Here is a 128,113-nt window from a genome sequence, read left to right on the forward strand (position 1 = left end):
ATTCAAGGTAAATGGATGCAAATTTTGTTAATTTCAAAAAGTTTCTGTGAAATGAAATATATACATTATACCTGATATTTCTAGCTTTTAGGGCTTTGAATATAGTTAATAAATTAACTAAAAATGGGAACAAGTCTTTTGATGGAAGAAAGAAAACAACTGAAAAGACTATAATGAAACAATATATGTACCGGACTGAGTAAATAACCAAACAATTTATTTTCTGAAAACTGCTTGCTCTCTGTTATATACCATCTGTTGGGTCATACCAATAGGGTCAAACAGAAAAAAATATTTAAAATTCTTTCAAGACAAAGAAAAAGAATAACTCACCCATCAAATACAAATATACTATTTTATTCTAAGGGAATATTTCTGTGGTTTCTGCAAGGGGAAAACCCAAAAGTGGTTAAAAAACAAAAAAGAACAGAAAGGATAATTTAGATGTTTCTCTTGTTTGTTTGATGTTTTTTTCTCCCCTGGGAAAAAAATGTAATGTTACATAATTTTAATAAAAATTTTTAAAGCAAATAATTGGACACACGTATCAACAGCTATGCTTATGAGGAATGATAATTTTTTTTTTACGAATTAATTTAGGGTCTGGAAAACTCTGTGTACTAACATGCAATTAAAATTCCGATACAGTCATTTACCTGGGTATTGGCTGTTCTCAATTAAAACATACAGATTCTTTTTCTCTCTGGTGTTGTATAACAATTTATCTACTGTGCCAAGAATATTTGTTTTTCATACAACTACAAAAGGGGAAATGTTAATGTTTATACAAACCATTAAGTTCATATAGTGGGCACTATTACACCTGAAGTTTCTGGACAGTTTATTGGCAGACTTATGAGACAATCCAATTGTTTTTCCTCCATATCAAACAAGATCTGGAAGTAAGTTTTCTGATCAGAAATGACAAACACAGATGGGATTAATCATACAGAATCGGGGCAGATTTACTTCTTTCACACAGTTCTCAGTAACAAAAACAAAATTTGTTACAGGCAGAGGGACAGAACCATCAAGTACACAATGTCAAAAGGCCTATTTTAAAATTTTTATTGTAGTTAAATGACTTTCATTTAAAAAAAAAACAAAAAACAAAAAAACACCTGCCACTCCCATCAAAAAATGGGACATGGTGAAAAGTCTTTCAAGGTTAAAATTTCTAAGAGGCATTTTGGACTTCTCTAATTTTATTACAGGGTCAAATTAACCTCTGCTAAAGAAATTCTGTGATTAGCCAACATCATAAAAGCTCTGATTCAAAATTTTGCAGGGAAGAAACTGAGAATGGAGATGAGGGAGATGGATCGATATGTCAAACACACCTATGACTTGCATTCCTCATAGAACCACTAACACAGCTAGAGTTTGGAATAATGCTATAAGAAAACCTGCTTGTGGATATGCAAGACAGTCAATGTCTTTGTTATCTTAACCCCAGAATCCCTATTTTCAAGTTTCTTAGGACAAGGTCATCTTTCAAATGCTCAATATAGGAACATATTAGGATCTTTTCTACCATAATTCTGATAGCTGAAGTAATACTGTGTTTTTGTGGAAACACCCACAGGTTTGCCAGAGTAAGGAGAGACATTATTCTCTTTGAAATGACAAGGGCCTCCAGAAACTGGTGCAAAAGACAAAATAAGAGGAATTATTGAGGAAACAGGAAGATAAAACAATGGGAGAAAAGCTGCCATTTGGGGATAAAAGGAAAACAAAAGAACCCCCATTTCTGTGTACCACAGCTCATGCTATGAGACAGCAGCAACAAAGGCTGACACCCAGAGAAGTGGGCATTTTAGTGGGTTTTCTAGAAACATTTCAAGACACTTGGGATCCAATGGGCTCCACAGATTTTCTGTGTGCATAACCAGTTTGCAGAGTTTCAGCCCCTTTACCTTAATTTGCCCACATCCAGACCCACAGCTGAGAAGGCTAGACCCAGAAAGTAAAAGGGACAACATTACTGTGTGAACAACAGTGAAGGCCTTTTTCCCTGATGTGAGGGGCCCATGGCAACAGCACCAGAGGCTTCTATCCTTCACAGAACTGGCTTGGCAGTGAAAATCAAAATCAAGACCACTTTACTCTCTACCTTGTAAAAAAAAGTTGAGTATTTTTATTGGGTCTTCAAGTCTGGGTCCCAAGTCCTCACCTGATGTGACTCTTAGCTCTGTACTGATTCGTCCCCTGACTTTTAGATAGGGCTTGCTCACGTAGCCTATTGCAGCCAAGGTTTCACTCCAAAGCTACCTCTCTAACGTCTAAGGTTACTATGGTAGAGTTTTATACAACAGTTTTCCTTAAAAATATTCCACAATTTGTTATTCCCAAACAAAATAAGATTATGCACCACTCAGAGAAATTGGTTAGTCATTCTGAAGATGTCTAATAACTGTATCACTGCCAAAGAACATTTCTCAGTTCATATTCTTTCCTTCAATTTTCATTTGTACATCCACACTGTGGTTCACGAGTCGTCTGGTTTCCATTATCTTACTATCAAGTCAAGAGGACTTGGACTTATACATCGTTTTCCAAAGCTGGATGCATTCACAGTTTGGTGCATACCAATGTGTATGAAAATAGGAACCCCACTTCTGCTTTAATCTGATAATTCAACATCAGAGTCTTCAGATTTGGCTTTGGCAAGTTCTTCGTGTACCTCCCTCACCATGAGAATACGTGTTAACATGGTGTCCAGGGTCCCAGGGTCTATCGGGAATGTGGAGTACCACATGGGGCTATTCGGAACACAGGAGCGCTCAGGCTGAAGATAAAACACATCATTCCTCTGCTTCACACTTTCAGAACTATCCATGGGGGAAAAAAGAAAAAAGAAAATTGGGGATCAGAGAATATAGGAAATACATAACTACTCTTTAATGTAATGGCTCTCAACCTCTCCCTACTGTGACTAATATCATAGATAAGCAATGTACACACAGAGATAAATAAATTTCTAGGCATTTTCCTCCCACATTCAAGAAATCACACTGGATTGGAAGTGAGTATAATGTTAATACAAGACAAAGTGTAAATACTTTACAAACTTTAGTACTTAAAACATTAACAGCAACAAAAATTCAACTCACATGTGTCACTATGGCTAGAACCACATATCCTCAGCACCCATTATCCTGGAATGAACCCTAGGAGCACTCAATACACAGTATCAAAGGGCAAACCCAGTTATTATAGTTCTTTGAGAATAAAGTGCTTCGGTGTGGATCTCACAATTCTAAAGTCACAGTTTCTGTAAGAAAAGGACCACTCAAATTTTTTGAATTCCTCAAAAATAGTTTTTCTATTTATAGGTTTAGCAGTATAACCTCTTTAAATATCTTTTCTATACAAATAAAATCACAGCAGTTTAGATATCACATAAAGGTTGAGCAACAGTACAAAGATCAAACAATGGCAGGGATTCTTATTCTTGCTTTTAAAGGGATTTTGGGGGAAAAGATTATCAAAATAAAGCAATTTGTCTCTTCATTCAATATCCAGGCTGATTCGAAAATGGAGAAATAATGAAATTAGAGGCAAATCTTTGTCTTTAGACTTTGACTTTGGTCACAGGCAAGCTACATTTCTGATATTCAAGCCTCTGAAACCCAAAATACGTTAACTACTATGCTACCTATATATGCAGTTCCCAGGAAGTTCACTCACCATTTTGACAGGTAAAACTCATAAAGTCGGACTGGACATCTGAGTGGGTTGTCAGTATTCTCTGCCATCTCCACACCCACTGGAACCTCACCATCTTCATTTCGCTTCCTTTTGCCAACAGTTAGTTTATCTTGAGGCAGAAAATAAGAATCAGAAGATTATTTTTGCTTTGCTTCCAGTCAGAACTATCAGTCCCTACCCCTTTCTTTCACTTACGCATTCAACAAATACTGAGCACCTATGGAGGTGAAGGTGTGAGGTATTACTTTAAGTGCTGGGTTAACGGCACTTAACTGTACAAAACTGTACAAGTTATGTTCCCCTACGCACCAAACTGGGGTGCTGGAGAGGACATCTCACTTCTGAGCCTGACTGGTTAGCTTTTCTTAGATATAGGGTTCTTCAGGGTTTCACATACTCTACTCCTATGGTAGATATGGAGATAGAAGTTGTCACCTCTTTATGTGAAAATATTTCTACTATGGGGCACCAGTGCCTACTGGGCATTTCTTCAAATTTCTTTTGTTCTGGTATTATGAGAAATGGAATCTTTGTTGGGAAAAGAAATTCTCAGTAAAGTGGGCATTTGGTAAGAAAAGAGCAAATCCTTTTTCACCAATAGAATTTTGCAGAGGCCAAGGGTGAAGACATGGAAAGTGGGCTATTTCTTTCCTACTTCCTCCATTTACACTCCAAGAGAAAAGTAGGTGGATCTGAGAACCTGAGGAAAAAGCTTTTCTTCTTCTGTTCTGACAGCTGCTCTTAACCACTGGCACAGAACCTTCCCCACCTTCCTGCATTAATTATTACTTAATCAAAATTCACCCTAATTGTCTATTCAGAGGCTACCTAAATAGAAAGACTTTGTTAGCTACTCATTCAGAAAGAAGCTGAATTTATTACTAGTCTTGTCAAGCACCTAATCAGAAAACAGGGAAATGTTACCCGATTGCCTCTCTCCCCTAGTGAATGTTAAGAACACAAAGTGAACTATATATGAATAGATGGAAGGAAACAGGACAAACACGAGGTGAAAAAGCAAGATAATCTTAGCATTTTCCAAAGTAAAGTTGCAATTGAGAAAAAAGTTAACATCATAATTATTCTTTAAGATTTTAGTTTCAGTAATTTTAAATGCTCAGATTCAAAAAATATATTTCACTCTTATACCAAGGAGGTAATAACTTAATATTGGGAATTTCAGAACTTACTATTTTGATCAAAATCAATAAATTTAATTTCGATTTCTATAATAACAATAGTGATTTTTCAAACATTAAAAACAAACTATTATTTAATAGGCTGTTTTTGGAATGCAAGACTATAAATCTTTTAATAAAATTGTCACTGTTGCTATTATTCTACTTTGTACAAAAGCAGTAAACTCTAGGCCACCTTTTAAGTTCCTTCAGAATTTGACAACTAATGTTAATGAAAAAGAAGTGCTTTGGTCAAAAAATATAAAATAAAATTTAGAAACAGTAGATTTAAAAGTTATGCAGGGAGTAAGGAAAGTGCTTATTAACTGTAGGTGTCTAGGTACTTCGGGGGCAGTTCACTGAGAGTTTCGTCTTGGATATTCTTGAAAGTTTATATTTTTATAGTGTTTTTTTTTATATCAGATGTTTCTTTGCAGTGGCTTAATGTTTGAAATTATTTTTTGGCTTTTTTTGTAAATATTGAAATGTAGCAATGTCTTTTGAATATCCCCAAGCCCATGAGTCCTTGAAAATATTTTTTATACATACAGTAACTTTATGTGTAAATATGTAAGCGTTTCAAGTTTAAAGAATGTTGGTGTTCCATGTGGTTTTTTTCCTGATATGTTGTCCAATTGTTGACAGTTCTGAGGAATTCTAATAAAAATGTAAAAAAAAAAAAAAAAAAAAAAAAGTTATGCAGGGGACACAAAGAAGCATGTCCCAAATAAAAGAACAGAACAAAGCTCCAGAAAAAGAACTAAACAAAATGGAGACAACCAATCTACCAGATGCAGAGTTCAAAACACTGATTATAAGGATGTTCAATGATCTCAGGGCGAACTTCAACAGAGATAGCAAACATAAAAAAGAATTAGTCAGAAATAAAGAATACAATGACTAAAATTAAGAATACATTAAAGGAATAAACAGTAAATTAGATGAAGTAGAGGACTGAATCAGCGATTTAAAAGATAAGGTAGCAGAAAACACCCAAAACAGAACAGCAAAAAGAAAAAAGAATCCAAAAAAAGGATAGTTTAAGGGGCCTCTGGGACAGTATCAAGCATACCAACATTCACATCATATCGGTAATAGAAGGAAAAGAGAGAGAGCAAGGAATTGAAAACTTATCTGAAGAAATAATGATGGAAAACTTCCCTTACCTGGTGAAGGAAATAAACATACAAGTCCAGGAAGCACAGAGAGTCCCAAACAAAATGAATCCAAACAGGCCCACACCAAGACACATTAAAATTAGAATGGCAAAGGTTAAAGAGACAAAGATAGAATCTTAAAAGCCACAAGAGAAAAGCAGTTTGTGATCTAAAAGGGAGCCCCCATAAGATTGTCAGCTGATTTTTCAACAGAAACTTTGCAGGCCAGAAGGGATCGGCATGAAATCGAGATGAAAAGAAAGGACCTACAACCAAGATTACTCTACCCAGCAAAGCTATCATTTATAATGGAAGAACAGATAAAGAAAGAGCTTCTGAGACAAGAGAAAGCTAAAAGAGTTCAACAACACCAAATAAGAATTACAAGGAATCTTAGAGGGACTTCTTTAAGATGGAAAAAAAAAAGGTTTAAGATAAAAAGTATGAATAATATGTCAATAACTACATCTCTATCAAAGATTACTTTCAATGTAAATGGATTAAATGCTCCTATAAAAAGATAGGATGGCTAAATGGTTAAGAAAACAAGACCCTTACACATGTTGCCTACAAAAGACTACTCACCTTAGATCGAAAGATACAAAAGACTGAAAGTAAAAGGATGAAAAAAACATAATTTATGAAAATGGAAAGAAAAGAGAAAAAAAGCTACTAGAGTAGCAAAACTTATACCAGACAAAATAGACTTTACATCAAAGGCTATAACAAGAAACAAAGAAGGACCCAGTATTCCAACTTCTGGGTATTTATCTGAAGAAACCCAAAACGCTACTTCGAGGGGGCGTGTGCATCCAGATGTCCACTGCAGCATTGTTTACAGTGGCCACGATGTGGAGGCAGCCTGGGAGTCTGTGGATGGATGAATGGATAAAGAGGAGGTGGTACATATATACAATGGGATATTGCTTGGTCCTGTAAGGGAATTGTTGCTTGTTATCTGTGGCAGCATGGATGCAACTGGAAGATATTATGCTGAGTGGAGTATGTCAGACAGTGAAAGAAAGATACAATTTGATTTCGCTTATATGTGGAATCTAAAGAACAAAACAAACAAAACAGAAACAGACTCACAGGTACAGAGAACATTTTGATGGTTGCTAGATGGGAAGAGGTTTGGGGTAAGCGGAAAAGGAGAAGGGATTAAGAAGTACAAATTGGTTGTTACACAGTAGTCATAGGGATGTAGGGTATAGCATAAGGAATATATTCAATAATACTGTAATAACTATGTATAGTATCAGATGGATACTAGATTTGTTGGGGTAATAGATGGGAGGGGTTCGGAGGCAGGGTGAAAAAGGTGAAAGGATTAGGAAGTACAAATTGGTAATTACGAAATAATCATGGGGATGTAAAGCCTAGGGGATATAGTTAATAATATGGTAATAACTATGCATAGTGCCAGGTGGCTACCAGACTTGTCAGGTTATATAAATGTCTAACCACTCTGCTGTACACCTGAAATTAACATATAATAATACTGAATGTCAACTGTAATTGAAAAATTAAAACAGGGAGTAGAAAGGTGAAGGGATATAAGAAGTTCAAATTTCCAGGTATAAAACAAGTAAGTCATGGGAATGTAATGTGCAGCATGAGGAATATAGTCAATAACATTGTGATAGCACAGTACGGTGGCAGATGGTTGCTGGACTTATCATGGTGATCACTCCTTTAGGTATATAAGTATTGAATAACTATAGTGTACACCTGAAACTAATATAATATTGTATGTTAGCTACATTTTAATAAAAATCTTAAAAAGAAAAAAATAAGCAGACTCCTTTTAACTAGCAACTGACCCATCTGTTGCCTCTACATCAGTGATTCTCAACCTTGGCTGTACATTTAAATTCCTTGGGAAGTTTTAAACTAAAGATTACTTGGGCTCTATCCTAGGCACTGAAATCAGAATTTCTAATTTAAAAGCTAATAAAAGTATACTGAACCAAGTGATTCCTCTCATTTTGAGAAAAAACTTGAACCTAGCCCGCACAATAAAGAAAAGCATTTAAGTGTTAAAGTAAAGCTACACTCTTCCACGTCTAGAATTTACAATGACCATTCTGCAATTAGTTTCTATTTGAACACTAGTAAGACTTCAACAGAAATCTTACGAATTCCACCACACACCTGGTTCTGACTCTGTCTTTTGTAAAGGTGGGAAGAACCTCAGATATGTCATCTTGGTACTGTACTTCAAAATCCTGGTCCGTCTCATCACGTGGGCAAAGGAAAGCTTCAAGTGCTCAGTAACATTCTTTAGTTGAAAGTATTTGGTATTGAAGAAAAGGAGGGTGTTCAGGAGGACGATTGGTGAGTAAGCGCCCAGCTGTTTGCACTCCCACAAATGTTCTTCTTCAATGCGAGAGAACATGTAACCTGGACAGAGGAAAGGGGTAAAAGAAAAACAGTACTAAGCTCCTGCTACATAAGACAAATGTCTCAAGCTCTTAGACTCGAAGATATAAAGGAGAAGACTGATTGTTCCTCTCCTTTTCCCTCTTTGTTAGACAGAAAAACAGAAAAGGCACCGCAAAGAAAAGGGGAGACGAATGCACTGAAGCAGACACTGAGCATCCCGATGAAACAGTTTTAATCTATTGTTATTTTAGACCACGGGTTGGCAAACTTTTTCTGTAAAGAGCCAGATGGTAAACATTTTAAGCACTGTGGGCCATATAGGCTCTGAACAACTTTGTTGTTGTAGAAGATAAGGAGCCATAGACAATACATAAATAGATGTTGCTATAACATACCAATAAAATTTATTTATAGACACAAATTTGAATTTCATGTAATTTCCACACGCCACAAAATATTCTTCTTTAGATTTTCCCCCCAAACTATTTAAAATGTAAAAACTACTTTTAGCTTATGGATTATATACAAAAAAGGCAGCAGGCCAGATGTGGCCCAGGGGCCACTTTGTAGACTCCTCCCGTTTGAGTTCATTACGCTTAACTGGTTCAGTTTTATTTATAATAGCTACGATCATTAGAAAGCAGATTGTGCCCTTCCTTCTGCCCACCATTTCTTATTTTAAATTTATATTAAGAGCAATTACTTCAAGATGACGTATCTGGGCTTTTCTTGAAAAGAAGAGGTTTTGCAGAAGAATTAAAATAGTACACCTTTAAATGCACCTTCCTCTAGATATCCCTTAAATGCAGGTCTTTTCTCATGTTCTCTCCCCAGTCCTCTTTGCTGCTGATTCTGCATTCTATTCTTAGGAGACTGACTATCCATAAACATGAATTTATTGCTTCCAAATCTCTGTCCCTAGCCTCCTCTTTGAATGCTAAATGCATGAAGCCACCACGTCGATCAGAATACTTCAAAGGTGCTCAGCAGCCCGACAGAGAGGAGCACAAATCTCAGAGCACCCCATGCAACCTCTCCATTCACAGCCGCGGCGCCTGATAACAGGAGGGAATTAGGGACTTGTCCAACGACATATGGTCAAAGACAATTCAAGGATGAAGACTTAACTCTCAACAACCAGTTCAGGGTACTTTTTATAAACAATTGAAAAAGGTCCACTGCTAACAGGCAGAGTCTAAAAGTAGAATATGTGGCAGTTACTGGTACAGTGTGCAACTTTACCAACACTACCAGATCAAAAACAGTTTCTAAAAATATAAATGCAACCTCCAGTTTTTCATTTTCAACAGTTAGTATTTTCAACAACATGCATTCTTTGGCTATTATAGTTTTACTAAAATAACCAGTAATAAACCAGACTTTCTCCTCAAAAGTCCAAATACGTTATAAATCAGCACAGAAATAGAAAATGAACAACTTATAAAAAGATAATCATACAACTTAAGCAATTTAAGAAGGGATATCATAAAAACAATAAAAATGAAAAACAATCATCCTACCATTAGGAAGTATTGTAGGTTCCCATATTTTCAAGAGTTTGGTAAGTTCAATCATAAATCTGGAATAGGGCTCTGTAAAAATGTTATCTATTCTACCATTTTCAAACAGGTACTACAAGAGAAAAAAATGGAAACACGTTTATACAAAGAAAACACAAGTTTTTTTAAAGGTTGTTTTAAGTGAAACTTATGTAATGTTATTAACCAATGTCACCCAATAAATTTAATTTTTAAAATATTAAAAAATTTTTAAAAGATTATTTTAAGGGATATAGTTTACCTTTAATCTTTGTCCTTAAAATATTATGAACCATTTTAAGGATACATGTTAAAAACAGGATTCAAGCTAAAGATCCCTTTCACATGAATTAACATTACCTCGAGCACTGAGCTTGCAAAGTAAAGTTTCCTATTTCCTTTTTAAAACATGGATGATACAGAAAAATTATAACAAATAAGTAACTTTATTCAGTTCATGAAACTGATATACTAAAAATTGGTCCTAATTTGTATTTTTCAAATCATTTTTCTAATTCACAGTTTGTGTGCAGATGTGCTCTCAGAAGTTTTTGTTTTTTTAGCCTAGTTACAAGATCACTTCCTGAAATAATACAGTTAGCTGGTGTCAGGTGACCTGAGGATACCCAAATTCAAAAACTATTTATTTGGAGCCTTCTAATCACAGCTTTCAACTCTGCCCCACTACATAACCTTCAAAAAGTTCAAGTCTAATTGTAGGATGTAAAACTACGCTAATTAGAACCATCAAGAACCAGATCACAGGATGGGAAACAAGCAACAGCTTGGGTAAACTACTGCTTAAAAAAACATCTTGAGGGTGCAGGTCAGGCCAGATAAAATCACTCAGGGAAATACAATGAGCATTTATAAAGCAATACAAGGTAGTGTATAATTATATGCTAAAATGCTTTTGATATTTTTAGATTTGGTATTTTAAATTTATTAATCTATGGTTACCTTGGTTTTCTGCTTTTCTATCAATGTATGACTTGGAGAAATTTTTTATTTCCACTTAAATTTATTCCAGCTAATAAAAATTAAACACCATTTCAATGTACATTCTTATAGGTCTCTTCAAAGGCAATTTATGATTATATTGCCATATTACAGTTTTGTTGTTGAAAAGTATTCTTCTTTTAATAAAGTTATTTTTCCAACTTAAAAATATATCCTCATTGTGGAAAAAGTTTAAAATACAGAAAAAGTGGAAGAAAAACATACTCAAACTCACTACACAAAGGCAACTACAATTGTCATTCAGTAGTATTTCAATCTCTAAAAAAATTCCTTTTTAAACACATAGAGTTGAATTTTGTACATTTACTCAAATATATGAGTACATATAAAATACATTTCTTTTTTGAATCACTTCCTCCTTAGATCAGGAACAAGACAAAAATGCCTGTTCTTGCCACTTCTACTCAACATTGTACTGGGAAGTTCTAACCAAAATGATTAGGCAAGAAAAAGAAATAAGAAGCATTCAAATAGGAAAGAAGTAAAACTATCTGTATTTGCAGATGGCATGATCCTATATACAGAATCCAAAAAAACACACCAAGTTATTAGAGGTAATAAAGGAATTCAGTAAAGTTGCAAGATACAAACAACATGAAAATAAGTTGCAATAGACCATCCAAAAGGGAACTAAAAAAACAATTCCATTTATGATAGTATCAGAAAGATTAAAATCTTAAGAATAAATTAAACCCAGGAGGTACATGACTTACACTTAAAACTACAAAAAACTGCTGAGAAATTTAAAAAGATCTAAGAAAAACATCTCATATTCACGGATCTGAAGAAAATGTTGTTAAAATGGTAATATTCCCCAAAGATATCTACCGATTCAATGCAATCCCATCAAAATAACAGAAGACTTTTTTTTTTTTTGAAGAAATGGAAAAGCCAATCCTAAATTCATATGGAATTGCAAGGAACCTCGAAAAGCCAAAAGAATCTTGACGAATCACACTTTCCAATTTCAAAACTTAGCAACAAAGCTACAGTAATCAAAACAGTGTGTACTATCAGAAACAGTCTCAGAGATATAGAGGAAAAACTGAGCGTTGCTAGATGGCAGGGTGTTGGGGAAAAAGGGGAAGATGAGGGGCTTAGAAAGCACAATTGGTAACCACAAGATTGCCATGGGGATATGAAAGTCAATTTGGGGAATGTAATCAATAATGTTGTAAAGATTTTGTAGGTTACCCAATGGACACTTTTCTTATTAGGGAGACCACCTCAGGGATGATGTAGATGCCTGATCACTGCACTGTACACCTGAAGCTGAACAATAATGAATGTCAACTGTAATTTTATATACATGTAGTTACAAGAGGAGTGCAGCATTAGGAATAGAGACAGTGGAAATGTAATGGCTGTATGTGATATCAGAGGGGTAGTAGATGGGGTGAGAGGGTTTATTACTGTGTGAGGGATATAAACAATAAATATGTTACATTGTTTTGTACACCTGAAACTAATTAAAAAAACCCCCACAGTATGTACTGTCATAAGATTAGCCATATAGACTCACATATTGTAATATAGAGTCCAAAATAAACACATACATATTTAGCCAAAAATAAGTATGTCAAGACCATTCAATGGAGAATGAACAACCTTCTCAACACATGGTGCTGTGAGAACTGGTTATTCACATATCCAGTTATCCCTAACTCACACATGATATAAAAATTAATTAAAATGGGGGCAGCAGGGTGGCTCAGTTGGTTAGAGCGGGAGTTCTTAACAACAACGTTGCTGGTTCAATTCCCACATGGGATGGTGGGCTGCGCCCCCTGCAACTAAAGATTGAAAACGGCAACTGGACTTGGAGCTGAGCTGCGCCCTCCACAACTAGATTGAAGGACAACGACTTGGAGCTGATGGGCCCTGGAGAAACAATATTCACCAATATTCTCCAATAAAAGTTAAAAAAAAATAATTAAAATGGATCAATGACCTAAACTTAAGAGCTAAAACCATGAAACTCTTAAAACACAGGGACAATTTTTTTTTTTTTTTGGACTCTTCAAAAGAAAATTTTTTTTATTTGATCTGAACACCCATATATATCATTATGTCTTCAGATATCAGTGGGAACATTACCAAAACTGGATCATACCAAATTTATAAACATTAACTTTTTTTAGACATTTTTCTTTCCATGCCAACTGTTGCCAAGTCACATCTTTGTCAGCTATTCTCCTCTTGTTGGTTTTTTGAAGCTAAATTCATTGCAAAAATGATGTGATGTGTCAATGATAAGGATTGAATGAAGGGGGCTTTTCAGGGAGTTCTCTGTGCCAATGCAAAGGTTTCTTGAAGCAGAATACAGAAACATGCACAAAAACACACTCTATAATGAAAAGAGGAAAAAATGCTACAGAAAACGGTAACTAAGATAAAGACTGAAATAATTCACCACTACTGGTTAACCAATCTATTTACTGAGTATTTCCCATGTTTGCTGTGATAAGCACACAAACATTACTACATTTAAATTTAGCAATAGCTATGAAGTTGTAGCTTAATTTTATAAAACAGGAGCCTGAGGTAGAGAGACATAAATGATTTGTCCACAATCTTATAACCAGTGAGTTGTAGAGTCTGCATTTACTCAAGAGGGTTATATCAATTCCAGATATCTAAATTTCCTATCACATCACCATAGCAATTTGAGTAACATGGATATAAGTATTGAGTTGGAGGGATTTGTCCCATATATTTGGAGACATCAGAAATAGAAATACTAATAATTCAACAATGCTTAAGTATGTAAAAAGGGTGACATGTATCTATCATGATTCTTAACATGTGAACACATGTTAATTTTGTGATGGGGATACAGCTTTAGCCTGAGGCCTGGTTTAAAACAGCCACTAACTCTGCACTAGGCATTTAGTGAAATGTTCTCTGTCTTTCTCTGATTTTCTCTTTTTCTTTTCCAGAGCTGGTATCTGTGACTTGACAGAATTTTGATTAATTTCGGTCCTGCAGTTTGACTTAAGGGAAAATAAGGAGATTCCTCCTGCTTATTTTGGAAAGATTTAGGCTTAACCTAGTAAGAAAAGGGTATCATTTTATGGCTCAGTTTAGCTCACTACAGTTACTCTCCAGATTTGACATGTATACTAAAAGAATGCATACAATAAAGTACAATTCTATAAGTTTGGGTATATTGTTTTTCCATTTTAATTTGTCTCGAGTTATTTTTTTTCCCCTTTTGATTTCCTCCTTTGGCCCATTGGTTTTTGGGGAATGTGTTGTTTAATTTCTACATATTTGTGAGTTTTCCAGTTTTCCTCCTGTTACTGATTTTCAGTTCCATACCATTGTGATTGAAAAAGATAGTTGAAATGATTTCAGTTTTCTTAAATTTGTTGAGGCTTGTTCTATGGCCTAACATATGATTTATCCTGGAGACTGTCCTGTGTGCATTTGAGAAGAATGTGTGTTCTGCTATTGTGAGATGAAATGTTTTCTTCCATCTGGTACAGGGACAAATTTTAATGAACTTGAATTTGGCAATGGATTCTTAGGTATAAGACCAAAAGCAAAGCAACAAACAAACAAAATACACTGTAAACTTCATCAGAATGAAAAATATTTATGCATCAAAGTACACTATCAAGAGGGAAAAGAAAATCTAGAGAGTGGGAGAAAATATTCGCCAATGGCATATGTGGTTAAGAGTTTAATCCAAAATATATAAATAAATCTTACAACTTAACAGCAAAAAAGACAAACAACCTGATTAAATAACGGACAAAGGATTGAAATAGATATTTCTCCAAAGAAGATATACAAATGGCCAACAAGTACCTGAAAAAATGCTCAATGTTATTATTCATTAGGGAAGTGCAAATCAAAACCACCTCATACCCACCAGACGGCTATTAAAAAAAAGAAAAACAAAAACAAAAATTATCAAGAGTTGAAAAAGAAGATAATTGAGCCCTCATACATTGCTGTGGGAAAATGGTTTGGTAGTTTCTCAACAAGTTAATCATACAGTTAGTTACCATACGACCCTGCAATTCCACTCGTAGGCATATACCCAAAAGAACTTAAAACAGATGTTCAAACAAAAACTTGTACATGAATGTTCATAGTAGCACTCACTATTCATAATAGCCAAAAAGTGGAAACTCAAATGTCCATCAACAGATGAATGGATAAACAAAACGTGGTATATCCCACAATGGAGTATTATTCAGCCATAAAAAGGAATGAAGTACTGATTAATGCTACAACATGAATAACCTTGAAAACACTACGTTAAGTGAAAGAAGCCAGACAGAAAAGGCCATACACTGTTTAATTCTACTTATATAAAATATCCAGAATAGGCAAATCCATACAGATAGAAAGCAGATTTATGGTTGTCAGAGACTGGATGGAAGGGGTAATGGGGAACAACTATTTTCATTTGGATGATAAAGATATCTAGAACTAGAGAGTGCTGATGGCTGCAAAACATCACGAATGTACTTAATGCCACTGAATTGTACTCTTTAAAATGGTAAATTTTGTTATGTGTATTTTACTATAACATCATACTACACAGTTTGCAAGTTACTTTTTAAAATGTATGCCTCTAAGAGTTTTCCATGCTAATATCTATAAAAGCCATTCATTCCTTTTAAACTATTGTATAGTATTCAACAGCATAGACATATTATAGTTGATTGAACCACAATTCTTTTTGATGAACATCTAGACTTCCAAATTTTTGCTGTTAAAAACAATGTTACAGTGAAAAGACTATGTCATTCTATGTATGTACATGCATTTCTTTGGGGAAAGATAATGATCACTGGATTTGTTAGACTGAAGAATCTATATGCATTTAAAGGTTTAGTAGTCAGTCAATTTGCCCTCTGAAAAGGTCCCCAACAATGCATAAATATCTTCACTAATACTTAGTATAATCAAATTTCTCAGTCTTTCGAATTTTTAATCTATCTGATAGGTGAAAATTTTCTGATTACAGTTGAGCACCTTTTTATGTTAGAGAAGCAGTGCAACATAGTGATCATAACCACAGACCCTAAAGCTCAACTACCTGGATTCACTACTTGGTCCTACATCTTGGTCCTACCATTTACGACACCGTTGAGACTTCAGGCAAGTTATTTAACTCGCTGTGCCTCAAGTTCCTCAACAGAAAATGGTGATGGCAAGTTCTTACACTTCATAGGGCCACACTAACAATTAAGTGAATTAATATATGAAATGGACTTATATTAAGACACAGCATACACAGTAAATGACTGTTAGATGTTCCTGGTACATTTTTGTCTACTAGCAATCTGATTTTCTCCTGTTACTTGCCTGTTTCTTTTGCCAATTATCCCCTTCCCAGCTAATGTTAACAGTGGTGGTCTAGGTGCTAATATTATAGTTGAATTTAGTTTCTTTGTTTACATTTTTATGTATTTTCAAAATTCTTTACAATTAGCATAATTATTGTCATTCATAAAGAGAAAAAGCACATTTGAGATGTCAACATAAATAACCTTTTAAAATTATTTACAGGGAAAGTTTATTTCTTGTCAAAATTAATATTAAATAAATAAATAAATAATATAGTTCATAATATTTCCTTTCTACAACAGTCATCTAACAATTTGTTATCTTATGGCCTCTTTTAATAGTATTGTTATATAAAGTCAAAACAATAGGATGAAGATACTAGAAAAAAACTTCCATAAGTTTACTGATTTGTCTCACACATTAGAGTATATTTTATATATATAGCAGAAGAGTATCTGAAGTGTAAAGTACTCAAATGTTTTTGATTGAAATCATAGCAGTGACCAGTATGTTCTGATTATATTCAAATTATTACAATATTAATAACTGCCCCCAAACATGTTATTTCTTGACATATACATTGATAAAATTAGAAAATACTCTTTAGATCCAAAATGTTATAAACTCCAAGAACAGAGGAAGTGTGTCTAGAATCTTCAGTTTTTCCCTAAGCAAAATGCATGCATGGCACAGAGTAGGTGGTTGAAACAATTTGTTAAAGAACCTATAAAAGTCTTCTCATATGCTAATTTTTAAAATATATTTTACAGTCTAGAAAGTGGATCAAAATATAATTAAATAACAAAGGTACCATTTCAATTCTGTGGGAAAGTGGATGCTGCTTGCATAACTAGCTACCCATCAGAATGTTATTCATCAGAAGTACTTATATAGGGGCTGGCCCAGTGGCTCAGGCGGTTGGAGCTCCCTGCTCCTAACTCCAAAGGCTGCCGGTTCGATTCCCACATGGGCCAATGGGCTCTCAGCCACAAGGTTGCTGGTTCAATTCCTCAAGTCCCTCAAGGGATGGTGGGCTCCGCCCCCTGAAACTAAGATTGAACACAGCACTTTTAGTTGAGCTGAATCCCAGATGGCTCGGTTGGAGTGCAGGCTCTCAACCACAGGGTTGCTGGTTCGACTCCCACAGGGGATGGTGGGCTGTGCCCCTTGCAACTAACAACGGCAACTGGACCTGGAGCTGAGCTGCGCCCTCCACAACTAAGACTGAAAGGACAACAACTTGAAGCTGAATGGCATCCTCCACAACTAAGATTGGAAGGACAATGACTTGAAAAAAACAAAGTCCTGTTCCCCTTCCCCAATAAAATCTTAAAAAAAAAAAAAAAAGTACTCATATCATGTACAAAAATGAATTTCAGATGTAGTAAAGATGTCAATCTAAAAAAAAAGAAACCCAAATATTTTAGACAGAAATTTATGAGAATTTAAACATTCAAGCAAGAGCATCCTAAGCAACATGGAAAACCCAGGAACTACAAAGAAAAATATATGCATATTGGACTACATACAAAGGAAAACTTCTACACAGTCTATGAAGTGATCCCCCTGAGAAGGCCTGACCACGGTGCTGTACTCTTGAAGCTGAAGTAGAATAATAATTAATGTCAACTATAATTAAATGTGTGTGCGTGTGTGTGTGTGTACAGTGTCACACGATGTGGAGTACAGCATAGGGGGTATAATCAATGGTACTGGAATAGCTATGTGTGATGTCAGAGGGGTAGTAGACTTGGGTGGAGTTATCACTTTGTGAGGGGTATAAATGTCTAATTATTGTGTTGTTTTGTACACTGGAAACTAATATAATAAAAAAAGGGAGAGAGACAAATGAACAGAGAAAAAAAGGGAAAATTTCTTGAATGGCAAGACATAACGAACAGAAATAGACAAAAATAAACTAAAAAAAATTATTTCAAATACTTAGAGTTAATAGACCCAATATAAAAGAGATTCTACAGGTAGTTATTCTAAAAATAACCAACATAAAAAGACATTATACTTTACAAAAGTTGGGAAAATGTTAACTGGAGCCACAAGATACCACTTTTTTAAAACTGAGAATAATAAATATTAAAAAGAGGAATCGTGAAGAGAGTGAAAGAAATGGGCACTCACACACACTGCTAGTAAAATTGTAAATTACTATAATCATTTGTGCAAACAGAGCTAATTCTGTCTTAAAGCTAATCCTCCATCTTGACACTTGGGTGAACCCGGACCCCTGACCCATTCATTCTCCTTCCCCCACATGAGTGCTGGAATATGTACACAGAGCCCTGAGCTGATCACAAGATTTCCATTAGTTCTGTCGCCGGGGCGAATAGCCCTCAATATTATCTCTTAACTGGCTCTGGCACCAGAGCCTCCTGATACCTGATCCCTTTGATCATCCAGGCGATCTCACTGTTTAAGAGACACGACCACACGGTCTGGAGGGGGGAAGATGCAGGGATCCATTTCACCTTGCTGTTGCCTGACACTGCATTTCCCATATGTAAGTAAATTCCCTATTACACTCTCAACCGACAAGCTGGACTTGTCTGCTTTGTTCCTTGACCTCTAGGCTTGGGGGCCACTTTGCATGTGTAGGCCTTTCACAAAACATCGTTCTGAAAAATAACCTAAAAACATCTTAAGGGGGCTGGCCCTGTGGCTCAGGTGGTTAGAATTCCATGTTCCTAACTCTGAAGGCTGCCGGTTCGGTTCGATTCCCACATGGGCCAGTGGGCTCTCAGCCACAAGGTTGCCAGTTCAACTCCTTGAGTCCCACAAGGGATGATGGGCAGCGCCCCCTGCAACTAGAAAACGGCAACTGGACCTGGAGCTGAGCTGCACCCTCCACAACTAAGACTGAAAGGACAACAACTTGAAACTGAACGGCACCCTCCACAACTAAGATTTAAGGGCAACAATTTGATATGGAAAAAAAGGCCTGGAAGTACACACTGTTCCCCAATAAAGAATAAAGTCCTATTCCCCTTCCCCAATAAAATCTTTAAAGAAAAACAAAAACACATCTTAAAACTGGAAAAATATATACGTGCTTTAACCTAGAAATAAAAGCACCAGTTCATCAGGTACACAAACAAAATATTCACTGAAATATTATTTGTAAGAGTGAGGAGGGTGTGGAACAACTTGAATACATAAAAGGAAAGGCTGAATAACTGGTATATTCATACTTCACAATATTATGCAGCTTTCTTTTTTAAAGGAAAAAGTCTCAATTATATTCACCAGGAGGGGTACACAGATTGAGAAAAGCAAGCTACACAAAATGTGTATTATATGGGCCCCATTTTGCTAAAAACCAAGCAAAACAAAAACTATTAACAAATATCTATACACATGTATAAATGTACAACACAGGAAAAGGTAAAGAAGGACATTTACGCTGCAACACTGGTTAGCTTGGGGAATGAGAATGGAGGTAGAGAAATTTTTCTTTACATGTCTTCACGTACTGTTTTAACAGACCTGAGCACACACTACTTATGTAATTAAAAATAAAAACTTTTAAAATAAACGCTTAAATAAAATACCCCCCATACAAATGGAAGAAAATTTGGTAAGAAAAGAAAAAAATCAATAACATCCAGAGTTCTACCACCCCCAGACAACAACCACTGTAAATGTTATTAGTGTATTTCAATTTGTTATGTATTTATGTGACTGGTTTTTCAATCACTGTTAATATATAGTGATACACAGAATTTGTACTCATATTCATTTAATGCTTTAACATTAATATTTTTACATGTTATTAGAAGTTACTTTATAAACAATTTTTATTGGCTACATAATATACAACTTTATAAATATACTACAATTCATTTAGCTATCACATTTTGGTGGACGTTGAGGTTATTTCCAATTTTGTACAGTGATGTTTGAACTTCAGAGTTATTAGCTTTGACAGACTCCCAAAAAGTGAATTACTGACAAAAGAGCATGAACATTCAAAAATATTCCTGAAACATATGTTCAAAACTGCTTTCTAGAAAGTATGTATTAGTTATCACCAGCCATGAGGTGAACCCCTGATTTACAGAACTCATATCAAGTGTTATAATTTTTGACTTTTGCTAATGTGATAGACAAATAAGCTATTTGCATAGCTATTATTTTAATTTGCATTTTAAGAATTTAAATGAGACTACATGATTTACACAGTCACCTGTGTCACTTATTTTGTATATTGCTGTTTGTCTTTTTTTGTCCATTTAACAAAATGCACCATCCTCAATTTCTGTTATTCTACTACCAGTCTCCATTTAGCTTATAAAAGGCTATATGATTAAGATTCTTAAACCAGGCTCAGTGGTTCATTAAAAAAAAAGTATAGGAACAATACTAAGCAACCATTATACACTATAATTTTTCAACTTCATTCATAAGTTCTATCAGAATTATTAAAAATGCAATCGATTTTATAATAATTATCAAATTTGATACCTGCTGAATTCCAAGGCACAAGTATAAAATACTGTCTGGATCATATTTTTCACCATTTGGTCTCCGCACCTCTTGGATAAACTGGCATAAGCCCAAACTCAACTCAGCAAAAGTGCAAGACAGAATATCTTCCTTCAGCTTGACAGAGCGGACTGTGGAAACGCAGAAAACACAGGAAATTAACTTATAAGAAACAGTAATATTACTTGATTCTCTGAATGAACACTGACTACTCCTGTGCCCCAGGAATTGTGGTGGACACTGGTGAATACATAGATGAAACACAGATCCTGATCTCAACACTTTTTTAGTTAATGAAATAAAGACAATGCAGTGCATATGGTATAACAGGTGCTATGAGAGAGACTTTATTTAAACAGGATTCAATGAAAGCAAATGAGGGACATCTAATAGAGAAGGGTCAGGTTAGACTCTGGAGGATGTTACACTAATGCTAGACCTTGAAATGTGAAGAAGAGTTAAATAGGTCAATAAAGAATTTGAGCCACTTACATAGTGTTAGAAAAAAAGAACAAAATTCCTTGGATTTGCATAATAAACTCAAGATCAGAAAAATACAACCTTACCTTTATAACAAGCTCTTTAAAATTGGGACTAATAATATATCAGTTTCTCTTTTTAACCATAAGACTTCAATTTTTAAATAATTTCAAATATGCCATTTACAAATTTAAAATTGACAATGATATTATAAGTAACCACAAGGAGAAAAATGAGTTTTACCTCTACAGCCTGGCTCCGAGGACTCCTGAGAGAGTGCATGATCTTGAGCACTTCCTAAGGGGTCAGAACATGGGCTAGATGAGGCAAGTTCAACTCCTGAAAAGGAGAAAAAAATAAATGAAAAGTTTAAATAAAGATGGGGGGGAAATTAAGTGAAGCAAATACCAAAGTTTTACGCAAGTTTTGACCTAGTGTTTATCCCTTTTGAGTAGATTCATGACTTTATCTATATTCCCTTTACCCCCTAAATCAAAACACAAATTCATGCTGTGTATTTACCGCCACATTTCAGATCTCCCTGCTCTTCCTTGGCATTTTTCCACTGAACCCAGTTCTTCCAGGCATTTACCCCATACATGTATTTCAGTGTCATCCCAGGTACTGAACACCCTTGAAAGGCTCCTTGGATAAGACTCCTGGGTTCCACAGGCACTATAGACTTCTTCCGTCCCTGTAAGAATTCCAAACATACAGAATACAAGCTTTAGTTTTGGTTCTTTAAGAATCGAGGTTCTCAAAGCTAGAAAGGGTATAAATTTACAGAATACAGTATTTAGTTTAGATCTGAAAGGTTCAGAGTTCTTAGAACAGAAAAGATCTGCTTATCTAATCCAATCCATTATGAGAAAAGAAAAAAAAAAGGTGAAATATAACAGATCATATGTAATAATTACTAGCATTTTAGTATTTACTTTGTTCTAGATACTGGACCCACCCAGTGAGGTATGAATAACAGTTATTACCACTCAGGTCTATTTAATGGAACACATGAATAGAACATATTCTGAGTTATAAAATAAGACTCAATAAATTTCTAACTGCAATGGAATTAAACTAGAAACCAATAATGAAATGGTGCTAAGAAAATACCCCCAAACTGGAAATTAAACAAGACATTTATAAATAATCCATGGGTCAAAGACGAAGGCAATTAGAATATATTTTGTACTTAACTGAAAATCAAAATTTTGTGATGGTACTAAAGCAGTGCTTACAGGGTTATTTACAGTAGTGAAATGATTTATAAGAGATGAAAAAGGTCTAAAATGAATAATCTAAGCTTCTATCTTAAGAAACCAGAAAAAGAAGAGCACATTAAAACCCAAAGTAAGGAAATGAAGGATATATAAGAGCAAAAATTAATGAAGAAAAAAAAGAAGAAAAGTCAGTAAAACTAAAATCAGGCTCTTTTATAAGATGAAAAAATTGATAAATATCTAGCTAGAGTTATCAGATAAAAAGACAGAAGACACAAATTACCAATACCTAACCCCACAGACATTAAAAGGGTAATAAAAGAATATTGTGAACATAGTTATGCCAATAAATTTGACAACTTAAATGAAATAAACAAATTTTTTTGAAAGATGCAAATTAACAAAAAGCTTGCTCTAGAAGATATAATCTAAATAGCCACAGAAACTGAATTAATAGTTTAAAACCTCCCTACAAGATAAAATCCAGACCCAGGCCTCACTGTTGAATTCTGCCCAACAGTTAAGGTAATTATATAAATTGTATTTCAGAAAATAGAAGAGGAGGAAACACCAACTTACTTTATGATGACACCATTACCCTGATAGCAAAGCCAAACAAAGTCGTTACAAGAAAACTACAGACCAATACCCTTTGCAAATAGATACTTAAAACAAAATATTAGCAACTTGAATTCAGCAATATATAAAAGAATACATCATAAAAAAGGAGGTTCACCCAAGAATGCAAGGTTAACCTATCATTTCAAAAATCAATGCATTTTACCACTTTAATAGACTCAGAAAAAAAACCTAGATAATCATCTTAATAGATGCAAGAGATCCACTTGAGAAAGTTTAACACACAATCCTGATTAAAAGCTCCCAGCAAATTAACAATAGAAGAGAAGTTCCTCAACCTGATGGAGGCCATCCATGAGAAACTAACAGGTAACATCAGACTTAATGTTGTAAGACTGAACACTTGCCCTAATTAAGATTGGGAATAGGCATGAAGGTCTGCTCTCACCACTAATATTCAATATTGTATTGAAGATCTTAACTCTTGCAAAAATGAAGAAAAAGAAAGGAAATGTATTAAATTTGGAAAGGAAAAAGTAAAACTGTCTTTATTCATAAATAATATGATTGCATAAGTAGAAAATCCTAAAGATTTTAGTTGTGTAAAATCACTACAAAGTCAATATACAAAAACCATCTCAATTTCTATATGCCAATGAGAAACACTAGAAAATGACATTTAAAAATAGCACTAATCACCAAAAACAACAAAAGAACAAGACAAACAAATGAGAAACAAAAACTCATAGACACAGACAATAGTTTAGTGGTTACCAGAGGGTTAGGGGGGTGGGGGGAGTGAGATGAGGGTAAGGGGGATCAAATATATGGTGATGGAAGGAGAACTGACTCTGGGTGGTGAACACACAATGGGATTTATAGATGATGTAATACAGAATTGTACACCTGAAATTATGTAATTTCATTAACAATTGTCACCCCAATAAATTTAAAAAAAGCACTATTCACAACAGCATCAAAAACTTTTTGAATACTTATTAATTTATAAATTTAACAAAGTATAAGACTTGTACAATAAAACATATAAAACACTGTTGAAGAGAAATTAAAGATAATCTAAATAAAGGAGAAAGACACCATCTTCATGGATTGGATGGCTCAAAATTACTAACATATCAATTCTCTGCAAATTGATCTATGGATTCAGAATAGTCCCAAACAAAATCCCAGCAGGCATTTTTGTAGAAATTGACAAAAGTTGATTCTAAAATTTATATGGAAAAGCTAATGACAATTTTTATAAAAAAGAACAAAGTTGGAGGACTTAACACTCCTGATTTCAAGGCTCACTGTAAAGCTACAATAATCAAGTCACTTGGTATGGGTATAAAAATAGACATGTAAATCAATGGAACAGAATAGAGTTTCAGAAAGAGACTCATATACATGGTCAGTTGACTTTTAACATAGGTGCCAATCAATGGGGAAAGGATAGTCTTTTACAAGATCAGCTGAATATCCATATACAAAAAAATTAATCTCAATGCTTGCCTCAATTCATATGTAAATATTACCTCAAAATGAATCACAAACATAAAAGCTAAAACTACAAAACAAGAAAAAAATATAAGAGAATATCTTAGTTACCATAGGATAAGCAAAGATTTTTAGATGAGATTCTAAAAAGCATGAATAGCAAAAGAATAGAATTGGTAGAGTGACTTCCTCAAAATTAAAAAGTTCTGTTCGTCACCATTAAGAAAATTAAAATGGAAATCACAGAATAGGAGCAAAAGTCATATTTGATGAAAGAATTATATCCATGATAAAGAAGAACACTTAACAACTCAATAAGATGACAACCAATTCAATTATAAAACGTGCAATGGTTCTGAACAGATACTGTAGGAAAATGCAAATTAAAACCACAATGAGATACCACTACACATTCACTAGAATAGCTAAAATTAAAAATTGATAATACCAAGTGTGACAAAGTCATAGAGAAGATGGAACTCACACACTGCTGGTGGGAATTCAAAATGGTACATCCACTTTGGAAAACAGTTTGCCAGCTTCTTACAAAGACACAAATACACATACCATAAGACCTAGCAATCCCACTTCTACCCTGTTTCCCAGAAAATAAGACCTAGCCAGACAGTCAGCTCTAATGCGTCTTTTGGAGCAAAAATTAATATAAGACTCGGTCTTATTTTACTATAATATAAGACTGGGTCTTTAATATAATAATATATTATAATATAATGTAATATAATATAATACCAGGTCTTATATTAATTTTTGCTATAGATATTTTTCCTCAAAAGAAAATGTATGTTCGCACAGACTTATACTAGACTGTTCATAGCAGGTTTATTCAAAATAGCCCCAGACTGAAAACAACTCAAATTTCCATCAACTGTTAAATAAACAAATTGTGGTTTGTCCATACAATGAAATACTACTCAGAAATAAAAAAGGATGAAGTACTTGATACATAAAACACGTGGATGAATCTCAAAAACATGCTAAGTGAAAAAAGCCAAACACAGAAGACTACAAATTATATGATTCACTCATGTGAACTTTTAGAAAAGGCAAAGCAGTACTACTTTGCATCGATCTGCAAAACAGATTGGTGGTTACTAGGAGCTAGAGATAAGACTGACTGCAAAAGGTTACAAGGGAACTTTTTGGGACAGTAGAAGTCATGTCTGTGGTAGTAGTACATATTGAATACATTCAAAGCCCATCAAATTGTATACACAAAATTTATGATATTTTAAAATGTAACTATCACTCAGTAGAGCTAATTTTAAAAAGTAACACTACTATTCTTTTAATTTTGGAATGGGAAAGCCCTGACAACATAAAAAACAGGCCACGTGGACTTCACTATTACACTAAATTATATAAAATAGTGAGCCTCATTATTATTGTGTATTAAAACAAAGCTATATTTAGACTTTTAAAAAAGTCTATCACAAGGATTATAAAAAGCTTTCTAAAGTAAACAAAACAATAAAAACCTCAATTATAGAAACAAAACCAGAAGGTCCCTGCTAAAAGGAATAAAAACAAAAGCATAAAAAAACAAGGTTGTAAAACGTGTGAATTTGCTGACCCCGGCTGTTAAAGAGTTTTATAAATGCAGGCACTAATACACATTTATGGAATGAAAGGGAGAAAAAAAAAAAAACAACAGAAAAATTAAGCTACTGCTTACTCTTCGTCTGGGCTGGGGAAAGCCATCTCTGTGTCGTCGTCTTGTTCGGGAACGTGCCTGGATTCCCTGTCCTTTATTCAGTGGGTCAAAGGATTCTATCAGCAGAAAGCATAACATGAAGTAAATAACTCACAGACTTAAGCACAGACTAAGACTGAGAAAGAAAATATCATGTAATCACTATATTCATTATTTTGAGATATTAAAATAAGGATTTTACTTATATATTTAAGAGATATAGCATTTAAATTAAAACTTCATTAATAACCAAGAAAACAACCTCTTTTATGGTCTTTTATTGTCGGAAAGCTTTAAAAAAGCCAAATTAACTACTTACAAGAATAGTATCGTACAAGGTAACACCTTCAAAGGCAGGGACCATTTGTACCCTAGATTATTATCACATATTTTAACTGCTTCATAACATCAAATGAGAGTTGTACCAATCTTCTAAAATAAAGGAATTTTGGCGGATACATTACATTGCACAAACCTGATGGAAAATCTGCTTCCAGATCCTGTTCAGTTTCCCCTTTTGAGAACTGCTTCAATTCTGAATCAACCTCTTGCACAGCATTTGACTTTAAGGCATAATGATTCAACTCTTCCTCCCAGCTATGTGGAGTAGATACTGCCTCTGATTCAAGATCACCACTGTATGTACTTCCTTGGTCTAAAACATGTAGAAAACACACCCTCAAAATAAGATAGACTCTTGACATGGCCAGAAACCTCCCTGAACCCCTGAATATCAAAAACTGAAATATAGGGTGGCTGGGTTTCTCAGTGGTTAGAGCACAGTGCTCATAACACCAACGTCACCACTTCAATTCCCAAATGGGCCAGTGAGCTGTGCCCTCTACAACTAGAGTGTAAACAGCGACTTGACTTGGAGCTGAGGTGCGTCCTCCCCAACTAGACTGAAAACGGCGACTTGACTTGGAGCTGATGGGCCCTGGAAAAACACGCTGTTCTCCAATAATAATAAAAACAAAAGAAACAAACTGAGATATGGTTGCTGGACAATTACATAGCATGAATGAAGTAACTTGTGTACCAGCTTCACAGAAACGGATTCATACTCTTGCTGTGTATTTTATAGCATTATCTCAATTAATCCTTAAAACCAACATTTGAGGTGGCTTTTATTATTTCTCATTACAAATTAGTACACAATCACAGACATCTGCTGCTAAAATTGCACATATTTAATCCAAGGATGCTAATACTTTATGGGTTTGTATTACTAACAGAGAACAGTACATATTTCTAAGATCCAAAATATATTTACAATTACAAACCTTTTTCGAATATCTTGGTGTCTAGAAAGAGTTCTTGTTCAGAAGTTTGGGATCCTAAAGAAAAAGGAAAGCACATAATAAACAATTTATATCTATACACAAACAAAATTGCATCTCAAATGAAATGACTGCACTATATACATGAATGATACTAGGGATTTCTAAATAATAGCCTTCATCTGCAGGAAGAATGATTCATTAATAAAATTAGGCATTAGTAGTAAATGCAGTTAAACAAATTACAACAGTAATTCGTCAACAGTGGTTACACTTCTAGGTAGCAGTATGAAAGAAGTCACGGCAAGAGAGATCTGTATTTTGCATTTTGCACTCATGTGCTAGCTGAAATATTTTTTTTGGCAATGATACACACACACACACACACACACACACACATTCTCTCTCTCTCCCTTCCTCTTCCTTCCCTCCCCTCTCAAAGATAAATAAATCTGATTTAAATTGCTTTCTACCGCCTAAAACATAATATGCTTTAGCACTGCATGAGAAAGCCAACAGACTTAGAATGCAAGTTACATGAGCAATCAGCACATGGAACAGAACACAGTTCTATCAATTATAAACTACTCTAAATGTAAGAAGCTTAAGGATTCAAAAATATTATAAACCAGTTTCTTAAAAACCCAGTGTAAGAGACTATTAGCATGAGAACTGCTATCTTAAGGTCAGGGTTAACGGCCCCTGGCTTGAAACACAACCTAAGTGTAAACACAACCTGACTGTAAATTCCAAGATGTGGGCAGTGACAGCGAGGAGACAAGCAGCCCTGTAGCTTATCTTATACTCTTTGAAGCTGTGTAAGTCCTGCAGTTTATCATATACTCCTTAAAGCTACGTAAGTCCTGTAGTTTAATTACTGTGTGCCTTGAAGATGCTATATAAACCCTGAGTTTTAAGTGTTTGGGGTCCTTGTTGAAACCCGCTGCGTCGGGCAGATACTCGCACCCCAACTAGCTGGAAATAAACCTCGCTGTGTGACTTGCATTATCGTGTGACTTCTGTTCACTTGAGGAGGGGTTGACTCCGGACCCTAACACCAGGAAAATTGCTTGTTTTCCCTGAAATCCAAGATAAATTAGCCAGGTCCATTCAATTGGAATACATTTCTCCTTCCTTTATGTTTTTAAACCATTTGATATTACTTATACTGTAGTGATTACAACTACCTGTCTCGAAGCATAGTTTTGAAAGTTTTTCTGTCTGACTCAATTATGGGCTAAGGAAGTCACAATATTTATACAGAGGAAGTACTTGCTAAATGTTTATTAATGTGAATGGATAAGCCAATTTAAAATGAAGTTTTATCATCAGGAATTGCTTGAACTTCGAAACTAAATATATTATCAGAGAATTAGAAGGTCAAGCAAAGGAACAATATTCTAAGACATTAAAATACACCTATAAATGGGTCAGAATTATGAGATTATATACTAAAGAGCAAAATGAGACCAGAAATATTGGGATATTAACAAATAAGCTTTTTACCTATCACTCAGAATATATGTGATTTAATAACTTACAACAGAAAACTTGACATTTTTTTTCAAATGCCAGTGGTTCAAACAAATCATCTCGCATTTATTACGCAAAATCAAAACCTAGTGGTTAGCTTTGTAAAACCTATCACTGAAAAAAGAAAAAAAACTGTCAATCAAGAATAATTTCTTGGCTCATCACTGATATATGAAAAGGCCTTTGTGAAAATTTACCTATTTATTTCAACTATCTTAAACACCATATTCTCTCTCTCTCTCTCTCTCTCTCTCTCTCTCTCTCTCATTGAGACAGGTTAGTGTGTTGCTAAACAGACAGGGAGGTCCCTGGTGGAATAAACAAAAGACAGACATATTCTAAAACTTCAGGTTTTGAAATCGCTCCTTCACTCCAGCACAAAATGTAACAAGGCCTTGAGGTTAATCATAAAATTCCTTTTGGCCTGAAAAACGGGAACAGACCTGATAGATAAGAGTGGGTTATTTTGCTACAGTGGTACCTCGGTTTTTGAACATAATCCGTTCCGGAAGACCATTCGAGTTCTGAAACGTTCGAAAACAGCGGACCGCTAGGCCTCAGGATCTTGCACTCAGCAGAAGCTGCGTGACGTGTTCGACTTCTGAGGCGTGTTTGAAAACCGAAGCATTTACTTCCGGGTTTATAGCGTTAGTAAACCGAAATGTTCATCAATGAAGACGTTCGAAAACTGAGGTAACACTGTAATTCCTTCAGAATGGGCAAGCAGAACAAACCTGGTAGACGAATTTCATTCAAAGGCGCCAGCTCCCCTTCCCCAAACAGGCAAGGAAAGATATAAAAGTAAGAGCTTTTGCCTCAGTCACTGGGCACCCCTATTCGGGACCCCCTCCCGCTCAGGAGCTCTGACCCTTTGCTTTCAATAAACTATCCTCTTTTTAAAACTCTTTGCCTCTCCTGGGTCCATGTTTCCATTCTTCGGTCTCATGAGACACGATCCCGGCACTCACTCACTCCAAAGTCCCCTACATCACTTGGGGACTCACAGAGAAATATTCCTTTCCTACTTCATTATTGTTATAGCTCTTCCTATATCCAAACATCAAGGGGCTGCTAATTAAGGCTAGAAATCTTTCTGAAATATATATTACAGAGTTCTGGTTAATATCATATATCATTTACGTTGTAGTCAGACAGACCTAGATTCAACTTCTGGTTCCATCACTTCCTTATTGCAAAACTCGGGCAAGTATAATACCTTATTTTCCAAATGAGGAATCTGAAGTAATCAATACCCCCTTAATAGGGTTGTTGTGATGACTAAATAAGGAAATGCACATAGTGCATGTAGGACAATGCCTAGAGTGTAGTAAAGCACATAAATGTTAACTATTGTTATTATCGCTATTCTACACTCATAGAATGGGATTTATCTATACGTGTAGGTTACTTTGAACCAAATGGTTTTATACATCCTAAGGTTCTATTTACCTTCCACCAACAAGCTAGTTATTACACAACAGAAATTGTAATCTGGGGACCACGGTTTTGAGTATAGGGATGAAACCAGAAAATGGTCACGAAACTTGGATTTATAGGTTTTTCTGGAATCATTAACAAAAACTGTTATTGAATATCGGTACTTAATTCCCTTCATAAAAAGGACAGAGTTTTCAGAGAAAACCAACAAGTTTAACAAACCCAGACTTGGTATTTAGACACAATGAGTCTTTTAAAAACACCTTGACTGACTGATATTTAAAATTACTTGAGTTACCTGAAAATCTGTAGGTGTGCTTTTTCTTTCTTTACTTTAAAATTATACCAACCTCCCTGGGATAATGTCTTCTCCTTCTCTTCATCTTCTGTAATCATTTCTGCCATCTCAAGGAGATCAGCTTCAAATGAATGTGAGGGAAGCTTTTCCTTAATGTCTTCAATACTCTCAGTGACTTTATCTTCATTATCCATTGAGGATGGAATAAGCATAGGGACAGGCATCTGAAAGACCAAGGATAGACTGAAGTTTCTTGGACAATATGTTCATCATTAAAAGTATTATTTGTAACATGTTTTAAGTACTAAAATAATCAACAAGTTCAAGATATTTCTATTGCTAATTAATTAAAATAGTCTTGCTAGTTTGTTTTTCTAAGACAATGGCCATTTAAATAAAAATTCAGTAAGAGGTTTTCTGGAAACTCAACAAAACATCTCTGAATCCTCCAAAAGAATAATTATCTAACACATTTTTTAAAAAATTATACTTCTTGCTTAACATTTTCATACAACTGTTTCCCTTAAGAATTCAGTACTGAGAAAAAATATATTTCCAGCAAAAAATGAATACACTTTTCTTTAATAAAAAGTGAGAATCATGTAAATCACAGTATTCATCTTTTACCCTTGCTAGAATCTAGTGTTCTAACACCCACACACATACACACACTCACCCACACACACACGCACACACACACACACACAGAGTTTCTGATCTTTTTCTATATGAGTGGTCTTATTGTTGTATGAAACATTGTAAAAAAGCTCCGTCATAGCCTTCTCTCAGAAGGCAGCGTACAAAGAAAGGCAGTCCTTTATATACCCCACTTTAAGTAATACAGTAATATGATAATAGCCAACCAGAGTCGGTGTATTTTACCAAGTGAAAAGTTTTTAATGAAGCTACAAAATTTTAATCGAAGAAAATGTGTTCTAAATTAATTTTAGTCTCTATAAATGATTACTCACTGGAACTGGGATTCCAAATGGGACTGGAGCATACTGAGTATAAAGATGAAGAGGTATGGGCACAAATACTGGTACAGGAACTGGCACCACAATAATCTGGGGAGAGCTTGGAGTATCTTTTAATGAAAATAAAAATAACAAAACCAAAGAGGGTTAGAAACAAGATTTTAATTAAAAAATTTTTAAAGATACAGAGATTTACAGTTCAAAAGAAATATAATCTATGATACTAGGAGTTCATAGAAAGGAGACACAACCAAAGTAGCAAAAAAAGGTTTGAGTACAGCAGTAACAAAAAGTGGGCAACACAATGATTATCAATGATATGAGGATAAAATTAATGAACAATGTAATTTGGATGAATGAATGAATGGAAGAATTGGAACAGGGATCTTAGAGAAAAGGTATGGAAAGCTGTTAACATGAATAAGTAGGGTATATCAAAGAGAAGACTGAATAGACACAAGGGCTGTTTTTGTGAGGCTATAGTGCACATTATTAAATCATTTCTAGTAGACAGTAGGGAGCTACTACACATCTGTTAGCACAGAGTAATGTGATGAAAATCGCATTTAAAAAGGTTAATTTGGCTGCCATCTCAGCATGGAATAAAAAGTATATAAAGTATTTTAAAAGTAGGAGGCAATTAAGTAGGTAGAGCTAAGATGATGAAGGCCTGAACTACAGTGGTTACGATACACACACAAAAAGAATAAATATATACAGCTGATGTCCTACGGTATTAAAACAATGAAAGAAAACTTGGAAACTAACTTAAATATGAGTAGAGAGTAGAGAGAAAGTAGGAAGGATGGAGGATTCATTCAATTTTTTGAATGAACAAGTATCTATAGAGTCCTTTCTATGTGCCAGAAAAAAACACTAGATAACTATAGAATTATTAATGTAAGTGAGAAAGGTAATGCTAGTCACAAGAAGTGAAAAGCTGACAATTTGACTTGAGTTAAAGGTAGGAAATAATACAGGATCAATTTTTTCATGGTGCACTGGATGTAAATAAAAAAATAAAAAATGTTATCTGAATATATATGTTTGATAACCAAGCTATATAATACTAAACAAGTCACTTTTGATACAATAAAAATATAGGACTAAGTCATCTATAACCTTGCTACCTACCCATGCACCAGTAGCTCTGACATTACCTGGGGGCTTGTGAGAAATGTAAAGCCTCAGGCCTCAGTGAGTCAGAATATACTCAATAAAATCTTCAAATAATTCATATGCATATTAATGTTTGAGAAGCACTGGCCTACAGAACAACCTTCCACATCGAGGAATCTAGAATTCCTTTCTAGTTTCAAAATTCTGGGGCTTTCATTTGGCAGCATGAGGAGCTCCACAGACCCCTTCCCTAGTGAAACAAGCAAAGCTGATGAAAACTGTTAAAAACAACCTTTTAATTATTTGGAAATTGTCCGTAGGGCATTCATTCAAGAAAACCTACTAAAATACAGTAAGAAGTGGGAGTCTATGATAGTTGATCCATCACCTGCTCCATATCCCCAGCTCAGTCAGTTCAATTGACAGAAGCTACACTCTGGGTGGGTGTGGTCAGTCAGCTCCCAGTCAAGGGTTATTATATCTAGCTCATCAGGAGGGGCAGGCCACCATCATTTCTCATCCCCTCAAACATCAAGTTTAGAATGTTAATTTCCTGGGGAGTATGGCTGACAGGCTGGGGGCTCCCTTCCTCTACCCAGTTCCCACCCATAGGATAGAGACCCTACAGGAACAACAGGCGAAGAATAGTAGGGTCTAAATCACAGTCACCCCAGATCACTTGTAGGGCAGATTCCATACCAGGAGAGGCAAGCTGAGATGATCAGAGGCTAACAACCCTCCCAAGCATTCAGAGAAATAGCTCAGAGATTATGCCTGGAGGAGATGTAGTTCGTAAGAAAAGAAGCCCTAAAGCTCTCCTCAAAGGAATTAACTTTACTTGAAACAGTGTAGAAAAGTTCAAACCTAGGGGTAAAACAATAGTTCCTCTTAATTAAGAGCCTGTCTATATATAATTCCAAAGTCTATACTTACTCTATACTAATACACTGCCATTAATAATGAAATTAAATGAAGTGTTCACAGTATGATATTATCAGTTAACTACCTTCTCTTTGCCATAACTTGTTATATCTTAGATGGTGAAAATACCTAACTCACAGGGATGTTGTGAGAACTAATCTGAACAATGTATATAAGAACCAAACACATTATCTAGGAAATATAGGCAGATCCCACATTCCTTTCCCCTAAAAAAATTAAACGGAGCAAGTACAAGGAATATACCTGTCTGGCATTCTTTGTTTTGGGTATGTGGTTTGCAGGAGGTGGCTTTAGTCTGTGTGATGGGTTTGCACAATAAAGCTTTATTCTTCAAAAGTCTTGGAGGCTGGGAAGGTGGCAGTTTCAGGGCATCTGTTTGTGTACTTGCCTAGTTAAAAACAAAAATTAAAAGAAATCAAAAACAAATCAAAGAAACCAAAAAGGTTTTCAAAAGCTTATCACTAATTACAGAAAATATTATAATTTCTAAAGAAATACTATATTGGAATTACATGGAAGACACAGAAAATATTCAACTAACTATGTAAGGAATATAATATTCCTGAAATAGGATTAAAGGAATATTTTGATAACTATTTGTTAATTCTTAATATATCTAATTACCAGTTTTGTTTACCAAAAAAAATGCTATTTCTATTGTAAGCCATTGTTGATGAATAACAAAGTTGGCTGAATTTAAAATAAGAACTGTTTCTTCTTAACTGAGTTAAGTGTTAGAAGCTTTAGTTTCATGATAACTAGAAATAACAGAATGACTGATGATCATTTGAGTGACTTGAAAAAAGATGATATGAATGTTATCCCAGAGACCAGGAAACACTTAACAATGTCATGGTTTTAGTAGTTTTTCTCATTATTTATTTTCTTCTTATTTTAAGAGACAAAGCAAAAAATATCGAGTAAAAAAGAGGAATGCTTATGCATAGCATAATCTGCACTGGGTGAAAAACAAACTACATTTTATAAATATTTTATTTACAATCTGACTATATTACAAATGCCCCCCAAAACCTTTTATGCCTGAATTCTGTGCAATTTACTTTAAATGCATACAATTAAGAACAAAAACAAACCTTCAGTTAACTACACAGATAGCAAGAATTCAAAAAAATTTAAAGTATATAAGACCTAGTTAAATAAACAGAAAATCCTATTCCTGAACAAAGATTAAATGAGCTCATGAAATTTATTTTATTAAATAAAGAATAAAGAAGGGCAAATTAGCTTAGACATATTCGTGCTGCATAAAAATGGAAAGTAAATACAGTGGCAATACCAATAAAAATAAAACTTACATCCCCTATGATTTTCGCTGTTACTGTTGGAACTGCACCTGATATAAATTAAAATATATATTTAGGATCTTATACAATTAAACATTAGCATTAAAAGCTGATTATTGGACAATAAACACAAAGTCTCTCATAATAAAAACGTGTTATCTTAACTTAATTCCAGGGAAGACTAGCATATAAAGTATATTACAAGAAAAAGAGATCTGGAAACTATAAAAACACTAATGCCCTCGCAGCCCACAGTGAGCCACCATTCCTAATGTGAATGTGTCAAATATATGAAAATGATTACTGACGGCAAAAAGATAGCAACCACTGCATTCACTTCAAAAAAGGCCAGATAAAATGCTTTTAAATCAAGTCATACCTTGCAAAACACTGTTAGAATTCACTGTGGGCTGAGCAGCAGGAGCACTTGCTAATGAGACTACATTAGCTATAACTGGAGTTGAATCTTTTCTTAGCGATGGGGGCCCTGTTGAAGCAGCTGACACCATGGAAATACTTGCTGATTAAAATAAACAAAAATTTTAAAACCTCATGTAATATATATGCACATACATAGAAACCAACATCTCAAGGCAGTTAAACAATGCTTTTAAATTAGAGTAAATACTGTTGGAGCAGTCATTTCAGGATTAACTGGTTTTTTTCCTATTTTTTAATTGGTAAAACTTAAAAGTATTCCACGTGCTTTATCTTGCATAACTATGCAGATGGTATATTTAAGAGGCCATGTGATTTAGATTCTATGTCCTTTGATATAGTCTCAAATCCTTTTCCTAGGAAACTCAAGGTGTCTATATCCAATTATAAAACATTAACTGCCATTCTTTTCCATAAAGTTCTTAGTTTATTTGATTCAATATGCCCATAGAAAAGTAATAGAACTCATTTACTGGACTTTAATATGTTAAATAAAAGAAGATTTCAATGTTAACGTCATTTGAATAGAATGAAATTTATGTTTCACAACATTATAGACAATTGTTTAATGTTCCCAATCTATAGAATAGTAGTCATGCACACTGATCAGAGACTAAAAGTTCAATTTTACCTGCATTGTTTTGTGAAGGTGGGTCACACATACTTTGCTGATTACAGAACATCAAGATACAAAGCAGGTTACAGAAATGTTTCATTTCTCCTCTCCATTTCAAGGACTCACTTAGTTTACCCTGTCGCTTACAACCATCACATTTGGCCATCTGAAAAAGAAATAGAAGACAGTAAAGGAGTAAGAAACAAACGATCTGTGGTCTGACAGAATAACAGCAGGATACACATAACAAGTGAGGAAATTAACTTAGAATTTAGGTCACCAAAGTGAGGATTAACTATCCTAAAATGGTAAATGTTGATCTATCAATGATTTTACACTAAACATTAAAAAAGATCACACTATAAGTATGCCAATAAATAGTAATTTAAAAACAGTGAAATGAAATAAGACCTACCTTCCTGAAAGACTCCAAAAGACAAATTCATTTTAGTTAAATAATAAATGCATAAAACTATAATTTTTAAATATTTTAATATCTTAAAACTGTTACGTATTTTACAAGGAAGTTAAAAACAAAAGGAATATAACTTCAGTGACATTAAAGTCTTCCAAAATCTTTTTTTTTGATGCTGGAGGAGAACATAATACATTTAATACTTGAAAGTTTAAATGATTAAATTTCCTTCATATTCCATCAAATAATAAAAGGGAATAATGTATAAGGAATGTGAATTATGTTTACCTGATAGAACAGAACTGTATATTTGGACATGCATTCTTCACAACAAAACTCTTCCACTTTCCCCCCCAAATTATTCTGTACCAATTTGGGAGATGTCTGTAAACAATAACTGCACATTTTACAGTGATTTCCCCAGAGTTTTGCCAAGTCATGTTTATAAAGCAATTTGCAACCTAAAAAGAAAAATCAGGAAAGATAAAATTAACATTAGAGAGAAATATTAAGTATCTCCATATTTAATTTAAATGACCTCTAATACAGTTTGCACATTTGGGTCCTCACCAATTAGTAGATCAAGAAATCAATATAGAGGATCGATATTATCATTTAGAAAATAATACAGTGTATATCTAGGAAAAGTCGATTTGTTTCATGAAACTTTTGTTTTATTTGGGCATGTGGTAATATATTGAGTCACAATGTAAAATACATTTCTTTTGTGTTGTGGTCAAAAGGTCTGAAAGCCACTAGTTTAGTAGGCTAATCCTGTGCAGTTTCAGAATAAAACAAAATATTCTAAACATATACTATAATCATTTAAATAAAGGAGAAAATATATCTCATATGGATATACAAATTCAGATCATTTATATTCAGAAACATGAAGGCTGTTTAAAACAAGGAAAGTATAATCTTAGGATGCTACCAATATTTAAGGAGTTCCCTTTAGAAGTACTATAACTAAAATATCCCTATCAACCTAATAATATTAAATGTTTTTCACATTATCACCATCTTCTGTATATACTTTGAGGATCTTTTCTTTCATTTTAACATTTATATGATATGAAGGATTAGATGAGAAAAGAGTAAACAGGTGTAAACAAAACAAAAAGGCTTTGGTGTTATACAGACGATAAAATAGATAAACTTACAAGTAACAGCTTAAATCATCAACTGCTTTTAAAACAATCAACATGCTTATTAGGTAAGATAATTTTGTGTCTTTACCTTCACTACAGAATGACTTGTCAGCACCTGAGAATCGCACAGTTTCCTTTACAATTTTCTCAATTTTACAATATTCACACATTGCCATTACATTATTTATTTTCTTATATTCATCAGAACAATTCTTGCCACAAAACTGAAACATTTTACCCTGCAAAGAAATAATCATTAATTACTAATTAAACGTTTGGTTTATCTTATGGAAATTTTTATTCCTCTTCCTTTGAAAGCAAATAGTGTAATTTTGAAAGATGAAAAGCCAGAAACAATTTTACAGATAGACCAGTTTACCCTCAAACCCTTTATCACGATCCTATACTTTACCTTATAGTCAAGAAGTTCTGGTTTTGTGCCAAAAAGACGGTTACAGTGCTGACACTTAAGTTTTACAACACTTCGTGCAAACCCAACATGTTGAGATTGGGCAGCAAGACGCTGGAGACCAGCTGCAGCAGAGCTATTGATGGAGGTGGGAGAAACAGCAGAGGTGTTACTTCCTCCTGCTGACACTGTTGAACCTCTGGGGATGCTTACAATTACTTGGCCCTGAGACAAGGGCACTACTGAAGAATTCATTCCTGTTGGTTTGTTAAACAAATTCTGAAAAAAACAAACAAAAAAGATCAGTCTCACCATTTGTTCAAATAAGTAAGTACTGACTGTCTAAATATGCCAAGCACAGTTCTAGGTATGTAAGATACATTTGTGAACAGGAAAAACTCCCTGCCTTTGAATGGGGAGTAGTATTTATATCCAAAATTAAATAATTTTAATAATCTTCTTCAAAAATAATATCCTCCCAATAGATAATCTGGGTGATAACAGTACCATTTAATTTTAAAGAAGACTGTTAAATGACATGGCTCCAATTAAGGATGAAACAAAAAGTCTAAGTTTAATAGGACTGAGACAGAAATTTAGCAATCTAGGCACTAGAAACATCTAAAAAGTTTACATCACTATAGTAGGCCACTTACTAACTGGAGAAGAGGAAGATTCCTGAAGCCATACCTGGAAAGCTACAACACAACTGTAGCTGCAGAAGTTGCGTATACTTCCATCTGACATGGCTAGGTGATACTGAGGGATTGCTGAGGTTTTACAACTGTTACACTGAACTTGTACACCTTAGCAAATCAAAATAAAAACTAATAAGTAATATATACAATTGTACACAAATGTATGAGAAGATAAATATTATACAACATATGACAATTCAAGGGCCAGGTCAAGATGCAACTGAAACTAAACTTAATCCCATCACATATAGACAAAACTAACCTAACATTCAAAATATTTTTTTAAAGTTGTCATACCCTGAAACTGTAAGATAAATGTATCCTGAAATAAGTCAGGTGTGGATAAATACACTAAAGAAGCCATATGAAATTCTTTTGGTAAGGAGGAATGCACAAATAGGAAAGCAAGGAAATAAACACAAAATAAGCAATTAAGGTAATAGGTGATATTTTACAACACAGATCTGAAATATTTTAAATTTATCTTAAAAAATCAACTAAATCTTGACAAAAATCTGTATTATAAAAACAAAGCAATAACCATAATTTTTCAACTACTGTATTAATATAGTTTACAAAACCAGTATTACCTGCAGAAGTAACCATTTTAACTCTGTAAGCAGATAAACAATTAACAGAACAGAAAAGCTCTGTCTTTCCCAAGCTATTGGTATTTTCAATCATTTCTGCTGAGGATCTCAATGATTTGCAAAGCGCACATGGTGTAATTTTGGCTGATTTCTATTAAGAGAATAAAATAACATTCATTTTTACCAAATTGCAAGTAAAATCATAATTCTTTGAAATGTTTATACTTAAAACTGTTGAAATATTTTAAATTAGTGGCTTTCAAACTTTTATGATTACAATCCTCAGTAAGAAATAAATTTGACAGAAACCCAGTACGCACACACTTATGAGGTTCTATTTGTGTATTATACAATGTGCCAGATTCCATACTAGGCGCTTTCTCATTCTTACTTCATATATTCCTAAAAACATCCCAGTGAGGCAGGTAGTATAATACCTATTTACAGATAAGAAAATAGACTCAGGTAGTTTAACTGCTTTCCCCAAGGCAAAATTCTACTTGAATAGAAAGTTTGGGAAACAAAAAGAGGTCTGCTTTACTTCTAAATCTAAGTTCTTTTTCTACATCACAGTATATATTAATAAGTGAGAAACGTAACAGGTAGTGGCTAAATTATAATAAAATTAAAATTAAAGATGTTTCAACCTATTTCTCCTCTTGTGGGATATGAAACATCTTTCAACTGACTGAATCAAGTAACTTTTAGTACTTGAAACAGTATCAGGAAAATGGTCTTTTGGACAAAGACAAAACACATGAAAATATTGTTGGGGGTTTCTTCTACTGTGAGAGCCAAAACAAGGTGTTTCTAAAAGAAGGAATAAATAGTGAAGCTACGCCCTTTCAATGGGTTTGTATATTAACCAGAAATAAATGGAAACACTGTATAATGTTTAAAATTCCAGAATCATTGCAAAGTTTTATGAACAATTTAAATAAATTTCCCAATCAACATTGTTAAATTCACAAATTTTGGTAGACTATAAAAATTCACTATTCTAAGAAAAAGAATGATCAGCAAATGCACTGAAACAGAAGGACATTGTAAAATTTAAAATGCAAAAAGTTCTTACTATGCCTTTGGGTTTATCAATCTTAAAATCTAATTTATGATCAAAGTTTACTAACAAAATATAAATTTAGTACAAACAAAATTGTGTAAGACATCTGTCATATAAGAATCCAATTCATCCTCTACAAACCTCAATTCATAAAGTAATATATAATCCACACATATGTATTATTTTCTATTTCATGAAGAGGACAGAAAACCTTTTAAATAATTAAACAGTAAGATGTTTATTTTCTGAATTGCAATTTCAACCATATGGATTTGATTTCAAGAATACAAATACAACTTGGACCTTACCCTGTCAAAAAAAAAAAAGTGTGTGTTTGTGTGTGTGTGTGTGTGTGTGTGTGTGTAAACTAAAATATATTCCAAAGATTAGGAGGCTACACACCAAAGGATGGGATTGGGTATCTCTGAGAAATGCAGAGATACTTTGTGCTTTTCTGCATTTTCAAAATCACAATTCACATATGAAGTAAAAAAGCTATACCCTAAAAACATCTATTTCAAATGCATGAATAGAAATATATGCTACTTACAAACTCTATTACAAAGTTTTTAACAGGCATTCATTTGACTACTATTTATATGTAAAAATATTAATTAAGCTAATAGTAAGATCTCAATATTTTTGTGACAGCATTTTCATAAATAATTTCCACCAAAAAATTTAGATACCCCTAAATGAACAAGACACCGGGATTAAATATGGTCATGTACCTGCTTATATGCTGTGACACACGTTGAACTACAAAACTTCTTAGACTGTCCCTCTATCTGAAGCATGTGGCATTGTCCAGAGCCACTGTAACAGTAACCCCCACAGTTCTCACAACAGTTCATGGTGAGGTTGTTAGCAGAGCGAAATTTAGAGAAGCAGGCATCACTGCAAAGTTTATGTACCACATTTTGGTAATTAACTTCATGTCGAATCTAGGAATTAAAAAATAACATACAAATAACAAGCAGAGACCATCAAAAGCTGTTCTTTAAGCACAAACATTAGACTCTTCCTTTCCCCCCAAAAGTAAAAAGATAACTTACAACAGCATTCTTCTGACACATGCTGCATTTGGTTGAAATGCTATTTGTATTTATGGTAACAACAGGTTTTCTTTTCAGTTCATATGTTGACAAACATGACTGACTGCAAAAATCTTTACTAATGGTGGTATTTTCAAACTGGGCACTGATCACATCCTTTGGATTTAAAATGTCTCTAAAATGGTAACAAAGATAAAATAAGCCACAATATAATTCATTTATTTTCTTTTTTTGTGAGCTAAATAAAACAGAGGCAATTATAGTGTAAGGAAGGGCACTGATACTTAAATCAGAAAATCTGGGTTTTCTTGGATAAGCTAAAAAATTGCTTTGATCCTTAAGTTCTGTTCTATCAAATGAGAGAATTAGTATACTATATTTCCAGATTAAAAGGATATACATCAGTTATCATTCATTATCTGTAGTAGGTGGAATTATAGGCATCTGTAATTCTTTAGGTTCTTCTATATTTGCAAAACATTCTTTAAAAATAATATTATACTTGAAAATTTTGAAAACCGCTATCTTTTAAAAGTAAAAATACATTTCATACTACAGTGTATATTCTAGCATGGTTATATAAAATTGAGTATTTCCATATCTAAATAATTTAACTTGTAGGCATTAGTAGCAAAGGCAATGAAAATAAAACCCTAGTGATTAAGGCTTCCTACCAATCCATACCTTAACCCATCGGCAAATAAGTCCAATTACATAGTAGTTTATCAGATAGTTTTAGTGTAACCATTTTAAAAACCAATTTTTAAAAATACCTTGATGAAATTTTCTCAAGTCTCTCTCTCGTACACCCTCACACAACAGTAAATAGACTGTGTCATATTCATTCCTGCATCTTAAACAGATTATACTAACAGAGTACTTTTTAGAAAAGATTACAAATATCTCTGCTTCCATAAAAGATAATAGTAAACATAATGGGACTCATCACAAGGAACACCTGACATTGCACTTTGCAATGTACTATACAGAGGGAGCCAAAAAAATATATACACATTTTAAGAAAGGAAAACTGTATTAAAATCGTAACAATATATACCGATAACAAAGATGAATACAAGTCACGTTTGACTTCTGCAATTGTAAGAGTTGCTCAAAATGGTTACCAGCAGCGTCCAGACACTTCTGATTATAGGGAACTGCTGCTTGAGCAACGTTCACCAAAGTGTCCACTTGTACACATTTTATTGGCACCCCTGGTATAACTTCATACCTCATTTTCTACGCTTAACAGTTCCAGACTACTCTTTCTGCATTTATTTTCGCCTTTACAGCTTTTTAATTAAGTTTTACTGTATTTCATTTTAGAGGTATTTCTTGAGCCAGGTACTAGCTAAACCCTGTATCAAGATATGGTACAAACATGAACTCAAGGAGTTCCCAGTATATTGGGACAAATAAATAAATAATATATAAAATACTGTAACAGAAGCATTCTTAAAATATAAAAGAATAGTGTAACAATTTTGAAAAAGATATGTATAATGTACTATAGAAAGAAAGAAACAATCATTTCAGATAATATGTGACATGAAAGGCTACCCAAAAGAAGGTGACATGTGAGCTGGATCTTAAATAGGAGTTTTCTAACAGGTGAAGGGGATAAGGGTTGGGGAGCAGCATGAACAAGGCAATGGAAGTATACATGTGGGTACTTCTCACTGCTCTCAGTAAGCTCAGGGTCCAATTATATTACATCTTATTATAGTAGAATACAGAATGAGAAGGCACAAACTCATTCCAGATAGTAAAAATTCAGAACTGATACAGACAATCCTGAAACAGTTACTTCTTTGAGTGCCATTATAACAAGAAATCTGATCTTTTTAACCGTATTAATAAAATCACCCTCCAAATTACCTTTTATGTAGGATTTGAAATACATTTTTTAAAAACAAATCATTAGGTCCCTATTATTAAGGAAACCTAAAAATTAAATGATAGTTAGCCAAAATATATCCAGTTTAGGATAAATTCAAGAAATTAAGAGATATGGTTAATAAAAATTTAAGAAAAAATTGTTATTCCAATGGCTAATGAGTTTCCTTCAACCTAAGTGCTCCTGTTATATTTCTACTGATCTATAAAAAACAACAGTAGCTGTCAGGAAGGAAAGCTTTTCTATCTATATCTATTTAAATAAAACTGAAATCCTTCTTATAGGGATTGACTTACAAATTAAACTTGTTTAACTATTAATATATGGGTTATAAGGGAGAGGGGGAAGAGATGCATGTGCCAAAATTAACCAGTTATGTGACACTGAGCATATCTTTTAACTTCTTTGAATCTAATTTCCTTATATTTAAGGTAAAATCCAATTCAACAATTTTATAATCAGACAACCAGATTATCCCAAACTGTTATAATGATTGTGTAAAGAAGAGGGGGAAAAAGGGAAGGGAAAGTGATGAAAAGGAGATGAAAGAGTAGTTTAGGAAGTAAAATGGAATGCAAGGAAAATAGATTGATCAGTGGTTGAGAACTGAGCGACAGGAGAAAAAGGTATTCTGTAATGAGAAGGGAAAAAAGTAAGAAAGAGAAAATGAAAAAGAAAATGAGGTGATAGGCAGATAACAAGTACTTGAAAGAACAGAAAGGAACAAAATAAAAAGAGCAAGGGATAAAAAAAGAATAACAGAATAACTGAATGAAGAGAGAGAACAGTTAAGAGTCAAGGAATGACAGGTTGAAAAAATGGAAAATTTATAAATAATACCAAACATAACAAAAAAAGAAAAATGTAATCTTAAAGAATTAAATTACATAAGATCAAAACAGAGATAAGATATACCACATAGGCAATGTGTCTCCAGATAACACTAAGCAGTTATCTGTCTCCAGATAACACTAAGCAAATAATAAATTTAGGGATATAATAAATTTAGGTGAAAGGGGTATAATAAATTTAGGTGAAAGGGATACAATAAATTTAGGTGAAAGAATAACATGTGGACAAGAATTTAAAAAACACAGAAAAAGGGTACACATTTTAAAACGTCTTTGAGTTTTCTATGGTCATTTTGAAATTCACTCATAAATCTCTGAAAGTAGTATCATGACTATTATTATGAAAGGAAAATATCGTTGAAATTTAAGAAAGTGCTGATTCCTAAAAAATTAAAGGAAGAAACATAAAAGGATGTTATTATGTGAATTATTTCATTGCAAAATAGGAAACAGGGAAAAAAGCCTATAAAAATTGTAATTTTCAAGTTGATTTAGAATCCGATGATGAATATACCAGAATATAGAAATTAGACGTGGTATATTAAGTAGTCATTTTTAAAAGCACGTTTCATAATTCAAACAGTATAAAGAAAGAAGTCCACTTTTGCTAAATCAAACTTGAAACATAAAGGGAAGTGCATATGACTAACTTTCAGAAAAACATCTAACCATATTCAAATTTCTTTTAAGTCTCTTATCTATATGCCTTTTTCCAATTGAACCAGAAGAGGGAGCACCTTTTCCTTTTCCAGACAGAAAGGAGAGCATCCCTATGAGGAACTATAAACACAGATATCTAAACTAATAAATCATGGTTTAAGTAGCTTAATAATAGAAACCAAAGTGTTTCAGAACAAAAGCATTATTCAGATTTTTCTGACTTAAAGTTTTTATCACCTCACAAAATTAGCCAAGACCGGGTCTTATATTAATGTTTGCTCCAAAAGACGCATGAGAGCTGATGGTCCGGCTAGGTCTTATTTTCGGGGAAACACGGTATGCTCATATAATACCCCTAAAATGGTATAATTTTTGTATTATAAAGCATCTCAACTAACAAGGATGAAAAGGTTGCTTTCAAAAATATCTCTTCACATATAAAAGGCACATTATTTAAAGTTTAAAAGAAAACTGAGCACCTAGTATCCAGAAAGAATGGAAGCATATTTGTTGGTACTAAATAACATGATATTTCTTAAAAAAAAAAAAAAAAAGATAAACACACAGAAACGTAGGAAATTAAATACATGGATAAGAACAAAGTATCTTAAAGGAAACAAACAAAGATAATTTAGAATTCTGCTATACTTAGAGCAACTTGAACAAGTTTTCTTGGTGGGAGGAGGCGGTGGGCGGGCAGGTGGAACTGTATAACCAGTGAGGCACAGTGTGGAGCAGAAAAGCTGTGTAGACCCTTTCCTCTGATAAGCAGTTTGCCCCTTCTGGAGGATTTTCTTGCAGCCAGAACAGGAAACTCGAACAGCTGTGGCTGGAACTGAAGGAAGCATTTTATTCATGGCAGATGACGTCAGAGAAGGCTGAAAACCAGTAGTCAACTGTGGAGCTTTAAAAAAAATTGAAAGAAAAAATGTTTTACTTTTTACCATGAATTTTAAGTATGCATCCTTTCTTTCTCTTCTAGAGCTGGTCTTGAAATCCAACACTAATTATGCAATATACAACTAACGCCATTCTAAATGGGCAGAGAGAACTGCCTCGTTTACTAATACAAGCAGATACTCTTCTCACTCGTATTGGTCAGAATAAACATACATGATTCATTTATTCAGTTCTGTTTCTTACCAAGAGGACTGCCACTGACTGAAAACACAGCACTAATTTTCAGTTCCCCCTCTTGAGTTTTTTGCTGTTGGCCATGACTGTACTCCTTTTAAAAAAAGAAAATAAATAAATACGTAAAGAATGAATACAATGTATCTAAAGAAATCCAGACATTCAAGACATTTTACTATCACTATATCGAGGTGGAAAATGTTTATTTACTACATTAATGCCAATAAGAAATAACAGCAGCAAACTATAATTACAATAAGGATATAAGTTTGTATATGCTAAGAGAGTAAAAAGCAAAAAAAAAAACCAAAACACGGCAGCTATCTAATTAGCTTGTAGCACTACCAGATATTTACAAATTATTCTTGATAATTGTATTATTACAGTATTTAAACTGTAGTTCATTATAAAAGTAATACACACTATACAAAATTTAGACAAGTAGAAATAAGGATGACATTCTCATCATATTTCCATCACCCCAAAACAACCACTGTCATTCTTTTGGTATATTTCTTTCCAGTCTTTTCCCTTCCTGCATTCAGAGGTTTTATTTCTTTACATGGTTGTAATTATAGTGAATATACCAGTGTTATAAAACGACTTTCAGATCACTTGAATCAACCGAGCAATTGCATATTATTACATATTACCCAAAATAACTTCTAGTGGCTAAATATCAGTGTTTTTTAAGTTGGAGTGCAAGAGTCCTTAAAATCTATAGATATACTCTAAGGAGTCTGAGAATTCTAAAATAATTATTTTTAAAACTGTCTTTGTTTCAATAACCTTTTTAGTGAATGTAAACATATTTTAAGTCGCGAATAACCACATATAACTAGTTATACTACAAGTTTTCAGTGCTGTTGTTTGCTTTTACAATTATTGCATTGTGAAACCCCTAAGTGGTAGACTTAATTTTTATTTTTATTTGTTAATCAAACTGAAACATGAGAAATCCCACAACACTTCTTATTCTTGGAATTCTCAGGTAATTCCAACATATACCCTGTTTTTGTGGTGAGGGGTCTCTGTACAGTAAAGTTTGGTAAATACTGACATATTTTAATAGACATAGCAGATTACACAGGGAAGAGACTGGGGTGAAGTGAGTTAGGCACTTGCCTCAGGCACAAAATTAAAGTATCAAAAATTTCAGTAAACAAGATAAATAATATTTCAATGCAATATTTTTTATAATAAAAAATGCAAAGACCCATGATTCCAAAGACCACAATAGCAAAATTTTAAACAAATGACAGGATCAGTATTGCTAATTTTTCCTTTGGATTCAAGCTCCAAACTGATGGCCCTGCATGGCATTGAGATTATATAACCTCAACCCAATATTGGTCCATTTGTTTCCACACATTTCGTATAATCAGTAATGCCATGATGAACACCTTTGTGAATATTCATACTCTCATTTTTAGTATTAACACCTAAGGAAAGGATTTTTACAGTGGAATTAGTAGGTAAAAAGGTACATAGTACGGTTCTTGATACACAATGACAGATTGTTTTTCAAAAGTTTAATTATATTTATTCTAGTAATTTGTGGACAAAGCCATTTAAAAGGTCTTTTCCCACTGGTGTTTCAATCTGCAATTCTTTTTTTAATATCCGTTTACAAAAAAGCATTATAATATAACAATGCTAATCCCGTATAGCATGTTATCAACATTTTTTCAATATGTACTTTGAATTCAAATTTTATGAAGTGGTTTGTTTTTATGCCAAAAAGCTGGCAGTTTTTAACCTTTGTGATTCCCTCTATTTCTTACAAAGTCCTACTTCAGCAATAAAATTCTAAGAAAGTAGTTTCATTGTTATATAATATAGTGCTTTAATTCAGAGGTCAATAAACTTTATCCGCAAAGGGCCAGACACTAAATACTGACTTTGCTGGCCATACTATCAGAACTACTCAACTGTCCTGATAGTGCAAAGCACCCAGATATATATGTAAATGAATGAATGTGGCAATGCTCCAATAAAACTGTATTTACAAAAACAGTGTACAGAAAAACAAAAAACAGAAACACAAAAGGCAGGCTGGATTTGGCCCACTAAGGATAATTTGCCGACCCCTGCTTTAAATCCACCTGGGATATATTTATTTTGTCATATGATAGGCATTTTTCTTTTTCTTTCTCTGAATAGCTGTTGAATTCCTTCCACTCACCACTAACATATCAAATTCCTCAAAAAATATCTTTTGTGGCAATCTATTCTGTATCGTTATTAGCCTGACTAATCTTATGAAATCACACTATCCTAAAGAAAATAATTGTGGGATCTTTAACCACTTACTAGAGTTTGCCACTATCAACCTCTCTATTTTTTAGAGCATTTGTGTAATGTGTGTGTGCGTTACTATTCTTCTTCAAAACATCAGAACCTATAGTTTCATCAGAATTATATCAAAACTATACCTTCATTAGGGATAACTGATATCTTACATTTTTAAAAAAGTCTCACCATTCATTCAAGTTGTCTTTTATCTGACGCAAGTACTTTTTGGTTGCTTTGCTGTAGCAAAAGTGTATCTTTTTACTATCATCATATCTAACTGGGAAACAACTGATTTGTAGAATATTGTAAATTTTATATAACTAAAATTCAACCAGCTACTCCACTGAACTTTCATGAATTCCACTAATTCTCTAATAAAGATCCTTACCAGCAAATGATGATAATTTTGTCTCCCCTTTTCCATTGTTTCTTCTACTTTCTTTAACTTGTATTGGGTCGAAAATCCAACAATCCTACTGATGTCCACCAATAATGCTGACATCAGCAATCTGTGTTCTTTTAGTAATTATTAACAGTAGGTTTCCATCATTTTACTTTAAATTCAATGGCAGTTATTGATCTGAAGTAGATATTTCCTTACCACGATCGAGAGAGTATTCTAAGAAATGCATGGTGAACTATACAAGATGTCTTTTGGCATCTAGATATCTATCTACGTAGTCTTATTTGACCTGTTGGTGAAGTTATACATTAAAAGATTTTATAATATTGACTCATCCTGACATTTCTACATTATATAGTATAATGCAAATTTCAAGTAAAAATTTTCTTTTAATTTCAGAAAACTCCAGAAAAAAATCAGTACTCATTGGCACACTTTAATGGTCTCCCATCAGCTCTCTTTTTCACTATCTGTGACAATGCTCCAAACTTCTGCTACATTCCTTAAGCCTCAAGTACTTATTACTTATGTAATACAGTAAAGTAAGTATATATCTTAAGGACTCTGCTTATACAGTCCACATGCTTTCAAGGCAGAATCATGTTTATATTAGTATCCTCCCACAATGACTAGTTTTACAACTATTTAATAACAAAATGACTAACTTGAAAAGTGAAAATCTGATTACCCAAAAGCTTTCAGAAGCAGAAAAACAGGTGTCAAAACAAAACCAAGAAATCCTTTACCAATACCTTTACCTTCCTTTTGTTTACCAAAAGGAAGATCCATATCGGTATCCCAAGACAGTATCTCAGAAATGAAAAACCCAGCTCCTATAGCCATATTATCTGGACATGGCAAAAATAAACCCCAACATTCTACTGCATTCTTATTTCCAACACTGTGGAACTCACTACTGTAACAATTAATTTGCTTTCCCATTCTGATCCATTTATTTCAATGAAAGATTACAGATTAACTCTCCTTTTATTATTAGCAAAAAGAATAGAAAAAAAATCATGATTTTAATGTAATACTTATTGAATTTCCAGCTTTTAGAAACTATAGAAAAGGGGAAAAAGAAAAATGAGTTCTCTGGCTCTTTAAGGTTTCTATTTTAAAAACTTCTCTAGGCTTTTTTTTTTTAATTAAACAATTTTTATTTACAAGAAGATTGGTAGACTAATAACAATAAGACCTTGATTATGGCCCCAGATTGGCTGGCTCCTTCTTGCCCCTATGTCCTTGAGTAACTAACTTAACCTCTAGGAACCTCAGTTTCCTTATCTACAGATGTAGTTAGTCTCATCTACTCTGGCCTTCTGAAATAAGAGGAAGAAACAACATAGTACACGTAAAAGCATCTGTAACTGTAAAAATACTATGGAAAATATTATAGTGACATGCAATAGGATTTGAATGAAGAAATGAAACTGGGAGGTCGAATGATAGTATGCCAGTAACAGACAGGAGGATGGCAACTGACGAACACAGAAAATCGTAACTGAGGAAATAAGAGCAAAGTAATACAAGAGGTGAAATTTATATACACACATTTCAACACCTTAGTGACTTATATGGGAAAGAAAAAAAATTAAAACCCAAATGAATTTTGTAAGGAGAATTAGGGAATGAGCTGAAAGCAAAACTACAAGTTAAGTGAAGAGAAAAGCCAAGGGAGGTTTAGACATGGTGCCATGAGCTAAAGCTATGATCTGATTAAACCATGAGAAAAGCTACTACGTACTAGTAATTAATGTTCAAAAGTAAAGGCTGACCACACCTGCTAAATTTACCAGTATTTTATGAGAGTTAGGATAATAGTACTGTTTTAGAAAGTAAGAAAATAGTATATCGGAACTCTCGTTTCCAGTCTACGGGAAATGAGTAAGGTGGTACTGAACAGCAAGGAATATACATTTTCAATGGTCTTGGGGGAGAAACATAATACCTAAAAAGAACAAGACAATGAAGAAAGGAGAGGGAGAGGGAAAAAAGGAGGGGAGGGGGGAAGGGATTTCTAGAAGAATTATCAAAGTTCTGATCCTACAGTACTGTTGTAGCTAATAACAGAGAGGACTTCTCCGAGAAAAACAGCTTTAATCACTCACATGCTGCGACTGCCTTATTGTAGAGCCAGGGTAAAGAAGGCTCCTGGACCTCATATCCAGGACCTACACACATTCCTGCTTGGTTTTCAAGAGTCCAATCAATCAAGTGTTGAGCCTTTGGGGAAGTCCTTCCCCATTATCATGATAAAACTTCATATTCAACATTTTATAACACATTATTACACTTTGAATAGTGTATAAAAATACAGGTGTTTCTTTGTCCTGACAGTTCCATCCTATTAGTATTCCCTTGACACTAGAACCTCTGATTGTTTTCAGAACAGTAATACAATCTTGATGCCCTCTTCCCCCGTGTATCTCGCTCGTCTTTGCTACAACTGCCTTTTTTTTTGTCCCAAGGAAAGTGTCAGTAGGTCACGTACAGCGAGAAAGGATGCCTTTGGTACCCTACCAGCATTATTTCGTACAGATTTCTGATGTCCACAGTGGGATGTGTAAAGAGACAGGAGATCTTCCCTGTACACACACATGGTTGTAGTTTTCTGAGGCATACACTGCCACATGAACTTTCCCTAGGTATCAGGACATTTCTTTATCCCTAATTCAGATATCCAAGATCTCCATTCTGCCTACTTCTATTAAACCTTCTTTCAATCTACCTTCGATTCAAATATTTTTGTTTCTTCTCTACCGTCTTCTTCTTTGTAGCCACTACATTCATATCCATCCAACTCCCACAGCTTTATCATCACTACTCTACACAGCTATCTTCCACTGGACATCGTGGAATTCTTGCTTAACTAAGCATCAATCTGACTCTACATATCACCTCCATCTATAAATCATCTGTTTCTATCTCCTTATTCTAAAACAGTGGTTCTCAAGAGCAGACGATTTTGCCCTCCAGAGGACATCTGGCAACATCTAGAGACACGTGGGAGATAGGGGGTGCTGCTACAGACATATAATAGGTAAAGGCCAAAGATACTGCTGAACATCCTACAATGTACAGGACAGTCCCTCACAACAAAAAAATTACCTGGCCCAAAAGGTTAATAGTGCTGAGATAGAAAAACCCTGCTCAAAGACATCAGAATGAAAAAAAAAATCTCTTCCACAGAAGTCTCGTGTTCTTAAACCCCCTAATAGGAAAGGTAATCTTTCTCTTGATCAACTGTCATTTCAGAAAAAATAGTTAATTCATGCTATTTTTACTTTCTCAGCCTCTGAATTCATGCAATCTACATAAAACATAGACCACCCTCAAATAATTGCTGCTATTGTATATTCATTGCTTGTTCCTCTTCCTACATTCAGAAAGGATTACAGTACCTGGTGTAACTTCTTTCTTCCATCCCAACCACTGCAATGTCATTAATTGCATGGATAACTTTGCTGACTTCAGGACCGCAGTTATAAGGTCTCTATGACTTTTACCTCCAGAGCAACACTGAAATAGCAGAGCTCTATCTTTACCCTTATTACTCTCGGATCTCACATTTGGAATCCCCTATCAATCATCAAAGCTTCCTTTACCTTCTACTCACTGATCCAATTAACTGGTTTTTCAATCAATTAAAGAGATCCTGTCCATTACTCCCTCCTAAAAAACACAATTGTAAAAGGCCTATTGCCATATATAAACTTAATCAAGCCATAAACTCATAAACTTTCATCCATGTCTGCTTTATCAATCTCTAATCCTTTAAGACTCACACTTTCGCTAATCCTGCACTGAAACTGTAAAAATCAGAGAACAGTGGTATTCAGGAACAAAGTGAATTAAAAGCCTTAATTACTATTCAGGAAAAGTTTCATATAACTTGTTGATTCCTTAGCATTACTCTCACAAGATAATTCAAATTGCCTCAACCTTCATTAAAAGTCTTCTCTAGCCCTGTCAACAAAATGCTTCACTCCTAATCAAGAACTTCCTCTCTCAAATGAATAATTAATGTGTGGAACAAAAAGAAGGGGAAAAAAAAAAGGTGAAATGTTTACTTGAGCATTGTCAGGTTCATCTTTAATTTTGTCTAGTAGTCCCTGCTGTGGTGCCATTGCTTTGTCATACTCATCATCCAAAGGTTCTTCTTTAATTCTAATATTTGATGCAAAGGAATTCCCCAGTTCCGAACCAATGGATTCTTTATTGGCAAATGGATAGCTGGAATCCTAAAACACAATATAAAGGATTAATAAATATTCAGATTTAAAATTTATTCCTCTTTAGGTTTAACACCCAGAGAAAAACTCACTGGAAATGAAGAACTCTATGGACATCAGTTAGAGTCCCTATGTCTAAAGTAAATGTGACATATGTCTAAATATTAAATACGAATAAAGAATCTAAGAGTTGAGGCTTCTTAGTACCTCTCCAAAGATGTCCTTTCCCAAATAATAAAGAAAACAAAAATCAGCACTCTACCTACTACATATAGGTACAGTTTAGAAAGTGACATAAAGAAAACTTTGACACTTGCCACAGTTACAGTATTCTACATACACACTGAAAACTTACCCTAAAGTTTGTTTCTGGGGTTTGTGGTAAATGGGTATGTAATGTTTCTTCAACTTGATTAGCTATTGAAAGAAAAACAAAACAAAACAAACACATGTATATGAATAACAAATCTTATAAAGAGTGACCTAAAAAGCTGTAATTTGATAATCATCTCTCTTTTCCAACAAAGATGCTCATTAGTGTGAAACTGGTCATTGCCCCAGCCCCCCAAAAAATACCCAAAAGGTAGTGTCACTCAAAGTAAACTATCTGGCCCCACCTAATTTTCAGCCTCATCTCACACTTTTCCTTGCTCAAACCTAAATAAAGTGATTACTTTATTCACTATGCTGAAAATTACTTGTGTTTGCTCTACCCCAGTTCAATTTATATCATTCCAAATCCCCTCTATGTATCCCCATCTTTATAGTTTTCCAGACTCAGCCCAGTTCAAAATTCACCTGTCCTCTATAAAACCTTCCCTGGCCAATAAGCTAAAAATAATCTCTAAGAACACTTAAAACATACTGTTTCAGTTACGTGAAAGAAATCTTGTACTGCCTTACGACAAACTCTTCCACCATAGTCTTTAATTATAAATTAAATCTTACACTATTCAACTGGTCACTGACATCCTACTATTGACTTGTCTTGTCCCTCCTAGTATTAGACAAGATCCTTGAGGATAAGCACCCTCATAATTTTCAGTATCCCTGCACGGGGTACTGAAAATACATAGTGAACAATATAGTATACCTTTGTATAGCCTTCTACATCATGGATAAATTAATTGCTCTTTTTAACAATACTGATTTGTTCTTCCTACCATATTCTTCCTGGTATTGTCAGAAGAAATTTAAGGGTTGGTAAATTATACCTTACTTTCCTTCATATCTACTGAACATTTATTGAAATATCATTATTAGGCCCCAAGAATAAAAAGATGAGTAAGATACAATCTGACCCTCAATGAACTCTTATACTAGTAGGTAAGGCAAAAACAAATATAGAGCTGTAATACTGTGTGATAAGTACTATTAATGAGGCATGAACAAAATGCTATGGAAATATAGATAAGGAAACAATACATTCTTGATGTAGAGAGATTAGGGATGACTACAGGGTAGAAGAGGTTTATGAGTTAGGCATTGTTGGGTGAGAAGTACTATTACAGGCATATATGCAAAGAGAGAAAATGTCATGCAAGCAAATGGAACAGTAAGAGAAAAGACATGAAGAAAATATATGATATATTCAAGAATGGAACTAAAACTAAAGTACAGGGTACACTGGGCAAAGAGGCTTAAGAGCAGCCTCAAGAAACTTCTAAAACATAAAACAGAAATGTTATCAAAAAGAAAATCCCTTCCTAACTTGGACTAATTGGTGGGACAGCAGTTTGAATTAGTGCTTACAGCACAAAGAAGTTAAATCCAACTTCAGGTTCCAATGTTCAACCAAAGAAAATGAACAGGTGATTCGAGTATCTTGCCTTCTCATCAAAATATTGCAACCAGGGGAGGGAGAAATGAGGTTTAGAGCTACTTTTCAACCATATATACCATTACCAAAAGTTACTGGGAGAAATTCAGTCACTCTGTAAAGAACAAGGATAAAAGAAAAATGACAAGCTTACAATGAATTTAACTATTCATACGTTGCTTAGCATCAAAAGTAATATAAGCTATATTATCAGTATGTTATTTATTGTTTTATGGCTCTGTTCCAACAATTATTACCTGCTTTATCAAAAATACTGCTTTTCAACCTTGAATCCAATTCTTTATGGGGTTTATCCAACCGTTTTTCACGTTCATAAGTTAGGTCTCTATTTTTCTCCTTTCCAGAAAATGTCTCTTTGCTGTTTTCTCTTACTAGACTAAAATCTTTCCGTATTGATTTAAAGACAGAAACCTGATCAAACTGTTTAGGAAAGTCTTTTTTTAATTTATTTTGAATCTGTATTTCATTTTCATTGTCTGATTCATGCTGTGTGACTCTTCTCTCTACTTCCAAGCTATCATCAGTATGAATTGAAGAAACAAGATTGTCCTTTGAACTAAAATCCTGTTCATCCTCATTGTCACTACCAACGACTGGAATTCCTGCAAGATCCCCAGAGTTCAAAAAATAATCATCTTCATCCAGCAATGAATTTTCAGATCCTGTTTGATTCGGCACTCCATAAGACATGCTGTCAAGGGTAGGAGTTAAGTTGTGGTCTATATCTTCAGACATTTCTGTATCCATGATACCACCACCTTAAAAAGTAAAATACTGTTTAGACAAATGATAGTGCTAAAGTTGACCACATTTACAAGGTCTGTCTGGTATTTAATCAATAATATTTTTCTCTCCAAACAAAATATAGATAATACTGAAGTATTCAATTAACACTTTGAGTTAGTTAAGACAGATATAACTATCCCTATTTGATAGATAAGGAAACAGGGACCTAAAAATTGAGAAACTTATTTTGGGTTAGGAAGAAAGGCAATATGATACAGAAAAAAGTACCAGCTTCAGAATCAGACATATCTGTGTTGGAATCACAGCCATGATCACTGAAAATCTACTATATGATCCTGAGAAGTAAACTCTCAGGTTTCCTTATAAAACAGTATAATACTCACCTTGGAGGTTAATTTATGGTGAGGATTGATGATAATATGCATAAAGGGCCTACTAACAGAGTGACTGACACATAGAAGGGAATATACAAATGATAATTATAATTATTATTTATGATTGTTCTAGGGACCTGATATTAGAACCCAGGTCTCTGGTCTCAGAGTCCCAATTTTTCTGCACTAACTCTAATAAACACAGCAGTTAATGTTTATAATACTAAATATTTAAACGTAAAAATAAAATTTATCCAAGCCAGAATAAATTTTAAAACTGTTTACTGTCTAAAACTACATGCTCAAGTCTCTCTCATTCTAAAATAAAACAAAAAAACCTTCGAGTCTTGTATTTCTCCTGCCCTCATTCACCTTTCCTTCACACATAAAGTCTACAATTGGTTTGTTTCTACTTCATCTTAATCTTTTGCACTGCATTCGGTTCCTAAGTTTGCAAGGAAATGCTCTCATTAAGATAATCAATGATCTTTCAATGGTCAAATCCGTTAGGATTTGTGTGCCACACCCCTTATGTGGTACACCCATCCTTTGGTTTCTTTGACACTATATTTCTTCCTACCTTTCTAATTGGTCTATTTGTTTGACACTCCTCTTCATCTATGCACTCAATATCAGCTTTCCTCCAAGATTCCAGGTCTCTTCTCATTTTACACACTCAGACAACTATTCTATTCACCACAATAGCCTGGACTTTTGCTGTTAATTTCTTAAGCACTTTAGCTTAGACCTTTCTTCCAAGATTCAGATGTCTATACTCTTACAGTTCCCTTAGGGACCTCCAACTCTAAAACCAAACTCATTATGTTCCCATTCCAAGCATACTCTTTTTGTATTTTCCTCAGTTGATTAATAGTATCACCAAACCAGCTGTTTGCTCAAGATAGAAAAAGAGAAGCATTCCAATTTTCCTTCCCTCTGGACAAATTCAAATCAATCTCCTCCATTTGGCACCATTCCAATACCCCACATCTCTTCCTGTTGAGTGTTCTAACTCAATCTACATGATTATCTAGGAAGCAACCATATTCCTACAAACCCTACCCCAGAACCACATTTAACTGGTCCATGAGTTGCCAAACTGGAACTGATAAAATTACAGTGAAGCAAACACTAAAAATATTAGTGGCACCAATGGCACTGCTTTTATTTGTCACTGAAGCCCAGATGAAATCTTCAATGTGGTCGGTTCTTCAAATCATTCCCTGGATTCCATGATCCAGGATAAATTCCTCTTCTTGTTTAAGTTGATTTGGTTAGACCGTTACTTACAAATCAAGTCCTAATTGATAAAGGGTCCAAATGAAAGCTTTCTTCAAGTTTCCTCGCTCTATAAAGCCAACAGAATTATCTTTCTAAACCATAAATCATTCCATATTATACCTTTCCTTGAAATCCTTCAAGTTCCCCACCACGTAAAGTACTCATTCATTCAGCACAAATTTATTAGGAAGCCATTCTGTGGTGAGTACTGTGATAAGCTCTAGGTATAGAATGATGAAAAAGACAGCTATGATTACCCCTCCTCACAGAACCAGAAAAAACAGACAGAGGAAATAATCAAATTAGAAAATTCACTATTTTTACTTATCTAAATAATACTCAATTCAAACAACAGATGCTAAAACCTTAGGAATATCTTCAACTTATTTTCACACAGTATGCCACAGAGAGTGAAGCAGGGATGGGATGAGAAAGCATGCACAGTATTATAGATATTCAATGCACTATTCTTTCCATTATTCTATTTATTTGAAAATTCTCATAATAATAGAAAGTTAGGGAGAAAATATAAATAAGAAAGCAGGATGTTAATATATACACATACATATATAGTGTGATAAATCTACCAGACTGTAAGCAACTAAAGGTCAGGGTTAGAGCCTTCTTTATACAACCGTTTATCCTTAATACTCAACCACATAGCCATGTGCTCAGTAACTGTTTCATAAATAGAAAGAATATGTAATTCATGTGGTCAGCAGTTTAATCTAAGTTCCATAGTACATGAGAAGTCAATACTAAAACGTATATTACAAACTTTCAAAATCTCTACATTTAAATACAAGATACGGTATTGGGAGAAGAGTAACCACATGGAAAAACTGGATCCCTAATTCATACCAAAATAATTGCCACATGTATTTAAGGTTTAGACATAAAAATTAACACAAAAATAGAAAACCATGGAAGAATTATTTTTAAGTCTTAAAGTAGGAGAAAGCCTTTCTTATGATGGCACAAAATCCAGAATAAATTTATTTAATAAAACAACACAGATGGGTACTAGATTTATTGGGGTGATCACTTCGTAAGTTATATAAATGTCTAATCACTATGTTGTATACCTGAAACTAATATAATACAGTATGTCAACTGTAATTGAAAAACAAACAAGTACTTTTTAAAAAGATACACACACAAAAAAACAAAATGTAACAAAGAATAAAAATCAAATGTGACTAAAAAATTTCCAAAGAGAATACAAAGAAAACCAAAAGATACAGAATAAACTGGCTAAAAAGATTTTACTGCACTTTATATAACAAAATGTCATTTCCCTAATGTATAAAGACTCTTACAATTCAATAAAGATACAAATAACCAAATACATAAAAGCAAAGGATTTGAATAAGCATTTCACAGGAAAGTAAACACTAAGGTTGAACCTTGCTCACGAGTGAAATGCAAACTAATAATGCAATGAGATACCATGCTCACATAGCAGGTTGGTAATAACAAAAGGTTTTGGAAACAGCATGGCTGCTATGCTATACGCTAAAGCTGCCAAACTATAGACCACAGCCAAAAAATATTTTAAAAGAGTCGGTGACAAAGACCATATGTGAGCTACAAAGCCTAAAATATTTACTGGCTGGCCCTTAACAAAAAGTGTAAACTGGTACAATTAAATTAAAGAGCAACCAGGCAATATTTATAATACTTTAAATACACATACCTTTTGAGCCAGCAATTCAACCTCTAAGAATTTATTCTATAATCTCGTAAGAGATCTATGAAAAAGAACACTTAAAGCAGCAAAAGACTGGAAACAGCCTGTATGTTCATCAGTAAGGCTAAATTAATTACAGTACATACTTACAATGGAGTATTATATAGTTGTTAAAAAGAATGAGGCAGCTTTATGTAAGTTCCCAAGGTTGATTAAATAAAAATATCTAAGTGGAGAAGAATATACTCGTACACATATATTATGCTATCACTGCTGTATTTTTTTAAATTATGTCTATGTGTAATTGTTTATGCATAAAAATATTGATTTTCTCTGAGAAAAAGAAGCTGCTGGGAAACAAAAATACTACTTTTCAAAGCACACCCTTTTGTATCTTTGAATTTTGAAGTATATGCATCTACCATCTACTAAAAGATTTTTTATCCTTATTTGAGAATGTAATTGAGTTTAAAACTTTCTCACAGATAGCAATTTCTAACAAAGCATCTAATTTAAATTTGCAATTTTCCTAGTTTATTATACATTGAACATGTAGGCTGCACAAAATCTTATGAGGTTAAAATGTAAGTACTAGTTATACATATTAATATATACAATTAACTGTAACAAAATTCTATTCATTCTTGTGGACCATGGAATCAAACAAAAGAAACAGCTTCTGTTTCTCAGAACCTGGATCTACAGAACAAAACACAACAATACATTGTATTTGGAGATCATAATACCTAGTGAAACACTTGAAAGCACAAATTTCTCATGGAAGATTCCAGCTTTTAAACCTAACTGTGAACATGTTTGGCACATCTGAGAAAAAACAAGGACAGTATAGCTGGAATTGAATGTGGGAGAGCTAGAGCACTAAAAAAATGAGAAAAGAGAAAAGGCCAAAGGATAGGTCTATTATGAATTTGCAGACCACAGGGGGAAAACAAAAAGCAATAGATTTAAGTGTGAAAGGAAGTCATTAAAAGATCCTGATGAGGGATTAACATGATTTATATTTTACAAGAATTGCCCTAGCTTCTGCATGACTACTTAATGGCTGTTAAATGTAACAGGGAGTAAAGAATAGAAGGAAGGCCAGTTATGAGGCTACTATGATAATCCAAGGAAAAACTTGTGGCTAAGGCCAGGATAGTAATGGTAGATATGAGAAGTAGTGTTAGATTTAGGTATATTTCAAAGGTAGAGACATTTCCTGATATATGAGAAACTGGGTATGAAAGAAGTCAAGGATAACACGACAAGGCGCAATTTCTTGAGACAGGAACACTAAGGGATGAACAGACTGAAAGGGGTAGTAGGATGAATGGTTTGGTGTGAACCTGTTAATTTTGAGAACCTTATTAAATCTTCAAATGGAGATATCAACAAGGCAATTGGATATATTAAAGAGAAGTTAAAGAGGAGACTCTTGCCAAGAAATGACATAAATTTGGGACTCATAAATGAAGACATGATACTTAAAATTCATGGGACTTAAGATCACCTAGTGAGTTCATTTACTACAGATGGAAAAAACCTAAGAGTTCTGAAATATCTCAACATTTAGAAGTCTGGTAGAAAGGACTCAGGAAAAAAGACTAAAGTGACTGATATCACAGAAGTTAAGGGAAAGGAATATTTCAATAAAGGAGTGACCAACCACAAAGAACGCTGCTGAAATAACACATAAAATGAAGACTGAGAATTGATTATTAATATTGGGAAAGCGGAAATGAACTTCTAATTGACAAGAGCTTTATTGGTGGAAAAGTAATGCACAAGCTGGAGTGGGGTGATTCCAATAGAGACTGAGAGGAGAGAATTTGGGAACCTTATGTACGGACAACTCTTTAAAGAAGTTTAGCTCTAAATTAAAGAAAATTAGCAGAAACTGGACTAAAATCTGGAGTCAAGAGTTTTTCTGACCATGTGTTTTTGCTTTCTTTGTTTGTTATTTTTTGGTGAGTTTTTTTTTTTTTTTTTTTAAGATGCAGACTATTAGTGTTTGTTGCAGTACGCTCATGGGAATGACCCAATGAAGAGGGAATAACTAAGGAGTTCAGAAGGAAAATCTCTGTGCAACAGGGATGTGATCAGTACATAAAGTTCCTCTGTAAAAGAATGAAAGGAGGACACGGATTAAATGCAGATAGGTTATTAGATACTGTGAAAGGAGAATGGAAGAGTAAACAATTTAAGTACAATATTTGTGTTTGACAATGAAAGGAAATTTCATGATGCCAGGTTAATTTTTATTCCTTGTCCTTCTGCATAGTTCTTGCTTTAGTGGCATATTGATGCCTCTATCTGATACTCAAGAATCATTTCCACAAAAGAACACAATTATCATATAAATGAACATTGAGAAAGGGTTGTTGGTTACTTTCATTGCTACTATATTACTTAATTCCTCCCATACATTTCTGTTTTAAATCAAAGCATAATTTTCAGAAATAAAGTAATATCGGTTGTAATTGTAACTTTAGAAGACATGGTTCTCTAACAATTATCTGAAGTTGCTTTTTTCTCTTATATAAAGGGGCAAAGAATCAAAAGCGAAGAAAACACAAACTCAAAATATTGCAAAAACAAATAAGCAGCATAAAAATGAGATAATCTTGGTTCATTTAAAGTAAAAACTTCAATTAGTAGATTGTTTTGTCACTGAAATATTTCTAAGAGATGACTTGTTATTCAATAAAATACAATTTCCTAAATAATAAATCTTCATAATATCAGGAATTTAGTTCAACAGTTAAAAGTCCAATAAAGCTAGGAATCATTAAAAAATCAAATGTACACGGCTTAAACATTTGTTTTTACTTGGGATATAGAAAAGCACATTGGCCAATCGTTTGATGATCAGCCAAGACTTTAAGAAGGGGTATGCTAATTTGACTTCTTTCTTGAACAAATCACATCCATAATGCAGTATTCGTGACTGCAATTCTGGTTTCTTTAAAGTGGAATGAGAAAATAAAGACACTTACACCTCCATGTTTTTACTGACTTACCAAGTAAGTCTTTCTAAAGCATTCATATTATTCATAGAAACAACTCTTCAATGTAAATTTCAGTAGTTTAAAAACAGTACATTAAAATGATATAATTACAAGTAATACTAGAATAAACAGGTTTGGGAACAAATGACTCTTAGTAAGCATGCAATTCATCAACAGCTCAATCATGTGGCCTTTTCTGAAACTACTAGATGCTCAACAACCATTCTAGCTGCCTCCCTTAATGACAGAACCTGATTTTCATCAGGGAACACTTACAGTAATAGGGAGAATTTTAATTCCTACTTATGATCCTAAGCTGAAGAAGAATCTTAGCTATTAATAGGCCAGTAACCAGCAGGAAACTTTTCATGGAAATGGGACAATAACTTGACTACAACAATCCAGTCTTCTTTCAAACTGCAGGTATCAACCCATTAGTAAATGAGGATCAGGATTTTTTTTTAAATGGGCTAGAACAGAAAACAAAGTGCATCATTCAGAGTGACAATAAGTAATGCTACAAAAAACTTTTATGCATACACGTTAAGTCTCAGTGTAAAATATATTTTTAATAGTGTTTCAAAGTTAAAAAAAACTAGTGATGGATGATAACTAAACTTATTGTGATAATCATTTCACAATATACATATAGCAAATCATTATGTTGTATACTTAAAACTAATACAATGTTACATCTTAATTTTACCTCAATTAAAAAAAACTTTCAACAAACAAACAAAATAAAATAAAATAAAATAAAACAAAACAAAATAAAACAAGCACCACTAGATAATTTTGCTTCTGATGCCCAGTGACACTTAAGGATCACTGACCTAAAGCAAAGCTTCTCAATGACTACTGGACTTCAGAAGCCCTCAGTGAGCTTGTTGGAAACAGATTCCTGAGCTTCACCTCCAAAGATTCTGTCTGGTTCAGTAAGTCAAGGATGGCACCCAAGAATTTGATTTCCAACATACTCCCAGGTGATGCTAATACTGCTGATCCACAGACCACACTTTGAGTACAGGCTCTAGTTTTTTATAAACCAGGCATAAATAAACTGTGCAGATAATAAATCACCCAGTGGTTGAAAGCGATCTTCAGATTTCAGTCCAACCTCTTCTCAGATGGATGAATTTTTCCCACAAACCCCCCACACACACCAAAAGGTCAGCCAGGCCCTTGAATGTTCTACTAACAAAAATTAACCATTGAATGCTCTACCACACCAGAGATAAACCATTTACTTAGATCAATCACCTACGATCTATGCTAAGTACTAATGAAGATGAATGAGTTTTCTTGGGGAGTTATGACTAAAGATTAAAGCTCTCTTTTCTTGTTTTCATTTAAATACTATTGTTACTGTGGAACTATTAAAGTATACTATTGTTCACTCTACATGTTAAATTAAGTGAGATGAGACTCGTAGGTGAGATTCACAGAACTTACTTTCATTAATTTTTGCTTTTATTTGTTCCCATAGGGAGAAAACAGTCTGAAACCAGTGGAATATTCAGAACAATTTGATTTTGTGACTTACTAACGGTGACCAACAAAAACTGACACTTGAAACACCTCTAATAGAAATTAATTACATTTTACCAATTTCAACATTTACTTGTGTACTATTAGTATTAAGGCTAAAAAATATGATTTTAAAGCACATTATAAAACATCTTATAAAGCAGATAACCATGTGTTCTTCACTATGAGGTCAACTAAAATAAAGACAACAGAGTTTACTTTTTTGAATGTTCAATAATATTTATAGTGCTCTGAAAGAAACGATCAAGAAAATCAGAGAGATCTCAACTTAATACATTCAACATGTACCTAAAAACTGTCCAGGGTCTATTAAAACTGAAGTACATCACTAGAACAGAATGTTATATATACATTTTAATGGAGTAAAACATTTACATATTTCATAGTATTTCAATATTTCAGAAAGCATATTACTTTTGTAAGCAGAATAAAATGGAAATCTAACAAAGTAATAATTTATGCCAATAGTTGCAGAAGCACAATGCCACAGAGCTATGGGAAGACAGGCCCAACTGTGTCCCAATTTACAGTTGCAAAACATTCCTGCTATATTCCTTCTAATTCCAACTTTCTGTAACATAGTTATGCTTTTTATAAAATAAAATGTTTAATTTTCATCTTTTTTCCATTCTTACCACACTAGATTTAGCTGATCTCCCTTTTGACGCAGACAAACAAGGATCTGTTCAAGTCCTGACCTTAGTTTTTTATCCCACCCCTTATAATGTAATGTTAAAATAATCATTTTGTAAGGACTTTCAAACTGTAGAAACAGCAACTTGTACTTTCCCCCCCTCGATGGCATCAGTAAATTTATAATTTCTCTTGTTACTCTCATGAGTTCATTAAACATCTGCAACAATGGTCAATAGAGACTTGAATAAAGTAAAAAACCCTACTTGGACAACTTTATTTATAGTAGGGTTTGGTAAACTATAGCCCCTTGACCAAGGGATGGATGGTCCTTGAGCTAAGAATAATTTTTACATTTTTAATAGAAGAAAAAAGGAGACAAAAGAATGAAGTAGAAGTAGTAGAATATATCGGAGACCATTATTTGTTGGCCACAACCAACAGAGCCTAAAAGTTTACTTTAGGCCCTTTACAGAAAAGGTTTCCTGACCCCTGACCTACAGGAATACTGCTAATTGTAGTTCACATAGTACAATTAACATTATGCTAGAAACACACATTGAGTTAAATAGGCCAAGAAAACTCCTTAGGACAATTATCTATATTAGAAGTATTTGAGTCAAATCCAAAATATTTGTAACATGGAGATTGTAAATTAGACATTAGCTACAATTCACTGATCATAAAACTCCACTTCTAACCGTGGCACAGTACTGGTACCAGAATAACCCTCCGAGTGTGAATAACTAAATATATGAAACAAATATATTCGGAGTATGGACAACAAGCAACCCAACACTGTGATCTCTGAGAAAATGGAAATAAATGAGGTGACTGACCTTGGCTTTCTGCCTGGGAACACTTATCAAACACCTATATATAGAGAGAAAATTCAAATAGGGCACACCAGTCTCAATAAATTAAGGAGATAAGAGATTGAAAAAAATGAAGCAGCTGGTATTTCCAGGTCAGATTATCAAAGAAAGACCACTAGAAATTCTTTGGTTGAACAGTGAGTCCCACATGAGATAGTGGGGGAGGTTATGCTTGCATGAGGTAATGGGAACTCTGTACATCCCCTCAATTTTACTGTGAACCTAAAAATACTCTCAACATTAAAGCCCATTTTTAAAAAAAGAATGAGACCTTGTCAAACACCTGGGAGAATCAGTGAACACTGCTGAAAAGTCACACATAAGGAGTATGGCTAAATTAACTCCAAAGTAAAGTCAATTTTAAAGCTGCCCTAACAAGGTTTTAAAACAAGTCTCAAAAAGATCAAGCTGACCCAAAGCAAACTAACTGCACGTCAGAATAAAATTCAACATTCCTTAAAGGGAGAAAATCTAATCTGACACTCAACAATGTAACATTAATAATACCCAGCATCCAAGCAAAAATTATTACACATTTGAAAAAGCAGAGCCTCAGCCATAACCGGGGGGAAAATCGGATTTAAAGAAAAACATAAACTTACCGAGGAGAAAAATCAGAAATTGTATTTTTAAAAAAGGAACTTCAAAAACTGAAAATGTAATAAATTGAAATGAACAATTAACTGGATGGATTAATAGCACAGACAATGCAGAAGATACTAATAGGGAGACTAAGATGGCAATAAAGATTACGTATACAGACAGAAGCACAGAGAGAAAAAAGGTTGAAAAACAACGAACAGAGTACCACACTTGTGATACAGTATAAAGCAGGCTAACTTTTTTAATCAGAGTTGCTGGGAGAGGTATTTGAAAATACATACTTTTTTCCAAAGTCACTGAATTTAAAAGTGCTGAAAGAAAAACTCCTGTCAATCTAGAATTCTATAACAAATGAAAATAATCTTTAAAGGGAATATGCAATAAAAATATTTTTAGATAAAAGCTGAAAGAATATGTTACCAGCAGACCTGCATGACAAGAATGTGAAAGAAAGTTCTTTAGATAAAAGGAAAAAGACAGCTGAAAGAAAGCTGTATCTCCTCAAGAGAATGAAGAACACTGAAAACTGACAGAATCAAAAGCAAAACTAGACAAGTCCATAACAGTTGACCAGCCCAACATTCCTCTGCCAGTAACTGATTGAACAAATAAATGGTCAAAAAATCAGTAAAAATATAAAAGGCCTGAAAAGATACTGTCAAATAACTGGAACTAATGACATTTATAAAATATTAATCCCAAAATGGCAGAACACATATTCTTTCCCAGTACACATGGAACAATCACCAACATAGATCATATAGTAAGTGATGAAAATATCAAATAATGGAAGTTTTACAGAATATCTACTTTGACCAAAATGGAATTACATCAGTACTCAATAAGAAAAGAGCATTTAGAAAAGCCCCAAATATTTAGAAATAAAACAAAATACTTCTTTTTTAAAAAAAGTAGTATTGGTAAAAGAAGAAATCATAAGAAAAATTAAAACACAACTTACCAAAATTTGGGACGTGCAGTAAAAGAAATGCTTGGAAGGAAACTTATAGATTTATATGCTCCCATTAAAAAAGAAAAAGTCTAAAAATCTATGACCTAAACTTCACCTTAAGAAGCTATAAAAAAGATCAAATTAAAGTCAAAGTAGAAGAAGGAATAATAAGGTAAAAGAAAAATCTACGCAATAGAAAATGGGAAAACAATGGAGAAAAATTTAATAAAAACAAAAGCAAGATCTTTGAAAAGAACAATAGTAATAAACCTCTAGACAAGAAAGAGAAAGAGACAAATGGTAAACACACACAAAAGACGTTGAACATCCTTATTCATCAGGGAAATGCAAATCAAAACTATAATGAGGTATCTATCACCTCACACCCATTATTAGGCTGACTACTATCAAAAACAAGTGTTAGCAAGGATGTAAAGAAATTGGAACCCTTGTACACTGTTGGTGTGAATGCAAAATGGTGCAGCTGTTAGAGCAAAACAGTATGACTATTCTTTTCTACAAAAAACTGAAAAAGAATTACCATACCATTCCAAAAGAACTGAAAGCAGGGTCTCAATGAGGTATTTGTACACCATGTTCATTTCAGCATTATTCACAATAGTAAAAAGGTAGAAGCAACCAAAATGTCTGTTCATTGATGGACAAAATGGAGTATATCCATACAATGGAGTACTTATCATTTAGTTTTAAAAAGGAAGGAAATTCTGGCATATGTCACAACATGGATGAACCTTGAGGACATTGTGTTAAGTGAAATAAGCCAGTCACAAAAAGACAAACACTGTATGATTCCCATTACATGAGGTACCCAGAGTAGTCCAATTCATAGGGACAGAAAGTAAAAGGGTGGTTGACACAACTGAAGGGAAGAGGAAAGGCGAGTTGCTGTTTCATGGATATAAAGGTTCAGTTTTGCAAGATGAAAACAGTTATGGAGATTGGTTGTACAACAACGTGAATGTACTTAATTAACATTATTGAACTATATACTTAAAATGGTTAATATGGTAAAATTTAGTTTGTGTGCTTTACATTTAAAACATTAATAAAAAATACAGAAAAAATTGAGAGAAAAAAGCAGCAGGAGATGACAACAACGACGAAGACACAAATTACTGACATCAGGAATGAAAGAAGGAACAACCCTAAAGATTTCACAGAGACTAATAATTAACTGAACGTTTTAATAACTTTATAGCAAATGAATTTTCAAATACTACCAATAACTTTGACAATACATTAAAAATTGCTAACTTATGGAAATGAATTTGACAGGTTAGATCTGCAATGTCCAACACAGTAAGCCACCAGCCACCTGTGATTATTTAAATAAAATTAAAACGTCAGTTCTGCACTCATCATATTTCATATGCTCAAATGCCACAGGTCGAAAGTGGCTACTATACTTTAATTGTGTACATATAGAACATTTCCATCATTATAGAAAGTTATATTGGACTGTGCTGACTTAAAGGAAATGTCTTGAAAGGTGCAAATTATCAAAACTGACATTGAAGAAACAGAAAATCAGAATAGAGCCAGGCCCAAGTGATTTATTTCAGCAGTAAAATAAAATATTTAAGGAAAAAATAATACCCATCCCATCTTACATGAATTGTTTTGGTAAGTAATACAAGAGAAAAAGTACTTTCTAACTAATTGTGTGAGGCCAGTATTACTCTGGAACCAAAAGCAGAGAAAGACATGATAACAAAAGAAAACTATACACCAATATTTCATAAACATAGGTGCTTAAAATATCAGCATAAATACTAAGTATTAGCAAATGGATTTAAAAAGATACAAAACATATAAAAACATCTAGGAATAAATTTAACACGAGATGACAGACCTGTACTGTAAAAACTATAAAACACTGAAGAAACTGAGGATACAAATAAATGGAAGGATATACATTGCACTTGTATTAAAAGGATTAATATTCTTCAAATCAAAACTAATCAGAAAATTTATATGGAACCATAAAAGACCCCAAATAGCCAAAGAAATTGTGGGAGGTATGATGCTCCCTGATATCAAACAATACTATAAAGCTACAATTATCAAAACAGTGTGGTATTGCCATAAAAACAGCTATATATATATATATCAATGGAAGAGAATAGAGAGCCCAGAAATAATTCCCTACTTATGTGTTCAATTAATCTACGACAAAGGCGGCAAGCATATATAATGGGTTGAAGACAGTCTCTTCAATAAGCAGTGCTGGGAAAAATAGGCAGATATATGCAAAAAATTGAAACTGAATCACATTATTACACCATATACAAAAATAAACTCAAAATGGATTGAAAACGTAAAGACCTGAAACCATTAACCTAAGAGAAGAAAACCCAGGGAGTAAACTCTTTGACATCACTACTAGCAGTGTGTTTTAGGATGCCTTCTCAGATAAGGAAAATAAAAGAAAAAATAAACAAATAGGACTACCTCAAATGAAAGTTTTGCACAGTGAAGGGAACCATCAACAAAACGAAAAGACAACCTACTGAATGGGAGAAGATATTTGCAAATAATATATCCAAAAAGGGGGTGATGTCCAAAATATATAAAGAACTTAACACCGGAAAAAAAATCCAATTTAAAAATGGGCGGAGTACATGAAAAGACATTTCTCCAAAGAGGACATACAAATGGCCAGCAGACATATGAAAAGATGCTCAATATCACTAGCCATCAGGCAAATGCAAATTAAAACCACAATAGTATATCACGTCACACCTGTCAGAATGGCTGTCATCAATAAATCAACAAACAAGTGCTGGTGAGTGTGTGGAGAATAGGGAACCTTTGTATGCTTGTAATTAGTGCAGCCACTATGGAAAACAACATGGAGATTCCTCAAAAAATTAAAACTAGAGCTGCCATACAATACAGTAGTTCCACTTCTGGATATCTATCCGAAGAAAACAGAAACACTAATTCAAAAAGATGTATGCCTCCTATGTTCACTGCAGCATTACTAGTAGTAACTAAGATATGGAAGCAACCTAGACATCCATCAATACATGAACAGATCAAGATGTGGTATACACACATACACACACACACACACACACACACACACACACACGCATGCACAGAGGGTACCAAATAAATGAATACACAGTTTAAGAAAGGAAAAAATTGATGGTAACCACTCTGAGCACCTCTTGTAATTGCAGAAGTCAAATGTGACTTGTATTTATATTTTGTTAATGGTATATACTGAGTATTACAATTTCAATAGTTTTCCTTCCTTAAAATGTGTATACATGTTTTTGGCACCCTCTGCGCACACACATACACACACACACATACAGTGGAATATTATTCAGCATTAAAAAAGAATGAAATCTTACCAGTTGCAACAACATGGATGGACCTAGAGGATATTATCCTAAGTGAAATAAGTCAGACAAAGACAAACACCAAACGATTTCATTTATATGTGGAATCTAAAAAAAACAAAACAAATGAATAAACAAAACAAAATACAAATAGACACATAGATATAGAGAACAAACTGACTGATGGCTGCCAACAGGGAAAGGGTGAAGGACGGGAATGAAAAAAAATAAACAAAACAAACAAAAATACAGGAAAAAATATTGTTCTTCTAAAAATTGAACTGATGGTATAAACTCTTCATATTGTAAAGACAAAAACATCAATGTTTGGTGTTGAATGTCTTTGATTTTCACAAATACTTATAGAGAACTGAGAAATATCTCATATCTGTGTTCCTACCAAATAACATAGTGCTTGGCATACCATACTGTAGGCATTCAATACATGTTTGTTGAATAATTGGAGAGATTATTTCAAGTATTAAGACTTCTTAAAATTAAATATTAAACAATTAAAAACAGAAAAATGTATCTGGGTACGTGAATTGCAAAAGTAGACAAAGCAACATGAAATATCTGACATGTAGTGTTCATGTACTGCTAGTTCCCTATTTTTAAAAAATAACTGAAGAAATAAAAAGGATGCTAATATCAAAAAGAAAATTAGAACATTTTAATTTCAAATCATTTAAACTAGGTAAACGCAGAGGGTCAACCAACTTAAAAATAAATATACTTTTGTGTGATTAAAAAACTAAAATTAAAAAGATATAAACAAATAATATATCATGACAATGAAGGATTTATGAATGCAAAGTGGGTTTCATGTTCAAAGTTCAATTCACCACATTAATACAATAAAGGAAAAAAATAATATAATCTCAGGTTAAGAGAAAACATTTGACAAAATTTAATATTCATTCATGAAAAACATCTTTAAGCAAGTTATTAAAAGAGAGAAGATCCTTAACCTGAGAGGGCATCTACAAAGACAATAAAAATCAATTAAAAACTGATAAATTTTTTTTTAAATTATAATAGAATAAAACACAAAAATATTACATTTCCAATCAGTAAGTAAAAGATGGATTATTCTTCACTGGCTTGGAAAGGAATAACTGGCTCTATCTCTATGAGGAAATATTGTCCCTTAATTTAGCCATATACAAAACAATCCAGACAAAATATTAAAAAGAAATCAGGAATGCTAAATTTCACAAAATATATGCAAAATCTCCTGACATATACTATAAAATATTATTTGGAAATTGAATAATAATTTAGAAATTGTTCAGAGATTTAAAGACCTAATAAAGAACTACACCATACTCTTGGATAGGAAGACACAATATATTTGAGATGTTAATTCTCCCCTAAAATTAATCTGCAGATTTAACCACTTCCAATCAAAGTCCCAGTGGCTTATTTGTATGAATTACATGTTGATTCTAAATTGGATATGTAAATACAAAGGAACTGAATGGACAAAAAGTTTTTAAGAACAGGGTTGAATAATTTCCACTAACTCATTTTATAAACCTCTATTTCAGAGTGAAAAGTTAAAATAAAAACGATTTTTAAATATGGTAAATTTTATTATCTGTACATTATAATTCAACAAATTTAATTTTTAAAACTTTCATTTACAATAGCATAAGAAATTTAAGACACATAGAGATAACAAAATATATATAAGATTTACATTGTAAAAACTATAAAATATTGCTGAAAGAAATGAAAAAAAGACCTAAATAAACTGAAAGACATATCATATTGATGAATTGGGAAACACTATTATTTAGATGTCGGTTCTCCTCAAACTGATCTATAGACCGAGCATATTCCCAATCAGAACCCTACGAAGCTTTGTTTAATTGAAAATGACAAACTCCTTCTAAGAAATTACATGAAAATACAAAAGATCTGGAATAGCAAAACAATTTTTAAAAATATGACTCAGAGTACCTGATTTACTACAAAACCATGTGGTACTGGCTCAAGGACAGTTATACAGAACAGAATGAGTCCAGAAATAGACCCAAACATACAGATCAATTGATTTGTATACAAATCAATCAGAAATAATAATCTTTTCAGTAAATGTTGCTGATACAAATAGATATCCACATACAAAAATTATTCATTTTGATTCTTACATTATACTACATACAAAAACTAACTTGAAATAGTTGACAAACCTAATCAGAAAAGCTAAAGGTAAAACTACGAAGTTTTCTTGGGGAAAAAAAGGAAAATATTCATGATCTTGGGATAAGTTTCTTAGTCAGAACACAACACAGACCACAAAAATATAATAAGTAATATAGCACTTTATCAAAATTAAAAACTTGTTATTAAAGGACACCACTGAGGTAATGGAAAGGCAACCCACAGAATAAATAGAAACATGTATGAATTGATGGATGGGTGGATGGATGTATATGGAAAGAGAAATATAGATAGATATAAATAGTGAAGATACAGAAATATCCCTATCTATTATCTACATGTTGATCTATACCACAGAAGACTTTTATCCAGGATATATAAACAACTTTTACAATGTAATAAAAAGACAAACAAAATTTTAAAAAGGGCAAAGATTTGAACAGACTTTTCACAAAAGAAAATTTAATGAGTAATACACACATTGAAAAGATGTTCATCATCATTAGTCAGCAGAGAGATGCAAGGTAAAACTACAATGAGATGCCACTATTGTTCCCACTAAAATAACTGTAATTCAAAAGACAAAAGACGTGGCTCAGGCTGTTAGAGCTCCATGCTCCTAACTCAGAAGGCTGCCAGTTCAATTCCCACATGGGCCAGTGGGCTCTCAACCACAAGGTTGCCAGTTCAATTCCTCGAGTCCCGCAAGGGATGGTGAGCTCCGCCCCCTGCAACTAAGATTGAACAGGGCACCTTGAGCTGAGCTGCCGCTGAGCTCCCAGATGGTTCAGTTGGTTGGAGCACATCCTCTCAACCACAAGGTGGCCAGTTCGATTCCTCGACTCCCACCAAGGGATGGTGGGCTGTGCCCCCTGCAACTAGCAATGGCAACTGGACCTGGAGCTGAGCTGCGCTCTCCACAACTAAGATTGAAAGGATAACAACTTGACTGGAGAAAAGTTCTGGAAGTACACACTGTTCCCCAATAAAGTCCTGTTGCCCTTCCCCCAATAAAATCTTTAGAAGAAGAAAAATTTACTGGAAGGATAGCTTAAAAAAAAGCTTTAAAGTAACAAAATATAAACAGTGGCTTGACATTAGCAGACAAATATCTATATCCCAAAGTCAATACATACATAGTAATGAAATATTTCTAATAATATGCACAAATAAAATCAATGATACTGGTAAAGAAATAAATATTAATATTTAGTATTAATATATACATATTAATATATAGATTAATAGAATGTAATAAAAATTCAAAAAAGAGATTTCCACATATATAGAACTTAAATATATCTCAGCGGTGCCAATTCAGTTCCGTAATGAAAAACCTCAATTATTTAGATGAAAAGATGAATTATTTAGTATATGGTAGCACATAAATGTCTAAGTATTACATTGTTTTCTGCACCTGAAACTAATAATGTAAAAAAATAAAATAAAATAATAAAAATAAACGGAGAAAAATATATGGTAGCACAAATCAGCTACTCACCTGAAAAAGAAAAGTAGATCCCACTCTATCCCACATCCAAAACTAAATTTCAAATTAAGTAACACTTAAATGCTAAAATATAAAATAAAAAAAGCTTATAAGATAATCCTTTATAGAACAGATTATAAAATTTTATTGAAAAGCATTAAAGATTTAAATAAATGAAAGACATACCAAGTTCACAGACAGGAAGACTCACTATCATAAACATGCCAATTCTGTCTCCTGATTTATAGATTCAAGACAATTCCAACCAAATTCCCAACAAAATTTTCTTGTTACTTGATTTTGTTTTGCTGGGAACTTGGCGAGATATGTCTAACATGAACAGTGGCAAGAATAGGCAAAGCATTCCTGAATAACAATTTTCTGGGAGGGATGTGAATCATCAGATTATCAAGACTTATTATATAACTAAATTAACTAAAAACAAGATGGTACTGGCACAGGAATAAACAAATAATACAATGGAACGTTAATTGAGAACATGAGAAAAAAGCCCACAGATACACATTATAGAATAGCTTTGTAGATCACTGGGAAAATGAAGTAGTATTTGATAAATGGTTGTGAGACAATTTATTAGCATTATGAAAAGAAATTAGTTACCTAACCCAAACCATAAAAAAGTAAAAATCCTGGATAATTCAAGAGCTACACGCAAGAGGTAAAACCAATGAACATTTTAGGAATAAGAGGTCTTTCTGACCTTAGGCGAGAAAAGATTTTCCTAAATATAAAAGAAGAAAAAAAGCAAACAATAAAGGAAAAGACTGATATATTTGTTTTCATTTAACTACATTAAAACTAATTTCTGCTTATTCAAAGACCTTATAAAGATAAGTCATGAATTAGGAGGTAGGTTATTTATAATGTCTATAATTGACAAGTTTATTCTTCATAATATTTAGAGAACTACAATTAAGACCACAACCCAATATCAAGTGGGCAACAGATTTAACTAAATAGTCATTTTGCAAAAGAGGAATCTGAAATGGTCAATAAATGTTACAAAATATTCACCTAAATTATTAATCAGGGAAATCCCAATTGAAAAATGAATTTCATGTTATACCTAACACACTGATGAAGTTTAAAAGTCTGATAATATTAAGCATTGGCCATATGCATAGTGACCAAAACTCTAACCAATGGTAAAAGTGTAATGGATAAAACTACTTAGGAAAATAAGTTTTGCATTTCTAGTAAAGCTAAGAAAGTACACACCCAGGGCCTGAGCAATCTCCCCATATATACCCTAGAACAGGGAAAGGTTCTATGCCTATATGCCAAACCTAGATGCCATCTGTTATTTTTAATTAACCCATAAGCAAGAAATGATTTCCACAATTTTAAATAGTTGAAAAAAACTATGCAAAGAAAAATGTTTTCTGACAGATGAAAATCATATTAAGTTCAAAATTTAGCCTCCACAAAATTTTGTTGGAAACAAACATGTTATTCCTTTATGTATTGTCTCTGACTGCTTTCATGCTAAAGGTAGGGCTGTTGCAACAGAGACAGTATGATCCTTAAAGCCTAAAATACTTACTATCTGGTCAGAAAAAGGTTGCCAATCTCTGTTCTAAAGCAATAGACTTGTTTTTGACAGAGACCCACCATAAGAAATAGATTTTACATTGAATCCCAAACATGGTACTTTCTTTTATGTATTAGAAAACATATACAAGAATGTTCACAGAGGAAAGACTTATAATAAAGTATACAGACAGTAAAATGAATTTTAAAATTGTGATATTATTTTTAACATAAGACCTGAAACTATAAAACTTCTAGAAGAAAACATAGGGGAAAGGCTTCATGACACTGGATTTGGCAATGATTTCTTGGATATGACATGAAAAGCACAGGCAAAAAAAGCAGAAATAAACAAACGAGACTACATCACATTTTTAAAACTTCTGCACATCAAAAGAAATCAACAGAATGAAAAGGCAACGTACAAAATGGGAGAAAATATTTGCAAATCACACATCTGATATGGAGTTAATATCCAAAATATACAAAGTATTCCTATAAATCAACAACGACGAAATAAATAACCCCATTCAATAATGGGAAAAGGACTTGGACATTTCTCTAAAGATATACAATGGTCAACAAGCATGAGAAAAGATGCTCAACAACACTAACCATTAATGAAATGTTAATCAAATCTACAATGTCATATATATCACCTAAAACCCATCAGAATGGCTATTATCAAAAACATGGAAAGTAACAAGTGTTAGCAAGGATGTGGAGCAATTGGAACCCTTGTGCACTGTTGGTGTAATACAAAATAGTGCAGCTGCTATTGAAAACCTTATGGCAGTTCTCCACAAAATTTTAAATAGAATTTCTATATGAACCAGCAACCCTATTTCTGGGTATGTATCTAAAACAAATGAAAGCAGGATTGTGAAGAGATATTTGCACACCTATGTTCATTGTAGCATTATAAACAATAGGCAAGATGTGGGAGTAACCCAAATGTCCATCAGGGATGAATGCATAAATAAACTGTGGTATATCCATACAATGGAATATTACTCAGCATTAAAAAGGAAGGAAATTCTGACACGTTGCAATATGGATGAACCTTGAAGGGGAAGGAGAATTTTTGTTCCATATGTACAGAAATTTAAGGTTTGCATTCTAGAGATCTGTTGCACAATAATGTGAATGTATTTAATATTACAGAACTGTATACTAAAAAAATGGTTAACATGGCAAATTTTACATTATGCGTTTTTACCACAATTTAAAATAAATACTGTAATATATTTATATAATGAATTATTATACATCAGTGATGAATAAGAGCTACTACATGCATCAACACAAATATCAGAAACACTAGGTATGATCAAAACATGCAGTGAATGTTTAAATTAAAAAAAAAATTTACTACAGTGAAAGACACATTGACATTAATTCCCCTCAAAACACTCGCCCTCACTTCGAACACACTCATCCTATCATTCTTGCCACTTTCTGAAGCAGTTCTGCAAGTCCTCTTTCAGGAGTGTCTTTAGTTGCGTTGTTGTGGCTGCCTCGAATAGATTCAAAATGGCTTCCTTTTATGGTCATTTATTTAACAGATATTTATGACTAGACAATACAAATGAGCCAGTACAAATATTAAACTTATTAAGAGCTGTTTAAATTCATGTTTACTTTTGGTAATCTATCCAGATATAAACCACTAATATATAAAAACATACATTAAAGGATTTTTAATGCATCATTCTTTATCATGGCCATAAAACCTAAAACAACATGACTGCCTAAAAACAAGGCAAAAAAATGACTGACTGTACATCCCAATCATAGAATGTTACACTATAAGAGTTGGAGCTATCCATGAGGTGGAGAAATATCACGAAGTACTTCTGAGTAAGAGAAGTGAGGGGAGAAATGCATGTATGTGATAATCTCTTTTGTTAAACAAACGAAAAATAAAACTCTCAAAATCTTTATAGATGTATAACTGTATATGCTTGTGTGTGTACAAATATAAGTAAATATATATATATAATGATTTTTCTGAGCACTGGAGAAAAACACGGAAGGCTACCTACAAAGCTGTTGACACAGATGATGAGGGGAGATAGAGCCAATGATATAGGAAGGAGAGGCTAAACCAAAAGAAAGTCAAAAAGTTACTCTTCAAAAAAATCATACATGGGCCGGCTGGTGGCTCAGGCGGTTAGAGCTCCATGCTCTTAACTCTGAAGCCTGCCGGTTCGATTCCCACATGGGCCAGCGGGCTCTCAACCACAAGGTTGCCAGTTCAATTCCTCGAGTCCCGCAAGGGATGGTGGGCAGCGCCCCCTGCAACTAAGATTGAACGTGGCACCTTGAGCTGAGCTGCCACTGAGTTCCCGGATGGCTCAGTTGGTTGGAGCACATCCTCTCAACCACAAGGTTGCCGGTTCAACTCCCACAAGGAATGGTGGCCCCCCGCAACTAGCAACGGCAACTGGACCTGGAGCTGAGCTGCACTCTCCACAACTAAGACTGAAAGGACAACAACTTGAAGTTGAACGGCACACTCCACAACTACGATTGAAAGAACAACAACTTGGAAAAAAAAAGTCCTGGAAGTACACACTGTTCCCCTTCCCCAATAAAATCTTTAAAAAAAAAAAATCATACATGATCAGATTCATGCAGCTGTGTTTATGTATTATAGGAAGTAGTAAATGTTATGAAGATCCAAATATAGACCTAGAGGATGACTTTTTATTAAAGCCATCTTTTGGTTTAGAATACATTATTCTATGACAGGATTATATGCTGTGACAATAGACTGCATTTTCCAAATATGGCTGCAACAGTATCTCCCACCTACATGCTTTTCTACAATGTGACCTTGACCCTTCTCCTATGAAGAAGTGAGTTCTATATCCTCTTCTGAATCTGGGCAGGCTTAGGACTTGCTTTTAGCCAAAAGAATGTGGTGAAAGAGATGCTGTATGACTTCTGAAACTAGGTCAGAAAAAATGCAGCTTCTGCCTTATTCATTGAATTATTTTTTGCTTGGAGTCCTGAGCCACTGTAAAAAAAAAAAAAAGTCCAACTACCCTGAGTCTACTATGCTCCAAAGAAGGCGAGGCAATGGGGAAACCTTGGATAGGTGCTCAAGTCATCAGTCCCAGGATGAGTCTCCTAGGCCAGACCAGACATGAATTAATGAGCGTCCCAGTTATTCCAACACCAAGCCACTGGGCTTTCCAAATCTTCTCTGCCAAGACCCAAAGCAGAGTGGAGCCAAAACAAGGCATCTCCATCCAGTATACCCTCTGAACATAAGACCCAGAATCCAAGAGCATAATAAATTTACACCACTAAGTTTGAGTTGTTTTGTGAAGCACAACATACCGGTAATCATAATGCAAATTAAAACTGTATTTTATTTTAAACAGTTTAGATAGTAGGCTCTACAAAATTATATTACCTGACTTACAAAGTGACAATAGTGATGACAAAGTCAAAGTCCTAAAATATGCACGTCACATACTTAAAATTCTTTCACGAAATAACTGGGAGAAAAGCAGTATTTTCTAAGTTAATATTACCATGTTCCCCCGAAAATAAGACGTAGCCAGGCAATCAGCTCTAAAGCGTCTTTTGGAGCAAAAATTAATCTAAGACCCAGTCTTATTTTGCTATAAGACCCAGTCTAATAAAATATAATTAATATAATATAATTAATATAATTAATATAACATAACATAACATAATATAATACCGGGGCTTATATTAATTTTTGCTCCAAAAGACGCATTAGAGCTGATTGTCCGGCTAGGTCTTATTTTTGGGGAAACACGGTATTAAACACGAAGTTTAATTATGTATATAATTACCAAATGATTCATAGAAATTTTTCATCCCTATGTCTAAGAGATATACTCTAGATGGCAAAATTTGTAGTTTTTAGATTGTTCACTGGGAAAATGGGTGAGAATCCTATATTTGGAATCACTTTATATTCAAAGATTTGCAACATACTTTCACTCTTTACCAGTCTCTCATACTAAACTAAACTACACATACAATTTATATCCTCCTTTCAGTTGTCCAAGTTTCTCTGGAACCACTCAATTTTAAAGATAATAACCTTAAAATATGGGTGTAAATTGTTTGCAAAAATATATAACTTTCAGCAATAGCAATAATGCAAAAATTAGTTTAGTCCATTTTATACATTCAAAACTTTATACAATTTAATTCATAAAGATTCTGTTTTTCTTTAATAAACTGTAATTCTTGAGCATGGTAAGGTGTTTTTAGTTAAGGTCGTCTCAATTTTGTACCTATGCTGACCTCCCCAAAGAAGACTTTAGGCTTTGGTTTCCACATATTCATGAAGATTATTCCTTCACAATGTTAGAAGGACCCAAATAATACTCAGCAATGGAAGCAATAGACCATGTAAACAGAAATATTTAAGTAGCTCTGAGGTCAACACAAAATAAAAAAGCTTTTCAACTTCAGTTCTTTTAAAAACTGAGCTGCATTGATATGACAGATACAATTAAAACACAAACTGATGTTGATACTCCACAGGCAGCCACAAAAACTTGTCATGGTTAATACTCATTAAATATTTCCGAGTTACTTTACAATTATTCCTTTATTTCTAGCAAATAATTATTATTCTTAAAAACCTATGATTTCAGTGAATTAGGGGACAGTTCAGAAATAGTTAACAAAAGATTTAAAATAAAAGGAGCAGCTCTGGAGTTAGGTAAACCTGCATTAAAATCCTTATTGCACCATTTAAAAGCCGAATGATGTCTCTAAGCCTTACTTTCCTCCTTGGTAAAATAGAGACAGTTGTAGTATCCTCATCTAGAGGGTTATTATGGGAGACACAGCATACCTAGTAACAATTCTCCCCCTTCTCCTTACTAAGAAATCCTTGATTTTATTGTTGGCAACAATGGGCTCACTTAACTAAAGGACTACAATTCCCAGTTTTCTCTGAAGTTAGGATAGCTAGCTAGTAAGATATAAACCAAAGTACAAAGGTAGAGTTTCTAGGAAAGTTCTTTAGAAGGCTGATTCTGTTGAGAAGCATGCCTTTTTGTCCTCCTCCCTGTCCCACAGCAGCCGTATTAGAATACCAGGGAATGGAAATCATTTGCTAATGAAGTGATACAGAAACCCAGGAGCCCTGGGTTCCTCATAACGAGAGCCATCTTATCATCTGGGCTTCTTTTACATGAAATATAAATTTCTATTGTGTTTCTGTTATACATAGGTGAACCTAATCTATTAATACAATTTGTTATTAGGATTTTTGTAAGATAATACATGTAAAGTTTTCCACAAATAAAACTGGTACATTGCAAGTAATCAAAATAATATGAAAAATTTTTTGAATCTAAATAACTGTACTTCAGCAAATCAGCAATGCTCTTATTTTCCTCTCAAAGTTGGCAAATTTGTCATATTCAATGAACTTCATCAGTAAGAAAATTAACCATTGGTGAATGACCAGGTGGTTACCTTAGAACCATTTACTTATTAGTCCTTGATTTAAGGAAGCAACTGTCTGTCTGTCTGTTTTAATTTCTTTATTCTATCTGAACTTCTTTCAAACTTCACATAAACTGCCAATGGTTTAGGATAATCCACAGTATCAGTCACTTCCTCTATCACCATGTATTTTAAAAAATCCATAGCACAAATTCTCCTGACAAATGATAAACTAAAGTTGGACAAGCCTATTTTCTCTTTTGACTTGCATGAAATGCTGAAGGCTTTTTTCTCTTAAATCCCTTTCACTGAAAACACTACATCTTTGGAAAGTCAACTCAGCGTTCTCATGTTTAAGCCAAATTCCCCAAATTTCTCATTGATGGGGTTAAGCTCTGTCAATTTATATGTGCCAACAATTAGCAGATACTACATTCTGCTGCAAGTTTCAGAAGAGCTATACCCGAGAAGGGCTGAATTTGATCTACAAAACAAATATTTGAAGCCCCATGTCCTGATGGTCTTGGGCATTGATTACATGGTAGATCTAGTTTTATACTAGACATTTTAAGACACTGTTTGCCTGAGAAACAGTTAATCTCCATATTTCTAAAGACAGGCCTCAAGACAAAATAAATGATAGGCCTTGAATGACCATCTTTGGAATCAGATGCTTCCTGAATATCATCTATGCAGCAGTTTGCCTTTTTATCTCCTAGAGGTACCTATGTTCCTGAATCCCTTCATGAAGAGAGGCCAGTTTGCCCTTCCAAGCTAGTCAATTCTCTGCCTCCAGAGCCTTCAACAGCCCCTGAATGATAAACTACCAGAAAGGGGAAGATACAGGGCAATTTTTACCGCACTATTTACACTCAATATTCAGTATAAAATCACCTGCTGTAAACCTCTAGCCCAAAAATGTTTGCGGGGCTGTTACACCAGGTACCAGAAACATACACCCCAAATGTTGGGTCAGGGACCCAAGTACAGCAGCTTGGTTAGATTCCTGCTACCACTTTAAGATAGTTGTTACTGCAACATCTTTAATAAATAAAGCATCAGATTAAAACCTTCATTCGAAAGCTATCTGATTTAATTTCTATTACTACGTAGTATATAGACTTCAGTGAAGGCATGTCCAGAAGTAGGTAATCAAAAACTATACGGTGAAAGTGAGTAGTAGTTGTTGAGGAATACCTCCTAACAGCCACGTTTTACCTTCTGACCCTATTTGCTCTGACCACAGATGATTCGTTCACCCTGATACAGATGACTGTCCCAGATCCAAGCTGGCACAATCATAATATTTTTCCTAGGAACTTGAAATTTAAAATGGATATACAGAAAGAATGCAAGTCACTGGAACATAACTGCTTTCTGGCAGCACTAGATACAGCAGGCCCATGATTTCCTTTCAGTGAGTTTCCTAGGAGAAATTTGTCCTATACCTCCGTCCTAAATTCTGAGAAATACCCCAGTATACTTCTAAAGTTTCTTCCGGATAAGCAAGCTGGAGACAAATTTTGTTGCTTATATGTATGAAAAAGGACAACTAAATCCACTAAAGATCAGGAGAACTAGTTACTTCTCTATATAGTTTAAAAACTGTTATCACTCAAAAATATTAACTAATTCCAAAGAGAAAGACGGTACTCAAATATCCTACTGGTGGAAGTAAACTTAAAAAAAAAACAAACAAACGAAATAAATGCACATTTCCCTTGACTTAGGAATTCTAGATGACAAAATTTACCCTTCATAAACAAGCGCGTACATATCCTTTGATGATTCATCAATTCTATTCTTATAATTTAAATTATAGAAAACACTTCGGGGGGGGAATAAAAAAAACACAACACTTCAACAAGTAGGCAAAGATGTGTATAGGAACACATACTCAATATGACTTGTAATAGTGAAAAATTAAAAATAACATACACATGTATAAAAGAGGAAGTTGGTTATAGGATAGCCATACAATAGAGCAGCCATTACAAAGGAGGCAATATGCCCAAATTCAGACTCAGAAAGATGTCTAGCAGTTGCATGAAAAAAGCAAGAGCAGTATTCATATAATCCCTACACATATACATAAACTTCCGTCATATATAGATATACACTCATAGAAAAAAAGTCTGGAAAGATATATAGTAAATTTTTAAAACTGGTTATCTTTGGAGAATGGGAAAGACAAAGGCTTTTCAGTTTTACTCATTTTGATACTGTAAAATTGAATGTATTACTTTTATAATCAGAAGAAACAGGTTTTCTGTGTGTTTTCTTTAAGAAAATCATGTACTACGGAAAGAAAATTAAGAGACTCTATAAACAAAGTAGAAACTTTAAGTGGTAAGTATAAACTTCAATATACTTCACACATACACAAAGTGTGGCTGTATTTCAACATTAATGACTGTGAGAATAAAATACTAGGTTGGTGCAAAAGTAACTGTGGTTTAAAAGGTTAAAAATAATTGCATATAAAAAAGCTTTTTAAAAATTGCAAAAACCACAATTACTTTTGCACCAACATTTACTTACAAAAAAGAGTAAGACTTACAGATCAGATTAACATGTTTAAAATACTAACAATATGAAGAGATCTTAACTAAATCAAATAGGATCATCACATTAATCAGCCCTGTTACAGATAAGTGCTCTATCTAGACTTACATTTATTATCTATCTAAAGACATGATTGGCTATTTTCAAAAATGGTACTTACAGTTCTCTACAATTTCATCAAACACTGCACCAGTTTTCTGCTCGAACTGAAAGAGCAAAAAAAAAAAAAAAGAAAAATAACATTATTATCATATCCTTCTAGCATACTTTTTGATATCCCTCCTGACTCCCCCAAGAGCTATGATTTTCAACCAAAAGTATATAAATACACAACAACATAAACAAAAACACCACCAAATAGAATAAAATAAAATTTATAATAAACTAAAGAAGTTCTCAGGCCAAAAGCCACAAACCAAAATTGAGGAGAGACTTCTCTATTAAAAAACCTTATTTTTTAAAAAAATCACTTTCATGTCACTAGAGGATCACATATATTTGTAATAATAATAATAATAAACAAAGCCAGTAAGTGTTCTCAATAAACACTTATTGAGAACTTACTGAGAACTAGGCAAAACTTTGCATCAAAACTGAACAGAACAATCAGTATCAACCGGTTTTGCTCTTAAGTTAAAGTAAAGCCAGAAATCTGCTGCTCTTTAAATGAAAATAAACCACGTTACAGGGATGGTTGCTATTTTAATGCTAGGGCCTAAGACAGAAGTAAAGCCAAGTGTGAGATAATTTCAGACCTTTAAAAGGGACACGGGTTGGGGGGTGGTTAAAAGTAAAGCAGAGGCAACTCCACCCAGAAGCTGAAGACATTGGCATGCTCCATTCCTGGTCTTTAAAGGTCTACTCAATTCAGCCAAGTGTGAGTATTCCAGCTTCCTGCTTCCCTGCCCTACCTGTCATTGAGGCAAGAACACAAGAAAGGCTAAGAAAGGCTGCTTCTGGATAAACCTTGCCTACTATAACCCATTCAAGGGAGAAACATTTCTACAGGGAAAAGAACAATCTAGTTACCAGGTAGCTACCTACACATCTGCAGAGGAAACACAATAGCTAGCTATAATAATAAAGAATATCTGATATTCATAAATGTTAACAGACAACCAAGGATCCCAGGCTTCTGAAAGAATTACTGTGAAAGATAAGGTTCAAAGTAAACAAAGAGAACCACCACATCAGAAAAAACACACAATTAATTTACAGAAAAGAAACTTCTAAAAAGTATTTTAAGTGGTATCTGAGATGTCTGAGAGGCTAAAGATGCAAATAACTAAAACATGGATAGCCATGAAAAGGAGATGTGAGAGAATACCTGGAAACAAATAAATGACTGCAAAAATAAAAATTTTATTGGACAGGCTACTGACAAAGTTCTTAATCAGTTTCAAAAAATAATAATAAAACAGAAAGTCAAAGAGTTGACAAAGATATTTTATATTTTTTATATGACAACATGAAAGACTGAACCAATGCTCAGAGGCATCCCCAAAGGAGAAAACAATGGTGAGGTAACATAATACAAGAAAATTTCCCTGAACTAAAAATATGAATATTTGAGATAGAATGACCCCACCAAACACCAAAGAGGAAAAGAAAAAAAAGATATCCTGGTGAGATTCCAGAATTCCAAAAGAAAACAAGAGGAATAAAGAAAACTATAGTACAGGTGATTCAAAAACACATTTAATGTAACTGAATTCAACTATATAAACACTATAAAGGAAAGAAATAGTAAAAGGCCACTCTACCTACCATTTCATTCAATGAGTTATGCTCCAGAATGAAAGGGAAATGGGAGATGAGACTCTTCAAGCCAAATAATGAAAGCACTTTTCTGCACTAGAGAGGGATCCAAGTGTTTAAAAATAATGCACTTTTTGTACAACACTGCCTCGAGACACTTTACATGGTGCTCAACCAAAGAAACTACAATCATACTCAATGTTGTAAGAAAACATTTATGATTTATGATATTACTAAGGGTGTTATGTCTATAGTTACACGTGACTTAACGAGATTTTTCTAAGGTAATTTGGATGTATCATTTCATCTTGTGACCTGATTATAAAACCTAACTCCTGACTAAGAAAAGACTGAGTTCTATAAGAAACAAGAACCAGACTGATATCACACTTCTTTGCAAACTGGAACACAAAAGATCAACAACTTCCACATTCTAAAAGGAAAAGAATATCTGTAATTTAGACCGTTCAAATTTTACTATGAAAATATTTAACAAAATGAAAATGAAATACGTTAATTAAAATTATACTGAATACAAGAAATATCAGCAACTGACTATGACTCAGAAAAAATGAAGAAACCTAGATGGTAAGGACATCAGGCGCTGACAAATGAGCAGACACGCTTCCGAATGGCCAAAATTCCAGTATTAAATTTCCTCCTCTATGGTTAAAAACCACACCCTGTTTTCCTACCTCTCCCACTTTCCTCTCAAACAGAAAACAAAATACAAAGACCACAACATTGCCTCTTGATGCAAAACTATTATATGTTTGTTGACAAATAGATACAATATCATCTAGTAAGTCCCTTTTGTTGACCCTGGACGTATATTTCAAAACCACACAAAACAGATTAGTGGCTGCTGACCACTGTGGGGTGGCGAAAAAATAGAGAATGACAGCTAATGGGTACAGGGTTTCTTTTTGGGGTGATGAAAATGTTCTAAAATTGACTATGGTTGCACAACTGTGAAAATAGTAAAAAAAAAAAAAAAAAACCTACTAAACTGCATACTTTAAATGGATGAATGGCATGGCATATGAATTATATCTCTATAAAGCTTTTAAAAAATACACTGAGAAATATACAGCTGACCCTTGAACATGGGTTTGAACTACGCAGGTCCACATACATGGATTTTTTTTTCAATAAAAACTGTAAATGTTATTTATGATTTTGTTAGCAACATTTTCTTTTCTCTAGCTTATTATTTTAGTCTAAAAACAGTGTATGATATATATAACATACAAAATATAGAGTTAATCGAATGTTTATGTTATTGGTAAGGCTTCTGGTTATGATTTGGGGAGTCAAAAGTTATATGCAGAATTTCAACTGCGTGGGAGGAGTGAGAGGGCCAGTGTCCCTAACCCCCGCAATTAAGGGTCAAGTACAGTATAAATATTACAGGGAATTTACTGGCATATGAAAGTAAAGTCTGGAAACTGGGTAAGCTTCAGGCACATTTGTACCAGTGTTCTAGCTCTCCTCCTTTATGCATCTCTCAAGTCTTCCCACTAAGTTTTAGCTTCATGCATCACACCACAGCCAAATAAAAAGATGTCTCACAGTTCCTAGCAATCAATGTTCCTGAGCATTTAATGGACTGAACCACCTCATAACCAGTCACTGACCTAGGCTTTATTTCCTGAACCAACTACTCTGCCAGAGAGGATGGCATTACCTTGTTTGGCTTAGACAACAAAGTCATGAAGTCTCCTCAGCTCACTCAGATCTTCTGTCTGCTACACAATGTGAAAAAGGAGTAACAAATGTTGGGGAATCCAACCAATGTCTTCCCCAGTGAACTGATGAACACATTTTTTCCCTGGCTGGTGACATGTCTAAGTGGCTAAAAACAGCAAAAAATAAGCTGAGGAATTCCTTGGGTTTTTTTCCCCAAAGTCCATACATACCCATTCCTCTAAAGATATATTTGTCTAAATCCTCAGTATAGAGTCTTACAGACAGGCTACCTGAGTGCAAGGAAACTCATGTCAACACAAAACAAATCAGAGCTTATTTAGCCCTTGCAGTGTCAAAAAGGACCTAAGCTGCAAGCAAGATATACCTCAAGATCTATTTTACAGTAGCCTCAGGTAAAGAAGAAAGAGAATGCCAAAATAATTAAACCTGGGTTGGTCCAACTAATGTCCTGGCCATTGCCCCAAACAATCCAGTCCTACTTCAGTGGAGGGGAGAGGAGGGTGGAGAAGTTCAGGTTTAAAAGGCCATAGAAATACAGACCACCATTTTAAAAAATCCATTAATTATATTAAAATTCCAAAATGAGAGCAGACACAGATCACTATGGAGTCTTACCTTTCCTAACTGTAAGTCCATCTCCCCATTTCCATCTTCCTTCTCTTACGATATACATCATGTCATGTTATTAGAGTGTAAGCTAATTAAGAGTAGTTCTTTGGTATGTCCAAAATGCCTAGAATGGTGTCTGGCATATTGTACACACTCACTAAATATTTATTGTTGAATGATAGGTACATGTCTTAGACACCGAATATTCAAACAAAAGAAACCATGAAAACAGACATGCAGTGCTTTCTATTCTTCCTCTGCTGCCCCCTATCCTCCACTGTTCTGCATGCAGCCTCAGCCGTCCAAATACAACCTTCCTGCAAGCACCTTTAACTTCCAGGCAAATCAGTCAACATGCCTGCCTGACCCCCTACTATATAAAAACAAGGGGTGCCAAAAAAATGGACACTTTGGTCAATGTTGCTCAAGCAGTAGTTCACCGTCATCAGAAGTGTCTGGACGTTGATGGTAACCAATTGGAGCATCTCTTGTAACTGCAGAAGTCAAACGTGACTTGTATTCATCTTTTGTTATCAGTACATACTGAATATTACAATTTTAATAGTTTTTTCCTTTCTTAAAATATGCATACATTTTTTGGCACCCTCTATAATTTAATCACTTTTGCTTTAAGGACAAAACCAGGCAAATAGACAGACAGACAAGATTTTTATTCAAAAGCTATTCCTGAATCGTCTTTGGATTGCCTGTGTAGGGTCCCCCAGACCTTTCAAACACTACTGTGGAACAAGGTTCCAGAATGGACACACAAGGTGCACAGTGCCATCACAGACCAGGAATCCAATAAAGCTCATTCTTATCTAAACATGCTGTGTGTTGTATCTGTCCAGTGAGTTATGGTACCAGATCTGGAACACCTCACTTAAAGTAAGTTTAAACAAGGAAATCTTGCTTCCCTGTTTCTGTAGACTAGTATATAAGAAAGAAGACTAAATGTGGACACCACTTGACCCAGATCCTTGACTGAATCAGTCTTAAAGAAAGGTAAGAAGTTCCCCATCTTTTTTTCCAATACTGGAAAAAAATTTCCTTAATTATTTGTGAAATTCACAATGTAATAAAGACTTGACATATTTTAAGTTTAATTTACATTATAACTACTTCCTCCATAATCACTTTAAGTCTATAGACAAACAACAAAATAATAGACCAAACTCATGCACAGACATGTCTACCTGGCCCCCAGGATATATAATTTTAGGTACTTTGATGTATTTTTAGCTTTTGCTGATATTCATGGTATAAATACTCCCACTGTGCCTGATTTTTAAACTACCAATTTGATGTCACTGAAAGTTCGAGTTGGCAAGAGAGGCAGAGTGGCTCACCATTATACAGTACAACTGATCCTTGAACAACACAGGTTTGAATTGCATGTCTACTTACAAGTAGACTTTTTTCAATAAATACTGTAAATGTATGCTTCTCTTCCTAAGGATTTTCTTTGTAAAATTTTTTTCTAGTTTATTGTAAGAATACATATAACATACAAAATATGTTACTTGACTATTTATATTACTGGTAAAGCTTCCAGTCAACAGTAGGCTATTAGTATTAACAGTTAAGTTTTGGGGGAGTCAAAAGTTATATGTGGATTTTCGACTGTGTGGGGGTCAGTACCCCTAATTCTGGTGCTGTTTAAAGGTCAACTGTACTTTTATAAAGTTTTGGCATTAAAAACGGAAGGACAGTACTGAAACAAGATTAACTAGAGATATGTTATACGGCATATACCAGTAATTCTTAAAACAAACATTTGAATGTGTTAATAACATTTAATACAATGAAGCCACTCAGGTACAATTGCCTGTACTAAGAGATTACTTCATTTGTATGTAAATTTCTTTATGTATTTGAACTTAATAAGGTACAGCATCAATTAAGAGACAATCTATCTTTGACTCTCTGATTTATTTTTTTGCTTTGTGTTTTATTTTAAACCTATTGGTGACTATTCTCTTAACATTGTACAAACAGGTAACACAAACACTGCTCTCGATTAATGATGGGCAGACTCGAGAACACCTGTTTGGCCTATAATGTCATCAACTGGGTGACAACAAATTAACAAGTAACACTTAGCTTTGTGATAATATTCTTTTTTTTTTTTGTGATAATATTCTTTTACTAAATGTGTTTGGGTACTTCTTGTCCAACTATATATTTATAAATAAGAAATAAGATGTAAGTAGTGAGTAATTTAGCTTTGAAATTAATGTCCTACTACTCATCCTTCAAGTTCCATGAAAGATTTAATTGAACTTAAAAGCCAAACTAATTTTCTTTAAGAATCTACAAGTTTGTTTTTTTTAAATTAGTTGACATTCAATATTACATTAGTTTCAGATGTACAATAGTATTTAGACATTTATATACCTTACAAAGTGACCCCCCCATAAGTCTACTATCCACTTGACACTATACAGTTATTACAATATTATTGACTATATTCCCCATGCTGTACTTTACAGCCTCATGACTATTTTGTAACTACCAATTTGTACTCCTTAATCCCTTCACCCTTTTAATCCAGCCCCTCAAATCTCCTCCCATCTGGCAACGATCAGTTTGTTCTCGGTATCTATGAGTTTGTTTTTTTATTCGTTAATTTTTTTAGATTTCACATATAAGTGAAATCATATGGTATTTGTCTTTCTCTGACTTATTTCAGTTAGCATAATACGCTCTAGGTCCACCCAAGTTGTTGTAAGTGGTAAGATTTTATTCTTTCTTATGACTGAATAATATTCCATTGTATATACGCACCACAATTTCTTCATCCAACCATCTATCGTTTAAAACCTAGGTTGGTTCCATATCTTGGCTAATGTAAATAATGCCACAATGAACATAGGGATACATGTCTTTTAAAATTAGAGTTTTGGATTTCTTCAGATAAATACCCAGAAGCATGATTGCTGGGTCATACTGTAGTGCTATTTTTAATTTTTTGAGGAACCTCCATACTGTTTTCCATAGTGGCTGCACCAATTTGTAATCCCACCAACAGAACATGAGGTTTCCATATTCCCCCCATCTTCGCCAACACTTGTTGATTTATTAATGATAGCCATTCTGGCAGGTGTGAGGTGGTACCTCATTGTGGGGTTTTTTTGTGTTTGTTTGTTGGGTTTTTTGTTTGTTTTTAATAAATTTTATTGGGGGAATATTGGAGGACAGTGTGTTTTTCCAGGGCTCATCAGCTCCAAGTAGTTGTCCTTCAATCTAGTTGTGGAGGTCGCAGCTCAGCTCCAAGGCCAGTTGCTGTTTTCAATCTAGTTGTGGGAGGGAGTGGGAAGGTGGCACAGCCCACCATCCCGGGCGGGCATCGAACCCACAACCTTGTTGTAAAGAGGACATGCCCTAACCAACTGAGCCATCTGGCTATTCAATGGCAGCTCAGCTCAAGTCATCTTCAATCTACTTATGGAGGGCGCAGCTCACTTGAACCAGCAACCTTGTTCATAACAGCATGTGCTCCAACCAGCTGAGCTAACTGGCTGCCTCTCATTGTGGTTTTAATTTGCATTTCTCTGATGATTAGTGACACTGAGCATCTTTTCATGTCTATTGGCCATCTCTATGTCCTCTTTGGAGAAATGTCTATTCAGATGCTCTGCCCATTTTTTAATTGGATTGGTTTTTGGGTGTTCGGTTGTATGAGTTCCTTATATACTTTGGATGTTAACCCCTTATCAGATGTATCATTGGCAAATGTCTTCTCCCATTAAGTAGGTTGTCTTTTCATTTTATTGATGGTTCCCTTTGCTGTGCAAAAACTTTTTAGTTTAATGTAATCCCATTTGTTTATTTTTTCTTTTGTTTCCCCTGCCCAAGAAGATATATTTTAAAAAATATATTACTGGTGCCTGACCAATGTGCTACACACCTGAAGAGCTGAAATAGAATAATACTGAATGTCAACTATAATTAAATATATAGGTGTATATAGTCACGGGATATGGAGCAAAACACAGGGAAGGCAGTCAATGGTATTGCAACAGCTATCTAAGATGTCAGAGGGGTAGTAGCTTGAGGTGTGGGTTATCACTTTATAAGGGGTTTAAATGTCTAACTATTACATTGCTTTGTACAACTGAAACTAATAAAAATAAATAAATGTAAAAAAGAAGAAATATACATATTACTGGGAGCAATGTCAAAGAGTTTACTGCCTATGTTTTCTTCTGGGAGTTTTATGGTTTCAGGTCTTACACTTAAGTCTTTAATCTATCTTGAGTTTATTTTAATTTTAGTATAGGAAAGTGGTTTGGTTTCACTTTTTTTTTTTTTGCAAGTATCTGTCCAGTTTTCCCAACACCATTTATTGAAAAGACTGTCTTCACCCCAGCATATATTCTTACCTTCTTTGTCACAAATCAATTGACCATATAGACGTAGGTTCATTTCTGGGCTATTTTGTTCCATTGATCTATGTACTTGTTTTCATGCCTGTACTTGTTTTCATGCCTGTACATGCTGTTCTGCTTACTATGGCATTGTAGTATAGTTTGGTATCAGGTAACATAATAACTCCAACTTTGTTCTTCTTTTTCAAGATTGCTTTGGGTATTCAGGGTCTTCTGTGGTTTCATATAAATTTAAGGATTATTTGTTCTAGTTCTGTGAAAAATGCCATTGCTGTTTTGATAGGGATTGCATTGAATCTGTAGATTGCTTTGGGTAGTATGGATATTTTAACTATGTTGATTCTTCCTATCTATGAGCAATGTGTATGCTTCCATTTATTTGTATCTTCTTCAGTTTCTTTCTTGAATATCTTATAATTTTCAGAGTAAAGTCTTTTATCTCCTTGGTTAAATTTATTCCTAGGAATTTTTTTGATGCAATTGTGAATGAGACTGCTTTTTAAATTTTATTGGTGTATAAAAATGCAACTGATTTCTGGATATTGATTTGGTATCCTGCTATTTTACTGAATTCATTTATCCGTTCTAATAGATTTTTGGTGGAATCTTTACAGTTCTCAATATATAGTATCATGTCATCTGCAAGTAATGAGTTTTACTTCTTTCTTTCCAGTTTGGATGACTTTTATTTCTTTTTCTTGTCTGATTGCTATAGCTAGGACTTTCCAAAACTATGTTGAATAAAAGTGGTGAAAGTGAACATCCTTTTCTTGTTCTGGATCTTAAGTGCTTCTAGCTTTTCATCATTAAGTATGATGTTAATTGTGGATTTGTCATATATGGCTTTTACTATGTTGAGGTATGTTCCCTCTATGTCCACTTTACTGAGAGTTTTTATCATAAACGTATGCTGGATTTTTCTCAAACACTTTTTCTGCATCTATTGCTATGAATATATGACTTTTATCCTTCATTTTGTTTAAGTATTGTATCTCATTAATTGACTTGTGGATATTGAACCAACCTTTCTTCCCAGGAATAAATCCCACTTGATCGTGGTATATGATCTTTTTAATGTATTGCTGAATTCTGTCTGCTAATATTTTGTTGAAGATTTTTGCATCAAGATTCATCAGGGATACTGGCCTATAATTTTCCTTTTTTGTAATCTCTTTATCTCGTTTTGGTATGAGGGTAATGTGGACCTCATAAAATGGGCTTAGAAGCCTTCCCTCCTCTTCAATTTTTTGCAATAGTTTGAGAATTAGATGTTAATTTTTCTTTGAATGTTTGGTAAAATTCATCCATGCAGCCATTTGGTCCAGGACTTTTGTTTGTTAGGAGTGTTTTTTAATTACTTACTCAATTTATTTAGTAGTTATCAGTTTGTTGAGATTTTGTTTCTTCTTGACTTGTCTTGGAAATTGTATGTTTCTAGGAATTTATCCATTTCTTCCACGTTGTCCAATTTGTTGGCATATAATGTTCATAGTATTTTCTTACAATCCTTTGTTTTGCTCGGGTATCAGCTGTTACTTCCCTCATTTCTGATTTTATTTATTTGGGCCCTCTCTCTTTTGTTTTTTCCCCTTCTTCCACCTCTCCCCCTACTCCGGTTCAAGCTGTTTTCTCTCAGTCTAGTTGTGTAGGACACAGCTCCCTGACCCATGCTGGTATTATGAGCCTCGCACTACCCCCGGTTGAAGCAATCAGTCGCCAGCCATTGGTTGGCCGCTCACAGCAGCACACAGTAGCCCACGGCTGCTCACGCTGGCCGCTGACCACTCAAGCTAGCCACTGGCTGCTCCTCGCAGCACATGGTAGCCTATGGCAGCCCACGCCAACCTCCAGCTGATCACGGCAGCCCAGCTCCAGGGAGAGCTGCTGTTCACAATCTTAGCTGTGAAGGACATAGCTCACTAGCCCTTGTGGGAATTGAACCGGCAACCTCGGCGTTGGAAGCACAAAGCTCCAACCACCAGAGCCACCAGACCAGCCCTCTCTTTTGTTCTTGATCAGTCTACTTAAAGGTTTATCAATTTTGTTTACCTTTTCAAAGCTACTGGTTTCATTGATGTTTCGTACTGTTTTTTTAGACTGTATTTTATTTATTTCTGCTGTAATTTTTATTATTTCCTTCCTTCTATTCACTTTGGGCTGTTTGTTCTTCTTCTAGTTTTTTTAGGTGTAAGGTTAGATTGTTTGAGATTTTTCTTGTTTTTTGAGGTAGGCCTGTATTGCTATGAATTTCCCTCTTAACTGCTTTGGCTGTGTCCCATAGATTGTGGATGTTTGGGTTTTCATTTTCATTTTCAAGGTATCTTTGGTTTCTTCCTTGATCTCATTGTTAACCCATTCATTGTTTACTAGCATGTTTTTCAGACTTCATATACTGGTGTGTTTTTCAGTTTTTTCTTGTAATTGATTTCTAGTTCCATACCATTGTAATCAGAGAAGATGCTTGGATATGATTTCAATCTTATAATATTTATTCTTTATAGGCAAGGATTTCATCAATACTATGAAAACAAAATTAAAACTTAAAAAGATAAATGAATGTGGATACTAATTTAAGACAAATTACACCAGTTCAATTTTAGTTATCAAAATAGTCTCATGAGTTCTACCCACTGACTTCAAAATATGTAACTGTTGCATATATAAACTTATAAAAGTAAATGTTATATAACTTTAACAGCACATTAGTTAAGCACACGGGCTCCAGTCTCAAATTGCATAAATTTGAATCCCACCTCTGGCCACTTACCAGCTATGCAACTTTTAGCCTTAAATTTCCTCATCTGTAAAATATAGATAATAGTGATACCTACTTCCAAAGATTGTCAAAATGATTAAATGGAAAGCACTTAGCATGGTGCTTAGTAAATTGTAAATACACAATAAATGACAGCTATTATTATTACACTAATAAAAGTTATCTTCCCTCGTTTTAAAAATTAGGGTTCACTATAACATTTCATTTGGTAAAATATATTCACTGTTTAAAATAAAAGGAAAGCACTGGGCAAATGACTCAGCCCCCTACATTTCAAAAATTATGAACTGGGGATAAAATACATTTTTACTTACAAAACAAAAAGCTCAAGATCCCTAACCCTGAAGGGGAGAAAATCTGAATACACTGTGAATTGATAAACATACCATCTATATCCACCTGCCCAAGGGGGGAAAAAGCCGCAATTAGAAATTTGGATCCTAGACCAATAATTTTTATTTTAAGAAGTTAACTTTCTCTTCTATCCTCCATACAAACATGATAACAGTTCTCAAATTTCCTAGACATAACTGATAGAATGACTAATACCATAAACATTATTTTCAATTATTTTCAAACCGATTTTACTATCTAACAATTTGAGAGTTTATATAATAAACTTATTCAATGGAAACTACATAATGCACCAATAGCTCTAAAATAGTTTGAGTTGAAGTGGGTTTTTCAATGAATAAGTAGAAACTGAAAACTGAAATGTGCTTCATTTCCTTCCTCTCTAAAACCTACTCTTCTTACCACTGGCCCCTTTTTCATTTTAGTTGCATCCCCAAACCCTGGGGATCAAATGAGAACCCTCAAAATTAGGGGTTTTTCTCCATTCCCTTTAACTGATCAATAGTAAGAACTATCATTTCCATTTCTAACTCACCTCAGTGTTTTAGATAAATCCTCTACTCTCCATGGTGAGCTAACCTATACAGAGGTCAGGCAGAGGATAAGAACTGTTTGTTAATTTAATTTGAAAGATGACTTAGAATTGAGAAGATTCAAGAAAAGAAAAGCAAAAGTAAAGATTCTTAGCAGTGGGAAGAATATAGAAATCAAAGAAGAGAAAGACTATGTGGATTAGAATTCTGGAAGTAAAGCAGGCCAGCACACTAAGATAAAACTGATGACTAATGATGGACCAAATCCTATAGGACATTCTTCTTTTTTTTTTTTTAAAGACTTTATTGGGGAAAGGGAACAGGACTTTATTGGGGAACAGTGCGTACAAAGTGAGCCCTTTGCTGATAACCCATTTAGTATTATTTACTTCTTTCTGAAGCACTTAATTTATATTCCATTTACAGTCACTTCTGGCACAATTAACTTATGTATATGTCAGTATTACTGTACAGATAAATCTTTTTCATCTTGGGATACCCAAAGTCCCTAGAATATTGAACAGTAAGACCTCATTTAACATTGTCGATGGGTTCTGTGACTTCAAGCAAAACAATGTACGAGTGTAACAACACCAATTTTACCATAGGCTAACTGATATAAACAGATTCCTAAGGCATCTCATCATTATAACGAAATGATGTTGAATGAAATGACATCATTCAAGGATCTGATGTATTGCACGATCTCTCAATGCCTATTTTACTAACTGAATGCCATACTTTGCATTTCTGCAAGATGTCCTAAGAAAAAAAAGTTATGTGATAAAATAAACATAGGGAATACAAACCTTTTTTTTCAGTTATTAACAATGCTTGTTAATTTATTAAATGCTAAGAAGTTCTAAAACTAAAGAAACCTGTAATGCTTTGCTTCACCCAGCATTTTCCAAATGTACATGACAACAGAAACTTTGAAAGTTAACATCAACATACTACAGAAATACTGTGGGAAACGATACTAAATTATGCTAGCAGTTGTAGATTTCTACATATTTCAATACAATAAGGTCATTTTTAATTTAGTAATATACTCCAAAGTAATGCTTTTAGTTGTTTTTTTTAAAATAATCATGCCATTTGATCATCTGTGGTTTTCACAAGTATTGTATAAGCAAGTACTTTTCCACTTGATAGTTTAACAAATATATAGAACAGAATGTAATTATTTAAAAGCTAAACGATATTTCTCTCAAATTATCAGCCAAATTAACATGGAAATATTAAATAAGAATAGTAAATAATTGGCTCCTAACACTCTCTTCCTACAAAGTCTGTCCTTCCACCACTAATCATCCACAATTAATCAACCACAGCAATCTCTCCTACAAAGTATGGATACATTATCAGAACTGTTCTCAACTCAAAATTCAGGTGTCCATTTATAATCAACTGAAGTTGGCAGACAAGATCAAATATTTACCATTTAATTACCAGTGAATTGTAATTTCACTAACAATTGTCACCCCAATAAATTAAAAAAAAAAACCAGTGAAGTGGTAATAGTACCATTATTTTACCTTGTTTTGAACATTCTAGTCTATGCAATAAAAAAAAGAAATATAAAATGTAAATACAGTGAAAAGGAAACAAAATTTTCAGTTCTTTACAGATAATATACTTGTCTACTTGAAAAATCCAATATAGTAGACTGAAAAAGTATTAGGAGTAAGAATACTTTTCAATAGAGTGACTCTACAACATTCAACAGTCAAGAAATCAACAGAATCCCATGAACCAGCAATAATTAGTTAAAATACAATGGGAAAAAATCCAATTCACAATAAAACTACATATATAAAGTTCTGAAAATAAACTTAAGAAAGTTTATTATATAAAATAGTTATGAAAAAAACGACAAAACTTTTCAGTGGGTAAATAGGTCATATACCATGCTTACAAAAGGGAAAATTAAATACTATGAAGAACTCAATTTCCTCACAAAATGAGGGGTGGAGTGAATAAAACAAAAAGAGACAAAACTGTTATCAAGAACATCTGGAAGATGTCCTTGGGGTAAAAGTAATAACCAAGAAAATGCTGAATCATAATAGTAACAAGGAGAAAAATATGCCCTACTATATACCTAAGGTTCAATAACTGAAATATGTGATACTGGCATGACAATTAATGAAATGAAATAGAAAATACAAAGTCCAAAGTACGTTTAAGAATTAGAATATGAGCAGTAACGATTTAAGGTTGAAAAATTTGGATCACCAGCGTACACTTGACACCACAATAAATTCCAAATAGACTGAAAACAAATTGAAAAATGAAAACACTGGAAGATAGGAAAGTCTTATACCAGAAACAGAAAAAAATCCTCATGAGAAAGTTTAATAAACTTGAGCATATTAAAAATAAAAATTGGAGGGGTGGCCAGTTAGCTCAGTTGGTTGGAGTGTGGTGCTGATAACACCAGGGTTGCCGGTTCGATCCCTGCATGGGCCACTGTGAGCTGCGCCCTCCTTAAAAATAATAATAAAATAAAAATAAAAATTGGAAAACGTAAGGACAATCTGGGGGGGGAAGTCTGTATTAATAATATCACAATGATTAACACCCTACCTATAAAGCAGTCTTAAAAGCCACTAAAGAGCAACATCCCATAGAAAATAGAAAATGATCAGTTATAAACAAGCACTAAATATTCAATCTCACCTGAAGTCAAAATTAAAATGAGATTTCCTCTTAGGCTGACAAAGATACAAATAAATGGATACAGAAATTCTCTCTCTCTCTTTTTTTTTAACCTAAGTGTAAGGAAAAATCTAACTCACACTTTTTAGTGATTGCAGTATTTCATTGTATTATATTCAGGGGCATTTAGGTTGCTTCAAGCTTTTTTTCCAAATATTATAGTTGTTATCCTTATACATAAGTTTTCTTACATATGTGAATGTATGTGTGTGTGTGTATATGAATGAATGTGTGTGTGTGACCAATTCCTAGAATTGGAATCATAAAATTAAAGGGCACAAGCACTTAAATTTTTGATAGATGCAACCAAACTGCTCACCAAAAGCATTCCACCAATCTACGAGTATATACTATATCTCAATCAACAGGATGAGTTCCTGTTTTTCAAGTGCTCTCTACCACTTGGCACGAAGTTTTTTTCAACTTCTTCAATTTGGTAGGCAAAAAAAATGTTATCTCATTGTTAAATGTCCATTTTGTTGTTTTATGTTATATTCTCATATTTTAAATTTTGAGTAAGAACTTTTCCACAGTTACTAACCATCTGTGATTCTTGTTTCTATCAAATGCCTATGGAATTTTTTAGGTGACCTGAGGCACTGGTTCCCAAAGCATTATAACTAGTGGTTAACATTTAGCTGGAACCTCATCCTCTGCCTGGCACTTTTTTCGACCAATTTATGTGCCTTAATTCAATTTAACCTTCCTAAAATTTCACCAAGTAAATACTGTTTACACCTCTATTTTATAAATGAAGGTAATGGTAAGCTGAGAGGACACACACACCCCTCTAAAAAAGGCTCCCCAGAAAAAAGCCCAAACTTCTGACTCTCTCCAAAATCTGGCCCTATCTTTCTCTACTGCTTCATCATTTCTTGCCTTTACGTCCCATTACATTCCCATCCCCAAAGCAAATGTTCTGGCTATTATGAATAACCTGTAATTCACCCATCTTTCAGGCAGTTTCATGCCTCTGGACCACTGTGCACAGTGCTCAAGCTTTTTCAGTTTTAATTCAATAGCAAACACCTACTCAGCTTTCATGACTGAGCTCAAGTTACAATTCCATAAGGATGCCTATCACACAACCCACACACACCCAACTTCCTAAACAAAAGAGAATTCACAACTCTTTCCCAGCACTACTACAGCACATGTGTCTATGATAGCCACTATAAAATTTTCACTCCAAAGTTGGGGATGCTATAAGGAATCAAGTACCCATACACATTCTGAAGCTGAGTATGAAATATATCACATTCTTTTTGTAGATCCATCTGCTGACAACTGAAATTATACAAATGTGGAGTTTTAACCCCATTTTGGAGAATATCTAAAAAAGAAATCAATAAAAGAAGTTTTTATACAAAAGCTTAAGAATTATAAAAAATTAAAAATAAGTTAGTTTCTTTCAACAGAACCTTAATGAAATCAAGACTGTAAAGAATTAGAAATTCCACATTTCTCAAAGTAGGGGGCAGGTTAAAATGTATCCTAATCTAGAGATATTTCTGTTTGTTCTTTATTGCTGTAAGCCTAGTGTCTATAATGCCCAACACATAACAGAAGTTCAATAAATATTTGCTGAATAAAAGAATTACTGTTAATAGTTAATAAGTAATTTAAAACTTATTTATATTACAAACTTAAACATCCTAGAATGTACTTTAAAATTTACATGAATCCCAAAAACTGAGCAGAAGCTTCGAAGAGTTTTTATGCTTGCAACAAACTACTCCCAATTAATTGCCCAATCCTCTTCCTCACCCACACATGGTAATTCTATCTAGTCTTTACTTATTGCTACTCCCATTCAAACATCTCCTACTTACACTTTCAAATTTATTCAAACCAATGACCTTTACAATCATTTTATCAAGTTGGAAAATATAACGAGTTGTTATGAAAAAACAACAACATATTTTTATACAGCCAATATTCACTTTGCACTGCAGTGCAGGACCATAAAAATGACCCTGAAAGCTGAAACCGACAGAGTAAAGCGATCTTAGTAATGGGGAAAAAATTACAATTGTTCTGTGATCTTTAAAATTTTTATCAAAACATTTAAAACCCCTTAAAACTGTCAGTTATAAGTATTTAGGGAAATGAAAATATTGTGTAACATATTTTACTATTTTATAATTTAAAATACAACTTAAAAATAAATTAAATAAAATACAAAAAACTTTGAGAATCAAAGGGCTTTATTTCTTTGTAAAAAAAAATTTACCAAGAGTAGATAGTGCTTGCCTTCTTTTCCTTCTATAACTTATGATACAGAATAAGCATCTTTTCTATGCCTTTGCAAACTGTCATAATCCTTTCCAACTTTGGTTCAGGATCCAACATTTTACCATTCGCCCTTTTAATCTATTTCTACGAGTCCTTGAACATGAAGTTTTTGCCAGGAGTCAACTTCCTCTAAGACATCTTCATCCTTTTAGTCACAATCACTTTCCTCATTTATATTGATAAACTTGCCATTACTAAGTTCGCCAGGCTTATCTTACTCTCCCCTTTATGACAAATTGAGGAATCCTGTATCTTTCTTTCATCATGTAAGTTATTGATGGGAATGCTTTCCAAAACAGACTTATCCCACATTAAATAGGTGATGATCATAATTACTTGCTCAATTAATCTCTGAAAACTGGGTGCAAGTTCACAGCAGCTTAATCCATGCTGATTCTGAAACGAAATCTGCCTTTACTGGCAATAAAAAGTTCTCCAGTCTCCTCGTAATTTGTTTTTATTTCAATGCAGCAACTGACTTCAACGCTTTGGCATAAATGCTAGCCAAACTGATTGACATCTGTTCCCATTACAATTTAAACTAAATGATGGTGAAGCGACTTTACCTTTTTATATTCACCTGACTTTTTCAATACAGTTCATACCATACCTGCATAGAGGCAAGCCTAGCTCTTGTCCTATCTTCATTTACCTACAGCTATTTCCAAATCTTCTATGATATCCAATTTTTCAGTTCTAGTGTTAATCACTTTTCATTTCTTTGCTGCTCTTCCACCTTTGTTGGTCAACTCTCTCCTTTGCTAATCCAATTTTGTAAAATGTCACATCGATTTACCATTGGGAGACAAGGAGATAACATAACTACACACTTTGCTGTCTGTACAAGAAATGCGTAACAGACGTAGTGACCAATCTCCCAACAGACTTTGAGAGAAGTAACGTAATTAATTTGTCACTGATTGAGATGGATATCGTTAATCACGTAGTGATTTGTGAACTGCAGAGCTTGCACAATTAGTCAACATGCCATAGTAAATGACATCTGAACTTTATTGTTAGTGGACTGGTGTGTTATTTAACTAAATTGAGGCAATTGAAATTCAAGCATATCAGAAGCCTGCAAAGTAAGGAATGATTGTAAAAAGTAAAACATTATGTGGAAAATATTTGCTGTCAGATATGACTGTTAACATGAATACTGTTACATTCTAGTCACTGCTCTGCTACTAATTCACTAACAAACCTTAAGCAAGAAACTTAACTTCTCAGGGGCTGAAATAAAATTAATAAAATTGGTCTACAAAATTCTAAACGTTCTCTCCAAATTCTCAAACTTCATACTCACCACTCACTCCAAGCGAGGCACAAATTAAGAAATCAAATTGGTGTGATGGAGACTGAAAACTTGATAAGGACACTATAAAAGCAGATCTCATTCTCTCTTCATAGGAGCTTTTTTCTAATTTCATGACTTTATAAGACATTAATATTCCTTTAAAACGGAATCAAATCCATCTTCTTTTCACATTTTTATTTATTTAACAATACGTAAAGTTAATTTAAAAAAATAATTATTTCCACTGAAATTACTTTGACATGAAGTAAAAATTAAATCGGCTTCATTTCTCCATCAAAACAAGCCTGGTTATGAACTTTCTTTAGGTATAGTGTTTGTAATTCATATTTCATGTGCTGTCAGCATAGTTGATTAGTGGTGTTTTTAAATTCTATGTAGAATAAAAACCAAAGTTCTAACTAGAAACAGTTGAGATGCTGGATTTTACAAATCCATAATTCTATAAAATGAAGCAACTTAATTAACTTTAAGTTCAGAAATATACTGAACAACTCAGCCATTAGAAATGTATTATTAAAGACTCAGTGTTATCAACTATTAAATTTACATTGTATAACTGTAATGGGGAAAAATTTTGTTCAGATAGCTACAAAAACCTAATCAACATAATACAGTCAAAATTTATCAACAAACGTATGGTATATTTTCAGTCACTGCTGAGAGAATAGCTTCAAACAAAAATCAGACTCAATTGTGAAGCTATCATCCTAAAATGACTTTCTTTATGACTTAACAACTGCTAAGGAAAGAATTAAGCTATCCAGACTTAAAATAGAAAAGTTATTTTTGAATAGATAGATAATGTCTTCCTTTCAATCTCAACGTGTAGAATGCTATATTTAACCTTAAGCATAAAATAAAAGAAGAAAAATGTTCCCGTGATTCTTTATAACATGTTTAGAACTATTAAACTACCCTTTTGTCACTAAGTCTACTCCAAAATGATGTATGAATTTGGTTACTGGTTTGGAAAATCAGGGACATTTATAATAAATCTATGATATTCCTTAAGGAAAATCTTCAGTGTTTTCTAAAATTTACAGCAAATATGAAATTGTAAATTATAAAACTAAATAAATGAAAGAGTTCTTCAATTATTTAAGGTAAAAATTTAAATCTTGGATCCCTGACTTAAATCAAAGAGCATATTGTCACAACATAAAAAAATAAAAATCCAAAGAAATCTCCTAAATCATATATTGACAAAAAAAATTGAAGAGCCAACTGACGCCTAGCTTCAAAGTATCTGTGGAATGAATACAGAAGCCAAACAAAGATTACTCTGCCTGCAAACATCTGCAGCCATATAAGAAACCTTTGAAAAAGAACAAAACCCCAAAAGCAGTGGCTCTCTATGTGTGGTTCTTAGACCCTTATGGGTCCCATGACCTTTTCAGGAGTCCACAGAGTCAAAACTATTTTCGCAGTAATACTAAGACATTATTTGTAATTATACTGTGTTGACCTTTGCACTAACGGCGCAAAATCATTTCTGGGTACAATTACTTGCCCCTTAGGCAGTGGCATCAAATTTTACCAGTAATCGTTGTATTCATCGCTGCCCAGTAATGGCTGTCACGCATACAGGTAGTATATAATATATTAGAGAGAAAATAGGATTTAAATATTTTTAAATTTCTAAAGAGAGTATACCTTATAAAACTAACCAGATATCAAGCACTTCCACTTAAAAGAAGAATAACTTAAAAGTAAGCCCAGTCGGTTCAGTCTTAATTGTAATTAAAATATTTATTCCTTTACTGATATCCCATTAACAACTTCTATCGTGAAAGACATTACCAAAATCTAAGTTCTTTGTGGTTTTTTCCAAAGCTACAATATGTATGGTAATAAGATTGTATGCAATTATACTTTCGTATAACATTTAATACATTAAACAAAATAATGTAAAGTAGAGACCAAAAGGGTTAATCTTAACTTGTCACTAAAAAATCCTATTTACTAAATTTTCATAGTTCTTAGTTCTCAAACCTAATTTATGCCCTATGACATTAATTCTAGCTAATCTAACAGATCAACAAAAAGGAAACCAATAAAAGATATAACAAGTATGAAAACTTAGCATTTCTGAAATTTCACCTTACACAAGAGTTACTTGTCTTTTTTAATGAACGTTTTACTAAATGCGCATATACTACCTCTTTCTAAAGGTGAGGAAAAGACAGTCTATGTAAATGAGTTATCAGCATGTTACATGCTAGAAAGTAATCTAGTAAATTGCTTTCCTAACTATAGAAACTAGATGCACTCAATCATATATCTCTAAAACTCTTAATGAAATGTCTATAAATGCTGTTTTTTGAGAGGACCCACATAGATCAAAAACATACCTTTTTAAACAAATATGTCAATTATGTATTTATATATATTATACATGTGAGTATAAGAACTGATATATATGTAATCTCAATTACAAACAGTTCTATAATACTCAAAAATTTTAAATAATCATATATCATGTTGATAAGAGAATATAAAATTTTAAGCCCTAATAAGTTATATGTACATGTAAAACATAACATGCATTTTCGTATAACGTTTCTAAAAAGAAATATCAACAACTGATATAGTAAAGGTTATTATCCATGCCAACACACATATACACATCCTTTATAAATATCCTAACCTTTAGACCTGTCTCTGGGAACAAAAAACAACGACAAAAGCTTACCTTTAAAACAAAGAAATTAGACATTTGTTGACACGTTATTTTCAAAAATAAAAATGTCCCTCTGCAGGGAAATGATCAAATGATCTGGAGGTGGATGGTGGTGATTTTTGCACGTAATGCCACTGAACAATAAATTTAAATGACAAATTTTGTTATGCATATTTTACCACAACAAGAAAAATGAATAAGGCAGATCTGAATATACTATGGTGGAACACATGCACTGAGAGAAAACAGATGGTTTCACACTCTGCAACAGCGAAGAACAGTCACTTTTTAAACTACAAGAAAGACAAAAAGTCTCAACAAAGAAACAGAAGAAGATATAATGAAGAATCAGATAAAAATTTTAGAACTGAAAAATTTAAAAAACCAAAATAAAAACTCATTGAATGATTACCAGGGGTTGGAGGTGCAGGGTATCGGGTAGTTACTGAATGGGTACAGAATTTTGTCTGGGAGAATGGAATAGTTCTGGAGATGGACAGTATGAAAGTTATTAATGCCAATGTATTATATGCTTAAAAATGGTTAAAATATTAAATTTTATGTTATATATATTTTACAACAATAAAAACAAATTCATAATGAATAAAACTAAAAGAAACCCTCATTCATGGGTTCGACAGCAAAACAAAGATGGCGAGAAGAGTAGTGAAAATAGATTAATTAAAATTACATTATCTAAACAAGAGATAAAAAATTGAAGAAACAAAACAAAACAACAACAACAAAAGAAACAGAGCCTCAGAAACCAGTGAGATAAGTATCAAAGGTATAACATTAATGTTATCGAAGTCCCAGAAGGAGAGAAAAACTGTAATGCAGAGAAATACACTTGAAGAAATAATGGCTGAAAACTTCCCAAATTTGAAAAAAGACATTTACCTTCAGATTCAAGATAAGCAAACCCCAAATAGGATAAATCTAAAGATATATACCCCAAGACACTCATAATCAAACTTCTGAAAACTAAAGACAAAGAAAAACATCTTAAAACAACCAGGTAAAATGACACATTACTTTTCACTACAGATTTGTCGTCAGAAAACTTGGATGCCAAAAGAAAGAAAAACATTTTTAAAGTGCTGAAAGAAAACAATTGTCAACCCACAAATCTACATACAATGAAAGCACTCTTTAGGAATAAGATAAAAAATGAAGATAGTATCTGATGAGGAAAAACAGAAGCATTCACTGTCAGTGGATCTGTACTAAAAGAATTAAGTAAGGTTTTCTTTGCAAAAGTAAAATATCAGAAGAAAATTTAGAATGTCAGGAAAGAGCAACAGAATTGGTAACAATCTAAATAAACGTAACTATAACTACAGACCATTTTTCTATGCTTGAGTTCTTTTACATATGTTTGACAATCGAATGTAAAAACTGAAACATTACATGATAGGGATTTGATATGTATATGAAATATGACAACTACAACACAAGGGAGAGGATAAAACAACCTTTATGGTGATATCTAAATTTCACTTGAAGTGATAAAATACTGAGTTCAATTCAGTCACTCGCCAACAGAAAGTTTTTGAATATTTGCCTAATATAAATCAGGCACAAGCTGTGCTGGTCACGATGTTAAAATAGAATAAAACAGAGTTTTAAATAAAACAAAAGGTTTATTTAAAGAAAAAAGACAAAGAGTTCTTATATTCCTTCAAAGTCTATCAGGGAATACACATATTAAACAAAGAACTACAAAGTTAGATGAATGCTGTGGTGGAGAAGGGAAAAAGGCTATGATATTTAATTAATGGGAATTTAACCTTGGCTAAATATGTAAAAAGCATCTTTTAGATTAGAAGGATGAAAAAGAACTCACTAGAGGGAGTTTTAAGGAAAGCAAGAAGTATACAGAGAAACTGACATAGGTCTACAACAGTTAGAAGAAAGGAGGGATAGGTGAAAGATGAGAGAGAAAACTGACATATAATCAGGGCCATGTATTCCCAGTCTTAAATGATTTTTGACTTTATCATATGGTTAACAGAAAGCCACTGAAAAATTTCAAGTAGAGGAATAATATGATCATATTAAAGATTTTAAAAGAGAACTCTAGAAAATTTTGTAACAAAAAAAAAGGACTAACAAACTGATAATAATTTTTTTAAAAAACAAAAAAACAGAAACTAGGTTGAAGGAAATTCCATGGGCTGAATTTGGGATGACGTGAACATCAAAATAAATAATGGCAACAATGTATCACTATACACTGATTTAAGAATCCATGAGACCACACTGATACTGACAAATAAAATAAATAAGCACACACAGAAGTATAATAAAAGACAAAGACCTAAAACAGGGTGAGGGGAACGGATGGGGAAGAAGATAAATGAAATACATTGTTGTAAAAGATGACAAATGATATAACTTTTAAAGGTGATAAATTAAAAGATACATATTGTAACCTCTAAAAAATACATCACATAAAGAAGTCCATGTAAACATTCAAAATGGAACAGTGAAATAGATGTAACCAAACTATAATAAAAGAGGAACAAAAAATAAAAATGAGATAAATAAGAAATCCCACTTGAAAGTAACAATAAAAGTAATTCAAGAAAAAAATACCAAGATGGAAGACGTAAACCAAACTATGTAAGTAATTACATTTAATTAAAATGGAATAAACACAACAATTAAAAAGTACCACACTAGGAAAAAAAGGCAAGACCTAACTATATAGTATTATAAGAAACACATTTTAAATATAGAGACACAGATTCACTGAAAGTAAAAGGGGGAGGGGAACATATACCAGTCAAATTCAAAGTATTACAAACCTGATGTAACTACGTACATACATTAATATCAGAAAAAGTCAACTTAAACAGAAGTATTACAAAAATAATCATTAATAATGATCATCAACAAGATAATTCTAAATGTATGGCAACTAGCACAACTTCAAAATACATAAAGTAAAAAACAGAACTAAAATGATAAACATAAAATCTCCAATTATGATTGTACATTTATAGCTGTAATTTTAGAACAAGGAGACCAAAAAAAGGTAAAGACAAAAATTTAACAACTCTATAAATAAACTTTACCTAAGCATTATATATAAAAACACCAACCAAGTATAGTATATACTTCTTTTTAAGTGTACATGAAGCAAGCACCAAGATATAACACATGTTGAACCATAAAAAAGTATCACCAGAAATAAAATAATGGAAGTAGAAGATATATTCACTAACTTCAGCAATATTAAACTGGACATCACTAACATAAATAACACCAAAATGTGTACACTAAACATGCTTCTAAATAAACCATGTATTAAAGTAAAAAAAAAAAAATCAAAAGTGTTTTGAACTAAGATAACGAAAACAAAACTTACCAAGAGTTTTGAGATGCATTAAAAGCTGTGCTTAAAAAAAATGTTGACAGCTTTAAACATTTGTATTTTTTTTTTACGGGTGTCAAATCAAAAAGCTGGGGAAAGAGCAAAGTAATCCCAAAAGGAGTAAGAATAATAAAGATATGAAAAAAATCAATTAAAAAAATGAAAAACAATTAAAAGTTCAGTGAAATAAGAAATTAATTCTTTTAAAATATCAATATAACAGTAATAACCTCTATCTAGAATGATCAAATAAAAAATAAAGACACAAATTGACAATATCAGGAATCAAAGAAGGGACACAACTAACTACACATCACCAGACATTAAAAGAATAAAAGAATACTATGAATAATTTGGCCAATAAATTCAACTACTTAAGGTGGAGCGGATGAATGCCTCAAAAGACACAAACCACCAAAAATAAAACAAGAAAAAATAAAAATTCTTTCAATTTTTATAAAAATTTATTTGAGCCAAAGGATACACCTGGAAGCAAGATCTCAACAAACTGAGATAAATACTTCCAAAAATTCTTGTATCTATTTTAAAATTCAAATGATTAACTGAACCTCTCACAAAGAAAATTCCAGGCCCAGATGGGTTTACTGGCAAAAATATGAAACATTTAAGAAACCTATAATAATAATCTTACCCAAACTTATTAAGAAATTAGTAGGAAGGAATATTTACAAACTCAATTTATAAAACCAACATTACCCTGACACCAAAGACAGTAAAAGAAAATACAGCTTCTAATCAATATTGCACATGAACATAGATACAAAAACTCTTATCAAAACATTATAAACTTAATCCAAAAACATATAAAAAGTATTATCCAGCATATGCAGCTTACTGAAGGAATATAAGTTGGTTTAATATTCAGAAAACAAAGGAATAGTCAGTCTGGGGGGAAAAAAAGAACTATATGATTTTTGCACTACATGCAGAAAAAGCATTTGATAAAATTTAACTCTATTATGTTAAAAGAAGGGACTATCTAAACCTTAAAGATGGAATATATGAAAACCCTACATCAAAGGCATCCAAATTGGAAAAGTAAAATTATCTGTCTGCAGATGACATGATCTTAAATGTGGAAAACCCTACAGATGCTACCAAAAAAACCCGTTAGAACTAATAAATGAATTCAGCAAAGTAGCAGGATACAATGGCAACACACAAAAATCAGTAGTCAGCTGCATTTCTACATACTAACAATGAACAATCTGAGAAGAAATTTATAAAAATTCTATTTACAATAGCATCAAAAAGAATACCATACCTAGAAATTAATTAAACGAAGGAGATGAAACACTTGTACAATGAAAACTACAAAGTATTCTGAAAGAAATTAAAAACATAAATAAATGGAAACACATCCCACGTTTATGGACTGGAAGACTTAATATTGTTAAGATGTTAATACCACCCAAAACAATCTACAGATTCAGTGCAATCTCTATCAAAATCCCAATGATGTTTTTTTGCAGAACTAGAATAACCCATCTTAAAATTCATATAGAATCTCAAGGGACCCTGAATAGCCAAAACAGTCCTGATAAGAGCAAAGCTGGAGGATTCACACTTCATGACTATTAAACTTATTACAAAGCTAGAGTGGTCAAAACAGTGTGGTACTGGCATAAAGACAAACATACAGACCAATGGAACATAATAAAGAGCTCAGAAAAAAACCCTTCCATATAGGGTAAAATGATTTTGACAAGACTGTGCCAAGGCCATTCAATGGAAAAGGATAGTCTTTTCGACAAATGGTGCTGGGAAAACTGGATATGTACATACAAAAGAATGACACTAGACCCTTACGTCACACCACATACAAAAATTAACTTAAAAAGCATCAAAGACCTGGGGGTGGCCGGTTAGCTCAGTTGTTTAGAGCATGGTGCTAGTAGCACCAAGGCTGCCAGTTCAATCCCCGCATGGGCCACTGTGAACTGCACCATCCTTAAAAAAATAACATAAATGAATGAATGAATGAATGAATGAATGAATGAATGAAAAAGGATCAAAGACCTAAACGTAAGACCTAAAACTATAAAATTCTTAGGGCAAAAGCTTCACGACAATTGGATACGGCAATGACTTCATTAATATGACACCAAATGCACAGGCAACAAAAAAAATAGAAAAGTTAAACTTCAGAATGAAAACTTTTAAATTTTGTGCATAAAAATTTACTCAGTACAAACAGACTGAAAAAGCAACTCATAGAATGGGTTAAAATATTTATAAATCTTATATCTGATAAGTCAATATCCAGAATAAAAAGGGTGCCAAATAAAATGTATACACATTTTAAGAAAGCAAAAAACTATTAAAATTGTAATACCAATATATACCAATGACAAAAAATGAACACAAGTCACATGTACACATTTTTTAGCACCCCCCAGTACATAAGGAACTCCTAAAACTCAACAAAAAATAATCACCCCAACTCAAAAATGGACAAAGAACTCGTAAAGACATTTCTCCAAAGACATACAAATGACCAATAAGCACATGAAAAGACGCTCAATATCACTAACCACTCGGGAAGAGTAAATCAAAACGACAATGAAATACCACCTCATACTCATTAGGATGGCTACTATCAAAGAAACAAAACAAGTTGACAAGGCTGTGAAGAAATGAGCCCTTAGGCATTGGTGGTGAAATGCAAAAAGGTACAGCTGTTATGGAAAACAGTATGGCAGTTCCTCAAAAAATTAAAAATAGAATTACCATACGATCCAATAATTCTACCTCTGGGTATATACTCAAAATAACTGAAAACAAGCAAAGTCTTGAAGAGATACCTGTATACCCATGTTCATAGCAACATTTTGGCAATGATTAAAACATGAAAACCCAAGTGTCCACTGACAGATGAATAAATAAGCAAAATGTACATACATAATGGAATATTATTCAGCCATTAAAAGGAAATGACTTTTGACATATGGTCAAAACATGGAGGAAACCTGAGGACACTATACTAAGTAATAGAGAGACAGTAGAACAGTGGTTGCCAAAAGTTGGGAGTAGGGAAGAATAGGGAATTATTCTTTAATGGGTACAGAACTTCAGTCTTACAAGATGAAAAGACCTATGCAGATAAGATGGTGGTGATAGTTGTACAATATTATAAATGTATTTAATATCACTAACTATACACTTAAAAATGGGTTAAGATAGTAAATTTTATATTTTATCACTATTTTCTTTGTTGTGTGTGTGACAAAAGCAAAATAGTTTTTTCAGGTATACAAAAGCTGGAAGAATTCATCAACAGTAGCATACCAGCACGACAAGAAGTATTAAAGGTAAGTCCTTCAGGAAGAAGTAAAATGACACCACATAGAAATCAGCGTCTACGCAAAGGAATGAAGAGTACTAGAAATGTAAATATCTAAGTGTACCATTGACAAATGTACTGGCTCTCAACTCCAAACCCATTCATTCTTCTCTGCCTTGTTTTGTCATAATAGAGCGGGCACCTATAAACATTTCTCCTTTGCTAGCTGGCACAATGTTAACAACCTTTGTCAGAAGATGGCACTGGAGTACTCCAGAAGGAAGGGAGTTCTCGTCCCATTAAACTGTGCTCTAAACTGCTTCCTCCAGTGGAGGCTATTGGTGTGCAAGACACCCTATGACCCTCTCCCTAGGTGCCAAATTGCCTCCAAGTCTCCAGTGACACATACAGACAACCCCATGAGTGGTTTTCTAGCAAGTTTTGTCAGCACCCGAGTGTGGGAGGCCTCCCAGAGAATTATGCCAGTGCCCCAGCTGGCTTCTAACCCAGGTTCAGCAAGGGGCTTCCTAGTGACTTTTGTCAGCACCCCAGAGGGAGGTTTCCTGCTTGCCAACAACATCCTCAGCACCTCAAACTTCTCCAACATCCAGTGGAACACACCCTGTCCAACAAGATCTGAATCTCAGCCTTAAAACAGAGATGTGGCATCTTTCAAATCTGTACCATCCCTGCTACTCTGCCTCAGCCCTAGAGGTAGTTGCTGCTCCCTCTGCCTGCTATTCTGCATACTTTAAAATTCTTCTTCTTCCTTAGGGTTAATTCTCTGTTGCTGGTTAATAATTCTTTACATTAAACTTTCCCTGTTCAAATTACTGTGAGGTTTCTGATCTCTGACTAATAAAGGATTTGTACTGGCAGTGGTCACAACAGATAGACCCACAAAGATGGGATGTGAAGATTGGCTTGGTTGTGTCCTTAGCCTTCAGCAAAGGGCTCAAGTAGAAAAAGGATGCTAGTAATCCCTGGCATGCAGTGGCATCAAGCTATCACCTGTGGTTGGGTGTGATGAAGTACCAACTGGAGCAAGTGCCTTGAGAACGCAAATGGCTGTTAACTTGACTATTAAGGCAGTAGTGATGACTACAAGATCTGTTAAGGTGAGATGGATTCTCTATGTGCTCTTGAGCAGTTACAGAAAAAAACAAGTTCAGGTCTATTAACGCTCAGCTCAAATAAGTCTGAGAAACAGAGTACTTTTATGACAGTATTAAAATAAAAACATCCTTGGGGTGGCCGGTTAGCTCAGTTGGTTAGAGCATGGTGCTAATAACACCAAAGTTGCCGGTTTGATCTCTGCATGGGCCACTGTGAGCTGCGCAATCCTTAAAAAAAAAAAAAAAAAAAAGCTTTAATACTTGTAATAAAGGTTACTGCTGAAAATCAAAGGCAAAATTTAATTGGGCAAATAGCTGAATTACATCTCCAGATGAATTCATAGTGTCACAAAATTTCTCATATGAAAGTAAGCAGATAAAATGAATCATATGCACAGTATGTACGTATAAACAGTATATATATATTCAAAAAAAAAAAAAAAAAGAAAGTAAGCAATAACTGGGAAAAGAAAAGGGACCCTAAAACTTAGAATGGGAATATGTGGTTGAACCAGAATAAAAAGGACAATTTCAAACTTCTAATGGAAGTAATTTACCCTTCTGCATCTAAGGAGAGTAGCATTCCTTTGCTCGAAAATCCTGTGATACCTTATGTGTAGCAAATGACTTGCAGGAGGATGTTTATTCTCCTCATGACCAACCACAACCAACCCTGCTAGACCCATAACTAGGTTCAAATTTCAGCATGTTACAGCAGGACAGGTACAACTACGACCCAAGAGGAAATGCCTTACAAACTGAAAAATACTAGGATTTTGCTAATATATAAAGGTAAAACCTGGGAAATGTGTAGAAATAGATGCACAAGGTTAGAATTCATTAATATAGGTGAGAGCTTACTACAGATTCTGAATTTAATGTGTTAGCTTGTGCAATTGAAAGTGGCTCTAATGGCTTACTTGTTGATTGAAACTTACGCTCTACAATAGCTGAAAATCATTAGGGAAATACAAATCAAAATTACAACTAACACTAAACATCAAATGAGGTTTAATAAGGTTGAGATACTACAGTTTCACTGGCATTATGGGGAAGAGAAAATCCAAAGGCCTGGGAAGGAGGAATATTGGAGTGGATTTATCCTATGCAACTTGTACACCAACTATTCAACTATATTCCCTGAGAAAGCCCAGATGACATTATATTAGTGAGGGGAGCATTGCATAATTAAAAAGCTGTGTGGCTGCTTGTTATTGTAGGTCACGTATGACTATGGGGAATGTCACCACTGAGATGGGCTCCCTAATTTCACTGAGGATGATGGGTTCCCAAAGTAGTAGAGGCCAACTGGCGACACTCAACCCCAAGGATAAAGGCAGCAAGGACATACAAATAATCAGAATGCTTTGGCCCACAGGGATCTTTGGCAGTGTCTAATTGATCATGATGTTCCTAGGAATTAAATACATGGGCAGTTTAATCTATATTAACAGAAAAGTCCTTAAATCTGGTGGCCAAAAACCAAACTGAGTCATCACATTCGCTTAGTTTTCAGACCTAGTCAATTCACAGACCCTTAGCCTCTTGATTGAGGAGAGACTGAGGCCCCTGAAAGGACTCTGCACCATTACAAGTACACACCAGAAATCTTCCTCTAAGGCTTCCCCAAAGGGACTGACCACAGTCATTTAGAAGAGCAATGGTTTTCAATCGGAGGCAATTTTGCTCCCCAAATCTAGAAAATCTGGCAATGTCTCAAGACATTTCTGATTATCATAACTGGAGAGTTCTACTGACATCTAGTGGGTAGAGGCCAGGAATGCTGTGAAACATCCGATACTTACACAACAGCCACCACAACACCATCTAGACAGTGAACTCCAGGACTTCATCTCCTACTGCTCACCACCACCTCGCTCCCTCATCTGCAGCTACCACCTCTCTGTTCATAACACATGCCCAGCACTCTCCTGCCTCACAGCCTCGCCATGTTTTTCCCGCTACCTGGAATATTCTTCTCAGATGCCAACATGGCTCACTTTCTCATCTCCTTCAGATTTTTGCTTAAATGTCACTATTTAAAATTGCAATGCCCCTTCCACCATAGAATATTGTTATCTCTTTTTTCTGCTTTCTCTACAGAAATGCTCCATTTTAAATCCTCTATATTACTTGATTAGCATTTCTTTTTCCCATCACTAGAATGTAAACTCCATAAGAGCATAGATTTTCTCCATTTTATTCATTACTGTATGGTTCCCTGTATAAACTAGACATTCAAACATTTGAATGAGGGAGTGGCTGGTTAGCTCAGTTGGTTAAAGCAAAGTGCTCATAACAAAGTTGCCGGTTCAATCCTCACATGGGCCACTGTGAGCTGCGGCCTCCACAACTAGATTGAAATAACTACTTGACTTGAAGCTGATGGGTCCTAGAAAAACACACTGAAATAAAAATAAAAAATAAATAGTAGAACAGTTTTTAAAATGGCTCGATTTAAAAAAAAAAGAACATTTGAATGAAAGCATGAATGGTAACTGGGTGGAAGTTAGGGATGTGAAGCACTGTGGATTTCTAAGATGACTCCTAATGTGGTTATCTGCTTTAATCTGTCCAATGCCCCATCTTCTAAAACTAGTCATTTCTATTTGTCAAATATTTTTTCCATTTTTAAAATGTGACATTTTTTCAATATAGTCAAATCTATCATTCTTTTGAATTACTATTTTATTTTTATGCTTAGAATGGCATTCCCCATATCAAGACCTAATATTTACCTACATTTTTTGGGAGTACTTTAATAGTTTCATTATCTTATATTTATATATTCAGTCACTCTAGAATTGGTTTTGGCATCTAAAGTAAGAAAAAGATCTAACTTTATTTTTTGCTGAAATGACCAGCAGAGTGTCTAAACACCAGTTAATGAATAATTTATAACTATATTCTTATATATAGACATAAATCTGTTTATCTGTAACAATTTGAGCATTCCTATAGTAGTATTTATATTCAGGATCCTGTAGAACAAGGTACCCACCCATTCCCCTACTCCTTCACTCTCCCATTATTCTAATTCAAAACTGTTTTGAATATCTTTCACATATTTATAATTCCTAATGAACTTGATCATTTATAATTCCTAATGAACTTGATCACCTCAAATTCTACCCTTCTCACCATCAAAAACAAAATTCCATTGTGACACTGACTGGAATATTTTATTTAAACATGTATTTTTACAATATTGGATTTTCCCATCTAGGAACATGGTATATCGGTTTTTCTCGAGAGTCATCAAAGCATAGTGGTTACAGATTCTCATTTACACATCCTTAATGAGCTCCAATCCCATTCCTTCCTCATTCTAGCCAACTAAATAACCTTGACAGGGCATTTTCCTGTTACACTCAGGCATTAACACTATGTTATAAGGTCATTTTGAGAATTAAATGCAGTAAGAAGTGCTTAAAACAATATTCAATTGAAATTAGTTGTTGTGACTATTGTTTTTATTTTATCATTTCCGTTAAGTCGTAAATTTTAAATCTTACATATTTCTTACTAGGTTTATCCCAAGGAGCTTTGATTTTTTATTGCTTTGTGAATCAATCTCTTTTTAAAATATATTTTCCAACTAGTTATAGTCAAGGTATTGGGTTTTGTGGGATTTTAAAAATATTTTTAGGGGCAGACGGGTGGCTCAGTTGGTTAAAGCGAGTGCTCTAGGCAACAGGGCTGCCGGTTCAATTCCCACACGGGCCAGCGAGCTGCACCCTCCGCAACTAGAATGAAGTCAATGAGCTGCTGCTTGGCTCCCGGGTGGCCACATGGCTCAGTTGGTTGGAGTGTGTCCTCTCTACCACAAGGTTGTCGACTCCCACAAGAGATGGTGGGCTGCGCCCCCTGCGACTAACAACAGCAACTGGACCTGGAGTTGAGCTGCGTCCTCCACAACTAAGACTGAAAGGGCAATAACTTGACTTGGAAAAGTCCCAGAAGTACACACTGTTCCCCAATAAAGTCCTGTTCCCCTTCTCCAATAAAATCTTTAAAAAAAAGAAAAAAGAATTTTTATTTTGTAACTAAGCATTTTATTGTTCCCTGTTATAATCTTAATACATTTTCTTCTTTTCTTCCAGATCGTTTCCATTTTTACTTCTTAGCCCTAAAATATTTTGTTGATACTCTTGAGATTTACATGTAAATAACTTTATCATTGAAAATACTGATTTTACTTCCCAATTTCTAAGATTTACACTTCTTATTTCTTTTCCTCATCTAACTATATTCCCAAGAACTTCCTAGAACAGTAATAAGCAATTAAGGTAACAGCAGGCATCCCTCCTAAATTTCTAGGGATGGCTGTTGGATTTTTACACATACGGAGGAAATAACCCTCTATTCTTAAGTTTTATAGAATGGAACTTTATCAGAAATGAATACTAAACATACCGAGGTATTTTTTGGCATCTTGATATAAGATTTTTTCTATTTTGACAAATGTTTTTTAAAACATGAAAATAAACTGTTCCTCAGAGCCACCAGATGGCTCAGTTGGTTAGAGCGTGAGCTCTAAACAACAAGGTTGCCAGTTCAATTCCCACATGGGCAGATGAGCTGCACCCTCCACAACTAGACTGAAAATTATGAGCTGCCGCTGAGCTTCTGGAGGGGCAGCCGGATGGCTCAGCTGGTTAGAGGGCGAGCTCTCAACAACAAGGTTGCCGGTTCAATTCCTGCATGGGATGATGGGCTACGCCCCCTGCAACTAAAGATTGAAAATGGCGACTGGACTTGGACCTGAGCTGCGCCCTCCACAACTAGATTGAAGGACAACGACTAGGAGCTGATGGGCCCTGGAGAAACACACTATTCCCTCCCCTATATTCACCAATAAAATTAGAAAAAAGAAAACAAACTGCTCCGCAAAGGTTACAAAGAAAGACTAGAAACTTGAAGGGTTGTTCTTTCACATTATTTACCATTTCTTAAACAGTTATTGGCCTATTCACGTTTCCTACTTCTTGAATCATTTTGATAACTTACTTTATAAAATCTTCCATTTCATCTTATTTATATCTGTATAAGCACTGAGTTAGTTAATTATACATACAAGAGTTCAACATATTACCCCAATCTATTTATGGTTATAGCCTTTTCTTCAACTTAATACTATTTCTACTTTTTCGTTTTTTTCCTCAATTAGACTTGTCAGAAACTTGTTTATCCATCTCGTCACAAAGAATCAGCTCTTATTCTTATCAGTCTATAGATTTTTCTACTTCTTAATTCATTTCTTCTAACATATTATTTTCAACTTTACTAATTCTTCCCGTGCTTTTCTCAAGTTTATTTCATTGTTTTAACATATAAAGTTGAATATGCAATTCATTTTTTTACACTAAAAGCATTAACTGTTAAATATTTCCTCTAGAGTGTAACTCTGCTCATATCCCAACTTGTAATATGGTGTGCTCTCATTATTGTATTTCTTTAATTGAGGTATAACTGAATATAACTCATTGTTATATTCCTAACAGTTTGTAATTGAAGTTAGTTTCAACTTGTTTAACCCAAGAGTTGCTTAGAGGTTTTAAAATTTCCAAATGGTTGGTTGTTGTAGTTGACACTTTACTCATTTCAGCTTTACTGCAGTGTGGTCAAAGTACTGGAGTATCTAAATTTTAAGATTTTAAAATGAAATGTAGGGCCGGCCCAGTGGCTCAGGCGGTTGGAGCTCCATGCTAACTCCGAAGGCTGCCGGTTCCATTCCCACATGGGCCAGTGGGCTCTCAACCACAAGGTTGCCGGTTCAACTCCTCCAGTCCCGCAAGAGATGGTGGGCTCTGCCCCCTGCAACTAACAGTGGCAACTGGACCTGGAGCTGAGCTGCGCCCTCCACAACTAAGACTGAAAGGACAACAACTTGAAGCTGAACAGCACCCTCCACAACTAAGATTGAAAGGACAACAACTTGACTTGGAAAAAAAAGTCCTGGAAGTGCACACTGTTCCCCAATAAAGTCCTGTTCCCCTTCCCCAATAAAATCTTTAAAAAAATGAAATGAAATGTAAATTATGATTAATTTCTGTAAATGTTCCATGGGAGTGTAAAAAGAAGATAATGTTTTCCCCCATAGTGTACCAAATTCAATTAAACTTCAGTGCCTCTAAACCACTTAAATTTTTGTTTTATATACTTCAATGCAAGGTTTTTTGATACATAATGGATTCATGGTGGTTACAACCTCAATGTGAATTACATATTTTACAAACATGGAGTCAGAAATTTGTTTAGTTACTGTTAATTACTTTTTCCATAAAGTTTTGTTTAAATATTTAAATTCTAATTGTTGCTACATTTGCTTTATATATCCTTTCATTTTTAATTTTTATTGGTTTCCTTTCATTTTAGAATTATCTTAAAAACAACAAAGTAGAGATTATATTCAACGAGAATCTTTGTCACTTAACCTTTTTAAATAGTCTCAAACAAGTCCAATTATAAACATGCAAACTACTGAAGACAAAGATTCCTACACTGGGTAGAAACTCCAAAGAACCCTTGTAAATATAAAAATTAAGACCATATAACTTTAAAAATGGTCAAGTGTTATGGTCTCTGAACACTATTTCCCACTAAGAGAAACCAGGGCTTCTGATTTCAGATCTGGAGTGGGGAATGTACAGATGAACCTGATTCATCTTGCACCAGAAAGCAAGAAAGTTATCAAAGATTACTGTAGTCGTAACAAAATGACTTAAGAGCTAACTTGAAAAAGATTTTACTGACCAGAGATGGTACAAAAGACTGACATACAATAAAAATAGATCCACTTGCAATGATTTATCATTACACCCCTCTTAGTTCCCCAACCCCCCCAAAAAAAACCTTCACTGATCATTTGTGGAGGCTGCCAGGACATCAATTCAGTCTTGAGTTGACAAAATGACAAAGAATTAAGCATTTATCTTGTCTTTTCTGTATTAACATATTTCAAGGTAATAAGGAAACCAAATAGTTGATTAGGGAAAATTCTTCTCCATAAAATAACCATAGCTGACGGATACTGGAGAAATAAAATTAGAAAACCATTTTATAACCCCCAATGAAATAGCGAATTAAGAGCTAATTATCAATGAATGCTAAAACCATTAGGTCAAAAACTGAAGGGAAACTTTTTAATATACGGATTAGGCTGACATCACCTGAACTAGGATGAACATCATTAAAGTGATGTGCTTCCATTAGTGGTATCATAGGAAGAACACAGAAGAAAATCAAGAATTCTTTCCAAAAAAACAAAAAAACTGAACCTGAATCTAATCACATTTCTAACAGTCAATAGGAAACACAAGGGATAGAGAAACATGTTCAATAACACCAGAATCAGAAAATCCCAGAATGTGGAAAATGCTGCAGAATAAATCATACAGTATCTTCTAAAAATTAAAAGCATTTTTTTAAAATGGGAGATTTGTTGATTAAAAGAGGCCAATGTGACATAGCAACTCACCATCCTTGTAGCAACACTGGAACCTTGTTTCAACTCCTTTTTGAAACAAGTAAGAAAGTTGAACAGGCATGTACTAGATGATAATAAATTACTATTGATCTTATTCAGTGTGATAATAGTATTATGGTTATGTTTTTTTAAATAAGGGACTTGTATCTGTTTGAGAAGTATTGATAGATGAAATAAAACATGTCTAGGATTTGTTTTAAAAAATTAGAGAAAGAAACGTAGGAGGAACAGACGAAACAAGAGGCAGAAAGAGGAATGATGACTACATTAATGTTAGCTGAAGTATTTGTTCTACATTTGTTTTAAAATTTCCATAACAAAGGTTTTTAAAAAGTAGTAATCAACTAGAAACCTTTTAAATGCAGTTTTACTCCTCACACTAAACAAGCAGCTTTTTTTCCAAATAAAACTTCTTAAAACCCTAAAAATAACTCATTATTTTTGAGCCTTTCTGTATTCTTTTCTTCCAACAAATGACAACTAAGCAAATAAAGCAAACCCTCCTTTCTTACTAGACACAGGACCCTTCTTTCCTATTCATTATGATCATACATTGCTTCATTTAAAGTAAAATTATTTTCCATATATAAAAATTGTATCAAAAAAATTATTATCAAGGGCGGCCAGATGGCTCAGTTGGTTAGAGCATGAGCTCTGAGCAGCAGGGTTGCCAGTTTAATTCCCACATGGACCAGTGAGCTGCACCCTCCACAACTACAAATATTGAAGACAACGAGCTGCCGTTGAGCTTCCAGAGGTGGCCAGATGGCTCAGTTGGTTAGAGCGCGGGCTCTCAACAAGGTTGCCGGTTCAATTCCTGCATGGGATGGTGGGCTGCGCCCCCTGCAACAAAGATTGAAAATGGCAACTGGACTTGGAGCTGAGTTGCACCCTCCACAATTAGATTGAAGGACGACTTGGAGCTGATGAGCCCTGGCGAAACACATTATTCCACAATAAAATTTTGTTTTTTAAAAAGTTATATCAAGGAAACTACTCGTACTTCTTTAATATATATGTTAAAAACCCTTTTCACGAAGATGGAGCCAAAAGCGAAGAAGGAAGCCCCTGCCCCTCCCAAAGCCGAAGCCAAAGCGAAGGCTTTGAAGGCAAAGAAAGCAGTCCTAAAAGGCGTCCACAGCCACAAAAAACAGAAGATCCGGACGTCACCCACCTTCCGAAGGCCCAAGACACTGCGGCTCCGAAGGCAGCCTAAATATCCTCGGAAGAGTGCTCCCAGGAGAAACAAGCTTGACCACTATGCTATCATCAAATTCCCCCTAACTACCGAGTCGGCCATGAAGATAAAAGACAACAATACACTTGTGTTCATTGTGGATGTCAAGGCCAACAAGCACCAGATCAAACAGGCTGTGAAGAAGCTCTATGACATTGACGTGGCCAAGGTCAACACCCTGATCAGGCCTGATGGAGAGAAGAAGGCATATGTTCGGCTGGCTCCTGACTACGATGCTTTGGATGTTGTCAACAAAATTGGGATCATCTAAACTGAGTCCAGCTGGCTAATTCTAAATACAAACGTTTTTCACTGTAAAAAAAAAAAAAAAAATATATATATATATATATATATATATATATAAATATATATATATATATATATATATATATGTTAAGACATCAAACATGAAGAAAAACTGAAGGACAGTAAGCATGGATATTCTCTACAACTATCTTTAGAGAAACGTTTCAACTGATAGAAATTCTATGAAAAATTCATATAAAGAAGCAAGGAGACTACTATGATATACTGGAATTAAAAAACTTCTGAAAACATCATAGTCAATTTCAGTAAAACAAAAGGGTTGAATAAAAGAATAACTGGAGCAAACATTTGCTTCTTAAATTCAAGTGTCACATAGAATAGAAAGCAAGAAAAGACCACTTCCTGGCAAGGACTTCCAAGGTTTCCATGACACTCCTTGGCTCCTACTCTTTCCCCTTTGCTTCTAGAAATTCCAGAGTATATAAGTTCAGACAATTAAGTTCGCTAACTCATCCTAGAAAAAGTGCTACATACCTCATTGCTGAATATCACTACATTCACCTTCGAAGTATTCCCCTTGGGAAGCTATGCACCGACGCCAGTGCCTAGTCCACCCTTCAGAGCAATTTGGACTCTATTCCTGGAATGGCCATCAGAGCTGTCGTCATATTACCCTTGATGTCCTGAATGTTATCAAAATGTCTTCCTTTCAATATTTCCTTTATCTTCGGGTAAAGAAAGAAGTCATTGGGGGCCAGATCAGGTAAGTAGGGAGGGTGTTCCAATACAGTTATTTGTTTACTGGCTCAAAACTCCCTCACAGACAGTGCCCTGTGAGCTGGTGCACTGTCGTGATTCAAGAGCCATGATCTGTTGGCAAAAAGTTCAGGTGGTCATTTTCGTCTAACTTTTTCATGCAGCCTTTTCAGTACTTCCAAATAGTAAACTTGGTTAACTGTTTGCCCAATTGGTACAAATTCATAATGAATAATCCCTCTGATATCAAAAGAGGTTAGCAACATCGTTGCAACAAGTTCACGAACTTAATAGTCAGACCTCGTATGCTAGGTATTTCATGTGCACTAACATACTGAAAACTACAAAGATTTAGATAGTAGTCTTCACTTCCATTTTATCTATAAGATAACAAAAACCAAGTTACCAGTAAGTACTAGGGCAAAATTCTATGACAGTGGTTCCTATTCTGCAAACCTCCACCCTCTCCCCAGTAGTCTATTTCAGAAGATCTGAAATAGTTAGGGTCTAAAGTCTAGACACTCGTGTACTGTAAGTAAGGGGAGGGAGATGGAATTCCCCCAGTAGATTCTGAAGCATATTGCTAATTAAAAACAAATACACCGCGATGTATTTTCCTCTGGGTCCTCTGATGTTATCTATCTGCTAATTCTCACAAAATCAAATTTGTGTCTGTGTATGTGTGTATACTTACCAGCCTCAATCTCAATCTCCGCTCTTTGGAAAACACTGTTAAGAAAATGAAAATGGGCCATAGACTAGAAGAAAAGATTTGCAAAACACATATCTAATAAAGATCTGTATCCAAAATATATAGCTCTCAAAACAAAAGGTAAGAAAATATACACTTATATGATCCAGCAATCTCACTCCGAATTAATTTACCCAAAGGAAAATATGTTTACGCAAAAATCTATAGGTGAGAAATTCAGACTGCTTTTTTCTGTTAAAAAGAACACGTTTCTGAAGACATTGTTCCTTACTCAGTGTCTCCTAATGAAAATTCACATTTGAAATTACTTCTAGAATCAGTGCTATAAAATCCTGTCTTTTCTCAGATGCGGTTAATATTTGCTCCATTTCAATAATGCAGCATACTTAACTAATCATATTCTCTGATCAATCACAACATTAAAATGATCATATCTGTATTTTCCTTTACGATGTTCCTTATTTCTTTTCATACACACACACACACACACACACACACACACACACATAAACTGCCTCCAATTCATTGTGGAAAAAGATAAATTTAAATAAATGTATATAAATTATACCCAATATAATAAGCTTTTCCTTTTATTAATTCCTTCTTGGGAATGAAGCTTTTTTTTCCTTTTGTGTACTTTGCTTTAAATTTTTTTGAAATAGGAAATTGTTAAAGGTAGTACGTTCTTGCTAATATACAGCATGTTTTTTAAAAAAACAAAACCTATAGGCAAATGTTTATAATGACTTTATTCATAATCATCAAAAACAAGAAACAAACAATTATCTTTAAACTGGCAAATGGATTAACAAACTGTGGTACATCCACAAAATGGAGTCTTATCACCAATAACATGGATGAATCTCATATTATGCTAAGAAGCAAAACTCAAAAGGCTGCATACTGTATAATATCATTTATACGATTTTGTGAAAAGTCAAGATCATAAAATAGAAAACAAATCAGGGACTAGGGGTAAGGGAAAGGCTAGCTATAAAGGGGCATGAAGGAATTGGCGGGGGTGATGAAACTGTTCTGTATCTTTACTGTGGTGGCAGTTACAGAACTATATGCATTTGTCAAAACTTGGTACAGCTCTTTAGACTATATGGTAAACATAGCTGGACCAGTGGTATTCAACGAGGGGCAACTTCCCCCACCCCACCCCGAGACATTTGGTAATTTCTGGAGATAGTTTTAGTTGTCACAAATAGGGAGTCATTACTATTGGCATGTAGTTGATAGAGGGCAAGTATGCTGCTAAACATCCACAACGCACAGGACAACGCCCCCTACCCCCAACAAAGAATTATCCAGTCTAAAATGTACAATAGTACAGAGACTGAGAAACTCTGATTTAGTCTTTACATTGAAGTTGTGACATGATCGTCAGGAAATTAGATAAGGAGAGTAATCTAAAGTAAGGAAATAAGTTTCCTCCTTCATCCCCATTACTATGGTGTATGCTTTCCCAGTTTTCCCATCCCAGTCTGTCATGCCACCAACTATCTAATTTTTCAAGGTGAAAACCTCGGGGTCAGCAGTGTTCTTTATTTTCCTACAGTCATCAACAAGTCCTATCAACTCCACCTCCAAAATATATCACAACCAACTCTCACCATTTCCACTTACTCCAAACTATGATTACTTTCACAAAAGGATTACACCAACAGCCTTCTAACTGACCGTTTCCCATCTTGCTCCCTGAAGTTCATCCTGTACACAAGAGCTAAAGGAATCTTTAAAAGAAATCATATTTTTAAATCACAAACTGGATTCTCAGAAGTATCTAATACAGTTTCTTCCCATTCCAATCATTTACTATCATAATATGCTATCTTATAAAATAGCATACTATCCTATGCTATCTTATTTTCTTCACTACCTGAAATCACTTTATTTCTTGTTTCTTTTCTATCTTGTCCCCACCACTACCGTGTTTCCCCGAAAATAAGACCTAGCTGGACCATCAGCTGTAATGCGTCTTTTGGAGCGAAAATTAATATAAGACCTGGTCTTATTTTAATATAAGACCAAGTATAATATAATGCCAGCTCTTATATAAGACCAGGTCTTCTGTAAGACCGGGTATAATATAATATAATACGGGGTACAGTATAACATAATACCGGATCTTATATTAATTTTTGCTCAAAAAGACACATTAGAGCTGATGGTCCAGCTAGGTCTTATTTTCGGGGAAACACGGTAGCACAAATCTTGTCTTGTTCATTACTATTTCTCCAGCACCTAAAACCATGCCTGATATATGTCCTAAATATTTGCTGAATGAACAAATCTCTCTTATACTGAGGTTGGTCTATTTGTTCTATTGGGGCCAAAGAGTAACAAAACATCTCTGAAGGAAAGAGACAATCTCCTAAAGTGAACTGATATTCCCAGTGTTAGTCAGCCAAAAGAACTACAAATTATAGGTCAGGATGGTAGCTCGTTACAAGGGAGAAAAATTAGTTCTTTCCCCAGATTTCAACCTGCTTATCGGTTCCAAATAAAAGATGTCCTCTGCTCACCAGAAGACAGACTAAAGGTTCAACAGGTAAATGTCGCCCATTTCTCCTCGATCAGCCATATATGAGAGACAATTATATTTTATTATATTAAACTTAATAAAGTCTTGTTTAAAAGTCACAGCCTGGTCTCAGCTGTGCTGGGTGGAATTAAGCAAAGATTCTATCTCCACATTTGGGCTGCATGGCCCAAAACGATCCCTAAGGCTAGCATGATAGTAGCAGAGATCATCAGAAGTTCTCCCATGAAGGAAAAGCAAATTTCTAGGAGTAAGAAATGTGAGGCAACCTGCTTCACGCCACAGGGAGAATACAAACAGTACCTATCTTGGGGAATTGCAAAAGTATTAAGGGAGCCAACTTACTGCCTTATAAACAGATTTTCATTTTTTAATATAAAGCAGTCTCCAAATGTATAAAATAAATGGGGGAGAAGAAACAATAGAGAAGGGAGAGGGAAAAGAAGAGTTGTAAGGGCATGGGAAGTAAAAAGACAAAGCAAGCAAAATGAGTACCAGAACGAGGGTGATGGCAGTAGAAATAAAGTTTTAAAAATTATATCTGAACTAATCTCAACAAGACTTAAAACTGGATTTAAAATTAAAACTGGATTAAAAAGGGAAAGAAGCAAGATGACTTAGAGGTTTCTAACTTGGATGACTAGAAGACATCAAAAGACAGACTACAGAAAGAAAAGCAGGTAGAGAAGGAATGGGGCACTATTTGGGAAAGTGAGTACTTGCCAGGGTAATAAACAGTTAAAAAAAATTGCTATACATTGAATTAGCAATAGTTGTAAGACACCAAAATACAAGTAAAGAATGATTTTGGAAATACAGATTTTGAGTTTTAGAGGCAAAGCAGCAGAAAGGAAATCACATAATGTATTTAATGGATAGTTATTTAAAACTACTACTGTAGAAGAGATTACTCAAGAAAAATACAGGCCAAGGCAACAATACTTATTGGGCATGCAAAGAGTCAAAGACGACCTAAAAGAAGGAATTCAAGATAAGAACCATGAGAATGTCATCATATATATATATATATATATATATATATATATATATACACACACACACGTATGTACACACATACATACACACATATATATATATATATATACACATATACATATATACATATGTAATGGGAAGTTTCAAGGAGGAAATGGGCAATAGGGTCAGATGTTTAAGAAATATCAAATAAAACCTCTGAAAAGCATCCATTAGACTTGGTGATTATTAGGTCATTTCAGTGATCCTAAAGAGAAATTCAGTGGTGAAACAAGAGGAAAAGGCAGATGTGAGCTGAGGAACAAATGAGAAATACACAACTGATAACATCTCAAAAAGACTAACTTCAAAAACTTCCCTGAGTTCAGACTGTAGTCTCTACCATATCTCACTGAAAGGTACTAGGGCTTCTTGGAGTTAAATCCAAATCTGAGACAGTAATATATAGGACCAGCCTAGGTACCTCTTTTTGGCCAAAAATTGAAGAAATTTTCCAGGACTATTGGAGTGAAGTCAAAATGATATATCAGATGCCGAAGTATTTTATTCTTTTTGATGTCAATGTAAATGAAATCATTTTCTTGATTTCTTTTTGGGATTGTTCATTGCTAATGTGTAGAAATACAATTGATTTTTGCGTTGATTTTTTATCCGGAACTTTGCTGACTTTGTTATTAACCCTCACAACGTTTGGGTTTTTACTTTGTTTCTGGTGGATTTCTAGCATTTTCTACATATGTGATCATGTCATCTGTAAATAGAGATGGTTTTACTTTTCTTTCCACTTTGGATGCCTTTCATTTCTATCTTACCTAACTGCTCTGACTAGAACTCTATTAAACTTCATTTTTTTTTATTTTTTTAAGGAGGGCACAGCTCACAGTGGCCCATGCAACGCTCGAACCGGCAATCCTGGTGTTATTAGCACCATGCTCTAACCAACTGAGCTAACTGGTCACCCCAGACTAGAACTTTACCACATTAAACAGCAGTGCCAAAAGCCAGCATTCTTGTCTTATTCCTGATCAGTCCTTCACCATCAAATATGATGTTAGCTATGACTTTTCATACGCAGCCTTTATCACGTTGAGGAAGCTCCCTTCTATTCCTAGTTTATAATAAAAGGTGTTGGATTTTTTTTCAAATATTTTTCTACATTAACAGAGATGATCATGTGGTTTTTTTCCCTTCATTCTGTTAACGTGATATATTACATTATATGATATTTAGGAAAAATTTGACCAAGAAGGTGAAAGACTTATATTGAGACTTGTACAAAACATTGTTGAAAGAAATTAAGGACCTAAGTAAATGGAAAGATATCCCATGTTCCCTGATTGGAAGATTTAATAGTGTTAAGATGACAATACTACCCAAGATGTTTACAAATTCAATTCAATCCCTATCAACTCCCAACTGCATTTATTACCGGGGGAAAAAATGGAAAACCATCCAAATTTCACATGGAATTTTAAGGGACCCTAAATGCCCAAAACAATCTTGAAAAAAAAAAACAAAGTTGAAGGACTCACATTTTCCCATTTCAAACCTCTTACAAAGCTGCTGTAATCAAAACAGTGTAGTACTGGCACAAGAAGACAGACATGTAGACCAATGTAAGAAAACTGAGAGTCCAGAAATAAGCCCTTATATATATGGTTGCTATGGACTGAATGTCTGTGTCCCCCAAATTCCAGTGTTGAAGCCTGAAAACTACAGTGTTATGATATTTGGAGATAAGGCCCTTGTGAGGTAGTGTTAGATGAAGTCATGAGGGAAGGGCCCTCACGATGGGATTAATGAGCCCGTAAAAAGAGACACCAGAGAGCTTGCTTAATCTCTGAGCACAAAGAGCTCTGGAGAGCATACAGCTAGAAGAGGGCTGAAAATAAACCAAGACAAGAGGCCTCAAAATGAAAACTACCTTGCCAGCACCTT

At 34.0% G+C, this 128,113-nt stretch overlaps 2 protein-coding genes across 4 annotated transcripts; one reads left to right on the forward strand and one right to left on the reverse strand.

Annotated features, from left to right (window-relative positions):
- Window positions 1-200: 200 nt before the first annotated feature.
- On the reverse strand, window positions 201-83,435 carry ZMYM4 (zinc finger MYM-type containing 4). Of its 3 annotated transcripts, XM_081057541.1 has the most exons (29): window positions 83,388-83,430; window positions 55,157-55,678; window positions 53,436-53,497; window positions 52,919-53,089; window positions 46,157-46,241; window positions 45,662-45,917; window positions 41,606-41,780; window positions 41,282-41,494; window positions 39,488-39,638; window positions 38,890-39,005; window positions 38,203-38,478; window positions 37,879-38,029; window positions 36,928-37,100; window positions 36,240-36,390; window positions 35,550-35,690; window positions 35,183-35,220; window positions 34,110-34,254; window positions 31,800-31,915; window positions 30,881-31,052; window positions 27,564-27,617; window positions 26,756-26,935; window positions 26,263-26,357; window positions 21,796-21,967; window positions 21,517-21,612; window positions 20,773-20,924; window positions 9,952-10,063; window positions 8,201-8,449; window positions 3,691-3,820; window positions 201-2,831 (listed from the first exon to the last, which is right to left on the reverse strand). In XM_081057541.1, exons 2-29 carry the CDS (start codon window positions 55,665-55,667, stop codon window positions 2,624-2,626), a joined length of 4,551 nt encoding a protein of 1,516 aa, XP_080913667.1. In that variant the 5' UTR covers window positions 55,668-55,678; window positions 83,388-83,430; the 3' UTR covers window positions 201-2,623. The 3 variants fall into 3 exon arrangements, with proteins under 3 accessions (XP_080913667.1, XP_080913668.1, XP_080913669.1); XM_081057542.1 differs by lacking the exon at window positions 52,919-53,089 and having other exon boundaries at window positions 83,388-83,429; XM_081057543.1 differs by lacking the exons at window positions 52,919-53,089; window positions 53,436-53,497; window positions 55,157-55,678 and having other exon boundaries at window positions 83,388-83,435.
- Window positions 83,436-120,690: 37,255 nt separating this feature from the next.
- Window positions 120,691-121,167, forward strand: LOC308500653 (large ribosomal subunit protein uL23-like; the record flags this gene model as incomplete). The annotated part of the gene is made up of 1 exon (XM_081055850.1): window positions 120,691-121,167. The coding sequence occupies exon 1, from the start codon at window positions 120,700-120,702 to the stop codon at window positions 121,165-121,167; it is 468 nt and encodes a 155-aa protein (XP_080911976.1). The 5' UTR covers window positions 120,691-120,699.
- Window positions 121,168-128,113: the final 6,946 nt, after the last annotated feature.

The sequence above is a fragment of the Rhinolophus hipposideros genome (assembly GCF_964194185.1).
Source record: "Rhinolophus hipposideros genome assembly, chromosome: 8".
NCBI classification, from domain to species: Eukaryota; Metazoa; Chordata; class Mammalia; order Chiroptera; family Rhinolophidae; genus Rhinolophus; species Rhinolophus hipposideros.

Bases quoted from the DNA above. Each gene is read 5' to 3' on its own strand.
- ZMYM4 (XM_081057541.1), bottom strand. From the start codon at position 55,667: ATGGATACAGAAATGTCTGAAGATATAGACCACAACTTAACTCCTACC. The intron at 26,358-26,755 runs GTTTGTGCAATG...TTCTGCTGATAG, and splicing joins GGAAGCAGATTTTCCATCAG to AATCCTTTGACCCACTGAAT. The intron at 8,450-9,951 runs GTAGGATGATTG...TCCTCTGTCCAG, and splicing joins ACCTACAATACTTCCTAATG to GTTACATGTTCTCTCGCATT.